Source organism: Sciurus vulgaris, assembly GCF_902686455.1.
Source record: "Sciurus vulgaris genome assembly, chromosome: 4".
In the NCBI taxonomy this organism is placed as follows: Eukaryota; Metazoa; Chordata; class Mammalia; order Rodentia; family Sciuridae; genus Sciurus; species Sciurus vulgaris.
The window spans coordinates 87,362,747-87,502,490 of record NC_136464.1 but is presented as its reverse complement, the minus strand read 5'-3'; the positions used below and the strand labels follow the sequence as shown (position 1 = coordinate 87,502,490).

General features: G+C 43.8%; 4 protein-coding genes across 7 annotated transcripts; 3 read left to right on the top strand and 1 right to left on the bottom strand.

Annotated features, from left to right (window-relative positions):
• Positions 1–12,523: 12,523 nt before the first annotated feature.
• Positions 12,524–14,024, bottom strand: LOC306658945 (coiled-coil domain-containing protein 43-like; the record flags this gene model as incomplete). The annotated part of the gene is made up of 2 exons (XM_079136226.1): positions 12,524–12,895; positions 13,502–14,024. The coding sequence occupies 2 exons, from the start codon at positions 14,022–14,024 to the stop codon at positions 12,708–12,710; spliced, it is 711 nt and encodes a 236-aa protein (XP_078992352.1). The 3' UTR covers positions 12,524–12,707.
• Positions 14,025–48,091: 34,067 nt separating this feature from the next.
• On the top strand, positions 48,092–50,967 carry SLC18A3 (solute carrier family 18 member A3). Its single transcript, XM_079136576.1, has one exon. The coding sequence runs from the start codon at positions 48,984–48,986 to the stop codon at positions 50,580–50,582; it is 1,599 nt and encodes a 532-aa protein (XP_078992702.1). The 5' UTR covers positions 48,092–48,983; the 3' UTR covers positions 50,583–50,967.
• Positions 50,968–52,514: 1,547 nt separating this feature from the next.
• Positions 52,515–101,910, top strand: CHAT (choline O-acetyltransferase). 4 transcript variants are annotated; one of them, XM_079137341.1, is made up of 16 exons: positions 52,569–52,705; positions 53,295–53,439; positions 54,746–54,849; positions 57,639–57,830; positions 58,539–58,657; positions 60,155–60,208; positions 63,616–63,796; positions 65,788–65,965; positions 84,841–85,010; positions 87,923–88,023; positions 89,579–89,707; positions 92,301–92,423; positions 94,189–94,330; positions 94,455–94,517; positions 98,519–98,656; positions 100,701–101,909. In XM_079137341.1, the coding sequence occupies exons 3-16, from the start codon at positions 54,784–54,786 to the stop codon at positions 100,968–100,970; spliced, it is 1,926 nt and encodes a 641-aa protein (XP_078993467.1). In that variant the 5' UTR covers positions 52,569–52,705; positions 53,295–53,439; positions 54,746–54,783; the 3' UTR covers positions 100,971–101,909. The 4 variants fall into 4 exon arrangements, with proteins under 4 accessions (XP_078993470.1, XP_078993467.1, XP_078993468.1 ...); XM_079137344.1 differs by lacking the exon at positions 53,295–53,439 and having other exon boundaries at positions 52,515–52,705; XM_079137342.1 differs by lacking the exon at positions 98,519–98,656 and having other exon boundaries at positions 100,701–101,910.
• Positions 101,911–111,384: 9,474 nt separating this feature from the next.
• LOC306659187 (UPF0728 protein C10orf53) lies at positions 111,385–128,878 on the top strand (the record flags this gene model as incomplete). Its single annotated transcript, XM_079136597.1, has 3 exons — positions 111,385–111,481; positions 127,722–127,841; positions 128,530–128,878. The coding sequence occupies 3 exons, from the start codon at positions 111,385–111,387 to the stop codon at positions 128,592–128,594; spliced, it is 282 nt and encodes a 93-aa protein (XP_078992723.1). The 3' UTR covers positions 128,595–128,878.
• Between the last annotated feature and the right edge of the window lie 10,866 nt (positions 128,879–139,744).

Sequence of the window (139,744 nt, the reverse complement as noted above, 5' to 3'; positions counted from 1 at the left end):
CCTTTTCAAGGTCACCTGTTGTGGCAGAATTCAGTTCCTTGCAGCTGTAGCACTGAGGCCCCCCATTTCCTTGCTGATTGTCAGTTCCTGGAAGGACATCTGCATTCCTTGCCATACAGCTCCCTCCATCTTTAAAACCAGGCACAGAGAATCTCTCTTGTGTCAAATTCATTTCACATTTCAAATCTCTTTCATCAAGAAGAGCCCAGTCCTTTTTAAGGACTCGTCTGGGACTCACCCACTCAAAATAATCTCCTTATCAGTAAGGTCGACTTATTTGAGATCTTCATTATATCTACAAAGCCCCTTTTGTCATATGTTAACATTTTCATGGGAGTGATATTATAGTCATAGGTTCTGCCCATACTCAAAAGGAGTGACTCACACAAGGACAAGGCTCACTGGGGATCTTCTTAGAATTCCAACTACCATAGTCCCTACCTCACAAAGTTGTAAAGACTAAATAATTTAAAAAACAGATGTTCCTTAACTTACACTGAGGTTATGCCCCAACAGACCCATTGTAAATTGAAAATATCATAAGTTGACCATGTACTTAATACATCTAGCCTATCAAACACCCTAACTTAGCAATACAGCACAGTAGCATCTGATAGGAAGCTTCAATTCACTGTCACTGCCCAGCATGGCTAAAAGTTTCATACTGCATATCACTAGCCCAGGTAAGATCAAAATTCAAAACTCAAAGTACAATTTTTACTGAATACATATCGCTTTTGCACCATTGTGAAATTAAAAAATTATGTCAAACTCTCATAAATCAGGGACCATATTTATATGAAAATTTTAGGACAATGGTTAGCATATAGCTCTGGTCAAATGTTAGCTGTTATTGGTGTTGCCATTAAATGCAGACTCCCAGGTCTCTTTCAGGCCTCTGGGACCAGAATCCCTAGGGTTGGCTGGGAAAGGGCCCATCTCCCCAGCAACCTGGAGACCTGGTACAAACTGAGAGGTGGCCTCTGGGATCCATAGTAGATGATACATTTCTTATTCCCAATTCTCCCATGGAAGTTCCTCCTCCTTTGTGACTCATCCTCAGAAGTTCCCTCTGTTGACCAATGTTTTCATGAACTCTACCTCCTGGCTATTCTGTGCTATCATCTTGACTTTTTGCTCATCAGAATAACTGTTGTGGAATATTACGGTAATATTATTTTCCAGAACTTACACTGTTTCATATTTCTCACTAAAAGATATTTTGTTTGTAGTTGGCTGTTCTAGCCTAGAGGTCTACATGGAAGTGACACAGGTAGGGAGCAGAAGTCAGTGTGTAGAACTCAATAATAACCCATGAAAAATTCCAACTGAACAAAACAATATTCAAGAAGAAGACATAAACTCCTCTCAAACAATTAATACCTTGGGATCATGGCTTTAATTTAAAGATTTGAAATCCTTATTAAGGATGAGGACTAGGAATCATAGCCAGTGTGGTGTGTGTTGGTTTCCATCCGATAAAGGAATTCAAGCTTCTGGTTCAGCAGAGAAAATGCTAGACTCAGCAATTTTCCAACGTGGAAGCAATTTGGAAGTGGTGTGGAGATCAATTCCCTGCCCAAAAGGTCTAAACAAACTCAAACCAGAGCTTTTTACATGAATGGTTAGAAATGAAAGCAAAAATTTCATCAAAGCAAAGGTGTGCATTCAGCATATTGGCCCCATGGTGTCATTTGAAGGAAATTAATGTGGAGAGTCAAAGAGATGGAGTCTGCAATATGCAATGCTCCAGAGACCTTCCTGTGATTTTGTTCCTAGTGTAGCAGAAATGAAAGCTCCCGTAAATCTTCTGGGAGAAATAAGACATGTGCATAAGTAAGATTAATCAGTAGCACTAACACCAACCTAATGAGTCATCTTTGACATCATAAAACTAGAAAAACACAAGGTTGTGGCATGGCAGGTCTGTGTTCTAACAGAAGAGGCAAAACAGGGGCTGCCCAAGCACACAGTTGTGTGCACCTCCTGAGCACGCTAGTCTCTACAGAGAAGTGATAGAGAAATGGTGACTTTCTAGGTGTTATTGACTTGGGGTGGGCTGCAGCTGTAGGGGGGAAGCAGGATTGGTGCCCAAGCATCTTCTCCTATCAGGAGCCCTTCTTCTTTTTTTTTTTTTATTGTAAACAAATGGGATACATGTTGTTTCTCTGTTTGTACATGGTGTAAAGGCATACCATTTGTGTAATCATAAATTTACATAGAGCAATGTTGTTTGATTCATTCTGTTATTTTTTCCCTTCCCCCCACCCCTCCCACCCCTCTTTACCCTCTATACAGTAGTTCCTTCCTCCATACTTGCCCCCCTCCCTAACCCTAACTCTAACCCTTCCCTCCCCTCCATTATGTGTCATCCTCCACTTATCAGCGATATCATTCGTCCTTTGGCTTTTTGAGATCGGCCTATCTCACTTAGCATGATATTCTCCAATTTCATCCATTTGCCTGCAAATGTCATAATTTTATCATTCTTTATGTCTGAGTAATATTCCATTGTATATATATACCACAGTTTCTTTATCCATTCATCAACTGAAGGGCATCTAGGTTGGTTCCACAGTCTGGCTATTGTGAATTGAGCAGCTATGAACATTGATGTGGCTGTATCTCTGTAGTATGCAGATTTTAAGTCCTTTGGGTATAGGCCAAGGAGTGGGATAGCTGGGTCAAATGGTGGTTCCATTCCAAGTTTTCTAAGGAATCTCCACACTGCTTTCCAGAGTGGCTGCACTAATTTGCAGCCCCACCAGCAGTGTATGAGTGTACCTTTCTCCCCACATCCTCGCCAACACCTGTTGTTGCTCGTATTCTTGATAATCGCCATTCTAATTGGGGTGAGATGGAATCTTAGGGTGGTTTTGATTTGCATTTCTCTTATTACTAGAGATGTTGAACATTTTTCCATATGTTTGTTGATTGCTTGTAGATCTTCTTCTGTGAAGTGTCTATTCATTTCCTTAGCCCATTTGTTGACTGGATTATTTGAATTCTTGGAGTAGAGTTTTTTGAGTTCTTTATAGATTCTGGAGATTAGTGCTCTATCTGAAGTATGATTGGCAAAGATATTCTCCCACTCTGTAGGCTCTTTCTTCACATTGCTGATAGTTTCCTTTGCTGAGAGAAAGCTTTTTAGTTTGAATCTATCCCAGTGGTTGATTCTAGCTTTTATTTCTTGTGCTATGGGAGTCCTGTTAAGGAAGTCTGGTCCTAGACCAACAAGGTGAAGATTTGGACCTACTTTTTCTTCTATAATCTGCAGGGTCTCTGGTCTGATTCCGAGGTCCTTAATCCATTTTGAGTTTAGTTTTGTGCATGGTGAGAGATATGGGTTTAGTTTCATTCTGTTGCATATGGATTTCCAATTCTCCCAGCACCATTTGTTGAAGAGGCTATCTTTTCTCCATTGCATATTTTTGGCCCCTTTGTCTAGTATGAGAAAATTGTATTTATTTGGGTTTGTGTCCGTGTCCTCTATTCTGTACCATTGATCTACCTTTCTATTTTGGTACCAATACCCTGCCGTTTTTGTTACTATTGCTTTGTAGTAGAGTTGAAGATCTGGTATTGCAATACCCCCTGTTTCACTCTTCCTGCTAAGGATTGCTTTAGCTATTCTGGGTTTCTTATTCTTCCAGATGAATTTCATAATTGCTTGCTCTATTTCTGTAAGGTACACAATTGGGATTTTAATTGGAATTGCATTGAATTTGTATAGCACTTTAGGTAGTATGGCCATTTTGACAATATTAATTCTTCCTATCCAAGAACATGGAAGATCTTTCCATCTTCTAAGGTGTTCTTTAATTTCTTTCTTTAGTGTTGTATAGTTCTCATTGTAGAGGTCTTTCACCTCTTTTGTGAGATTGATTCCCAAGTATTTTATTTTTTTCGAGGCTATTGTGAATGGGGTAGTTTTCCTAATTTCTCTTTCTGAAGATTCATCACTTATGTATAAAAATGCGTTGGATTTATGGGCATTGATCTTGTAACCTGCTACTTTACTGAAATCACTTATGAGTTCTAAGAGTTTTCTGGTGGAATTTCCAGGTTCCTCTAAATATATCATCATGTCATCAGCGAACAGGGATAGTTTGAGTTCTTCTTTTCCAATTCGTATCCCTTTAATTTCTTTGGTTTGTCTAATTGCTCTGGCCAGAGTCTCAAGAACGATGTTGAATAGAAGTGGTGAAAGAGGGCATCCCTGCCTTGTTCCAGTTTTTAGGGGGAATGCTTTCAGTTTTTCACCATTTAGAATGATATTAGCCATGGGCTTAGCATAAATGGCCTTTACAATGTTAAGGAATGTTCCCACTATCCCTATTTTTTCTAGTGTTTTGAGCATGAAGGGGTGCTGTATTTTATCAAATGCTTTTTCTGCATCTATTGAAATAATCATGTGATTCTTGACTTTAAGTCTATTAATATGGTGAATTACGTTTATTGATTTCCTGATGTTGAACCAACCTTGCATCCCTGGGATGAAACCCACTTGATCATGGTGCACTATCTTTTTAATATGTTTTTGTATGCGATTTGCTAAAATTTTGTTGAGAATTTTTGCGTCGATGTTCATTAAGGATATTGGTCTGAAATTTTCTTTCCTTGATGAGTCTCTGTCTGGTTTAGGTATCAGTGTGATATTGGCTTCATAGAATGAGTTTGGGAGGGTTCCCTCCTCTTCTATTTTATGGAATACTTTGAGAAGTATTGGAATGAGCTCTTCCTTAAAGGTTTTGTAGAACTCGGCTGAGAACCCATCTGGTCCCGGACTTTTCTTTGTTGGTAGGCTTTTGATGACTTCTTCTATTTCAGTACTTGAAATTGGTCTATTTAAATTGTTTATGTCCTCCTCATTCAGTTTAGGCAATTCATATGTCTCTAGAAACCTGTTGATGTCTTCGAAATTTTCTATTTTGTTGGAGTATAGATTTTCAAAATAGCTTCTAATTATGTTTTGTATTTCCATCCTGTCTGTTGTGATATTTCCTTGTTCATTCTGAATTTTAGTGATTTGGGTTTTCTCTCGTCTTCTCTTTGTTAGTGTGGCTAAAGGTTTATCAATTTTGTTTATTTTTTCGAAGAACCAACTATTTATTTTGTCAATTTTTTGTATTGTTTCTTTTGTTTCAATTTCATTGATTTCAGCTCTGAGTTTAACTATTTCCTGTCTTCTACTACTTTTGGTGCTGTTCTGTTCTTCTTTTTCTAGGGCTTTGAGCTGTAGTGTTAGGTTGTTTATTTGTTGAGTTTTACTTCTTTTATTAAATGCGCTCCATGAAATAAATTTCCCTCTAAGTACTGCTTTCATAGTGTCCCAGAGATTTTGATATGATGTTTCTTTGTTCTCATTTACCTCTAAGAATTTTTTAATTTCCTTCCTAATATCTTCTGTTATCCATTCATCATATAATAGCATATTGTTTAGTCTCCAGATGTTGGAATAGTTTCTGTGTTTTACTCTTTCATTTATTTCTAACTTCAATCCATTATGATCTGATAGAATACATGCTAGTGTCTCTATCTTCTTGTATTTGCTAACATTAGCTTTGTGGCATAATATATGGTCTATTTTAGAGAAGGATCCATGTGCTGCTGAGAAGAAAGTGTATTCACTCTTGGTTGGATGGTATATTCTATAAATGTCCGTTAAGTCTAAATTATTGATTGTGTTATTGAGATCTATGGTTTCTTTGTTCAATTTTTGTCTGGAAGATCTGTCCAGTGGTGAGAGCGGCGTGTTAAAATCACCTAGTATTATTGTGTTGTGGTCTATTTGGTTTCTGAAATTGAGAAGGATTTGTTTGACATACATAGATGAGCCACTGTTTGGGGCATAGATGTTTATGATTGTTATATCTTGCTGATTTATGCTTCCCTTAAGCAGTATGAAATGACCTTCTTTATCCCTTCTGACTAACTTTGGCTTGAAGTCCACATTATCGGAAATGAGGATGGATACTCCAGCTTTTTTGCTGAGTCCATGTGCATGGTATGTTTTTCCCCATCCTTTCACCTTTAATCTATGGGTATCTTTTTCTATGAGGTGAGTCTCTTGCAGGCAACATATTGTTGGATCTTTCTTTTTAATCCAGTCTGCCAGTCTATGTCTTTTGATTGATGAATTCAGGCCATTAACATTCAGGGTTATTATAGAGAAATGATTTGGTTTCCCGGTCATTTGGTTCATTTTTAAAATTTTGTTTATTTATTTGTTTGACACAACTTGTTTCCTCCTTTATTTGACAATTCCTTTAGGATAATTCCTCCCTTTGCTGATTTGCTTCTTTGTTTTTCATCTCTTCCTCATGGAATATTTTGTTGAGAATGTTCTGTAATGCTGGCTTTCTTTTTGTAAATTCTTTTAGCTTTTGTTTATCATGGAAGGATTTTATTTCATCGTCAAATTTGAAGGTAAGTTTTGCTGGGTATAAGATTCTTGGTTGGCATCCATTTTCTTTCAGGGCTTGAAAAATGTTGTTCCAGGCCCTTCTAGCTTTTAGGGTCTGGATTGAAAAATCTGCTGATATGCGTATTGGTTTCCCCCTGAATGTAATTTGGTTCTTTTCTCTCACAGCCTTTAAAATTCTGTCTTTATTTTGTATGTTAGGTATTTTCATTATAATGTGCCTTGGTGTGGGTCTGTTGTAATTTTGTGTATTTGGAGTCCTATAAGCCTCTTGAACTTGATTTTCCATTTCATTCTTCAGATTTGGGAAATTTTCTGATATTATTTCATTGAATAAATTGTTCATTCCTTTGGCTTGTTTCTCTAGACCTTCCTCAATCCCAATAATTCTTAAATTTGGCCTTTTCATGATATCCCATAGTTCTTGTAGATTCTGTTCATGATTTCTTACCATCTTCTCTGTTTGTTCAACTTTGTTTTCAAGGTTAAATATTTTGTCTTCAATGTCTGAGGTTCTGTCTTCCAGGTGTTCTATCCTATTGGATATGCTTTCTATGGAGTTCTTAATTTGGTTTATTGTTTCCTTCATGTCAAGGATTTCTGTTTGGTTTTTTTTTCAATATCTCTAACTCTTTATTGAAATGATCTTTTGCTTCCTGTATTTGCTCTTTTAACTGTCGATCGGTGCGATCATTCAATGCTTGCATTTGCTCTTTCATCTCCTCGTTTGCTTCTCTGATCATTTTAATTATGTACATTCTGAACTCCTTTTCTGTCATTTCTTCTGCCATGCTGTCATTGGGTTTTATTGATGTAACATCTAGATTTGTTTGCAGCATTTTCTTTCCTTGTTTTCTCATATTGTTCAGATATCAGTGGACCGCTGAGATATTGCAGATTTCCTCTGTTGATTTACAATGTCCCTGAAGATTTCTATATATATCCCCTCTTAGCCTTCAGTAGGCTGAAGTCTTGGAGGAAGTTGTTAATGCGGTGCTCCACAAGGAAGCTGCCTCTCTAGGAGTGGTGGCCTTCAGGTGGGGTATAATCCCTGCTAGTGGGCAGAGGTGCCTCCACTTGTTGACCAATGGTCATCCAAAGGGGACCTAGGCTGCGGGCTGAGGCAAGGCCTGTTTGGGCCTGAGTCTCTGGTTTTACTGTCCTTGTGGGGAAACCTCACCCAGCAGGGAAGACTCACCCGGTGGGGAGGTCTCGCTGGTCAGTTTCCTCCTAGAGGTTCCCCTCAATTTACAGCTACCGCCTGGGCTGGGCTGCCTTCCTCTGCAAAGTTCCCAGGGGCCCGGCCCTACCTCCTGTGCCTGGGAGCCTCACCCTTCGCAGATGAATCTCCTTAGGCTGCCCCTCCTCAGAGAATTTGCCCACAGGCCTGGAACCTTCGCTCAGCCCTAAGCCTGTCTCTGTGCGGCTCTTCCACCCAGAAGCCTCCTAGATCCTGGGACCCTGCTCTGCACCTAATCGCCTGGCTGCGTGGCCCCTCCTCTGAGCAGCCACCTGTGGCCCTGAACAATCGCTCTGAGTCCCAGAGACCCGCCACAGGCCTCTTCCTCCAGACAGCCGCCCAGTATGCCGGTGCGGTCACTAGGAGTCCAAGAAACTCACTTCATGCCTCCTCCTCCCACCAACCACCCGTAGCCCGGGGCAATCAATCACTCCGAGTCGAAGTGACCCTCCCCGTTCCTCCTCCTTCTCCAGATAACCCCCCGGGTGTTCAGGAGCAGTCCCTCTGAGTGGCTCTGAATCCACGTGACCCGCTGCACGGGTCCTCTGGGCACCGCCCGGAGCTCTGGTGTGGCCCCTCAAGACCAAGCGTCCCACCACGCTTCTCCTCCAGGCAGCCCCCCTGTGTTCAGGAGCTGTCACTTTAAGACCAAACAACTCACCACTCGCCTTCTCCTCTGAGCAGCCGCCTGGAGCGCTAATGCAGTCACTGCGAGTCCAAAGGACCCGCCGTGCTCCTCCTCCTCCTTCTCCTACTCCTCCGGGCAGGCCCCGGGGTTCAGAAGTGGTCAGAGTCCAAACAGCTCGCCACGCAGCCCCTTCTCTGGCAACCGCCTGTAGCTCTGGTGTAGTCACCCGAATCCAAGCGGCCGCGCTCCTCCTCCTCGTCCTCAGGGCAGGCCCCGGTGTTCAGAAGCGTCGTTCTGATTCCAAACAGCTCGCCGCGCGGCTTCTCCTCTGGCAACCGCCTGTAGCTCTGGTGCAGTCTCTCCGAATCCAAGTGGCCACGCTCCTCTCCTCCTCCTCAGGGCAGGCCCCGGTGTCCTGAGTCCACACAGTTCTCCTCGCCACTCTTCCCCTGGGCAGCCGCCGGAGCCCCAGTGGTTGCTCCGAGTCCCAGCGCTGTGCCGAGCGGCCTCCTTTACGGCGCTCCCAGCTGTCCGAGTTCACTGCTCCAGCGGGGGGAGGGGCGTCTCGCCGGCAGTTCTACTTCACAAAGTTTCCTGCGTTCTGGGACCCCCGTCCCATCCGGGATGCCCCCCCAGGGGGTGAGAGTCACCCGGCTGCTTTGAGTTGGTCCCAAGCGTCTCAATATCTCCTCTTTTGAATCCTGAGTCCTGGAGCAACATGAAATGCAGCCACCCTCTAGGCCGCCATCTTGAAACCCCCTCTCAGCCCTTCTTCTTTTATTCCAGTGAAGCTCCCAGGGGCCTGTGTTTCCATCTAACTAAACCATCCTTTAGGAGTTTCTGGGATGCAATGCTGGCTTCCAGAAGTCTGGGGAAAGGAGGTATGCAGACAGAACTGAGCTGACGATGTGTCACATTCTGGAAGTGCATGGGGCTGCACACTGCTTTGCATCCTTTCAAAGAGTGTTTTCATCTTATCCTTTGACAATTCTTCATTGTTCTTATCATTCCTACTTTTCAGGTGAACAAGCAAAAGTTCCAAGTCATACAACAAGAATGAGATAAAGCTGACATCTAAGCCCCATTGGGAGATTTTGCCCAGGTTTCTGCTTTCAGCAGGGCCTCTGAGGGGTAAGACCTTCCAAAGTTTCCTGGCCTGCGGAAGAGTGTTGGAGTGACCTTTTCTTCCTCCTGCTGCTGATTCTATGCCCCATTTGTCCCTGGATCCTGTGGGTCAGCCCTCACGTAGAATTAACCCTTCCTCTCTGCCTTTATCAGAACCTCTTAGGCCTGAAAATATCTTCATGTCCTTTCTCTCCCCATCCTGAGTCCTCAGACTAAGAATAATCTGAGGATTGTGGTACTATGTTTATAAACATCCCTTTTACAAGATGACCCATTCTGTTCAGTACCTCAGATTTCCCTGCCCCTGCCACACTTAGCCGTCAAAATGTAAATCTCTAACCCCAGGGACCATATGTATGGTTTCAAGGCAAGTCTGAACACAGTTTCTTAACCATATACTTCCCAGTTTTGAAAGTTTTCTTTAAACACTTGAAACTCTGAATTCTACCTTCCTGCTTTTGGCCATCCAGACAGTTCACTAAATCATTCCTCTATAGTTAGAGCTTCCTGAAAGAAGAGCCAGGTCCCAGACCCCATGCACCGCCATTCTGTGGGGCAGTGTCCTCCCTGTAGACACCACACTGGTGGGCACCAGCATTGGCACCCATCCACAACCAAGGACACTCCTCCCCACAGCAAGGCTGGCTACTCAAATATTCCAAAGACTCGACTACAACATCCTGAGTACATGTCCTGGATGACCTTGAAAGTCCTCAGCAAGGGCACCTCATTGGGCTTTCTAGAGAAGAGGTTTCTGAGACTCTTCTCATAATAGTCACTGAGTGAGTGTACGGAAGGGCAGGAGCTTTGGAGCAAATGTAGAAACACGTGGGCTGATTCCTAGCTCAGGCACTGATGTGCATCCTAGCAGGTGAGTTAATACCTCTGAGCCTTGTTTTCCTTCTTTCACTTGTCAGTGCATATTTATCATGCCTTCTATGCACCTGCACTGCTCTGGACACTGAGGATATGACAGCAAATAACAAAAGTATAATTTCTGCTTTCTTGGAGCTTATATTTCAGTAGAGAAAGAAAATAATGCAATAAAGTCAGACAGAGATAAATACCCTGAGAAACATGAAGAAGATCCTGTAGAGAAGCTGTGGCTGGTGGAACAAGAGGGGACTTGGAAAGACTGGTCACTAGTTAGATAAGGCTACTCTCAGAAAGTGATCTTGGAGGGGAGCCCCAGTCACCAAGAGGAGGCTAGCATGAGAAGGTTTACAACTGGGTGAGCAGAGAGAGAAGCTAAGTCAGAGTGAATTCAGTGTTACAAGGGTCTCTCCTTACCTGTGGGGGATGCATTCCAAGACCAGTAGGCATCTGAAACATCAGATAGTACCAAGCCTATCTATTATTTTTTCCTACACATGTGTGACTATGGTAAAGTTTAATCTATGAATTAGGCACAGCAAGAAATTAACAATAACTAATAATAAGATAGACCAATTATAATATACTGTAATGATCATATGAATGTACTCTCTCTTTCTCCACCCCCCCCACTCTTGGTATCTTAACATACTGTAGATCTTACCAACTTCAGCATATGATTATTTTTCTTTTCTTATTAAGGTGAGAACTTTCACCTTTTCACTTAAAGGAAGCTGTTTTAATCAGCTTTTTTGCTGCTGCAACTGAAAGACCCAATCGGAACAACTGTAAAGGAGGAAGAGTTTATTTGAGAGCTCACGGTTTCAGAGGTTATAGTCCATAGAAAGCCAGCTCCATTCCTAGGGGCTTGAGGTGAGGTCGAACATCATGGCAGAAAAGTGTAGTGGAGGGAAGAGCCTCTCATGATGATCAGAAAGACACTCCACTCTCCAGATACAAAATATACACCCCAAAGCCATGTGTCCAATGAACCACTTCCTCCAGCCACAGCCTACCTGCCTTCAGTCACCACTCAGTTAATCCCATCAAGGATTAATTCAATGATTAGGTTAAGACTACATCCTAATCATTTCTTCTCCAAATCTTTTTTTTTTTTTTTTTCCAGTGCTGGGGATTGAACCCAGGGCCTTGTGCTTGCGAGGCAGGCACTCAACCAACTGAGCTATATCCCCAGCCCCCTCCAAATCTTTTTGCATTGACTCACACATGAGCTTTTGAAGAACACCACATCTAAACTACAATAGAAGCACTCTATACCTTTTTCTTTGGCATATCTGAATTGCCAGCATTTCTACTCTTGGGCTTTGGGTTATTATTAAATAAAGTAAGGGTGGTGGCCACTGGGAAACAGGAAAATTCTAGTGGAATGAGCTATGAACAATCAAATGGGAGAAAAAAATGGAAAACAGGAATGAAAGGCTTATAAATGTCAGAGCTAAGAACCAGAATTTTCACCTAGGATGCAGAAAACAAGTTTTGCCGAAGTGTGAAAGATTGTTCCAAACTTCATTAGGACACCAGGACTAAATAATACTTAGTTAGTCCCTGGCTGAGAATTGATGGGTAGGTCAACACAGAGTTCTGAGTAATTTTTAGCTATTTAGAAGAGAAGATGCAGGATGAAACCATTATTTCAAAATGTCAAACAGCCCAATCATTTCCAAAGATCTCTACTGCTACTCCATGTCTTGAACAGAACACAATTAAAACTTCACAACCATGAACCTCAGATGCTTGACTTTGTGATGTGTGTGTGTGTGTGTGTGTGTGTGTGTGTGTGTGTGTGTGTGAGACAGAGAGAGAGAGAGAGAGAGAGAGAGAGAGAGAGAGAGAGAGAGAGAGAGACCACATGCACAAAGGAGAGAGCTGGACACAGAATCAGATCATTAAATTTGGTGATAAATTAACCTTTTGAAAATCAGATCTCTCTGTGATATAGTGCTATATCATACATCTTTCTCCTTAAGTCTCTCTCTTCTTTCAATCCTCCCCAGTCCTCCTTTTTCAACATATTATTGGCTCTTAAATTACCATTACAACTCCACCTAGCTAAATAACATCCCATATTGTACTCCTTATAGTAAGGAAAAAAGAAAACCCAGCCCTTTCCTCTTGGAGGCAGTATGCTCCACACACTTCAGAGCATTATTTCTGTTTCACTAAATAAACACTTTATGCTTTTCTAACTCTCTTTTTTTTTTTTTTTTCACCAAAACATGGCACATTTTGTAATTAGAAGTGATTGTGATTTTCCTTTTTACCATGTAAACAAAAGGGGAAATGCCTTGGGAAATCACTATGCAATGTTCTTTCGTTTCTCTTAAATACACATATGCACAACCAGTTTTCCCTTTCATCAAGTTCTGGAAGCAGAGGAAGAATTGAACAGGCCAGGGTTATCGCTTTCGCTCCCCTCTCTGCGTCCTTTTCTTTTCCTTTTCCTTGCGCTCCTGCTTGGCTAGTTTGTCTCTCTCCCTCTGTAGCTTGTCCTGTTCCTTCTTCCTTTGGGACTCATCCCGAAGTGAGTCTCTCTCCAATTTCCGAGCATTGAGAACATCTTCTACATTGGTGTTTCGAAACAGAGCTTCTCTAGGAAGCTTCTAAGAAAGTGATTCTGTTGGTCAGGACCTTCCTCCTCACATTTCAATATGTCTATATTTTTAGCTTGAAGTATTTAGTCTGTGTTCTCTCTCCAAGAAGTTATAAAGTTTTTGGGAATAAACACAAAACTTCAATATTATTTTAATTATTTCCATAGTGGTAGACAATCCAGAGTTGCACACAGAGCATATAGATACTTATTTTTCCTTAGAAATCCTTCTTGTCGGGGTTGAAGCTCAGTGGCAGAGTGCTTGCCTAGAACATATGAGGCACTAGAATCAATGCTCAGAACCACATAAAAATAAAAGATATTGTGTCTATCAACAACTAAAAAAATAAATAAATAAGGAATAGGACACCAACAGATGGAGAACAAATTCTAAAATAAATTCTTTCTTCAATCTTATCCCTTGACAGTACTTATTAACTTGTTTTCTTTGGGGAGCGTGCTTGCTAAATTGACTATCTGTACTCCCAATGCTGGCATGAGTACCTGGAGGTAAAGGGAACTACTAGCAATGACAAAATAAAAATTAATGCCCAAAAGAATTCCGTGGAGAAACATGGGACCGGTCACAAAGAAGGATACATTTATCAGAACCAATGTTCATCGTGGTGGCACCTGAATCATCCTTCTCATCTGCTTCATCCTCTTCATCTGTTACATCAGCATACTGGGCCAGCAGGGCAGCTTTTCTCTGTTTTTCCTCTTCTGACACCATCCTGGGCTTCACCACAATCTGTGCCTGCTTCTCAATGAGCGTGGCAATGGCCTGTACCTCATCTTCTTTTTTCACTTTGGTGACAACATTCTGAGTTTCAGACCATCGTTCCACAATCTCCTTGCAGATATTAAGAAGGGAATCTTCTTCCAGAAAAGCAGATAGGATACCCTGCAGAGCGTCCAACTTCTCTTCTTCCTCCTCCTCCTGCAGGACACCAAGGATGTAGGAACCGTAAACGGTTTGGTCCACTCCCAGTGCCTCCAACCGTCCCTCCAGCCAGGATCCAAACCCCCCGCCTCCGCCATCCTCTAACTCTCTTAATGGAAACTTTTCTTCAGGGAAATAAGACCTGAGGAAACCTCTACCTGGTAACATAGATGGTACCATAACTTGAACCTGGCTTGTTCTCTATGGGAACCTGAGGGATGAGCTGGACAACTTAGACTGACTTAGTCAGCCTTACTGCTACTCAACTTCTGTCCTTGACTGTACCTGCCGAACTTACTCTCACTCTTGTCCTGGCCTGCTTTCCTTTGCCATGTCTACCACCTTGGCTGATGTTGTGTTTACAAAACCACACTTTCACATAGCTCACTTCCGTGGTCAACTTTTGCCCCACTTGTGGGCTCTTTGCCCTCTCCTTTGTCTTTTCCACCACTGTCCTCTCTGTGCATGGGCAGACCCCAAACTCTTCTCTTGTGTTATTTTCTCCTGTATCATCCTATTCTTCTCCAGGTCATGGTGATGACTCTCATCCTCACCTGGACTACCCACCTTATTCATACATCTTCAGTCATTTTTATTTTGAGACTAAGTTGCCCAGACTGACTTTGAACTTGTGATCTCCCTTCCTCAGCCTCCAGGGTTGTTGGGATTATAGGCATTCACAACTATACTAGGCAATTAATTGTTATATCTTAATTAATTGACTCGTTTATTAATATATAATGAATTTCTTTGTCTTTTGTAACAATTTTTCCCTATGGACTATTTTTTCAGATATTATTGTAGCCACTCCAACTGTGTTTTGATTATAATTTGCATGGAATGTTGACTATCTTTTTCTATCCTTTCACATCCAACCCATTTGTGTCTTTGAATCTAAAATGAATTTCCTGTAAATAGCTTATGGTTGGATCATTGTTTAAAATTCTACTCTTCCAATCACTGCTTTTTGATTGGAAAACTTAATTTACTTTTAAAGTATTTACTTACTAGGAAACACTTTTTTTTCTGTCATTTTGCTATTTTTTCCTGTATGTCTTATACCTTTATTGTTCCTCTTTTTGCCTTTTGTTTCTTTTTGTACTTACCTCTTTGATTCCCTTCTCATTTCCTGTTCTTTAGTTTTTAGATTTTATTTTTACTGGTTACCCTGAGAATTACTATTAACATCCTAAATTTATAACAATCTAATTTGAATTGTTATCAAGTTAGTTCCAGTAGTATATAGAAACTTTGCACCTCTGTTGCTCTTGCTGATTCATTCTGTTACTGTTGTCACAAATTGCATTTTTGTGTATTGTCCATTATGTAGATTTATAAGTATTAATTTAAGCATCTGTCTTTTACATCACATAAAAAACAACAAAAAAAGAAATTACATACCAAAAATACAATAATACTAGTTTTTATATTACCTTTCTATTATCTTGGTTGGAGTTCTTTATTTCTCTGTATGGCTGTGAATTACTCTCTAGTGTCTTCACTTCAGCCTGAAGTCCTTCCATTAACAGTCCTTGTAGGGCAGGTCTACTAATAACAAACCCTATTACTTTTTGTTTATCTAGGAATGTCAATTCCTTCTTTACTTTTGAAGGATGCTTTTGCTGAGTACTGAAATCTTGGTCCACAGGATTTTTTTAAAATTTTTTATTTTTTTCAGCACTTTAGATTTATCATCCCATTTCCTGTGGCTCCTTGGTTTCTGAACACAATTCAGCTCTTGATCTTACTGAGGACCCTTGTATATAACAGGTCGCTTCTCTTTGGCTACTTTCAAGATTCTTTTGTCCTCTCTGACTTTGGACAATTTGATTATAATGTGATCTATATGGATATCTTTGTGTTTTTTTTTTTTTAGTCCATTGAGCTTCTTATATGTGTAAATTAATGTTTTTTGTAAAATTTGGAGAGTTCTTGGCCATTATGGTAGTCCCTTCTTATCAATAGAGGACATTGTTCCAAAACGCCCAGTGAATGCCCAAACTCCCCATGCTATATCTCTGTGTGTGTGCGGTTTGTTGTGTGTTGTGTGCTTTCCTATGCATATATACCTATGACAAAGCTTCATTCATAAATTAGGGAAAGTAAGAGATTAATAACAATATCCAATAATAAAATGGAACAGTTATAACAATATACTATAATAAAATTGCCAGCATATATACTCTTACACTGTGGGACCATTGCTAAGTAAAGTAAGGATTACTTGATCCGCCTAGGCTATATGCCTTGGCAGCTACACTACCTGATGAGAACAGTGATGGAGCTGGACCCAGAGCTCCTGCTGCAAGAGGCCTGAGAGAATGTGGAGGCAGTGCAGAGCTACCAGCCTGAGCTGGGCCACAGACTGCTGGGGCTGCAGGAGGCACAGAAATCAAAAAGAGTGCACCACAGACAAGAGATGTCCTCAAACAGCATGTTAATGATTTAAAGGGAAGCTCTGGTAAGCTCCTGAATGAAGACTGATGAGTCTTTTGCAAGTAGTGGACACCATTAAACAGGTGGCCATTAAACCACTAGGCAACTACCAGAAGCTCATGGAGCATGGAATTAACACTGCAGCAGAGGACTTAGTCCAAGAAAGTGAGATTGCCATTCTTAGTGGTAGAGAAGAAGAGAATGAGAAATGGTGGAGCTTTACCATGAAGGCCTCACACATTCAGTGGACAGTTTACCAGAAGGGCCTTTACTGGTTTACGTACCTTGTTTATATGCTCAGGTGGATGATTCAGTTCTTAATGTAGGCATGAAACAGTAGCATCTCACCTACCAGTGCAGATAGAAGAACTAATAGGGAAACGTGAAGGCATCACAGTAAAATGGCGTAAGGTGGACGATCATTTTAAGCCAAAGATGACAGGTTTCAGTTCTGTAAATGCACTTCAATTCATTTTGAAACTGAATTCAGAGTATTGCACAGAGACTCCAATGTTGATATATCATTTTTAAAGATAATTTATTTAGGGGCTCAAGTTTCCTATTAGACAATGAGGACCAATTTTTTCCTTGCCTTTTTATATGAAAGTAAGTAACCTTTTTTATGAATGTAGATGCCTTGTTCAGCCATCTGAAACAAAATTAAAAAGTTATACAAGTATAAACAAATAAAGGCATACTGTCCACCTACAACTACCAAAAATTTTTTTAAAAAACCAAATACGTATTACCTGAATACGAGCAGATCAACAACAGCTGATCTGACAACTAAAGTAGTTATTAAGTGATTCATGGGTGGGTAGCATATATAGCACAGATACACTGGACAAAAAGGTCATATCTGTGGCAATATGATATAGGATGGCATTTTCAGAATATAGTAACTGAGACTGTGGAAAGTCTCAAAAAAATTGACAACATTATTGTATTCTTCAAGTGTTCTTTCCACCCCTTTCTCTCTTTCCTTTCTTTCTCCAACTCTCATCATGCATATATTTTAGTTAGTGATTTTTCATGGTTCCATTAGACTCTAGTCTCTTCATTTTCTTCATTTTTTTTTCTTCCTGGATAATTCAACTGTCATATCTTCAATTTCGCTGTTTTTTTTTTCTTTTATACCTGATATAACAACTGTGGTAGAATCTCCATTTCAGTTGTTGTACTCTGACACTTCAAAATTTCTCTTTGATTGCTTTTTATAATATTTCTCTCCTTATTAGTGTTCTCTATTTGTTGAAATAAAAGTATTTCCTGGTTTTCCTTAACTCTTTGTCCATAATCTTCTTTAGCTCTTTGAGCATATTTTAGACTATTGACTAAAAGTCTTGGCCTAGAAAGCCCAGTGCCTTTGCTTACTCAGGGATAGCTTCTGTTGATGTCTTCCATGAATGAGCCATACCTTTTTGTTTCATTGCATGCTTCATAATTTTGTGTTATAAGTGGGTGTTTTGAAAATCATATTGTGACAACTCTGAATATTAGATTGTTGCCCCTACGAAGGATTTGATCTTTGTTGTTTACCTGAAGCTGTTAGTTTCTTCAGTCACTTTTCCAAGTTTTTTGTTTGTTTGTTTGTTTGTTTGTATTCTTTGTCATGTGTGGTCTCTGAAGTCTCTGTGTATTTACCTTGTTTTCACATAGATTTCTTTGAACATCGGGGTAAGGGAGAGGGAGAGGGAAAAAGTAGAGATGAGAAGAGAGGAGAGGAGAGGAGAGGAGCGGAGAGGAGAGGAGAGAAGAAGAGAGGAGAGGGAAAAAATTCTCCCCATCTTTGCAGATTGACTCTGTGATGGGGCACACTTTCAACAATTCAGCTTTAGCCTTCACTTCCTTCTTATTCTGATCCTAGATATCAGTCAGAGGTAAAAGCTTGTGCACATGGTTTTATAAATTCCCCAGTATACATGAAAGGGATGCTTTTGAGTTCCTAATATCCTAAAGAAATTCTCACCCCAGATTCTGCTCCCAGGCTCTAGGTGCTCTATGGTTTGCCTGCGTTGTAAGCTTTTGCCCGAAGCTGTTGATTTGTCTTACATTGTTAGGAATGTCCACACTTTTCCAACTTGAGTGACTTCCTAGTTGGTCAAAACAAAGGTAAGCCCAGACTGTTTACAACGTGAAATCACAATTATTTCAGAAAAAGGTCTGCTTTGATCCCTCTGGAAGTAGGACCCAGAGTCTCACATTGGGAGCTCAGATTGCCATCCTCAAGGCCATTGGCATGCCAGGGAGGGATGTGGCCAAGGCAGGTGAAAACACCATAAAGCTTTCCTATTATTTCTAAGTTCCTTTTATTCTTTTTTTTTTTTTTTTTTTTTTCCTTGATTCAGGATTTTCTTGGTTGCTATAAACTTCTGGCTATTTTTCAGAGTTCTGAAGAAGTTGATTCAGACAGTTTTTGCTGGGTTTTTCCCTATTTTTGTGGAGGAACAGGCCCTGGGAATCAGCTACTTCAATATTTTCACTTACATCACTTAATCACCTATTTTAGTGAACTTGATTCATAGGATGTCAGTAGAGACTAACTTTCTAACTTTTCCTATATGCCCTTAAACCTGCTCTGCAGGCTATTTATTTTTAACCCTAAATTTAAAATCGCAGATAGATTCTATAACTTTTCAAGTTATACTTAGAAAATAAATAAATACATCCTTGGCAGCCCAGTATAACAAAAATATAATTCCATTTTAACCCAATGTAATAACTATTTTCTAAATTTAATCAGTTTAAAACTACTCTCTGCCTCAGTCCCTGCCTACCTCAGATGAGGACACCTGGAAAATGAAATATGTTTGAGAAAGAATATGGTCATCATCTTCACTGTTTTCCAGCTCTTTACCTATGCTGTGATTTGGGTATTTCCCCAGAATTCATGGGTTGGAAACTTGGTCCCCATTGCATCAGTGTTGAGAAGGGGGACCCTTGAGAAGCAGTTGGGTCATAAGGGCCCTGTCCTTGTGAGTGGATTAATAGGTAATCTGTGGGTGTCTTTGTTGTAAAAGTGAGCCCTTTATGACTCCCTTGCTCTGTCTCACCATGTGATGTCTTCTGTTATGTTCTGAGGAAGCAAGAAGGCCCTTATTAGATGCTGGCACCATCCTCTTGGACTTCCCATTTTCCAGAACTGTTAGCAAAATAAGTCTCTATTCTTTATAAATTACTGTCTCAGGTATTCTGGCATAGCAAGAGAAAACAGACTAAGACAGTCTACTAGCCACCAGTAGCTAGACTGGATTGAACCTAGAGGGGAAAATAATTGATAGAAAGGCATAAAATCCTTGGTCATTTAGTAAAAGTGAGCCCAGAATGCCAGATAGTTAAGTAGCAATGCAGGTTCTTGGGGGTCCCCTGCTGGGAACTGTCAGGATGGTAAAGGCTTTGGAATCTGGGCAGATGCTTCCCTTTTCCCTTTCCACAGACTGAAGCCCAGGTGGAACAGGGACCCAACTTTATTCATGAATCTAAGATACTGTGTCTCAAACTGTGATCCCAGGGCAGCAATAGCAGCACCACCCAGACATTATTAGAAATTAAGTATTGGGATATATGCCAAATGAAATTAGAAACTTTAATTGGTTCAACCTAGCAATCTGTGATTTTTAAGCCCTGCAGGTAATTCTGATGCATGCTGAAAATTTAAGAATCTTTGATCTAAAATAATCTCTCAAACATGTTGTGGTATTCATGTTGCCAGGGCAGCTTTAACAAACACCAAAACCTATGTCTCACATCCAGAGATTCAGATTTAATTGGTCTGGAATGAGACCTGGGTGCCTGGATTTTTAAAATCTTCCTTGGTAACTTTAATATGCAGTCAAGGTTGAGATACTTGCTGGCAGAGTAATAGGAAAAAGAGAAGGAAAAGACTTGGAACCTTCACTAGGGAACTTGGCATGTTCTTTAAGTCACATATTTTTGGGTGTCCTCTTAGAAGGATTTTAGCATGGGCAGTACAGGATTCCATAAGGTGTGACCCAAAGTTGGTAGCTCATTTGCTCTGCCCCGTAGTTCCTATCTAGGTCCCCTTAGATGAATAGACCCAGATTAAGTTCCTGGGGCTTGAACCCCAGCTCAGGCCTACTTGATCATCCTTAGCCACCAGAGGAAGAGCTTCAAACCAAGGAAGTGACTGATACACTGAAGGAAAGGAAGGAGTATGGATCTGCACGAGGTGAGAGTGATGGAAAAGGGTAGTTATAGAAGTAAACAGCACCTGTTGGTACAAATTCCTGGCAATGGCCAAGTGTTTGAGAGGCTCCTGCATGGTATAGGTTGCAGCCTGTGTAGCCTAGAAAGTTGAGTTGCTATGCAGCAGTGAGGAGGATGACATTGCTCCTTGACTCTTCCTGCCTCGCCCCACCTGACATTGCTATAATTTGAACACATTCTCCCAAAGATCAAGAGTTGGAATCTTAATCTCCAAGTCATATGTTAATGGTATTTGGAAGTAGGCATTTGGGAGGTAATTAGGATTAGATGAGTGTGTTAGTCAGCTTAATGAAATGCCTGAGATAAAGGAAGATTTTATTTTGGGTCACCTTTTTAGAGGTTCCAGTCTATGACTGGTTGGTCCTGTTATTTTGGGCCTGTAGAGAAGCAGCCCATTATGGCTGGAGTGTGTGGTAAAGCAAAACCACTCACTTAATGGCCAGGAAATAAAAGACAGTAAGAAGTGGTCTGGGGTCCCACAATCCCCTTCAAGAACATGTCTCCAATGACCTAAAGACTTCCCACTAGGCCTTATCAAAGATTCCACCACCTCTCAATAGTGCCACCTTAGGGACCAATCCTTTAACGAATGAGTATATGAAGGACATTCAAGGTAAAAACTGTAGCAATGAGTTATGAGGTTATGAGGATGGGCCCTCATGATGAATTAGTGACTTCATAAGAAAAGGAAGAGACATTCAAGTTATCAAGCCTGCTCTGTTTTACCGTGTGATACCCTCCATCAAGTCATGATGCAGCAAGAGGCCCTCTTGATACAGATACAGGGTAGAAGTCACTGGCATGCTCTTGGACTTCCTGCCTGTAGAATCATGAGCCAAAATAAGCCTCTATTCTCTATAAGTTTTCCATTCTCATGTATTTTGTTATAGCAATAGAAAACAGACTAAGACAGGTGCTCATGTTCTCACAGAGATGACTATAAACAATTATAAAAAGGGAAACTTTACTGGCTTTGAGTTTCAAAAGCTAAGAAGGCACTTATATGAGAGTAATTCTGTGAATTACTTCCAGCTAAGAAGAAGGCATCAAATCCAGATGTATCTTATCATCAGTGGGGTCCATGAACACAGGTAAGCTAAGGCTGCCTCCTGGTGAAGACCCTGGCAAAGAGTCAGGGATTATCCTTATGGAAATGTCAGCAGTATATGTCTATGCAGATAACAACTTGGGCAAACTCTCAACACAAAAATTCATGAAGTTCAAGAGTAGCCCAGGAGACAGGAAAGCATCTGACCCCTAAGAGGCCATGTGACAGGGATTAGGGGTGCCACCCTCTCCCCCATTGTGAACTGCAAAGACAAATGACAGCAAGAACAAATGACATTCAAGCCTCCTTTGTTTTCCGTTGCTATAACTGAATACCAGACTGGGTAATTTATAAAGAATAAAGGTTTATTCCATTACAGTTCTGAAACTGGGAAGTCTAAGGTTGAAGGTCTGTATCGGGTGAGGGCCTTCTTGCTAGCAGGGACTGTCTGCAGAGTAAGGCATCACATGATAAGGGGACACACAAAATGTGGCTAAACTGATTTTTCAACAGGCTCATTCCTGTTATAACTAATCTACTCCCTCGATAATTTATTAATCCATGGAGGTTCTGCCTCCATGACCCAATCACCTTCCAAAGATTTGTCTCCAAATACCATTAACATAAAACTTAAGGTGTTATAAATATTTGGAGAGGAAACAGTCAACTCATAGCACCCTCTCTTTCCTCAGTATCAGCCTCAGCTATAAGTGAAGCAAGAGCTTTCCCTCACCTCTGCAAAGTGGAGGCTGAAATTCAAATAAAGACCATTCATATTTCCTGTGAGCCTAAATTATGGGCTACAATCCCTGACCATTGCAGTCTGGCAGTTGCTCTCAGTTCTGAGAACAGAATGTAGAAGAACAAGGGCTGTCAAGATTTCCTTTTTGCTTCTTTCCCCACATTTCCTTGATTCTCATGACCCAACAGCAAATCAGTGGATCAACTCAGGGTAATAACAAGGAAGTCACCACACCTGGCTTGTCCATCCATTCGTTCAGCCCATGTACCTAGGCAGTGGCATACAGAACCTCTGTCAGCAGGAGATTCACAGAGCAGGGATTCACTGAAGGGTGATCCTTGAAAGAAGAATATGATTTCATGGACAAGAGCTGGGAGGGTGAGTGACCCCTCCTTGAGACACCTGAGGAAGGGTCGGACAGCAGGGTTCATGGCTTCTTTTCTTCTGTGTTCCCATTGCCCTGCAGAGAAACTGACACAAGCTGGATACACAGATGAATGGGCAAAGAAAGCATTAGAAAAATGACTGCATACGGCTATTTTAAGCAAGGTAAAGAAGAGTCAGGAAACACAAGCAAATTCAAATCTCTCACACGGTTGATCTAGGTTTCAACTCATCCTGATCTCTTGCTGGTTCCTTTCTTGAACTCCTCTTAGCCTCGGCGTGATGAACTCTGGTTCAGGCTGAAAACAGGCGTGGAGTGGGAGATACACAGGCCTCAACCAGTTTGGATGGTGAAAGTCCTCCTAAGACCCTTGTGTTAAAGGTTTGGTCCCCAGAGTGGCGCTTTTGGGAGGTGGTGGAATCAGTAAGAAGTAGGGAAGGTCTTGGGTCATTGGGGGTGTGCCTACGGGAAGTAGTTCTTAACAGTTCTTGCCAGAAAACTGTTAAAAGTCTGAATTTAGTTCCACCCTCCCTCTCTCTGTTCCTGGGTGAGATGCAATTACTCATTTGCTCCCACACGTGTGGCCATCCAGTGCCATACATGCCAAGGGGCAACCACCAAGCCCGGGCTATGCTGTTTGGACTTCCAAGCCTCTAAAACTGTGAACTAAATAACCCTTTTCTCTTTGTAAAGTAGCTGCTAAGATATTTTATTGTAGTAACACGCAACTGACTAACACACTGTCCCTCCACTTCTCCCACCCTCACACTCCAACCCTGCTCAGTTCCTTGTGGATCTCTGACCCAAACAGACTCTCTCTCACATGGGCTCTCCCTTTGCCAGGAAAATCACTGTCCTCCCCTCTGTATCTGTTAACATTTATTCTTAGGTCCATTCGAGGATTTAAAAAGGAGACTTTACCCCTATTGCCCGGGTTCTCTCTCCCTGTGACTTCCCGGGTATTAGGAGATTGGTTTGTATGTGACCTGTCTCCTGCCCTCCAGAACAGATGGGGTTGTTTAACTCCTTTGGGATATTCCAAATAACACACAAACAATCCCAATCAACATCATCCAAACAGGAGGAACATTATTATGTAGAACCAGAGAAAAAATGTGACAGCAGGATATGCACACCAGCAGCTGAAGTTATGGTCCCAGTAGAGGTGGGTGGGGGCCAGCTGCTCCTTTGCATCTCCATGCCTGGCAGCAGCCCTTCCTCTACCCTGAAGTTTAGCCTTTTCCAGTCCAGCATCTCAATTTCACATTGCCTCCAGGAAGCAGAATTTAGGACTGTGTTGTGTTTTTATATGACCCATAGATCTAAATTTCCTGGTTCAGACCAATTTCATCATTTCTACAGAATTGGAAAGCTGGTCCCCTAAATGTCCTCTGGCTCCTATTTATTAATCAGTATGAGTTTGGATGCAGGTGCTTCCTCCAGATCCTGCAGGTAAGGAGAGACAGCATCAATGGTCAGCTAGACCTCAGTCAGAGTCCAGGAGTAAGCCAAGTCTGGGCTGGCTCCTGTGTGGCCTTGTGTGGGTTTGGGGACCTCACAAGCATATAGGGGAGGCCCAGGGAATTGAATGTGTCACTCAGGCACAGTGATTGGACAATGAGCAAATATGGCAAGCTTACCTTTGTCCCCTGAAGCATCCCATAATCATAGGACTAAGAACAGAAAAGATTTCATTTTTGCAGAGTTAATCCACCCCAAGATAGCCTAAAAATAGGGCAGAGGGCAAGGCAGATGCCATCATGAATATCAGAAGAAATGGCCATCTTAATGTGTATATGGTTGTGTATGTGTGTGTACGTAATGAATGTGAGCAATTACACATGCACATTCCCACAGAGTAGGAATTAATGCATACCTCTGAACTTTCTGAACTCAGATTAGACATCGCTTCTTGGGAAACCTTCCCTAATTCTCTCACACTGAAGTAGCTACCCTTTCTGGGTGCTCCATAATCTTGGTTTCCCTCTTGGAGTATCTGTCCCACCACATACAGGCCACCTAGCTTCTGAGTGGCATGGCCAGGATCTGGACAGCATTGGACCGAAAATGAGAGCCAAAGCTTTTAGTAAGTGGGTGACAATGCTTTCTATCATATCTCCAAGGACCAGCAGAGAGCAGGGGTTTGTATCATCAGTTTACCACCACAATTATTCCGCACACAAACTACCCCAAGCTCAGTGACTTACAGAAGAAAGCACTTACTTCTTTCTTCCATGTGTGAGTTGGCTGTGATCTGCTGGCTCAGCTAGGACTGGCTGGTGATGGGACCAGCACTTGGGCATGACCTCCTCAAGAGAAGACAGAAAATTCTTAGCACTCCACCCAAGCACACGAGCGCCTCTGATCACAGCTCTCTTGACCAAAGCAAATCACATGACCAACACTGCTCTAGTGGAGCAGGGGAGTACCTTCTGCAGTGAGTTATGGCAAGAATGGACCGGGGGAAGATGGTGCACAAGTAGTCCAGAGTATTGCAGAATTAGCAAAGAGTTAGTCTCGTCCAGCCCACTAAGTGGTAGGATACATGAAGATGTTGCATATCACACATTTGTTGATCTTCATCCCAACTGCCAGCACCTTGCTCCTGAACCTCATTCAGTGTTATTAAGGTTATAAGAAAATTTCAAATACGGACAAGTAAAGTCCTGCTTCCCTGCCCCAACCTGACAGCTGCATTTTGCAGACCCACATCCTCATGGCATTGTGATGGTTAATTTTAAGTGTTAACTTGGTTAGTGTATGTATGGTACATTATGTTTTTGCCCAAACAACAGTATAGATAGTTCTATGAAGGTATTTTTGATGTGATTAATATTGTGAATCAGTAGACTTTGAATGAAGCAAATTACTCAGCATCATGTGGTGGGCCTTATCCAATCAGTTGAAGATGTTCAGAGAAAGAGTGGAGTTCCTTGAGAAAGAGGGAATTCTACCTCAAGACTACCTTTGAACATCAGTTCCTCTTTGGGTCTCCAGCCTGTAAGCCTGCCATGTGTATTTTAGATTTGCCATCTCCCACAATTATACCCGAGCAAGTTCCTTAAAATAAATCTCTGTGTGTGTGTGTGTGTGTGTGTGTGTGTGTGTGTGTGTGTGTGTATTACATATTCTGTTGTTTCTGTTTTCCTAAAGAACCCTCATCAATACAGCCATCATACACATTTGTCTTCTGAGGCTAAACTTCTGATCATCTCCCCCAGGGTCAGAGTTTCCCTAGGGGCCCTATACCTGGGACAAGGATGATGGATAAATGCTCACAGGCCAAAGGGGTCAGGTCTCCTTCACAAAACCCCTGAACACAGGAGTTCCAGAGCAAATCCTTACTAAGATGTACCAGCTTACTGTCTACTTCCATCCAACATCATCCTTAGAAGACAAATCCAGTGCATCTCGAACATTTAGTCCCTTAGGATGATCCTTAAGAGGAATAAAAGTGCTGAATAGTCAAATAAGTTTGGAAAATGTGGATAAACATTCAAATTTCAGAGACGTTAGAACACAGCTCAATAACCATAACACCACCACCACCACCACTGAAAGCCAAACCACCTTTGCTTTGTTTAATGTATCACAGTTTCCTGCTCCTCGTCCCTAGTCCTTATTAGTGTTTGAGACACCAGTAACTCCAGAGAAGTTACTTCAAAAAATAATGCACCCATTTGCCACAAATTGGAATGATTTGGGGATTAGAAATTAGGCAAGCCAGAGTCAAACACAGTGGCTCACACTTGTTATCCCAGCTGCTCATGAGTCTGAGGTAGTAGGATTGCACATTCAAGTCATAGACAACGAAATCTCAAAATAAAATATTTTAAATATTGGGGATATAACTCAGTGGTAGAGCAATTGCCTAGCATGTGCTGGGCCCTGGTTCAAACCCCAGAATAAGAAAGAAAAGAAAAGAAAAGAAAAAAAGAAAGAAAGAGAGAGAGAGAGAGAGAGGAGAAGAAAGAGAGAGAGAGAGAGAGAAGGAAAGAAAGGAAAGAAGGAGGGGAAAGAGAAGAAGGCGGAAAGAGAAAGGAAAGAGAAAGAAAGAAAGAACGAAAGGAAAGAAAAGACAGAAAGAAAGAAAGAAAGAAAAGAAGAAAGAGAGAGAGAGGAGGGAGAGAGAGAGAGGGAGGGAGGAAGGAAGGAAGGAAGGAAGGAAGGAAGGAAGGAAGGAAGGAAGGAAGGAAGGAAGGAAGGAAGGAAGGAAGAAAAACTAGGCAAACCAAGTCAAATTTCAACTATGCAGTGTCAGCATTGCCCCAAGCACAACTAAAACAATAGTGCTGCTTCTTGCAATGAGAGACTCTGGAAAATCCCTTTGGTATGGTTTGAGTATTTGCAACCCCTCTACAGTTGCATGTTGAAATTTAATTCCCAGTACAACAGTATTAAGAGGTGGGGGGCTTTAGAAGGTGATTAAACCACAAAAGTTGCACCCTCGTGTATGAGATTAACAAATTTATAAAAGAGCTAGAGGGAATTACGTCAGTCCTCCTTTGCCCTTCTCCCTTCCTGCATTTCAGGACACCTGCATGGCACCCTCTTGGAAGTAGAGACAAGCACTCACCAAACACCAAACCTTGATCCTGGTTTTTCCAGTTTTCAACACTCTGAAAAAATGAATTTCTGTTGTGTATAAATCATCCAGTTTCAGGTATCTTGTGATAGCAGCACAAACAGACTGAGACATGCTTGAATGGTACAGGTACTACAAAGCACAGCAGGGAAGTGAATCTCCCTCTCCTGGAGACAGATGGACAATAGACTCTGCCCTCGTTCTTCCTCAAGCACACCAAGACCCCTGTGTTTCTTCCAAGAGGTGGTCTGCAAACCTGCTGTGAGGAAGAAAATGTGGGTCTTCTGCCTCAAGTAACATCAAAAGCTACTTTCAAAAAATTCTGCTATTTATGAGCCAGTTTAAATGGCTCATAAATAATAAAGTTTAATAAAGACATACAGAATCCATTATTTAAATCCTGCTTTCCTGTTCATTTTTTTTGTCTACGTTTTCTTTTTTCTTTTCTTTTTTTTTTTTATTTAAACAAATGGGATACATGTTGCTTCTCTATTTGTACATGGAGTCAAGGCATACCATTTGTGTAATCATAAATTTACATAGGGCAATGTTGTTTGATTCATTCTGTTATTTTTTTCCCTTCCTCCCCACCCTTCCCACCCCTCCACCCCTCTTTTCCCTCTATACAGTCCTTCCTTCCTCCATTCTTACCACCCTCCTTATCCCTAACCCTAAACCTAACCCTAACCCTAATGCTAACCCCTCCTACCCCCCATTATATGTCCTCATCCGCTTATCAGCGAGATCATTCGTCCTTTAGTTTTTTGAGATTGGCTTATCTCACTTAGCATGATATTCTCCAATTTCACCCATTTGCCTGCAAATGCCAAATTTTATCATTCTTCATGGTGGAGTAATATTCCATTGTATATATATATGCCACAGTTTCTTTACCATTCATCAACTGAAGGGCATCTAGGTTGGTTCCACAATCTGGCTATGGTGAATTGAGCAGCTATGAACATTGATGTGGCTGTATCTCTGTAGTATGCTGATTTTAAGTCCTTTGGGTATAGGCCAAGGAGTGGGATAGCTGGGTCAAATGGTGGTTCCATTCCAAGCTTTCTGAGGAATCTCCATACTGCTTTCCAGAGTGGCAGCACTAATTTGCAACCCCACCAGCAATGTATGAGTGTACCTTTTTCCCCACATCCTCGCCAACACCTATTGTTGCTTGTGTTCTTGATAATCGCCATTCTAATTGGGGTGAGATGAAATCTTAGGGTATAGTTTTGATTTGCATTTCTCTTATTACTAGAGATGTTGAACATTTTTTCATATATCTGTTGATTGCTTGTACATCTTCTTCTGTGAAGTGTCTGTTCATTTCCTTAGCCCATTTGTTGATTGGATTATTTGTATTCTTGGTGTAGTTTTTTGAGTTCTTTATAGATTCTGGAAATTAGCACTCTATCTGAAGTATGAGTAGCAAAGATTTTCTCCCACTCTGTAGGTTCTCTCTTCACATTACTGATAGTTTCCTTTGCTGAGAGAAAGCTTTTTAGTTTGAATCTATCCCAGTTGTTGATTCTTGCTTTTATTTCTTGAGCTGTGGGAGTCCTATTAAGGAAGTCTGATCCTAAGCCAACAAGTTGAAGGTTTGGACCTACTTTTTCTTCTATAAGATGCAGGGTCTCTGGTCTGATTCCGAGGTCCTTGATCCATTTTGAGTTGAGTTTTGTGCAGGGTGAGAGATAGGGGTTTGATTTCATTCTGTTGCATATGGATTTCCAGTTTTCCCAGCACCATTTGTTGAAGAGGCTATCTTTTCTCCATTGCATACTTTTGGTCCCTTTGTCTAGTATGAGAAAATTGTATTTATTTGGGTTTGTGTCCATGTCCTCTATTCTGTACCATTGATCTACCTGTCTATTTTGGTACCAATACCATGCCGTTTTTGTTACTATTGCTTTGTAATAGAGTTGAAGATCTGGTATTGCGATACCCCCTGCTTCGCTCTTTCTACTGAGGATTGCTTTAGCTATTCTGGGTTTCTTATTCTTCCAGATGAATTTCATAATTGCTTGCTCTGTTTCTGTAAGGTACATCATTGGGATTTTAATTGGAATTGCATTGAATCTGTATAGCACTTTAGGTAGTATGGCCATTTTGACAATATTAATTCTTCCTATCCAAGAACATGGAAGATCTTTCCATCTTCTAAGGTGTTCTTTAATTTCTTTCTTTAGTGTTGTATAGTTCTCATTGTAGAGGTCTTTCACCTCTTTTGTGAGATTGATTCCCAAGTATTTTATTTTTTTCGAGGCTATTGTGAATGGGGTAGTTTTCCTAATTTCTCTTTCTGAAGATTCATCACTTATGTATAAAAATGCATTGGATTTATGGGCATTGATCTTGTAACCTGCTACTTTACTGAAATCACTTATGAGTTCTAAGAGTTTTCTGGTGGAATTTCCAGGTTCCTCTAAATATATAATCATGTCATCAGCGAACAGGGATAGTTTGAGTTCTTCTTTTCCAATTCGTATCCCTTTAATTTCTTTGGTTTGTCTAATTGCTCTGGCCAGAGTCTCAAGAACGATGTTGAATAGAAGTGGTGAAAGGGGGCATCCCTGCCTTGTTTCAGTTTTTAGGGGGAATGCTTTCAGTTTTTCACCATTTAGAATGATATTGGCCATGGGCTTAGCGTAGATGGCCTTTACAATGTTAAGGAATGTTCCCACTACCCCAATTTTCTCTAGTGTTTTGAGCATGAAGGGATGCTGTATTTTATCGAATGCTTTTTCTGCATCTATTGAAATAATCATGTGATTCTTAACTTTAAGTCTGTTGATATGGTGAATGACATTTATTGATTTCTGTATGTTGAACCAACCTTGCATCCCTGGAATAAAACCCACTTTATTGTGGTGCACTATCTTTTTAATATATTTTTGTATGCAATTTGCTATAATTTTGTTGAGAATTTTTGCATCAATGTTCATTAAGGATATTGGTCTGAAAGTTTCTTTCCTCGAAATGTTTCTGTCTGGTTTAGGTATCAGGGTGATATTGGCTTCATAGAATGAGTTTGGAAGGGTTCCCTCCTCTTCTATTTTATGGAATACTTTGAGAAGTATTGGAATGAGCACTTCTTTAAAGGTTTTGTAGAACTCGGCTGAGAACTCATCTGGTCCCGGAGTTTTCTTTGTTGGTAGGCTTTTGATGACCTCTTCTATTTCATTGCTTGGAATTGATTTATTTAAGTTGTGTATGTCCTCCTCGTTCAGTTTAGGTAATTCATATGTCTCTAGAAACTTGTTGATGTCTTCGAGGTTTTCTGTTTTGTTGGAGTATAAATTTTCAAAATAGCTTCTAATTATGTTTTGTATTTCACTCGTGTCTGTTGTGATATTTCCTTGTTCATTCTGAATTTTAGTAATTTGAGTTTTCTCCCTCTTTCTCTTTGTTAGTGTGGCTGAGGGTTTATCAATTTTGTTTATTTTTTCAAAGAACCAACTATTTATTTTGTTAATTTTTCCAATTGTTTCTTTTGTTTCAATTTCGTTGATTTCGGCTCTGATTTTAACTATTTCCTGTCTTCTACTACTTTTGTTGCTCTTCTTTTTCTAGGGCTTTGAGCTGTAGCGTTAAGTCGTGTATTTGTTGATTTCTACTTCTTTTGTTGAATGTGCCCCATGAAATAAATCTTCCTCTAAGTACTGCTTTCATAGGATCTCAGAGATTTTGATATGTGTCTTTGTTCTCGTTTACTTCTAAGAATTTTTTTATTTCCCTCCTGATGTCTTCTGTTATCCATTCATCACATAATAGTGTATTATTTAATCTCCAGGTTGTGGAGAAGTTTCTGTTTTTTATTCTGTCATTTATTTCTAATTTCAATCCATTATGATCTGATAGAATACAAGGTAGTATCTCTATCTTCTTGTATTTGCTAACAGTAGCTTTGTGGCATAAAACATGGTCTATTTTAGAGAAGGATCCATGTGCTGCTGAGAAGAAAGTGTATTCGTTCTTTGTTGGATGGTTCCTGTTCATTTTTTAAAATATTTTTAGTTGTAGATATACACAATATCTTTCTTATTTATTTTTATGTTGTGCCAAGGATTGAACCCAGTGCCTCACACCACGGAAATACAACCCCAGCTCCCTGCTTGTTTGTTCTCCATAAACAAAATGGAAGGGGAAGGGGTCTTGTTTCTCTATTCTCCAAATAGGGCTAAGGAAATGTATTATGACTGTCAACATGGACCCACAATTTTGCCCCAGGAACTAGGATAGAGGCCAGAACATTAGTCACACTTTGCTGAAGCAGTTGCCCAGTTGTCCTAAGAGGCGCTTAACTAAGGCTACAGGAAAGTCCCCTGTGTACCGTCCCCTACCCATTGTAAGCAGTTCCATGGACCAGGGCCATATAGATTATCTCTAATCTGCACTGCACATGACCCTACAGACAGTGTCTATAGGTTGCAAGGTACTGCATATAACCCAGCACAGAAAGTGAGTTAAAACCTCAGACTGCACTCAGTCTCTGCAGTTTCTATTTCAGAGAGAACAAAGCATCCAAGTATAATCTAGCCTAGCAGGGGGACACAGCCCAGTTGTTAGCAAACTATTATGTGCCATTAGCTTTCAGACCTTGTCTCAATCTTCAGAAAGTGGAAAATCAGAATCTCACCCAAGTTCACACTAGCAAGTAGGAGATCCTGAATTCAAATCAAAGTCTTCCAACTCTGATGATTCTGATTTTCTTGTTTTTTCTTAAAAAATTAATTTTTCTAACCAAAGCAGTGCATTTGATCCTGCCATTTAAACTCTTGGGACATTTTGACCAATTTGCTGCAGGGAAGAATACACACACACACACACACACACACACACATACACATATACATTTTAAATAATACATACACACATATAAAATATATATTATATCTAATATGTACTATGTATTATATAAAATAGGTAAAACTGGATAAATTGTCTCTCACACACACACATACACATATACATTTTAAATAATACATACGCACATATAAAATATATATTATATCTAATATGTACTATATATTAGATAAAATAGGTAAAACTGGATAAATTGTCTCTAAAGAAAACTTACAGAGGTAGAAGTTATTTTGGCAAAAATTTCATAAGGCCTATGGATAAATTTCAAAGATCTATGGATAAAAAAAATCTTCATTGAGAAATTTTTAAGGAAAATAATTTATTCCAATGAAAATACTTATGGTGAAATAAAAAGTGAAATAAACAGCCAGGTGGATGAAGATGGAATTGACCCAACAGAATAACAGCATGCCATTTTCAGCAATGACCAGATGGTGGCAGCAAAGACCAGTGATGGAATCATCCCAGCCTGGTGCTCAGAATGAGGTTGATCAGCACCAGAAGGCATTCCAGGCAAGAGCAAATAAAACCCTGCTGAGAACTTGTTAGAAATGCAAATCTCAAACCCCACTGAATCAGAACCCTGGAGGAATGGGGCCCAGCAATCTGCATCTTAACCAGGTGATTTGGGTACACCTTCAGGTTTAACTACCTTTGGCAAATCCTACAGCCAAGTACCAGGCAGTTTTTTCCAAAATTTTCAGTCACTATAGTGCAAGCTGAGTATGAATTTCTTTGTTTTTTCTAAACAACTTCTGCCTAGCCACAAACTGCTTATTTTTTAAAGAAACAAAATGCAGCCAACTCAGACATCAGACTCAGATGTCAACCACTCCAAACTTTGTCTGCAGTGGGAACCAGGTAAAGGTAGGCAGGTTTAGAATCCTGTATCTGCAGGAAGTGGCCAGGCTGGTCACTCTTGCCCCTAGCTGTGTTCCAGGCCTGGGCACTGTGGTCACTAATCTCCAGCCTAGCCCCTCTTCTGCCTTGATGCTTCGCACACTGATTACCTGGGAGGAGGACTTTGCTGTTTGTCTTGGGTCTCCTCTTGGAAAGGAATCCTATGATCTACCCCCCAGGAAGTAGGGCCTGAATTTATGTGTCTTGACTCCTCCCCAACAAGAGGAGAGATGGCACTGAGGAGAGAGAAAGACAGAGAGAGAGAGAGAGAGAGAGAGAGACAGAGAGAGAGACAGAGAGACAGAGAGACAGACAGACAGCAGGCTGCTACCTGAATAAAGGAAGATGTAAGCTTTTATTGATTTCTGGGCTGAAGTCCAGTAGTTTCTCATTGACCGGGGGCAAGATTTTAAAAGATGAATTTTTGGCTCTGTCTTTGTGTGTGTGTGTGTGTGTGTATGTATGTGAAACATTGTGGCCTTGTGATAGGGTTGGGCTGCTATAGCTTCTGAGACAGCCCTCAGGTGGGGATGGAAGAAAACACAAACCATGCTTTCAGCAAAGTTAAGAGCCAGGGGTTTGTTTGCCTTCTGTTCTGTGGTGGTTCCCCAGTACTGTCATTTTCCATCTAGTTTATTCCTGGAGATGTTAGGTGTCCTAGCTTTTATGATGTATCTGGTCACTGGGGTTGATAAGTTTGGGAGAGTGAGGGGGCAGGGAAGGACACATAGCATGCATTTGGGAATGCATTTGCTTTTTGTCCCTGTGGTGGTCCCTGATTGTCTCAAGCATGATTCCTTTACCTAGAGACTGACTTCGTTTAAATGTGCTCCTGTGCTTTGTTCTTCACCCCATCTGCCCTACTACATCTCTAGTAGGATGCCCTGTCACTGGAGCAGGTCCAAGGAGGGCCTGGAATGGGTGACCTCAACTCAGGATGATGAGGTCCTTCACAAACATCACAGAAGAGAATTTCAAGATGTGTCAGATAGAGGCACACACAGAAATTTATTCAGGAAGGCAAGTACGAATTCAAGGGAGGATGCAGGCTACCTCCAAAGTGAGATTGTTTTGGGGATCTCAACTTCTTCTTTTAAAGGAAACTGTTGAGGGATGGTGTTCAACCCTAGGACTGCAAAGGTTCCAAGCATACTGTTTACCAATCTCAAAGAAGGAACTTAAAGGACTCAATGGAAAGATTTTGGAGATTTAGTGACAGCAAGCTGATATTCAATGGTAGTCATGCCATACCTACAAGCAGAGAGAATGCATAGGACAGGTTGCATGCCCACTGTGCAAGTAGATTGTTTTAGATGTTCTATGGCCATTTTCTTTTACTTTGCCACCAAGTTCACTCAGCTTTGATCCTCACCTAAAGACTGGAGACACAGTAAGTGACCAGCTTGCCCTCTCCATTTACTTCATTATCACATTCTTTAAAGTCCTTCTCATCTCACTGCCTGGAACAACAATCTTTTCTAGGTATTGAATAATATATACCCCAACAGGTGGGCATGGGAAAGAAAGTATGTGGGGATAACGTTAGTGTGGCAATGGCAAGATGGTTTATGGTGGTCTCGCTGTTTACAGGATTACTAGGTTGATATTGTCTCCTCTATCTGATCAATAGATAATGTCTGGAATATAAACTATTTGGTAGGTTTTTAAAAACATCTTATCTCCCTTTGGTTAATCTATTCTAAAAACACCTGTGTTAGTACTTTGTACAGGACAATTTTCACAAGTGGGTGAAAAGATATTCCAGCAACTTTAAGACCAGTATGGAACATTGTGTCTGAAACCATTTACATGGGCTCTGCACCCGGGATGGAAATGGGGACTGGTTATCAAACTCATCTACCCCATGGCACAGATCTTCCAGAGATAACTGGGATGTCCCCTACTCAGTCATGATTTCATAGATGGTCTCTGGTCATCTATGATTTTAGAAAAGAAGGTTTCTCAGCACCATATTTTCCATGTTCCCACAAATCGCAGTGGTATATTAATCACCATAGCACCCCTCCAGCCCTGTTGGGGCTAGGATGACCCTTGCTAAGTTACAAAGCTTGTGTCTGAGCCCAGCTCTGTGACCTTGGCTCATCACTTCAGTTTTAGGAGCCTCAGTTTGGAGATGAGTACAGACCCACAGTCCTTTGGCTACAATTTCAAATTCTAAAAAGCACTGAAAGCCAGATTTCAAGTGACTCTCCAAAACCTGTCGTTGGGTGACAAAATCTGATCAGAAGTGACATGAGTCTATTTATGATCTTTATCAATCCTACAAGATATGAATATTTGTACATGTCTCTGAAATAAATATATATGGCATTTAGTTGTAGGCTGCTCCCCAGAGCCTGGGAGTGTGTAGTTATAAAAGGTACAGTACACGCAGTACATGTACCATCTTATTGCCCTAAAATGTTTAAGATTCTTAATTCCAAGATCCATAAGGCACCAGGTCTCAGATACGGATTTGAAGATCTTTGGTAGCTAGCTCACAGGTGGTTGGGAAATTACATGTGATGGTGGGTCATGCTGTTCCATGTAGAGGTGTGTGCTCAAAAACACCGGCCATTAAGCCTATGGCTGCATTGTGGTGAGCATTATTCTCTCCTTCCCAGAGCTCCTGGGCACTTTGCCTTTCCTCCTGTTTTTTGTGAAACCTCTTCTGCACTGTCCCCATGGGGTGGGCCCCTCTCACAGGACAGTTCTGTTACCAGTTCTGACCCTCCCGGCCCCAGGAAGCTCCAGATGGCCATATCACCATGAGCCCACAGCCTAACCTGGCATGCCCCTGCCCTCCTTCCTCCCAAACTCGGGAGCCAGGTCAAACTAACTCCTGTCTCAGAGCTTTCTCCTTCCTACCCTTGCCTTCCACACCCCATTCCTGACATTGAAGGATGGAGATTTGGTGGGTCCTTCCTCAGCTGGGTGCCAGCCTGATCATTTAGTTCTTCCTGAGAACAAATATCTGAGTTATTGGGGTCAGAGGTAGGGGCAGAGAAAGCATGGAGACTACCAGGCAGCTCCTGGTTGCCTCCTTCTCCTGGGATCTCCAGGATCCTGAATAAGCCATTCAGAGACCATCTATGCCTCCTTCCCTTCTATGCATGGCTGTTGGAGAACATAGTCCCGACAAGGAGGGAAGCTGGACAGAATATGTCCCTTCTAGAAAGCCTGGGACCAGCCAGCTTTGTGGGGGGTGGTCTCTACCTACAAGGTGTAGTCTCAGATTTTCACCCATAAGGAGGTTCACAACTGTCAGATTCCAGTTCCCTTGGGACCAGGCCCCTTCCAGGAGAGTTGTGGTCTGCTCTCTGCTGAGAGCAGGAAAGAAGAACACAGATCTCCAAGGCAGAAGGGCTTGGGGACAATTTCAGTGGTGAGACTGCACAAGCCAAAGCAAGATGGGAAAGGCCAGTGACTGTGGGGTCAGAGGTCAGTCTCCTCAGACTGTGGTCATGGCTGAGATCACCTGGGTTGTGCTTTGGTGCATTCATAACCCCAGGAGTGGGCAGATACCTCTGTGAACCCTCTTCCCTTCTCTCTGTATCTCTTCTCAAAGTCCCTCATGATCAGCTCAGCTTCCCTTCCTACCAAACCTGCTTCTACAGACAGCTAACTCCTTCATACAGCCCACCTTCCTTGAAAATGCCTCCAACCTTGGGGCCTTCCTGAGTCCTGGCTTTCTGGTAGGACACCATCTCTTTCCCACCATCCCTCTGGGTTAATTCACCAGCTCCTCAAGGGTCTCTGCGTGCCAGCACCTGCCACCACCAGGACTCCCATCAGAGGAGACCGGGTGTTCAACCTTGACTACATTTCATGGACTGGACTACCACCCAAATTCAGACACCAAGAGGCTCCCAACTCTTCTTCAGTCCTCCTTGGGCCATGGGTGGTCAGATTCTCCCCTTTCTAGCTGATATTCAACTCTGTACCCTCTCCACTCTCCCCCACCACCCACCACCACACTCTCGTGGAGCATGCCTTCTAAGGAGGGAGACAGACAATACACATAATCCATAAACCATGTCATGTGTCAGACGGGTACACACACAGCAACTGAGGAAGATAAAAAGTGCTGGGGTTGAGTTTTAAATAAGGGAGTTTGGGAAGGTTCACTGTCAAGTGCAGACAGCAGGAAGGTGAGGGAATGAGACTGGCAGATGAACGCCTTTGGAGGGTGCGGGCAAGGGTTGTGCAAAAGAACCAAGGCAGTAGATAGAAACATGCTAAATTGAGGCAAGGGTGGAATCTAAAGCAGAGGGTCTGGGAGGGTGTAACACCCATATCTCTTATCATCAAAGAGTAGTTTTTAAACAAGATGGCAAGGATCCCCTGTTCCTTGGTTTTAAGGTAATGACCTTAAAAAGGCACCTTTCACAGCAGATGCAGTGGAATCCAGCATCAAGCTTTTAGAGAGCATTTGACTTTATCTATTAAGAGATATAAAAATGGTCCTATCTTTGGGAAAGAATATCGTCTATCTGGAGCTGTGTGCTTAAGATAATTTTCAAATGTGAGAATCCTGTATTGTTCCCTTTGCTTGGCCATGAAAAGCCTGTTGCCTCCCCAGGATGGGGAACACTGCCCCTCCAGCCCCTGGGAGTCTGCACTTCATCACTGACCTTGCCCATGACCACCAGGAACACTCACTTCATAGTGTGACCTCAGTCATTTTCTACCACGTGTGCTGTTCTTTCCTACCCTCAGGCTAAGCAGCCTTGCCTTCTCCACTCCTGCACAGTAAAGTCCTCTTCTTCCCCTTTCATAAATAGCCTCAGTCCTGAGCCAGAGGCTTCTCAGCACCATGATGGTGGAGAGGGAGGACAGCTTGGGTGAGCCTCTTACTCCCACCAAGAGTAGAGACTCTTTTCTGGATAGCCTGGCCCTTCCTGAGCTGGGGGTCATCCTCAGTGGTCCTCCCTCTCACTAGGGACAGCTGAGAAGATATAGTCAGAGCCCTGTTGTTCTCCTCCCTCCAGTCACAGGGGCAGGACAGAAACATTCTGAGTCAATCAACCACCACGCAGACTGAACTCTGCACAGGGGAGTCTGGAATTTACACAACATCTGCGTTCAAATGAAAACATTCTGGGCCATGTTGTGTGCTACTAGACAACATCAAAGAAATTCAAGTGAGGAAATGGCACCTGTCATTTATAAGCCCAGGCAGTCCACTCTGAGCCAGTCTGGTGAGGCATGAAGCCGACCCAGTGGTCCAACACATCCACTGGGGCTGCACATCCTGAGGGAGACAGGCACTCTCCTTTGTGAGGGATGCATGTCATATGTTTGTCATCAAGCATTAGTTTGACACTAACTTTAAATGCAGTGTAATTAATTGCATCTTAGCTGGGAAACAATGCTCTGGTTATTTTTCTTGACACTTAGAGCAGATCATGTTTTCAATTGAATAATAGTACTTGGGTGACCTTTCCCATGGCCATCACCCCTATGCTGCCTGGTCCCTACGTACCTGTGGAAGGATGGAGGCCACACCTATATCCCCATCTCTACCTACAAAGTCTCAGAGCTGCTGTCCACATTACCCTTAAAGACCATTCAAGAGACCCATGAGCATGGGACACAAGACTACACTAATCCTCCTCAGGGATGGCTTCAAACTCCTGTCTCCCTGGGGAAGTGGCAGAAGAAAAGAATGAGCTGGAGCTCCCACCCTTCCCTCTAGGCCGAGCTTTCACCCCTGCAGAGTTCCAGCTCTTTCTTTTCCCTCCCCTGCTCAGACAACCATGAGTCAGGCCTTGCTGTATAACTTGACTAATATGGACAGTCAGGTCAGAGTTAGGGTTGTCAGGGATCTTACACCACTACCCCACACCCCAAGGGGCCAATTCTTTAAACTTAAATATAAACATTTTCTCTATCCCCACCCCAAACCTCATTGGGAGTTGGGGGTCAGGGCCCCTTAGGCTCTCAATTTACCAGCCCAGAGTTTTTTTAATCTCATAGAGACTTCCCTTGGGGGCCTCATCGTACCATGTTGACACAGTACAGACTCCCAAGAGTGTTGAGATGTGTTTTAACATCTTTGAACCTCAGTGAGGAACAGAACTCTGGACACTTTCCTCCCTGTGACAGTCTCCAAGGTGAGCAACTTTTTATGTGTTCATTCCACATGTGCCAGGTGTTGGGGCACAGCAGCGACAGAATTAAGAGGATCACAGATCATGTACTTGAAACAATAACCATCATTGGCACATAGTGTTGGGTAGTGATGGGGTGTTGTGGTCTAGCAGTCCACTGTTGAATGCTCAGCAATGTGCTGCATTGGCTAGCACTCCTAGAACTGCTCTGGTACCCATCCTGCTCTCCTTGCCTCCCATCCTGATCCCAGTCCTGTCCCTGAGCACAGACAGCATATGAGGAAAGGGTTGGATACCAATGGCTTCAGCACAAGCTAACGGTCCCTAACTCCCTGCAAGGGTGAAAGCAGGCTTTGGGCAGGGTGAGAGCTGGGCCTAGAGGGAATGGTGGGAGCTCCAGCTCATTCTTTTCTTCTGCCACTTCCCCAGGGAGACAGGAGTTTGAAGCCATCCCTGAGGAGGGTTAGTGTAGTCTTGTGTCCCATGCATTACCCAGCTCTGATTGTCATCAAAGTCATATTTGTTGGGGGTGTCGGGGAGCAGGTCACCTACCAGGGTTCCAGTCCCAGCTTTGTTGCTTCTTAGTGATGTGACCCAGAATAAATTACTTCACTTCTCTGCATCTCAGTTTCATCTCAAATAAGATGAGAGGGAATAACAGTACTGACATGACAAAGGTATGGTGAGGAGAAGATACAGGTCAACAGCCATTTATTAACAGGTTATAAAACCAATTTGGTGGGTTGTGACCAACATTTAACATGAAAATAAAGATTAAAAAAATGTGCCTTGCTTCAGAGGGATCCGTACAAACACATATGCATGTGGAGAACCATTCCAGGTGTTTTTCAGCCTGGGGCCCCGTGTTGGGCTTGGGAGATGTGAAATGGATTGAACACAGCCAGGAATCCCTTCCGGTGACATCAGGGTAGAGGTCCATGTGTGGGCCTGAGCTCCATGCAGGGAGTAACCCATTCTGCTGGGAAAGAGAACACAACCAACAGTGGGGCCTGGATAGCAGTACCCAGACATCCTGGGCAGGCAAGGCTGTAAGTGGCAGGGAGTGCTAGGAGGAGCAGTGTGGGAGAGAGTGGAGGCCACAGACAGAAGGCCTGGAAAACCATGATGAGTGGGTGACTGATCCAGGCAACAGGAAATTGAAGCAGGAGGCTGATTGCTTTAACAACTCTCTATTGTGTACCTACTATGGGAAAGACTTATATTTTAAAAGTTGACTCTTAGAACACTTTGGGGGATCAAGAACTGGTATCTACACTAGAGTCAGGGGATCTCCCAACAGGTTATTGCAATAGCCCCAGCAAGAGCTAACAAGGACAGAAGTCAATATGTCTGAAGAGGGAGGAAATAAAGGGTACCTGCCCCTATGTTGGACCAACCCCAGCATCCAGGGGAGTATGGCATCCATCCAGTTAAGAAGTGGGGTTACTGTGGAAAGAATAGGGCTTTGAAGCCATGGAAGAATACCACAGGTTCCCAAAGCACTAAAGCCACATGATCAAACAGATAAACAAACCAGGGTGAGTCAGACAGCTTGTGACCTTGGCACTTTACTCCATCTTCCCGCCCTGCCAATCTTCAGTTGATAAAAGGGTCCAGAAGAGGACTTACTTCACAGGGTGTTATGAGATTGAAAACTAATAATGGTAAAAGCCTTCCACTGCGGCTGGCACGATTTTGCAGCTGGCACTGAGCTACTCTTGACTTCTCTCACATCACAGATTTGTCTGGACAAGGCACCAGCTGCCAGCCTGGAAAGATTCGACTTCCAGCCACTTAGAAAGACACAAGTCATTGAAACTGGGTTGACAATAAGCACTACTGCTCCTCTTGGGACCCCTGTTCACAACTCAGTCCCCCTGCAGTGAGGCTGGTGGGCACAGTACATGGGCTCTTCAAAGCCCAACCTTCCCACTAGATGGGGCCTTCTCCTTGCATCTCTACATCCATGGCCACACCTGGGAGCCTGTTTTTAGAGGCTCCTAGACAGATAATCTTGAAGCTGTGATCTTGAAACCAGGCCCATAGAGTAGATGGCCACTATCTACCCATTCAGAATGACTGTTCCATAATGAGTATCTCCTTCAGATCCTCACAAAGCCCTTCCATGTGCCATAGTGTGCTGGGTGCCAGGGAGACACAGATGCATTCTTTCATGCTAGTCCCCTGCCCATGATCCTGTCCTCAGAACTGGCTAGTCTGTGCCCCAAACCCATACTTGTCAAGTCTAGAAATGGAAGTGACTCTGGTTGCTCAGACCAAACTTGGACAACAAGCCTCAGAATCCAGAGACATAACTGATGGCCTTTATCTGTCCTCTTAGTTTTCCCAGCAGAGACAGCTCTGATAGCAAAATGCAGTTTCCCTTCAATATCTTTTTGCCCACCCAACTAGTCAATCAGGGGAACTATTTCCTGGTTCTCTCAGGATATGTCTGTGGGTATTTTTCAGAAACATGTCAGTCTTCCACCAAGTATCTCCCAGTACATTCCAGGGGTGACAGAATTTTGGCACAGTGAGAAAGCCTTAATTCCTTTCAAAACTGACAAACAGGTGCATTCTTCCATTCCACAGTCAACTATTCAGGGTGTTCTGTATCAGTCAGAGAGTGAACCTGGCTGCCTCAGACCCCAATGTCAAAGGCACACACTTTACTAGAGAAAGCAGAGCACATAACTGTAATATAGTGTGATATGTACAGCAAGAGGTATGTGGTCATGACACAAAGGAGGAGAGATCAGTTCTATTTGGGGTGGGGGTTGATTTGATCATAAAAATTGAGTAGAAGTCCTCTAGGCAAACAGGAGATGGTGTGATGAACAACAGCATCAAGACTTATTTTGCAAGTAAGCTCATTCCATCTGTATTAAACCCTATAAGGTACTGACAATGCACCTGTTTTATAGACAGGTGGGTAAGTTTGGGAGAGCTTAAATAACTTGCACAAGATTAGAGTTATAAATTTGTAAAGGAGGGACAACTCTTTAGGTTTTTTGAATAACAGATCCTAGACCCAGAGAATTTAAATGAATTTTCTCCAGGTAAAAGAGAGAGAGAGAGAGAGAGAGAGAGAGAGAGAGAGAGAGAGAGAGAGAGAGAGAGAAGGTAATGAAATCAGGATCAAATATAGGCATCACATTGAGACTGTAGAGATGGATGAATAATAGAGGACCTTTTATGTTAAGTTAAAGAACTTGGACTCTCTCCCATTGCTGATGAAGAGTCTCTGAAGAGTTTTCATTGAGGCAGCCATGTCACATCCACTCTAATTCACCCTGCCCAATAAACATAAACCATCAAATCTAGTAATGAAGAAGTATCAATAATTTTAATTTATAATGTACATGTCTGGAACAAGGATATTCCATTTTAAAATACTGAGACTACTTACAGCTCAGGGGGAAAAAAGACAAACAACCTAATAGAAAAACAGGGAAAGAAAGGAATAGGCAATTCACCAAAAAAAGCAAAGAGAAAAAAAAAAAAAGGAAAACAAATGGCTAATAAATATGCAAAAAGCTCTTCAGTCAATTAAAAAGTTAAATGATTGTAATGATATTGAATACCACTTCTTTCCCATCAGACTGATGAAAGGGAAAAAGACTGAAAGGGGTAAGAGTGAGTGTTGGCATGAGCATGGGGGACTTGTGCTCCCACACACTGCTCGAGCCACTTTGGAGGACAATTTGGAAATTTCTTTTAAAGTGCAAAATGTGTACATATTGCTGGGATTTCAGCAATCCCAGTTATTGGTGCATCATTAAGCATCTCTGTACAAACACAAGAAAATTCATTGAAACACTTTAACACCTACAAATCAGAAATAATCCAAATGTCCATTAATAGGGAAAAAATAAAAAGCATTTGGTATGTTCTTAATAACAAAAAGGACACAAAAACTACTATACAGAAGCTAAGAAATAGAGCTACATTTATATAGAGACTAAAGTGGATAGAACATTCAATGAAAAGTGAGAGCAGAATGATACACATATAACAAAATTTATTTTAAATATTCTTGATATGCTTATATTAACATAATGTTTGTTAAATTTATGAGTTCATATATGTGTGTGGAAAACAGTTTAGAAAAGGGTTGGAAAATATACTTTGAAAAGAGTAATTGTGGCAGAGGGAACCCGTTATCATGCTCTAGTTTCTATGAGGAAAATATTTTTATATATTAATTATTTGATTAATTTTCATTTTAATAAATGTAGAAGAAGATGCAACACCACTGACCCATCAGTTCTCATGCAAGGTGCTATGGTTGATGCTGTGTAGGTACATAACAAGCAAACCAGAGTACCTGTCTTCAAGGCTGATTTGGGGGAATAACATCAATACTGTGTGGGATAGATTGCAGAGGAGAAGGAAATTTAATGGGATTTGGGGTTTGGTGGAGCTGTTCACAGTATTTCAGGAACCAAGGAGAGGAAACCAGGCAGGAACCAAAAGAACATTGGTTCAGTGGTGCACAAGTAAGTGTTCTGCGGTCAATTGGGGAAGATAGGAGGCAAGAGGCATCTTGGAAGGCCACCATGCTCAGGAAAGAAGCTGGGTTGCAGTCCCGAGAAGCAAGGCGGCTCTGCAGGGTCTGTGAGCAGGCTAGGAGCTTGCCTAGAACTTTACAGAGAAAGCAGGTTTGATGTCCATGCAGGAGTGGGTTGACCAAGTGGGGAGGGAGGGGTGTAGGGAGATGTACATTGTCAAAAGGAGATGTAAAGTCTGAGTTGAGGGAAGACAGGGGACTGCCTCAATGGAGGAGGGAGATCTATCTGATAGACTCATTGAATTGGGATGTAAAGTAAGTGTGAAAGCAGAAAACAGAGGGATTTTGAAGCTTTGCTTTGAACCAATAGTTCATGTGCAGTATCTGAGAGTCAGAAGGAAAGCAGGTGGGCTCTGAGACTCACCCACAAAGCAAAAGCCAGAGTCCTTCTATGTTGTGCACAAGGCAGTTCTGGGCCCTCGGACAGACTAGCCAAGGGCAGCCAGGCAGGCACGTAGTGCTCTGGCTTCCAGCCACCCGACTCACAGGCTTCCGGGAACAGCTGACACAGGCCACTATGTTCCTTTGAATCTGAGACTACATGACTGTGGAAGCCTAAATTAATTAGGTGATGTTGAGGCCCCAGGGCCCTCCCAAGGCAGCATGTAGGGGAGATGTAGCAAGGCCTGGGAAAACTATACCCCTCACCCCAGTGCTGGAATCTGAAGAGGTTCATGAGCTTCATTGGAATTAAGCCTGTACTTAAGTGCTTCCAGGGAGACAAAGAAATAATAAATCAGGGGCAGGCACCCCGCCCACACGCTGCCACCACCACACCAGCCTGCTTCTTCATAAAAACATAGTCATTTCACATTTCGGGGACCTATGTCTCAGTAAAGTAACAAATGACAAAAATCCCAGAATTGATGTGCTCTTATGTCCTTCTCAGAAATGAGGCCAGGCTGAGCTGATGGATCCCTTCATTGAAGCCACCACAACCCTGCAACTCACCCAAGATCCCCTCCCCACACATGCATACCAGACTTCACCCAGGCACTGATGCAGATGTATGTCCTTCCACTCCCTCCCCAAACTCCCATATACGAGGAATTCCCAGTCCCCACTCAGCTTCCCATGGCACTAGTCCAGCAGGGAACAGACTTTGTTCTATCAGACTGAGGCCACAGCTGTGTCCACTGGATAAAATGAAATGTTGTCAGCCCCAAATCACTAATCTATCTCTAGCCACATAAAGAAATAAAGTTCCTGTTGAGTGTCAGGCATTGAGTATATATTGTCAAGTAAGTCCTCTCATCCTCAGTTCTCCTGCACCAGAATAGCCTGGTGGCTGGAAGATGTACTGGTCTAGATCACCTGTATTTGAATAAGTCTCCACCACTTGTGAGTTCTCTGTGAATAAATTACTTCACCTCAGTGTCCTTGACCATAAAAAGGTAATACAAGGGTTGGTGAGAGCATTAAATGAGTTAATATTTGTAAAAGTCTTATAATACAGCCTAGTACAACATAAATACTTCTGTGTTTAATAAATTAATTTCTTCTATCACTTATTCAACTGAAACTGAATACTAGAAATGTACCCTGCAGTAACAATGGCTATATGTGGTTAAAGAAGACCAAAAAAGCTTCCATTTTCCCAGGATTGGATGGGAAGTTCCCTTTTGCCTGTAAGTTATGCTCAGAAAGAGGAATCTCAGGGAGAAATTTACCAAGAATTCAAGGGAAAAGAAATCACAGGTGCAGGAAGAGAGTGAGGCCCTTGGAGACTGGGTGGCAAGTGATAGCGCCAGTGCCAGCACCATGGACAGCACCCTCCATCCTCGGCCGGGAAAGAGGATTGTCTCCACTGCAGTCAAAGATCAGGGGGTCCTTTTTACTAAAATCTTTTGCTGAAGAAGGGCATTGCCTATCTCTGACACCTGTACCCCAGTCCTTGGGGATAATGGTGGAAGGGAAGGGGTTGCCTTCAGATCTGGAATTTGAGGAATGAGGTTAAGTGTCCCTGGGGCCTCCTGAGGGAGACTGTCCAGTACCTTCCTTCTTTCTGGGTCTTCATCCGCCCCTCTCCTCTAAGCCACCAGGATATGGATAGAGCAGCAGCAACATAACAAGACATAGCATGAGGACCACGAGGCAGGTTCCACAGTCTGGGTTTAAATCCAGGATCTGTTATAGGGATCTTAAGCAAAGACCAAGGTCTTCTATGCCCAGGTTCCTCAACCAGTAAGACAAGGGGAATAGCACTTATACTGCACCAGGATTGAGGAAGAATGAAATAAAATTGAACACACAATGCCCCTGACACAGAGCAAGTGCTTAATAAATGAGCCCGCTTCTTGCCATTCAGGAACGGGGCACTGGAGAGTTAAGCATGATCCATGAGGTAACTTAGCTTCATGATCAGAAATAGTTATAAAGTGTGTGGCCTAGGGAGCTGGGAGAAGTGGTATCCACCTTGATGGTACTGGGAAATTTTCTCCAAGATTCCATTCTTATTTAACCACAAGAAAGAAAACTTCAGGCTCAAATTCTTTCCTGCCTCCTGTTTTCAATCATGCAGGGCAAGCAACATATGTATAAGCAATCACTGAATGTTGGAAGACAGCCCCCTTTAAAAGCCTCAGTGGGAGTGTCCAAAGAGCTCAGAGGTCTTAAGTGACTAAACCCAGGCAGGTGACAAAAACGTGTAAAGCCAGCTAGTGGTGAGACTAGGATGAGCTGGAGAATGTGTAGGTACTGAATAAAGACTCTCAAATAAAATTTAAAATAATCTTTCCACCCTAAAAGAGCCCTTCTGCAACATACGTTTCCAACTGAAACACCCACCTAAATCCTTACTAGACAGAGGCCAAGGCTACGTCCCTGATAGGGATTGTGACTCACCCAAAGTAAGTCAGAGCCAGGCCTGTCCCCACAATGGCACTCTTTCCCTCTCTCAGACCAAAGGGCAGTTCTCTGTAGAGCATGCACCAGCAATGCCACAAGTAGAGGAGTTTCTCCTCCTTTCCTGGGATGCCTGGCAAGATTGGGCAATAGATGGCAAGATTGGGCAATAGATGCCTCTCACTCTGACTCTCTGATCTTCATTGCCTCATCTCACAGACAGCTCAGGAACAGAAGCCAACTTTCCAGTTCCCTTTGCATCCTCTACCAACCCAGACAGAGCCTGAAATCACAATGCCCACCTAACCAGAGGACCTATCCCGTTAGTCAGGGTGCCTCCATGTCTTATCTGTTCTTCACACAGCTCTCAACTATGGCACGAGGATAAAACTGTACATTTTACAATAATAATAACAATCGCAAATATTTACATTGCTCTTACTATGCCAGGAACACTAAGCAGTAGGTAATACTATTATTCCATTTTACAGAAAAAGTAACCAATAGACATAGGCGCAATAATTCCTCCTACGTCCCCTTATCTAGTAAGTACCAGAGCTGGGAGTCATCCTAAGTTGTCTGCCTCTAAAGCCCACATTCTTTGTACTATATCATGATGCCTCCTGCAAGGAGTGGAAGCAGGATCTAATGCTAGTTTGTTTGTAAGGCCAGAAGAATGAGAAGGTTAGAGATTCTGGAAGAAAGACAAATTGTAATCTCAACATCACCGGTCCCCCAACCTCAGCTGCCTCTGCGCCTCTCTCTTGCCAGTCTGCGGACTGGAACACAGGCTCCATGTACCATTCAGGGTCAAAGCCTTACTGGGGACGCATCAGGCCCAGCATACACTCCTGGACAGCTCAATCTGTCAGCTAAGAACTGGGAGCCTCGGAGTGTGCAAACCTTTCCAAAGGTGAGCCTCCCTTGAATCTCTTGTGACAGCAAGGCTGCTGGGCCCTGCCTGGTGAGTGGGCTCAGCTCCCAGGCTGGGTTTCTTAAAGCTCCAAGAGAGGACCACGTAACTGCGGAACCTACCCGGGGCTGGGAGGTGATTCTGGAGTTGGGGAAAGCGGAATCAAGGTAGGTAGAAAAGTGGGAGGAGACTCGCAGGAGCAGAGGGAGGGCTTGGTCTGGTGCCGAGAGGGCCTGGGAGGAGTTAAGAGTGGGGAGGGGGTGAGGAGGAGAGAAGGGAGAAGAGGCGGAGCTGTGGGACTTGCACAGAGATAGCTGAAGGGAGAGTCCAGGCAAGCGGGAGGGAGGAGGGTGCCAAGGCAGTGCGGGAGATTGCGAGGGACAGGGCTGATATTTGCGAATCCTGCGTGGGGGCGATCGACTTCTTCCCTCACTCCCCACATGTTTCATAGCCAGGAATTAGCTGCGGTGACATTCTGCCGAAGGGCTGGTCGGTCTACACCAGGCCCGGCAGTCTCTGAGCCTCCCCCTCCCTTTCCGCGGGGGTGGAAGGGGCCAGGGGGCGGAGCCAGAGAAAGGGCTTGGGGGTCGGTGCCCAGCGCCCCTGGGGTAGCGGCTCCACATTCCAGCTGCGAGAACAGATGGACACACCACGGCTCACCTCGGGGGCTCCCAGCCCTCTGTGCGCGGAAATCCTTCTGAGGTGGCGATCTCAAGCCACGGGTTGCCCCTCTCCTGTTGGGTTGCGGGGAACCGGCTGCCGCGCCCCTCTTCCCAGGAGAAGAACGGGGACTGACCCCGTAGGTCCTAGAACAGGGGGAGACCAAGGGCCCGCTCCTCTCATGATGCGCACATCTGCAGGGGTTTGTGCAGGACTATTCTGCACCAAGACCCCTTCCTGGGGTTTCTAGCCCCGGCTCATCGAGGTAGCAGACCCCTGCCCGGCCGCGCCCCGCCCCTGGCCCCCGCCCCGCCGACGTCGTATTAGCATGAGCGACGCAAGTGGCCGGGGCACCACTCGGGGGCCGGGACTCGCCGCGTCACAGCCCCGAGTGGAAGGGAAAAAAAGAGGAGGAGGCGGAGGAGGAGGCAAGAGCCGACGCGAAGGGAGGGGAGCGCGGCGGCTGGGCTAGTGAGCCGGCGGGCGGCAGAAGCATGTCCCTCGGCCCACGGGAGCGGCCTCGGCACGGCAGGGAGTGCTTGCTGCGCTCCCCCGGAGTAGCACGCCCAGTCTCTGCCCCAACCCCTCTGCGCACCCGCCTTCGCAGCCGCACCTGAGCCCACTGGCGGCGGGTCCCAGGATCGGCTAAAAACCGAGGCGGCTCCTTGCCGGACGGAGTCTTTACATATCCCTGGACCCGGGGGCATGAGCCCCACAGCCACCTGAGGCCGAGGGGGCGCTCCGCGGCAAGGACCGCGCCCCCGAAGTCCTGCACCCTGGTCTCTGCACTGCGGGACGCCGGTGCCCGACTCCGGTGGAGGCGTCCTCGGAGGAGCAACTAGGTGGGGGCATGGAACCTGCGGCACCGGCCGGCCAGGCCCGGGCAGCGGCCACCAAGCTGTCGGAAGCGGTGGGCGCGGCACTGCAAGAGCCCCAGAGGCAGCGGCGCCTGGTGCTGGTCATCGTGTGCGTGGCGCTGTTACTGGACAACATGCTGTACATGGTCATCGTGCCCATCGTGCCCGACTACATCGCTCACATGCGTGGGGGCAGCGAGAGCCCAACCCCGACCTCCGAGGTGTGGGAGCCCACCCTGCCGCCGCCCACTCTGGCTAATGCTAGCGCCTACACTGCCAACACCTCGGCGTCCCCGACGGCTGCCGGGCCGGCCCGATCTGTCTTGCGGCCTCGCTACCCCACAGAGAGTGAAGATGTGAAAATTGGAGTTCTGTTTGCCTCCAAGGCCATACTGCAGTTGCTGGTGAATCCCTTGAGCGGTCCCTTCATTGACCGCATGAGCTACGATGTGCCGCTGCTGATCGGCCTGGGCGTCATGTTTGCGTCCACGGTTATGTTTGCCTTCGCCGAGGACTATGCCACGCTCTTCGCAGCACGCAGCCTGCAGGGCCTGGGCTCAGCCTTCGCTGACACGTCCGGAATTGCCATGATCGCCGACAAGTATCCTGAGGAGCCTGAGCGCAGTCGAGCGCTGGGCGTGGCGCTGGCGTTCATCAGCTTCGGAAGCCTAGTGGCGCCGCCCTTCGGGGGCATACTCTACGAGTTCGCTGGCAAGCGCGTGCCCTTTCTGGTGCTTGCTGCCGTTTCGCTCTTCGACGCGCTGCTGCTGTTGGCGGTGGCTAAGCCCTTCTCCGCAGCTGCACGCGCACGGGCCAATCTGCCGGTGGGCACGCCCATCCATCGTCTCATGCTGGACCCTTACATCGCTGTGGTAGCCGGCGCGCTCACCACTTGCAACATTCCCCTTGCCTTCCTCGAGCCCACTATCGCCACGTGGATGAAGAACACGATGGCGGCGTCGGAGTGGGAGATGGGAATGGCTTGGTTACCGGCCTTCGTGCCCCACGTGCTAGGTGTCTACCTCACCGTTCGGCTGGCGGCGCGCTACCCACACCTGCAGTGGCTGTATGGTGCGCTGGGGCTGGCAGTGATTGGCGCCAGCTCGTGCATTGTTCCAGCTTGTCGCTCCTTCGCGCCGCTAGTGGTCTCCCTCTGTGGCCTCTGCTTCGGCATTGCACTAGTGGACACCGCGCTGCTGCCCACGCTAGCCTTCCTGGTGGACGTGCGCCACGTCTCAGTTTACGGCAGCGTCTACGCTATCGCTGACATCTCCTATTCCGTGGCCTACGCGCTCGGGCCCATAGTAGCTGGCCATATTGTACACTCGCTTGGCTTTGAGCAGCTCAGCCTTGGCATGGGCTTGGCCAACCTGCTCTATGCGCCGGTCCTGTTGCTCCTGCGCAACGTGGGCCTCCTGACGCGCTCGCGTTCTGAACGGGATGTGCTGCTAGACGAGCCGCCTCAGGGTCTGTACGACGCTGTGCGCCTACGTGAGCGTTCTGTGCCGGGCCCGGATGGCGAGCCTTGCAGCCCGCCTGACCCTTTTGACCGGTGTGAGGATGACTACAACTACTACTACACACACAGCTAGCAGCCCCGCTCCTCTTCCAAGCCACCCACCCTACCCCCTTGGGTCAAGGTGACTGCCCTGCGAGCACACTGGCCAGCTCGGGCTAAGTACCCGCCTCCTCCAGCGAGTTCCCCAGCTCCTTCCCAGTCTTGACTTTCCTTGTCCTAATCCCCTATCCGCGACCCATTCCCTAGTCCTCTCCCTCTTATCCAACGGGGTCTGGAACACCAAGGTATGAGAAGTGATTGCACTCCTGGCAGAGGTGGAGGTGAGGGAGCGACCACCTCGGAACTCCCTAGCGTAGAGCAGAACGTTTGTCTGTACTCCCTTCGGTTTTTCCCAGTGCCAAACTTGGCCTGCTGCCCCGCGGCGCCTCCGCCGAATTAATAAACCATGTCTGTCCGAGGAGGCCTAGTCTCTTTACTGGTGAGGGTGGGCATACTGGCACAAAGCCAGTAGGAGGGGAGGATTATTTGGGTCTTCAAACCCCAATCCAGTCCTGAGTCTGGCAGACATGTGAGAATCGGTGGCTCTTTTGTTACCTGGGAAAGGGGATACAAAGGAAGCAAACCCAATGTGGACTTTTCTCCACTTAACACCCGACAGCACACGTTTCCCTCAGTCAGAGATAGCCCTTCCTATTCAAATTCAGCACATTGCTGGGCGACACCAGCAGAAGCCTGAGGATCCACTCAGTCTGGATAGCCGACCCCGCCCTTGAGGACCCTCCTGGAACAAGCCACAGCCCCTAGGATCCTGGGCTGGGCTTCCCTTTCTACCTGAATCCGGATCCTTCCAGGCTTGGAGAAAGGAGTAAGAAGAGAGCTAATGCAGACAGGAAGGGAAATGGGCTCCATCTTTCAAGGAGAGAGGAAGGAAAACGAGTCCCATCTCAGGGAGTATGTGTGTTTGTTAGGCAGATTGTATCCTACAAGGAGTGGGGGAACAGTTGTCAGCACCTCTGCTGTGTCCTTGCCAAGCAGGTTTGAATCCTAAAGGGAAAGGATGTGAGTGTGGGAACTGGTGCCAACCCCCAGGCCCTGGACTGAATGGAAGTAGTCACCCTGGGCCAGAGAAGTTTCCCATTGTTGAATCCTGGTAGTGGGAGCCCCAGGGTCAAGTGTGCAGATACTCTCAGTACTGGAACCCACAGCCACTGCTGCAGAGTCCTTCCATTCCAGTGTGGAAAGGCAGTTAGTTGGGTTAGGGTCATCTATGTGTGTGTAGGGGAGCATGTCTACACTGCTGGCGTGTGCATGTCTGTCTTTGGTCTTTGAGTCTGGCAAGGTGTGTGTGAGCAGTGTTTGTCTTTGTGGTGAGTCTCTGTGTGTACTCTTCTGGGAGCATCTGTATGTCGAAAGGGTTGTCTGGGAGGAATGTCTGCCTCTTGTCAAATGTCCTAAGCAACCCCAGGTCTGTCATCCAGGGTGGGCCCAAGTATGTATTTCCTCAATTCCACCTCCCACCCCAAAGTGCCAGAAAGGATGGGATGGCAAATGGAGGACTGTTCTACAGGGATCAACAAGCTGATTCATTATTATTATTTCGAACGGGAGTATAGTGCAGGGTTTGAGCATGGCCTAGCCCCTGGGGAGAGGGGCAGTATTCCCTTGGAGTCCACAAACACCATTCCGCTTATGCAGCCACAGCAGTGAGCGATGGTGGGTTTGGAGGATTGCTTAGACTGGGGACGCCTGGGCTGGGGGCAACCGGCACACCGTCAGGACAGCGTTCTGTACCCGGTTCGGGTCTGAATCCTGCAGCTGCTTGGCGACATCATCAGGGAAGCCGTCCAGGCAGGTTCCGGGACTGGGAGGTGGGATCGCGGGGGGATGGGTTGCGGAGGACTGAGGACCGAGAGGAAGAGAGGCAGGGGAGGGGCAAAGGGAGGGAGGGAAAAGGAGAAAGGGGAGGGAGGAGGAACTGGAAGGAGAGGAGTGGCGCGGCCGGCTCGCTTGCAGCCAGTCGGGCTGCCACCGGACCCGGCGACGTCGGAGGCTCTACTACCCGCCTAGGTGGCAGCCCCCATCTCTGCGCTGCTGACGCGCCTTCCCCCCACCCCCATCCCTCTGGCTCACGTTTCCGCCCCCAGTCCTGCTTGGTGGTGCAGCGGCAGCGCAGGCAACCAGAGCCCAGGAGAGCAGGTGAGAAGGGCTGGGCTGGTCGGGCCGAGGGCGGCACAGGAAGCGGGGCCCGGGAAGCGAAGGGCAAGGAACAGAGGCGCTGTCCCTCCGGAGGTGCTGTCCAAGGAGCGACGGCATCGGGACCCAGAGGCCCTAGGACTCTCCAAATCCCCCCAGGCCATGGTAGCAACCGCCGTCGGGGAACATTCAGGAGGCTGCGGCATTACTCAGCTTGGGTGCCTGGGCTTGGAGAGGCTTCACCATCAGGGCTCCGCGCGCATGTTCTCATGTCACCTAGAACCACAGACAACTGTACTTTCTGCCCTCTGGGAGGGTCCGCGGGAGGGTCCGCGGGACCCATCCTGAGCTTCCTGAAGTACCGGGAGCACTCAGCTCTCTCCAAACCCTCACAGAAAGGTGAGAGGAGCGACAGCAGGTGGCAAGTCTGACCGAGCTCGCTGCTCAGAGATGCCTGTGATGCCCGACCAGAGTAGGGTGGGACCACCAGAGCAGAGAGATCCCTTCCACTGACTTTCACAACCAGGTCAAGGGGAATACAGATGGGAGGGCACCAAACAGATAGAAAGACATATATGCATACACCCTCTAGGTGGTGGCCCCAGGAAGAAAAGGAGTTGGCAAGTGGAGACCACCAGGAAATCATTGACTGAAGTTTGTGCTCCTAAGATGAGGGGTCTCTGAAGCTGACAAGTGTTACTCTGTGTGGCACCTCTGGGGAGCAAGAGGAAGAAGAGGCATTGATTGCACCTTCTGTAGGGACTTTACAAACTTGACCTTGTCCTCATGGCCCCCTCAAAACAGCATAATGTTAGAGTGGACCCTCACTTTGGCCATACAGTTTGAGGCAGTCCCTGCAGTCTCTGGGCTTAGTTTGGGAGTGCCCTACACCTGCCTATAAGGGCTTTACATTTTTCTGCCAGCAGAGCCTTTCAGTCCCAGGATCTTCCATCCTTGGGCTTTAGTGCATCCATGTTTCTGAATGCTGTGTTCCCAAGGCCAGCTAAGCCTCAGCACCAGGGCTGCAGTTGCCTTTGCATAGGGTGGTGGTGGTGGAATGGGCTAAACATCTGCCTCAGACTCTTGGAAAAGAATAAAGGGTGGTTTGGATGAAATCCTGGTTGTATACCTCTGCAGGCTTAAGTTTACAGGGCTTACAGAGGGTAGAGGCTGTACCACCACAGCTTTAAAAACTGGCCTTTGCCCCTCTTGAGCTAGCTCACTTCTATACTTTCAAAATTAATGTCCATCCCCAGGTTGTCAGGTGACTCTTAAGGCTCCTGGTCACCCAGTTTCCTGTATCATCTCCATCCACATTTCCATGGTACCTACCCTAGGAGCCTACTGATCAGTGACAGCTTAAGTCATAGTCCTTCCAGCAGGCCCCAGTGTCCTCCCTGCCCTCATCATAGACCAGGCTCCCAAACACCCCAGAATGCCTGATAGAGCAAAGGGCCATAGAGGACCTTGGAGTCATTCATGCTCATGTACATTAACACATGCATTTTTTTTTTCCTTAGTCTACTAGCATTCCCCATACTCCATGCCAGACCCTGGGCCAGGCACCAAGGATGAAACACTGGGCATAGCAGATATGGTCTTGCCCTTGAGAAACTCAAAGTTGAATGAGAAAAAATATTTTAATTAATAAAGCACATACCAGTTGGATTCCAGGCAGGAGCAAAGCTAGTATTTAATAGTGACCCCTCATGCATTAGAAGTAGGCAAACCCAGCCCTACTACCTCCAGTGCTGCTCTGGGGTGATCAGTTGGCCTTGGACAGCTGCAGTCTCAATAGAGTAGGTCCTAGCTAGAGGCTCACTTCAGGACCCATCCTCTCCAACTTGGGGCTCAGAGAGATCACTGCAGTCACAGGAACAGGCCTGGGATCAAAGATTAGAGCCAGATCTGCAAGGCAGTCCCTCGACATTACTTTCAAGCTCTGGCCTCCTCATGGGGCAGAGATCAGGCTGTGGGAGGTAAAGGGTTTGTTGCAGGTATAGGTGGCTCTTGTATTAATGCTTCTCCTTCTTTGTACCCCAGATCTGCACCTCTGCTACTTGAGATCAAGGGCCACCAAGATGCCTATCCTGGAAAAAATCCCCCATAAGATGGCTGAAAAAACTTCCAACAGTGAGGAGGAAACTGTGAGTCATTTTGGAGCCCTGTCTTACCTGTACTCTCCTCACTCACATGCCCTTGCTTCCAGAATAGTCCTAAGGGGGACTAACACCCAGCATTTTCCTGTTCCCAACCCTGCATTCTCCTGGGCATGAGGCCCAGGCTGCAGTGCTGCCCAAGGCCAGCAGAGGAGCCCAGAGTCCCTGAAGGGGCTGGGTGTGGCTCAGGAAGTGCTGGGGAATGCTGACAGCCACACATCCTAATCCCAAGATCAGGGGGAACCCTTGACCTCTGACATACACTACTCCCCTTGCCACCTCCCCTGGCCCATTTCCATTTCAGATGGCTTTGAGCCCAGTGTGACTGTTTAGGGTGAGGCTGAATTCCCTACTACAAACCCTGCCACAGCCTAGCACCAGCTGCTGTCACTGGTTTAGCCCTGGAACATTAAGCACCACATTCTCCACTGGTTTGAAACAAGGCCAGCCTCCCAGGCTAGGCATCCTTCAAGTGTTAGAACAAGATATCTAATTTCAGGTTGTTGCTTGTACTGATTCCTCTTCCATATATGTCTTTTTGCCACTATTCTTCCTCTTCCCTCTGCCTTCATTTGAAACCCTAATCAGAATTTTCTGACTTCTGACCTTGAAGTTGCTCATTAATGTTGCCCCAACCTCTGCAGTTAATCAGCTCCTCTGCTGATACCTCTAGTTCCTGCCATGACCCCCATTCCCTGGACTGTGGTTTCCTAAAAAGCAGGTTCTTGTCTCTCCATCATCCCTGAGTCCAGTCCAGAGCCTGGTTTCCATGAACTGCCTAGAAAGCATGCATGGACCTGAGTGAGACTCCAGGTTCCAAAGTCCCTTGTTGGTTCCATTCAGAAGTCTAAAAGTATCTGGAAAAGAAGCCCCTCTGCACCTGAAGTGTTTGACCTGAGATTTCCCACTTCATTTCTTTTTATCCATCTCTGATTCCCTGTTACCCAGGCTGAATCCTACCCTACAATGAGAGCCTGGAAGAAGGATAGCCATTTCTAGAGGTGGCTCCAGTCAGACTTGCCAGCACTCTTGGCCAGGTCACCAACTGGGCTGAGCTTTCTGTAGTTGCTTAACCACCTACTGACCACACAGACCACCCCACCAAATGCAAGAGAAGACCAGAGTGGCTGAATAGGGAGAAAGACCTGGTTTTCTGGGAGTGGGATGAACAAATGGGGTACTGCCCAAACCTGTTCTCACATGTCCCCAGGGCGGCAGCAGCCTGTAGTTGGCACCAAAACCTCACACCCTGCTGAAGCAATGAACTCTAGAGACAGGATCAGACAGGTAGGGGACTGTGTTCATCTATCAGCACTCTGCCTCTGCTCAAGACACAGGGGCAGAAACAGAGCAGGGAATGCCTTCCAGGGGCCCCTTTGCTCTCAGCCAACCATGGTGGGGTGAACTCTTGGCTGCCTCATGGAAACTTACCACCCCGTAGAGGAGAAATTCCTCCAAGGAAAGCAGCCCACCACCTGCCAACTCTACAAATTAAGCAATATCAAGAGTCCTGCTTTACCATTTTCAGGGGCTAAGCAGGGAGGGAAGGGGTAGAAAAGGGAGTCCAGGAGACTGGAGAGAACAACCCAGAGAAAGAGGCAAATCCCCAGATGTTGGGTACAGACTGGTTTCGGTTCCAGCTTGGCCACCAGATTATTTTGTGACCTTGGACTAGTTTTTCCACTCAGCTTTCTCTTCTATAAATGGGACAAAAAATTCTGGCCTGGCTGGGTGACAAAGTTGAAGACAGCCATGATATTCCTAATGAAATGCAACTGGGCAACTAGGAAGTACAGTGCCTGGGTAAGATAATCATGATTGGGTTTTTGTGGTGGGTTCTCAGCAGTTGGGATTCTCTCCTGACTTGACACACTTTGGAGCACCCCAAGATTACAGTTTTCCTCTTAGGATTTCTTTTGGAGGGATAAGACTGGTAATACCATAATATTTTTATGATGTGCCTACTTGTGGCCAGTCATTTCTCTCATTTAATTCTCTGTGTGACCCTCTAGATACGAGTTGTTATTTATGTTCTATGGATGATAAGCCAAGGCTTGAACAAATTTGGAGAGGAAGGACTTCCATTGCACCTTCCCACCCCTAATCCCCACATGGAACAAAATCCTCTTCCTGGGATTCATAATTGGGAGTGATGAAACAAGTTCAGGGCATGGGCCATCTTCCCAGGAAACATCTTGCCAGGGATTTGGGTATTAGGAAATGTGACTGTCAGCATTTCCTCAGCACTAATGACTCTTGTCATTAGAGTAGCACTGAACCATGTCTCCCACCCAAAGCCATATTTGATCCATCCAAATCTCCATAAGAGTAGCACCCTTCCCATTCAACAATACCAATAATTTTTCATCTTAGACCTATCCTTTATGGTTTATAAGTACTTTCATATGCATTATCCCTTTGATCCTATAAAAGGATCATTTTACATGGGAAGAAACACACTGAGGGAGGGAGAGGGACTTGCCCAGGGTCATACCACTAGTCAGCCTTAAGGTCAAGGTCTGGCTGATACCAACATCAAGGTTTTTTCCTCTGTGTTTTGTACCTTCCTGGGACCCAAACATAGTGAAGGACAGGAACAGTAAACATAAGTATCCTTAATTCATAATTCTGTTGAACCAGGCCCTAGAAAGAGGCAGGTCCCAGAATCGGGAACAGGATAGGACAGAATGAGATGCATGCTATGGATCATCTCAGGGACAATCGTGGCCTATAAATAAAGATATGCATACTGAGTGCCTGTGAACCCCCTCTTCCAGGAGCTGCCCAAATTGCCAGTGCCCCCACTGCAGCAGACACTGGCCACCTACCTGCAGTGCATGCAGCACCTGGTCCCTGAGGAGCAGTTCAGAAAGAGCCAGGCCATTGTGCAGCGGTTTGGGGCCCCTGGTGGCCTTGGTGAGATCCTGCAACAGAAACTTTTAGAGCGACAGGAGAAAACAGCCAACTGGGTAAGGGTTGCTGGGAGGGGCTGGCAAGGGTCCCATGGGTGAAGGGCAGGAGGCAGATGTAGAGACAGATGGAGGATTTTAGTGAGAGGCAGGTGGGTGACATAAATGGGGCAAAGGGAGAGACTGGGATAGGGGATAGATGGGACCAGATAGGTAGCATGGGTTGGGGGAACACAAAAGGCAAGGATGAGGGGCAGGTAAGATGAGAAAGAAGGAGGAGAGATAAAGGACAAGGATAGGGATAAGACAGATGGGGGATAAGAATAAGGGGAAGATGGGAATAGAGGTGGGGGATTGAGACAAGATAGAAAGATGGGAATAGATCTTGGGGAAATGGAGATAAAAATGAAGTCAGAGAAGCAGAGTAGAGTAAAAAACAGAAATGAGACCCACAGGCAGGGTACAGGGATGTATCACTAACCATCCAGAATGGGAGACAAGAATGGAAGAAAGGAGACAGAATGGGACAGAGATGAAATATGGGCCTGGTGGACTGGAGAGCACCTGGGCCCAAGCACAGAACTGGGGCTCAGTTATGAATGAAGTGAATAATCCAATGAGGTGCCCCAGTTTTCCTTGGGGCTGCCAGGATAGAACTGGTAATCTCCACTGGAAAGGTGCCCTGTTTTTGGAGGGGTATGTGTGGGCATCAGAGGGATGTATCACCAAAAATCCAGAATGGCTCCTGTTCCTGGTGCTTCTTGGCAGGTGTCTGAGTTCTGGCTCAATGACATGTATCTCAATAACCGCCTGGCTCTGCCAGTCAACTCCAGCCCAGCTGTGATCTTTGCTCAGCAGCACTTTCAAGACACCAACGACCAGCTAAGGTGAGGCCACAGTGCTCCTGAACTTGCAACTTGGGAACCTGCCCATAGTAGGGCATCCGGTCCCAATACAAGGAAGGTCCCAGCTTGTGTATTGGTTGAGCTTTCTGGGTCCAAATGTCTCAACACAGTGGCTGTCCGGACCATTGGGTCAGAAAGTTTAGGCATAGCTGCACTCAGGTAATAAACACACAGTCTTCCTCAAAATATTTTTTTTAAGGCGGGTACTAAATGGAGGTCATGGACCCTGGGGATTCCCATAGAAGCCTTGACCTGGCTGAGGCTCTGGGAGGAGGTGTGTGTTCTGCCACTCACCCGTACTCCTGGCTGGGACACACTGCCCCAGACTGCCGGAGGGTGAAGCCCCTGCTGCTCCAGAGCCCAGGTTCCAAACTGAGACTCCAGAGGGGTGGAAACATCGCTCCTTGCCAGCCGCTGCTGCCAGAGCCTCTGCCATCTGCTGCAATTTCAGAGCTCACTGAGCCGCTGGAAGGGCCTCTGGGCCCACTGATGACGATGACAGGTGAGGGTGGGGGGTGGGGAGTACAAGGGTCCTCCTGCTGGAGTCTCAGTTTCTGCTCTCAAGACCTGAATGGGACAAATGGTGGGGTCAATTCAGAAAGAAGGCAGGCCAAAGTGGCCTGAGGAGAAAATGTAGGGTCCTCGAGTTTTCTGGCAGGGTTTAACCACGCTGGGAAGTCCCTTACCACCCTGATCCTCTCTGCAAGGCCAGCTGCACTGACTGTAGGCCAGTGATGGAGGTAATCTTCCCCTTTCCCTGCAGCCAGAACTTCACTGGGGCAGAAGGAGGAGTGTGGATGGATGAATTTCTGAAAACACTTCTCCAAATTGCATCTGAGGGGCACTTCCTCCCTATGCAATTAAGCCCTGCCTCATCATCCATGGACAATTAAGATGACGTGGTCCCCTGACACACTTCTCTGGGGCCTCCCCTCAGTCCCCCAGTACTCACTTTTCTTTTGATTAGCCACTAAGAGAACCAAATTATGGGCTTTTCCCAGTAGACTGAATTTTCCCAAACTCTGAGGGTCCCAACCCCCTTTCTGGCCTTTCCCAGGGAGAACTCTACCCCTCACCATCCAGCCCTTTCCTGTTGACTCTGGAGCCTCTCCTAGCCCCCTTTCCCTCCTCCTCCTTTTCCTCAAGATGATTCCAGTTTCCTCTTCTCTTCTCTCCTCTCCTCTCCCCAAGAACTGATGCATCCCTAGGGACCATTTTTAATGCAAGGCTTGTGATGGGCTGACAGTGTTGGGGGAGGGGCAGCAGGAACCACATCTGATTAGTGCACACACAGACCTGGCATATGGTGGGTGATGGTTGAGTGTGGAACAGAAGGTGGAGACAGGAAGAGCAGAGACAAAGGTAGGGAGGAGGAAACAGGAAGGGAGGAGAAAAAGAAGAAGGAAGGGAGGCAGAGAGAAGGGAGGGAGAGGAGGAGGGAGAGAAGAAGGACAAACTCAGCCTCTCCTCTATCTGCAGGTTCGCAGCCAGCCTCATCTCTGGTGTGCTCAGCTACAAGACCCTGTTGGACAGGTAGGCCTGGGGCCGGCTCCAGATGGGTAGTGTTCTGCTCTGGCACAGTCTTTTCATGCATCCATCTCCCTGCCATGCTAGACAGGGAGCTCCAGAGGACAGGGACCTTGTCTTCTTCCTGTTCTGTATTCCTGGCCGCAGTCACAAAGCCAGCATTTCCCCTGTCCACTCCTCAGCATCAGAAAGACCTTTAACCCAGCTGACTTGACCATCGAACATTTCTCTTCCCAGAATAAACACCATCCTTCCTTGATCTTTCTATTAAATGCCTTCCTCCCTCAAAACCTCAAATGTTCGCACAGCATGAATTTGTCAGGAGTCTATGGAACACATGGAAGGTGGAGAGAGAAGAGTTGTTAGATTAAGGTGGTGGTGAACTTAGCTGTACTATGTGAGGGGAGTGGTCTCCTTGCTCTGAGCTTGTTTCTTCAACCCTACCAAACTCAGTGGATGTGGGGATGCTCCAACAGATGGAGAAAGTTGTGCAAGCACAGTAGCTTATCTTTGATTTTAGAAGGAAAGTTCCTCTTCTGGCCGAGCCCCAAGCCTCCTGATAATAACAAGGCGAGGGAGGATGTTTGGAAGACCCAGGTCTCCAGAGGCATAGTATATAAGGGCAGTAGGTGCTGGAAAGAGAGAGGAGCCCAAAGTAGTGTCCTTTGAACAGTTAATAAAGCTGAAACTCAGAGAGATTAGGTAACTTGCTTCTGGTACACAGCCAGGAGGGAACAAGGAGCAACCTGTGTTCTTTGTTCAACTGGATCCAGCTCAGTCTATACCCAGCCTTGGGGTTCAGACCCACATCCCTTCTAGAAAGGAAGAGGCAGGACCCTCAGAAAACAAAGAGCAGAAAGGCTCATAGGTCAGACCCTAGGGTCATCAACCTGAATCTAAAGTCAGATTACCACAAACTGCCAATGTTGACCTCTGAGTCTGATGGCTTCTAGTTATTATCCCCTGCCTGTCAAATGGGAATATCAATAGAAGCCTCTCTATGGGGCTTCCATGACTGTCCTCTGAGGCCTAAAATCTCTCAGCCTGAAAGGAAGCACACAGCAAACTCCTCAATGCATGAGCTAACCATGCATGCCTCAACCCTCTTCCCAGTACCCTCTAATGTCATGGTCACTGTACCTTCCCACACTGGATCTCCAGAACTTCTCTCTGCTCAAGGAGTTTCTTTGGCCATCTCTCTCCTCACCGGCAATGCTCTGCCTCCTTCCAAAACTCAATCCTCTGTCTTCAGAGAGCCTTATCCCTTACAGCAGCCTAGCTAGACAGTGGAGAGAGGGCACTAGCCCTGCCTACTAGGCCTAGGAACTTTGAAGCCATTTATCATGGACAGTCCTAAACACAGAATCCTAGGTGTGTGTGTGCTTACACACACGCGTGCGCTTACACACACACACACATCCATGCATATCTGCATGAAGGTTCCTGTGTTCAATGTTTGTAAATGCCATAAGGCAGGAACATTTGCCTGAGTACCTGTTTTGGATCCTTAATTAATTAACTAATTCATTTTGCAATATGTTGATGCTGGGAAGAGAAATTAAGCCTCATCCCCACCCTCAAAAGATTCTCAGATATCGGGCAAGACACAAAATACAGCTATCCATCTCTGTTCTTCCCATGAGCCCCAGGCATCCCTGCTGGATGTCTCCCAGTCATTACAGAAGAGCCCCATAGAATTTTGGATGTCCCCCCTCACAACTTGCTTCTCACCTTGTCTTGCTGTCTCAGTAAGCACACCAGCACATCACTAGTTGGTAAGTTTAAGAATCATGAAGTCCCTCTTTCTCCCTCACCCCGCATCTATCCACTATGTTCTGGTGTGGTCACTTTCCCTCCAGAACTCTCCTAGGCTGCTCTTCTTCCTCTCCCTCCCCCCACAGCCCAAGCCCACTTTTCCATCTCAGCTATAGCCTTCTTCCTCATTCTTCCTGGGGTACCCTTTTTCCCACTCTCCTCATACAACCAAGGTCATTAAGAAAGTAAAACAGTGCTGGGAGTGTGGTTCAGTGGTAAGCATAGGCTTAGCACAGGTGAGGCTCTGAGTTCCACTCCCAGCACACACAAAAAAAAAAAAAAAAAAAAAAAAAAAACAAATGAACAAAAAATAAATAAATAAAACAAGGAAAACCACAGGACCTGGCCTTGTCTACCTCTCCTGCCTTCTCTTCACTCAACTTCAATCCTACCGGCTTCCTTTCTGTCTTTTAGAATTCCACAGTTGCTTCTCAAACTATTTCTAAGGAGGGCTGTTTTTTTTTTTTTTTTTAATTTTTGTAAAACAAACTCACAATGGATTGCTAGAAAAATGTCAGAAAGGAAGGACAAAATATGTGTTTTATTATGGGATTCAATAGATTTTAAATTTCCATAATGTTGCTACAAGTATTTCTGGATTCTGGCATTCATCATCATGGGTCAATCATGACTTTGGTGTGTCACTTATACCTTGAGGGACAGTGTCTTGGGACGCTCCACCCTGCCTGCCTACATGGTAGCCTCTTACTCACTGGGCTCAGCTCAGTGAACTGGGGCCTCAGTGAGACTGCCTCCCCACTCCCAGTGGCTACATCCTCCTGCCCCTGCCAGCCATTTGTTCTCACTACCTGATATCATCCTGTTTACCAATTTGCTACATGTGATCTGTTCCCTCACCAACATATCTTAGGACTGTCACACCCCATCAAAGCAGGAAAATCATGTCTTGTTTGCTGCTGTATTCCAGACCCCAGAATGGTGCCTGGCATAGCAACTATTTGTTGACTGAAAGTGTGAAAGAATGGATGGATGGATGGATGGATGGATGGATGGATGGATGGATGCTTGGTGGATAGGTAGGATGGGAGGAATGATAGACACAAGTCATGCAGAGACCATAGAAGAAAAAGAACTTTATGCCTTGAAATAAAGAAGGCTTCTAGAACAGGTGATAAGTGGCAGGCTTTTAGAGGAGAGGAGAGAGTTTTCTAAACGGAACTGCAGAATGCAGGTGTAAGAGTGAAACCATGTTAATAAATGATCAGCATAAGCAAAGGTACTGAGGGCACATAAGCAGTGCATGAAATAGGGGTGGATTAGGGGAAATTTGAGACAATCCTGAGGGTCTCTCTGAGCCAAGGAAATGGGGCATTCCGCTATTTTAAAAAGTGAAGAAGTGAGCTCTGAAATTGACATCATAATGCACTTCTGGGCTTGGTACCCCATTTTGCCTAATTAAGTTGCAATAGAGGGCTGTGGGTGTAGCTCAGTGGTAGAGTGCTTGCCTAGCATACACAATGCCCTGGGTTTGATCCCCAGCACCACACACATGCACAGAGGCACACGAGAACGGATTCTCTCTCCCCTTCATCCATTCTCTCATGGTTGCCTGCTTCCCTCTTGCTCTCCCCTTTCAGCCACTCCATCCCCACTGACAGTGCCAGAGGCCAGCTTTCAGGGCAGCCCCTCTGTATGAAGCAGTACTATGGGCTCTTCTCTTCCTACCGGCTCCCTGGTCACACCCAGGACACACTGGTGGCCCAGAAAAGCAGCATCATGCCTGAGCCTGAACATGTCATTGTGGCCTGTTGCAACCAGGTAAGTGGTCCCTTGTCACCTCTGCAGCCCCTCCAACTTGGGGGAGGGGATGAGGTTACACAGTGGCCAAGTGTGCTCATCCATTTTGCTTCTCCAAGGGTGCTCAGCCCACTTCCCTGAGTCACACAGTGAGCTGGGGAACAGTGGCCCCAAAGTGGGCTCTCCTACTCCCAGTCAGTCCTACTTCTGTCCACCAGTTAGTTTTTAAGAACAAGAAGAGTCATCAGATAGGGAATGCCCTCCCTAGGCTCTCACGTCAGCCCTGAGGACCCAGGTCAGGCTCCTGAGTGACAAAATGAGGGTCGTGAATGAAGCCCAGCATGGCCTTGGTGCCCCCCCACCCCCCGCACATCTGTTTATTTCCATGTAGTTTCCCAGGCTGTGGCCTCTCTGGAGACCACACCCAGACAGGTGAACCCTGTTAAGGCCTGTTGAATGAGACCCCCTGTGCTAAATCACGGGTCTAGCACTTACACTCATCCATCCCATTTAGTCCTCAAAATGAACCTGCAGAAGGGATCTTTGAATCTCTATTTGACAGATGAGAATGTGAAATTCAGAAAATGGTTTGCCCAAGAGTGGAAAAGACCCCCAGTTTTTGCCAATGCCCCAAGCATGTTCTATGTCCTGCAGCTTAGGTGTTCAAACAGGGTTCCACCGAGGTAGTAAGGACCCTGTGGAGGTCTGGGGAACAGACCAGGATGGGTTTCTGACCCCTTCTTAGTGTTCACTGCATTATATATTCTATATATTGAGGCTTCACAAAAATATTTTACCTGAAAAAGGGAATTTTAGGGGATATTTTCTTGTTTTTGCTTTTTAAAATGCTAAAATCTGTTTGACAACCATACCATAGATCCCCAGCCCCCTCTACTTGTTCTATAGTGTTTTCTTCTTGGGCTCATCTCACATTTATAATAAGTGGGGAGCCCAGTGAAAGTCTGCCTGCCATCGGAGGGTGGCTGACACCTCTGTTCCCAGGTTTGAAGGCCAGCAAGAGGCTACCAAGCCCACCTGGCACATGGTCAGCCAGTCACAAAACAAAAGACTTTTTCCATCTTCACTCAAAATCAAACCCAGAATTTCCCAGCCCCCATATAACACAATATTCACCCCTTCTAGAAAAAAAAATCTCTTGGACACTTGCTCTGGATCAGGCCATGTAGACACTGCTCAGGGAAGGGGCTAGGTACTCATGTCAATCAGCTTAAAATGATGTGTTAGCCTGGGAATTGGCCCTTCATGAAGCCCAAGTCTCTCACCTTCAAAGTGACAGAATGATAGCACCATAGAGTTTACATACAGGGCACATGCAGACAACACAGGAGTGTTCAGTGTGTTGGTTTTCCACTTTAATCTTCCTCTCCATATTATCTGCTGGCTGACTTGTTTTTCTTCAATCACCAGTGTGTTCGAGATCTATCCCCATAGTTCTAAATAGTTCATTCTAGTTAATTCTGCACTACATAAGAGCACTGTATTTTACTTATCCATTCCCTTCCTGGAGAACAATGATGCTCTTTCTACCATCTTGCCAATGCAAAAAGGCTGATATGCACACATTCCTTCATATTTCTTTCAGTATACATGGGTATGTTTCTCCAAGTCATAGGCTAAACCATATGTACTTATAAGAGTATTTGCTGAGTCATAAGTATGCATGTGCTTAGTCTTGAGAGACTGCCCTCCAACAGTGGTTGAACCATTCCTCCAAGACATAAAGGTTTTATATGAACTGGGAACCACAAAAGCACGTTTTGTTTTGGCTAAATTTAATCCTTGTTCAGTGGTGGCAGGGGACAGAGCTTGAAGTTCAGCACAGTCAACAACATTGGGTCATTTCCCAAATTGGACAGTTCAGAATACCAAATACCTTGGGAACCTTGGGCCTGAGCAATCCCCAGCCTAAGATGACCAGTGAAGTCTCAATGAAGGCCTGGCACCTTGGGCCAGCTGCCATGAGTGACATGTTTGACCTGTTTCCCCCACAGTTCTTTGTCTTGGATGTTGTCATTAATTTCCGCCGTCTCAGTGAGGGGGATCTGTTCACTCAGTTGAGAAAGATAGTCAAAATGGCTTCCAACGAGGATGAACGCTTACCTCCAATCGGCCTGCTGACGTCAGACGGGAGGAGCGAGTGGGCCGAGGCCAGGACGGTCCTCGTGAAAGGTTAGCAGCAGTGCCCAGCACATCTCCACATTCATCTCATCCTCATGCCCACTGGCTTTCCCTCTTCCAGGGTTGGACACCATGGTCTCATCTCCATTAGCCATAGCACTGGGTGCTCAAGATGCCCTTCAACTCCGGCTGGAATGGCAAGGTGCCTTGAAGCTAAAGGCCTGTTGTACCTTCATGTTTTGTTGGAGGATATTCTAGCTTTCTAGGTGACACTAAAGAGTTCTGGAATTGTGGGACTTCTGGGAATGCTGGGATAGGGGAGGTTTTGAGTGGGAAGGAGGCTATGTTTTATTGGTGGACTGTGTTGATGGTGATTTGGAGATCTGAACTGTTGGGAGAATGGTCAGATGGGGCTCTGGGATGGATCTCACCTCTAAGAGGATAGTTGGCCTCCTCCTTCATCTGGTTTCTTAGTCCTTGGTCCTTTTCCAGCCAGTCATCATCCCTCTGTCTGGCCTTGGTTCTTGTGAAAGCTTCCAAGCATTCCCATAAGAAAGCTAATATTATTGAAGTTCAACTATTACTATTAGGAAGCTGATATTATTGGAGTCTCAAAAAATTTTTAATCATCCTTTCGGAAACTACTTTCCAACCAATGTAGCCTTAGTTCTATGGAGTTCCTTCCTTTCTTGCCCACATGAGGCATTCTAGGATGAGAAGCAAGACTTCTAGGAGTCTTCATTCAGTTAGGGATGGCATTGGACCAGGCAATCTTTTCAGACTCCCTGTGTGTCAACACTTGAGGAACCTGTGATCAGCCTGGGGGCACGAGAGACAGAAGGGATGAAGTTCCTTGCCCTTGAGCAGCCCAGGGATAGAAGAGGGCAAGAGAGAGCCTAGCAGAGGAGGTCCAAGTGCATAGAAATGAATATATGCTTATCCACATAAAGCAATAGAGACAGCAGATGCCAGAGAGGTCAAAGAGCCCTTAGGATTGGAATACTGAAAGGTTTTGTTGGAAAGTGTAGGTATGGAGCAGAGCCCTGTATCATGAGTGAGAGGGGCAGGAAGGATGGAGGAATGACATCCAGGCAGGTGGATGAGGGATGTCTGTCCTACCCTGGGGACCTCAAAGAGAGCAGCTGGCTTGCAAAGATGGATATGCTGGATGGATGCCCCTAGCTCTCTGACAACAGGCATTTGCATTTTATGGTCCCTCTCTAGAAGGTTCTTTCCCCAGAGCTGGCTCCTGGCTTCATGCAGAGCCAGCCCAAGTCAGGGCCTCAGACTCTCCCAGAGCATCCTTCCCTAACATCAGCACTGTGTCACCTAGGCCCCTTTTCCTATCTTGATTGTGCTGCTAAGCAGATCTCTGAGGGCATCTTTGCATTTCTTTGGCTAATGTCAGTCCTCTGCCTTCCTTCCACAATTTGTATGGTTCAAGAGGACAGGGCACTGTCTATTTGGTTCTGAATCTGCTGTGTCAATCAGAGTAGCAGTCCAATTGCATTTGTTAAATAAAAGAATGAAGTGTCTCAGATTTATTTCCCACTTACCAATTATTTTTTATTCCAGTTATTGGGCACTGCTGAATGCTTATCCTAAATAGAAGCTGCAAGGGCTATGGGGAGGAATGCTGAGCTGATTCTGTTCTCATAGACCTGACCACCACATTGGGGAATTAATAACTTATCATTTGAAAGTGAGTTAATTCCCTCTGGAGACTGTAGTGAAATCACATCCCACTCTTCTCCCCTCTAGGGACGTAGACAGGCATCAAAATAATCGCCTCTGCTTCCAGCACAGCTTCCACTTTATTAGCAGGCCAGGCCCCAGACGACTGACCAGGATTGCCTTGAGGTCTGAGTGCTTGGGCTGCACTAATCGGAATTAATTTGTTAATGGCACTTGATCTGGCTCTGTGAATGGAAGTGCTGTTTCTGAGGGAAGCTGAACAGAAAGGAGGGAGCACATACGCTGCCCCTTGGGCAAACCGATTAATTCAATTAGCACCACTGACTGTGTCTTGGGCAAGGCAGGAAACCAGTCCTCCCCAGGGCCCTCCTTCCGGGAGCAGTCACTGCCCACAGAGGGGCAGAGAGACCATTTAGGAAACGATTCCCCTTCCAAAGTGAAAGACAATGACAGTGTGGGTGAGGGTTGAGAGTGAAGATGGAAAGATGAGTGTGGGTCTAGATATATCTCAAAGCAGACACATTGAGAAGGAAGAGGGAAGCAAGAGAGATTCCCGGATTTTTTAATATGAGCCACTGAGTGGATGATGGTACCATTTACTGATATGGGAAACACAGTGGGGAGTGGGCATAAAGATCCTGTCAGAGCATATTTGATTTGAGGCACTTTGAGTCATCTAAATGGAGATGTCAAGTTAGATCTATGTGTCTGGAGCTCAAGGGAGAGGTCAGTACAGAGATATAAATTCAAGAGCCATCAGCACCTAAATGATATTTAAAGTCCCCGACCTGGATGAGATCATCTAGAAATAGGAGAACAGGGACTGGGGGGTCAAGTAAAGAAAGATGCAAAGGGAGTGAGAAACAGCAGCCCGTAAAACCAGGAGATGAGTCACAGATTCAACAGGGAAGATGAGACTGGCCAGCCTTATGGATTCTGTAGAGAGTTCAAGGAAGAACAGGACAGAGGGAAGATGCTGAACTTGGCAACCTTAACATTGTCAGTGAACCTGACAAGGATCAGGTTGGGGTAGTAGGACGAGAGTTGGTTGGATGTGGACAGGAATGGTCCATTGACAGAAAAAGATTGTTGATGGAGCAGTGAGTGAGTAGAACCAGCAAGTGTGGGTGACTCTGTTCAGACATTTGATATTAAAAGAAGCAGAAAAATAGGGGAATGTCTGGAAGAGGATGAGGGTCAAAGGAAATGTTTCTTAAAAGGAGAGGCAAGTGCATGGTTGTATGCAGACAAGTGCAAGGAAGGAATTCAGTAAAAGGAGCTGGATGAGGAGGGAGGAGACCAATGAAGGAGTTGGCATTCAGAGAATAAGAGACTTTTGTTGTACAGGGAAAACAAAATCTGGGCCCATGACCTGCAGGACTATACCTGTGATGGCAGGATAGAGTGTGAAGAGGCGCTCAAACTGGTAGCTCCTGGTATTAGATCAGCAGAATCACAGCAGGAGCTGAGAGAGCTGGGGTGGGATTCTCAAGTCACACACACAAAAAAAAAGCATGATAGGCTCTCTTGGAATGTAGGACCTGCCCCAACACACACACATACATTGCTCAGCTTCTTGGGTTTGGGAAAGAAGTAGATGGGTTACTGGGCTCAGGCCAGAGTTGGACATAACCAAGGGAGAGAGGTGTGGCACAGGAATTGTCATAATGTTGGAATGGGAACTGAATAGGAATTGTGCTAGTCTGCTTAGGCTGCCACAACAAAGTACCACAGAATGAGTAGTAAACAGAAATTTCTTGTGTCACAGTTCTGGAGGCAGGAAATCAGAGATCCAGGTGTCAGCAGGGTTGGGTTCTCCTGAGGCCTCTCTCCTTAGCTTGTTGATGAAAGCTTCTTCCTCTGCCTTCACGTCGTCTTCCCTCTGTGTGTGCCTGTGTCCTCATCTCCTCTTCTTATTAGTGCATCAGTCATGTTAGATTAGGGCTCACCCTAGTGATCCAATTTAATTTAACTAGCTCTTTAAAGGTCCGAGATCCAAACACACGTTCTGAGATGCTAGAGGTTAGGACTTCGGCATATGAATTTGGAGAGGACACCATCAGCCTGTAACAGGAGATAGGTAGAAGAGTGTCTCATGGATGGTGAGAGTAGGCAGGAGGCCAATGGGTTTGGAGATCCTGGTGAGGTTAGGATATTCAGTAGGTGACAGTATATGAACCAGAAGGTCAGGATACAGTTGGTATGTGTTAGACTTCAGAGGCAGTGGGCTTTTGGTAGTGAGAAGTTCCCATATGTGCTCCTGGTAGTGGGTGCTGAAGTTGCACAGTCAAAGGTGGGTGGAGAAATAAATGGAGAGAAGAGGATGTGGGCTGGGTCATCTTCATGACTATTCAAGTTAACAAGAATGAGGATTCCACTGATGGTAGGGAGGGTAAAGGTGAACTGGAAATCCAGATCTTTGTGTTGAGTGCAACACAGCAACAGGGAAATTGATGCCAATGGGTGGTCAGGCTCCAAAGGGAAAGAAGGTGCAGCAGGAGAAATTGTTCAGAAATGAGAACAAGGAGAAGGGAGCCAACTACCTGGCTTGACCCTAGGGTACATGAGAGGACTTCAGGGGTTGGGTCCCTCCATACTTAGGCTGAAGCAGAAGGTGGACAGAACACTCACAAAGGATGTCAGTCATGCTGGGAACTGGTCCATTGCAAGGCCAGAGGCATGAGGGCTTAGGAAGGACAAGAAAGAAGGCTGAGTATGTGGAGCTGAGGGATGGGAGAGCCAATACCCAGGGATGGAGATCATCATTGCCGACAATGTTCCCAGTCCTTAACCTCTGGGAAGTTATGTTCTCCCAGGCTGGAGAAGGTTGTTAGGGCCAAGGGTTTTTGTGGCCCACAACAGCATCTATATTAATGCCATGGAATGGGTGGAGCCATTTCAGGACATCATATATCCGAAATCTTTCAGCTGAAGCCCTAAGCTCCCCTCCTCATTCCCTGAGACCTGGGCACAGGGACCAGGCAGGTGCTGTCCAGCAGGAGGCCCCACAACCAGGCTCCTCTCATCCTGGCAGAGGACTGAATCATGGTGACTATGCTCAAAGAGTGTCCCTGAGTTCTCACCCAGTCAAATAAGAACAGACAGGGCAGGGGCTTGTCTGCCCACAACCTTCATTGCATCAACCCGTTCTCCTTTGAGACACTATCTCTGCTCCTCTGGCGCACCCCCAGCCAGGACGGCCCCTGCTGTGAGCCCCCAGGCTACCCCATCTGATCTTCTGCCCTGACATTGAGCATGTGAAGCCCACAGAGGTCGAGGGACCACTAAGGTGACACAGCACATGCAAGGGAGCCAGGATACTTCCTGCAAACTCTGCACCTTTCCCCACCTCACCCCACACAGCCCTTGCTCAGAGCTTCTCATGAAGAGCTCACTCACACACCATACAGAAGTATGCATGTTGTGGTCATAGTCAGCAGCCCCAGCATCCACAGACCATGCCAAGTACCCTCCTAGGGGACCATAGGGCCAGGGCATCAGGCTAAAACCAAAGGAGCACTTCTGACAGAGTCCTGAAGGGGTGTGGAGGCTACACTCCTGGCCTGTCTCGGCCAGGAACTTGAGGCCCAGCTCAGGTGGGCTGAGGTCAGTGTGACTCAGCCCTGGCTGCAGACTGGGGTTGGCTGACAACATCAAAATCATCTAGCGCATTCCTTTAAAAACAAGATGGATTCCTGGGCCCAGTGATTTTCCAGTGGAATGGAAGTGGGGCCAAGGAATCTATTTTTAAAGCACCCTGATGACTTCATGTGCAGCCCAGGTTGGGACCCACTTACTCAGATACTTAGCAGCTGCGGAGCATCAAGTCCCTCCTTTGTGCACGGCCCTGTTCCCAGTGTTTTCTGTCCCATATTGTCACAAATCTTCTGTGAGGTGGAGATTTCCTCCCCTCTGAATAGGGTAGATAGCTGCATCTCCCATGGAGTGAGCAGTTCCCCACTTTGAAGGTTGGTGGTAGAGCCAGGGCATCTACCTCCCTGGCCTGAAGTCTGTAGTGCCCAGTAAGTGGTGGTGGGGTTCTGAAGATGAGCTTGGGGTCTCAGCAGGGGCCTGCACATCCTCTCAGGACCTCCCTCCTCACTGAGCCATGAAGCTGTGGCCTTCCTGAACCCAGGAGGAGTTAACACCGTTATCCTGGTCTGAAAATTTAATTAGACATTCGGCCCTGAGTCTGGAAGACTACAGCGCTTGTCAATTTGTAGGAAAAAGATGGCCAGCTTGAAGAGGCCCCCCGAGCCCACTGGTTTTCCTGGATGCTGCATGGAGATCCTGTGAACAGACCTCACAGGCAGATGCTCTTCTTTACACAGTCCCGTAAATATTTATCCCCAGCAGTCAATTAGAGCTGAGCCATTGCTTTCAAGGAGGGAACTGACAGAAGGCGGCTGCAGCTGCAGAAGGCCATGGTCACAGTTCACAAGAACTACTCAGGATGAGGGCATTTTGCTGTTTAAATATTGTCATCCAGAGCTAGGCAAGTCTGCTGATCTTAAAACCAATTACACATTAGCAATAACAACCTCTCTGATTTAATTGGCCTAGAAATACCTGCTGTACTCTCAAGGCAATGTGATTTTCTTTCTCTGGGGGTGGGGGCCTGGGGCCATGCTTCCTCCTCAACCCCATAGTAGAAGCATGGAGGTCTTTATGGATAAGAGCGTTCATACAGGGAGAAGTGAGTGGTCCAGGTCAAAAGGGTTTGTCTTGACCTGCCCCTGTTGCTGTCTCCTGCAGCCTGGGCTTCCTAGCCTGTGGCATGGAGATAGCATCCTGCCCTATGGGGATGGCTACTAAGCAGATGGCCTAGTGCCTGGAACACTAAGAGTGTTCGCTAAATGATTGTTCTTAATAGATTTAGGGAAATACTCTTGGGACACTTTTCCCAATGCCCCAACCTCTCTGAAAAAAATCTAGTAAACTTGAAAATTGGAACCTGTCCAATGGACAATACCCGTCTTGTCATAGACAGTGACCTAGGGCCTTCAGTCTAGAGGGCCATTATCCCTTGCATGCAGTCCTAACTTAAATCAACCTCATTACCTCTAGGGTGAATTTTGCTTCCCTACTCTTCATATACCACATGCTCTGTATGCACACACACCAGACACCCATCTTCTCTAATTTCTCTCTGGTCGCCATTGCTCTGACCTTCTTCTCCCATTTTTGGTGCAGCACAATAATACCTGGGGTACAAGACAACTGGGAAGGGGTTTTTATTATCACTTACCACCCTTCTCCCCAGTTCCAGAAAGGTGAAGGATCTTCATATCTTCTGTCTTTATGGGAAGGGTAGTTAGAAGGAAGAAAAACAAAAAACAAAAAAAAAAAAAAACAAAAAAAACAACTTCTTGGTTCTTGAGTTCTTTTTTTTTTTTTTTTTTTTTTTTTAAATTAAGTTAAAGGGATTGTGGCTCAGTGGTAGAGTAATTTCCTTGCACGGGTGAGGCACTGGGTTCAATCCTCAGCACCACATAAAAATAAATAAGTAAATAAAGGTATTGTCCATCTATAACTAAAAACATTTTTTTTTAAAATTAAGTAAAATTTGTTTTGGGATAACCGTCAATAGGCATGCAATTGTAAAAAATAATAGAGATTTTACATGTTCCCAAATTCCCCCAATGGTAACATCTTGCAAAACTATGGTGCGGTATCACAACTAGGATATTGACATAGACACAGTCAAGATTCACAGCACTTCCATCACCATAAGGATGCCCCAAGTTGCCCTTTTAAGTCACACCTACTTTTCTCCCACTCAATCCCTCTTTAGTTCCTGGCAACTACAGATCTATTCTCCACTTTTATAATTTTATTGTTTCAAGAATATTACAAAAACATCGTATGGTGGTGTATGCCTACAATTCCAGCAACTCAGGAGACTGAGGCTATAGGATTGCAAATTCAAAGTCATCCTGGACATCCAAGTCAGACCCTGTATCAGGAAGAAAATAAAATAAAGGTTTAGGATGTTACTCAATGGTAGAGTGCTCTCGGTTCAATCCCCTGTACTGAAAAAAATAATATTTTAACTATATGGCATGTATGATTATTGAAATTGACTTTCTTTATTCAGCATAATTCTCTGGAGATTCATTCGAGCTGTTGCATTTGTCAATAGTTCATTCCCTTTCTGTTGCAGAGTGATATTCCAATGGTATGACGTACCACAGTTTCCTCCACCACTTACCCATCAAAGGACACCTGAGTTGTTTTCAGTTTCAGTTTTACAAATAAAGCAACTATGGACATTTGTGTTCAGGGTTTTATGGGAACATAAGTTTTCACTTCTGGAGAAATACCCAGGAATTAAATTGGTAGGTCACATGATAGCTGCATGTTCATTTTTTTAAGAAACTGATAAAATGTTTTCCATAGTGACTGTATCATTTTGCATTCTCACTAGCAATGTGTGTGCCATTCAGTTTTTCTGCATCCTTGCCAGTATTTGGTGTTGTCACTATTTTTATTTTAGCTATTCTGATAGATGAGAAAATATCTCATTGTGTTTTAATTTCTATTTTCCTAATGACTAATAACATTGAATGTCTCATTATATTTTTTTTTTGCCCAATTTCTAATTGGGCTGTTTGGGATTTTTTTTAATTGTTAGTTCTAAGAGTCATTTATATATTCTAGGTACCAGTCCTTTTTGAATATGTGTTTTGCAAATATTTTATCCTTGTCTGTAGCTTTTCTCTCCATCTTTTTCTTTTTCTTTCCTTTTTTTTTTTTTTTTTTCCTTTTTCAGTGGGGTGATGGAACCAAGGGCCTCACACATCCTAGGCAAGTGCTCTACCACTGAGTTTCATCCCCAGTCCATCTTCCCATTTTCTTAACACAGTGGGTCAATAAGTAAACATTTTTTTATTTTGTTATGGTACGATTTATCAATTTTTCTTTTTATGGATCATGTTTTGGTTTCATCTAAGGTTCTTTGCCAAAAGAATTCTTCACCAAAAGTCAAAACTTTTCTCCTATATTTTTCTGAAAGTTCTATAGTAGGATACCATATATTTAAGTCAGCAATCTATACAAAGTTAATCTTTATGTAAGGTTTGAAGTTTATGTCAAGGTTTTCTTTTCTTTGCCCATGGATGTCCAGTTGCTCCCATGCCATTTGTTGAAATGCCATCCTTCCTCCTCTTAATGATCTGTGCTCCTTAATCCATACCAATGGAACATATTTTTGTGGGTCTATTTGGATTCTCTACTCTGTTCTACTGGGATAAATATCCCTCTGCCAGTATCACCCAAGCTTGATAAAGTAGTTAATAATTAGTCTTGAAATTAGATGTATTGATTCCTCTAACTTTATTCTTTTTCAAAATTGTTTTAGCAGTTCTAGCTTCTTCACCTTTTCATATAGATTGTAGAATAACGTCATCTGTATCTACAAAAAAATCCTGCTGAGATTTCGATGGAAACTCTGCTAAACTTGTATATCAGTTTGAGGAGAACTGACGTCTTCACTGTGTTGACTTTTCCAAAGTGTGAGCATGGTGTATTTCTTCATTTACTTAGAGCTTCTGAGATTTCCTTCATTCGTGTTTTGTTTTGGCATACAAGTTCTATAGATTGTTTTGCAAGATTTATACTGAAATACTGAATTTCTTTTGAATGATTATAATTGGCTTTGTATTTTTAATTTTAATGTCAATGTATTTATCCCTAGTATACAGAAATACAATTGATTTTTATATGTTGATCTTGTATCTTGTGACCTTGCTGAATTCATTTATTAATTCTAGGAGGTTTTGTTGCCATTGTTGTTGTTTGCTTTTGTAGATTCTTTAGGAATTTATATGTAAAAAATCATGTTACATGAAAATAGTGACAATTTTATTTTTTTCTTTCTGATCTGTAAGTTTTTTATTCCCTTTTCTTGCCTTATGGCATTGGCCAGAACTTCCAGTGCTATGTCAAGTAGCAGCAGTGAGAGTAGATATTTTTGTCTTATTCCTGATCTTAGGGAAAAGATTCCTTCTTTAGCCTTTAAATAAATATGATGTTAGACATAGATTTTTTTGTAGATGCTCTTTATGAAATTGAGGAAGTTCCCTTCTATTCTTAGTTTCCTGAGAGATTTTATTATGAATGGATGTTGAATTCTGCCAAATGTTTTTTCTATGACAATTAATATATTCATGTGATTCTTCATTTTTATTCTGTTAATATGGTGAACTATATCAATTGTTGTTCAAGTATGAAAACAGCCTTTGCATCCCTGAAACAAACTCCACTTGAACATCATGTATAATTATTTTTATATTTGCCTAGTTCTATTTGCTAATGTTTCTGTTCAGTACTTTTGCATCTGTGTTTATAGCTGCTTGGTTTTTGATCCTATGTTAGTTTTATTTTGGCATTAGGGTAATACCAGTTCATAGAATAAATTTGAGAAGTGTTCCCTTCTTTAATATTTTCTAGAAGAGAGTGTACAGATATGGTATTAATTTTTCTTTAAATGCTTGGTAAAGTTTTTTTGGTGAAAATCATTTGGGCCTGGAGATGCATTTTTGGAGAGTTTTAAACTGACAAATTCAATTCCTTAATAGTTATAGAGGCCCAGTGGTGTATCTCAGTGGTAGAGTGCTTACCAATATGCATAGGGCCCTGACTTCAATCCCCAGCAACACACACACACACACACACACACACACACACACACACGCACGCACGCACGCACATACACACATTATCTGTTTCATATTTAGTGAGTAGTAGGAGTTTATAGTTTTCAAGGATTGGTTCATTTCATCTGAGTTACCAAATTTTTATGTGTGGAATTGTTCATAGTATTCTCTTATTTCCTTTTGGTATCCATAGGCTCTAAAGTGATATCCTCCATCTCGTACCTGATGATAGGTATAGGTAATTCATTCTCTTCCTCCCCCTACCCCACTGCATCTCTCTCTTTCTCTCTTTATTTCTCTCTCTCATATTTCTCATTGATCTTGCTAGGAATCTTATTGGTCTTCTAAAAGGACCAAATTTATTTCTTTTTATTGATTTTCTTTCCTTTTTCTTTTTCCTCTTTTCAATGATTTCCTTCCTCCTGCTTCCTTGGGATTTTCCTATTCTTCTTTTACTAGCTTCTTGAGGTGAGAACTTACATTATTGATTTGAGATTTTTCCTCTTTTCTAATATAAACATTTAGTACTATAAATTTCCCTTGTATTAATATTTTAGAATCATCTCACAAATATTTATATGGCATATTTTGATTTTTATTCATTTCAGTGTATTTTTAAAATTTACCTTAAATCTCCTTCTTTGACTCACAGATTATTGAAGTGTGTTGTTCTGTTTCTAAATGTTAGGCATTTTACATGTTATTTTTCAGTTTTTTCATTTCTACTTTGCTTCCACTATGATCAGAGAACAAAACATTCTGTATTATTTAAATTATTTTCAATTTTCTGAGTTTGTTTTATGGCCCTGGATGTAGTATCTCAGCCTATGTTTCATGGATGCTTAAAAAGAACAAGCATTCTGCCGTCACTGAGCAAAGTGTTCTATACAAATAGATCCTGTCAATTGATGGTGTTGTTGAATTCTATGTCCTTACTGAATTTCTGTCTAGTTGCTCAATCAATTGTCAACAGATGGGTATTAAAGTCTCCAACTATAATAGTGGATTTTTCTATTCCTTCTTTTAATTCTGTTCGTTTTTTCTTCACACATTTGTGGTATTTTGTTACATATGCATTTAGGATTGCTATGTCTTCTTTATGGTTTTACCCTTTATTTTAAAGAATTGTCTCTTTATGACTGATAAATCTCTTTATTCTGAAGTTTACTTTATGTGCCATTAATATTGTGATTCCTGCTTTCTTCTGATTAATGTTTGCATGATATATATTTTTCCTTCTTTTTACTTACAACAAACCTGTATCATCATATATGATGGGAGTTCCTTATTAACAGCATAGAACTGGGTCATGTTTTAATATATTCTGCCAATATTTGTTTTTTAATTGGTATGTTTAAATCATTTACACTTAATGTAATAATTTATATGTGACGGCTAAACTCTAAAATTTAAATTTTTGTTTTTGTTTTCTGTTTTCAATTTCAATTTTTTTCTTTCTTTTTGGTACTGGGGATTGAACTCAGGGACTGTCAACCACTGAGCCATATCTCTAGCCCTTTTTGTATTTTATTTAGCTACAGGGCCTCCCTAAGTTGCTGAGGCTGGCTTTGAACTCATGATCCTCCTGTCTCAGCTTCTTGAGCCACTGGAATTACAAGCATGCACCACCACACCCAGCTTTGTTTTCTTTTTCTTGCTTTCCTGTGGTTATGTAAACATTTTTTAAAAGTCTACTTTAATTTATTTATAGTGGTATTTTAGTGTTATCTGTTCATGTAGCAGCTTTTTCTAGCAGTTTCTATAAGTAATACCATATATGTATCTTATTTTAGTCTATTGGTGTTAAAATTTACCAGTCTAGTGAATACAGAAACCTTACTACCTTTTATATCCTTTTACTCTCCCCTGTTTTAATTATCTTAAATAATTCATCTACATACCTTTAAAAACATATTAGCCTTGTTACAACTTTTGCTTCAACTCTAACACATAATTTCTGAGTTTTACTCTTTCCGCTGTTCTTTCTTCTCTCTTGATATTCCAGTGTTCCTTCTTTTATCATTGCCTTCCTTTGTAGGAAGCTTCCTCTAGCCATTCTTTTAGGAGAGATCTGCTAGGAATAAATGTTCTTAGTTTGTTGTTGTAGTTGTTATTGTTTGTTTGTTCCTGCTACTGGGGATTGAGTCCAAGGCTCCACACGTGCTAAGGCAAGTGCTCAACTACTGAACCACTGAGCAACACCCTCAGTCCTAAGTGGGTTTTCTTTTCCCCCACTTGAGAATGTTTTGATTTCTTCTTTTATTTCTTTTCCTTCTCTCTCTCTCTTTTTTTTTTTTGGTACCAGGGATTGAACCCAGGGGTGCTTAACCCCTGAGCCACATCCCCAGCCATTTTTATATTTTATTTAGAGACTGTCTTGCTGAGTTGCTCATGGCCTCCCTAAGTTGCTGAAGCTGGCTCTGAACTTTCCATCCTCCCGCTCATCCTCCTTAGCTGGTGGGATTACAGGTGTGCTCAACTGGACCTGCCCTTCTTCCTTCATTTCTGAAAGATCTTTTACCTGGATTTAAAATTCTCTGTTGACAGTTATTTCCTTTCAGAACTTGAAAAATGTGTGCCATGTCCTTCTAGCCTCTAATAAGAAATCTGCTGTCATTCCAATTGCTTTTCTCCAATAAAGTATCATTTCTCTCTCACTGTTTTCAAGATTTTTCTTTGCCTTTGGTTTTCAGAAGTTCAACTATGATATGTATTAGTATGGATACCTTCCAATTTTTCCTATTTCAGGTTATTTCATTTTCTTGAACCTTTAGGTTTATGTCTTTTAAGAAATTTGGGGAGGTTTTTGCCAATGTTTCTCTGTGTACTTTTCTACTCTGCTCTTTCTCCTCTCTTTCTGGGAATTTGATGACATGAATGCTAGATCTTGTGTGTCAGAGTTTCCTAGGCCCTTTCTTTCTTTTCTAATCTATTTCCTCTGTTGTTCAGATTGGGCAATTTCCATTGTTCCATCTTCAACTTCACTACTTTCTCCTCCACCCCTGAATTCTGGCCATGCCTTCTCTGATAGTCCAGGAGGTTGAGATGCCTCATTATGGACCAGTGAAGGTAGAAGTCTAGGCTCCCCACTGGTTTTTTCTGGCAGTGAAGGGTGGAGGATGTATGTGTGTGAGTGTGTGTGTGTGTGTGTGTGTAGAATGACAGTTTTTCCTGTGATATTTGGCTAAAGAGAATAGCTATGTCTTTTTTTTTTTTTTTTTTTTTTTTTTTTGGTTCTTTGGACAGAGAGAGCAGAATTTTGTTGAGTTTTTTATTTTCATTTTGTTTTCTCTACCTACTTGAGATTTTATGTTGCTGGCTTTTCCTGTTCCAAGTGTGGGATATTTTAGGGGAAAAAAAATACCCAGTGTATTTGAGTGCTCAGGCTGCCATCACAAAATAGCACAGACTTGGTGGCTTAAACAACAGAAATGCATTTCATACCGTTCTGGAGTTTGGAAGTTCAAAATCAAGGTGCTGGCAGGGTTGGTATCTCCTGAGGCCTGTGTCCATGGCTAGCTGTCTTTTCGCTCTGTCCTCACATGGCCCTTTCTCTGTGTACACATCTTTGGTATCTCTCCTTCTTCTTAAAGACACCAGTCCTATTGGATTAGAGTCCCACCCTTATGATCTCACTGAACTTGAATTACCACTCTAAAGGTCCTACCTCAAAATATACTCACATTGGCAGCCAGGGCTTTAATATATGAATTTGCAGAAGAAACAATTCAGTCCATTACACCCAAGGACCTGTCTCCATACTATTTTTTAGGTCCTGAGGTTCCTGGCTGATCTGTTTTCCTTCCTCTGTCTTCCAGAGCCTCTTTTTGTTTGCTTTAAATGTAACATCCAGGGTTTACGGTGGGAGTAATAGAGAAAAGCCTAATCCATCTTCCTGGAAGCCAAAGACCCTCCTTCTTGAACTTCTTAAAGGAGGCTTTTATATCTTAAGTCAAAGCAGTTCTAATTGCAAGAGCCATTTTCAATGGGCAAAAACTAATTTTGTTGGATCTCAGTCTCTGGGGATTGGAAACATAAAAATCACCTCCAGGCCATGGAGCAGGGAAGAATATGGGGTGTGTGATGGCAGATTTACCTCCCAAAAGGAGATACAATTCCTTCACCAGGGGAGGAAAGCTGTTCAGATGGGATTGGCAAGGGATTAGAAGCTTTATGCCTTTGAGAAAGAGTTCAGTACCTCCATCTCCCTGACTGTGTGATGGGTGACAGGGAGCATAGTAGAAATTGACCTGTGCCCATTTCTCTGGTAACAGATCAAGGAAGACAAGTGTCCTAGAAAGGACTGTGTATGTCCTTGTGTGTTCATGCTCAGGTGTGCATGTTAAAGAGCAGAAATGCAGAGTCTTACAGCCTTCCCAAGACAGAGGTACTAGATATATCTTTTGTCTTTGCTCACCAGAGTCAGTCTTTAAGCTTTCCACCCCTAACAGAAGCCTCAGGGCTCCCCAAGGCCTCCTAGCCTCTGGAATTTCCGCACCATTGAAGCTGTCAACGCCCCGAGTGTGGGTGTCAGGGCAGCTCCTCTGATTACTCAACTCACACATCTCACTATTAAGCAGGGCCTCCTTGAAGAAGATTGATTTACCACATTAAGTGAGCCCCGATGTGCTCCATGAGAATGCCACAAGACAAACGGCTCCTGCCGTGTGCCTCCAGCCCACCGCCCTGTGTTTCCATTACATTTGGACCAGAGTCATGGTGGATGAGTTTGGGTGTAGTTCATTTTCTGCCGTACACGATAAACTTGACAGCATTTGACCGATCAGCACTTGTATGCAGGGAGTTCATTTGCAAGGCCACCTGGCTTCCCAGCTCTGCTGTCCTGCTCCCATTTCACTCTGTCTAATGAGCCAGGACCTGGCTTCTGTTGGGTGGCACTGAGCCGCTGGGCCCTGCACAGTCTGCACGTGATGGCAAGGCTCCAGTCACTCCTCCGGCAGCCTTCTCTCCTGCCTGGAGGACCCTGGGGTACTGATGCCCAGAGGACAGTCCTTTCTTGCCGCCAGCCTTGTGACACCCAGAAAGTCTTCACTCTCCTTTCCAGCGTTCTATCAGTCTTCCTCCTGCCTCCTAGCAGATCAGGGTTGCTGTAGGCTTCCTGGGGAGCTGTAGCTTGTCCACCCCACACTGATCTTAGTGCTGTTTCTAAGAAACCTTGGTGAGAACAGACACCAAGCAAGCCCTTACAGCTCAGCAAGGCATAGCCAACAGGGTCAATGTGCGCAGCTTTTGAGTTGCTGCTGTGGTCCCTGCCTCCCCTCCAGGTCCACACCCTCCCCATGCTGCCAGGCATTCTTTACTTTACTCTGACCACTTCAACCTTGGTCCAAGCTTCTTCAGTGGCTCCCTGTTGTTGCTAAGCCTGACATTCACAACCCTTGAGGATCTGCTCCTAACACAGGCATTGGAGTTCAATGCCTGGGATCAAACCTACTCCCCACTCTTACTGGATGATTATTATCATCCCCCATTTACAAGTGAGGCCTTGGAAATTGCCTAAGATAGAGATATTTGGTTTCTCTGCTTCTTACCTGCAGATGAGTCATGACAATGATGTCTACTGCATATATGTCAACATGTATGCTTAGGTTGATGCTGGCACATCCTAGGTGCTCAGCAGAGGTTAGATAATAGCCTCACATCATTATGTTTTTCTTGCCATCTCTAAATCTTCCAGCCTCCATCCACAAGTTGGAGGCCAATCTTCCCCCACACAAGCTCCACCTATAAGCCTGGGGTCTGCTTCCATTCTCCCAAGACTTTCCCCATACTGTTATCTCCCTCTTGACACATCACTCTCTTCCTCTCTGTGTATCTGAATCTGACTCAGGTCTGTTCAATACCTTTCCATGCTCTGAAGGTACTGGTTAGCCTGCAAGCCCAAGGGGATGCCTGGCACAGAGCTCGGTGCAGGACTGAGCACAATAGCCATCTGCAGAGATGCCTACTGGAGGGGAGGGGGGTAAGGTGCAGAGAACCTTGCAGAGGAGAGAGGAATCCCTATCCTGTTTTCAGCCTCACCCACACCTGTACCCGCCCCACCCCCATGATCCATCCATGATGTTTGATGCCCCTAATGTAGTGTTTTCCTGCTCTCAGAGGAACCTCGGGCCTTTCTTGTTAGCCAGCAGAGCTCCTCCAGGCTCCTCTCTGAGCAGGGTTCACAGATCCCAGCCCCACCCTGTCCAGACCAACAGAAGCACACTGAAGTCCATTACTAGCCATGGATACTTTCCTGTGCCCACCTTGTGTGGAGGCCCAGGCCTCGCCCTTGGCAAGCACATAGACATGGGGAGGGCATCAGATCAGGGTTCAAAGGGCTGCATGTGCTGGACCGCAGTGACTGCCTGAAGTGTGGGGCTGAGATGGAGGCAGGTCATACACCGTGCAGTGTGCTGTGAGTCCAACCTGGCTGGTAGAGTGAAGCCTTCGTGTCTACACTGAGCGGGCTGCAGAGCCAGTGTGTTCTGGGTGTTAGGAGTCCTTGAGGACGGGGCCAGCACTGCTAGGGAATCAGGGACCTTAAAAGGATTTACCCAGCAGGATTTGAAAGACAGAATAGGAGAAGGGCCATGGTGAGGAAATGGAATGCACACAGGTGACCAGGGAGTGCAGGTGGTTGGCTGTGAGGCCCAGGCAGGGGCATAGTGGGGCAAGGGAGACAGGAAGCAGGAATGGATGAATGGATGTCCCAGAGTGGAAGACTTGCTGTGGGCTACAGCTCCTTCCCCAAATATTTGCAAATAGAGTAAAGGAATGAATGGGGACTGGACACACCTTTCATTCAAGGACGTCTGTGGAAACTTCTCATGAACCTGGAGAAATCACTTGGGCAAAGCAGGGGCCAGGACAGGTGGCCATGTATCCAGTATTGAGGAGACCCATCACAAGGAATTAGGATCCAGCAACCACACTGGGAGGAGGAGCATACCCCATGCCTGAAGAAGGCAAAATGGAGGTGAAAGCTCCAGCCACATGTGGGTTCCAAGCAGCAGAAGGGAGGAGAGTAGGGAGAAGGGCAAAGAGCACCTGCTAGTTACCTTTAAGGACACTTCCTGAAAGCTATAATACAGTGTTTCTAGATCTTGTTGGCAGAATTTAGACAGTTGGTTGCCCCTAGTTGTAAAAGAGACTGGGAAATGTAGCTTTAACTGGCAGTTTCCATGCCAAGCTAAGCACCAGGGGTCCTTTGAGTAAAGGGAGAAAGGAGACTGTGGCATGCAGCTAGCAATCTCTGCCACATAATGGCAATTTGCTTCCAAATACCATGCACTCTATCTTCCTGTGCATAGAGCACTCTCAGTCCTTCCCTTGTGGGAAGTAGGAATCCCTGCACCTGATGCTATCAACTCTATCCAGCCCCAACCTCAGAATCTTAGAGATATGCAGCCTTCCCCTTTGGGTCTTAATGTGGCTCCTTAGAAATTTTAACTAAAATATTATACTTTGGTTTTAATGGACTTTAAAATTTTTGGTGAACTTTAAACCAAAAGATAGGTTATCTGTTCCCACACTCACTCAGTTTGGGATGGTGAAGAAAGCACGCCATCAACACAATAGAGACTCCAGTTTGGAAGAAGGGGAGACACTTCCAGCAGCAGCAGCTGCTGGTGCCCATGATCAGGCCCCACCAGGATGTTTTAAAAACCTCCTATGTTTGGTGGAAGAATCACAGGGCAGCTCCTCCAGTTGGCCTGGCTTTGTTTTCCAGGAAGAACCTTATGTTCAGACTCCTCTGTGGAGAAATCAAGCCCCCTGTGCCTAACTCCCTCTCCTGAAGACCCGGCCTTGTCTAAGTTCCTGCTACTGTGGTAGTGGGGGGGGTGCATTTGGGGGCCTGCATGACTTTCAAAGTACCCTTCCTGTAGGATAATGTCCAGGAGCCTGAGAATTTTTTAAAAAGCAAGCTGTGTTAGGCCAGGCTTGAGCCTCCCAAGTGGCATGTGTCCTGCACACCTAGCTGCTTTAGTTTATTTGTCTTGATGAGTTAGTTCCACATGCCTGAAATGGCCCCAGATGATCATCCAGATGCAGGTTCAGGGGCAGCCTGGCCCTTCTGTTTACCATTCTGACTCCAAACCAAGAACTGGAGAGAGGGGGCAAGCAGATCTTGCTAAGTTGCTGATGATGGCTTCCTTCAGATTTTTGCATAAAATTGCTTAATTTTAAAACTTCAATCACTAATTTAAATATTTGAAAATCATAATTTAAGACAAATAAACACCTATGCACAGGTATGACTTGAGGGTGCCCAGGTGGAGGATGAAGAATTGGAGCCCCTCTCCAACACAGGCTGAACTGAGGGTCCAAGTATATCCCCTTCCACCCTGATAGGCAGGACCAATAGTGCACACCCTGGGGGCAGAACTGACCACAACTGAAGGCCAGGACTCTAACAGGGACCACTTGGGTAGGAAAAAGGTTCAGGACAGTTTAGCTGATCTCACTGACCTCCTGAGGTTGTCCAGCTGCCCTGCAATATGTGGGGCTCTGAGAGGGGACCCCAGGCCTGGGGCAGGACAGGTGCTGAGGCCATGCTTGCCTGTTCTGCAGACTCTACCAACCGGGACTCACTGGACATGATCGAGCGCTGCATCTGCCTGGTGTGCCTGGATGCCCCAGGTGGTGGGGAGCTCAGTGACACCAACAGGGCGCTCCAGCTCCTTCATGGCGGAGGCTGCAGCAAGAACGGGGCCAACCGCTGGTATGACAAGTCCCTGCAGGTAAGTGCCCCCTTCCACATAGCCATGTCCCATGCTGTCAGCCAGCACGAGCATCCACTGGCCTCTGAACCCAGGGTGCTGGATTTGGTGGGGCTGGGGCAGCTGAAGGGTCTGAGATGTGCTCTTGATGTCACCTCTGGATTGGCCAGAGCTCTTCAGGAGTGACTAAACCCAGCTGAAAATCCCAGCCCTCCTGAAACTTGTGCCAGGAAGATCTGGGTCACACCTGGGTCTCATTCCCCGTCCCCATCACACACTGTAAGGTGAGGACACATCAGTGATGGGAGAGTGCCACTGTTCTACCAAATAAATTCTTGACACATTCAGCAAGAATCCTGTCAGCTTTTCCCAATGTCTACCACCTGATTTCAATGTACCTTCCTTAATCCTTGAGAGATAGGGCAACCTAGCATCCCTGTAGAAGAAAAGTCCTAAAATGAAGTCAAATAATTCATGTTTTTTCATTCCCATGACATCTTCCTAGAACACATTTACTTCCACCCATGCCCATGCAGACAGGAACGAAGCAGAGCTCAGGCCATTCATTCCTGTTCGTCCATACTTTCTCCCCTCAACATACCAATCCCAAATCTACTCTTGTTTAACATTAAAGCCACCACACTCTCAGCAACAATGACCATTTAAAAGATCAGGCAAACCATGGCTCCCCTTCTGCTTGGCATGGCTCCAGTTGGTGAGCATTTCTTGGCAACACCTCATTTTCCTCTCTGTCCCTGTGTTATCCTTTTTTTGGTTTGCCTTGTCAATTCCAGTGTTTCTGATGAGTTCTCCTGCCACTGTGCTGGCTGTTTTAGCTGTCACAGTGTTGCTAACTGCTTGTAATCTTTCATGGAGCAGCTGTGGGAATGAAATGATATAATGGATGCACAGGATACAGAACATAGTAAGCCTTGGGAGCAGCTTTTTGTTTTTGTTTTGTTTTGTTTTCAGTTCTGGGGATTGAACCCAGAGGCACTTTACCACTGAACTACATCCCTTTTTTATTTTGAGATAGACTCTCGCTAAGTTGCCAAGACTGGTATCGAACTTACAATCCTCTTGCCTCAACCTCCTGAGTAGATGGGATTGCAGGCATGCTCCACCTTACCTGGCAATAAGCTGGCGTTTAAAACAGCATTTAAAAGATACTGTTTTCCTCCCTTCCTTTGAGTGGCAGGGACAGAAAGGCACTAATGTGGGAGTGGACACAGCCTCCCTGCTCCTTGTTCCTATGGGTTAAGTCTGTACTGGCCTCCAGGTGGCTTTCGTAGGCAGGACAGATTATCAGATGAACGAGGAAGTCCAGAGAGGTTCCATCAACCTGAATTTGACAAGATGAAGGATGAGTCTCAACACAGAAAGGCAGAGGGTGGGGTGGGGGGAGAAAGAGAAGAGTCAGCAAGGGATGCCTTTGGAGACAAGTTCTGTGGGAAGTTAGTTAGTTAATTCACTTTTTCATTTATAGAATGGCAGTAAATACTCCAGCATGTTGCACACAATAGGAAAGATTGGGAGGGAGGGGAAAGAGGCCTCAAGTGTATGTGATATGTTCTGGTCCCCTGAGAGAGAGATTTCAGTGAAGACTTAAAGAACTTGTTCCCTCCCTCCCTCCCTCCCTTCCTTCTCTCTCTCTCTCTCTCTCTCTCTCTCTCTCTCTCTCTCTCTCTCTCTCTCTCTCTCTCTCTCTCTCTCTCTCTCTCTCCCCCTCTCTCGCCCCTGCCCTCTTTCTTTCTTTCTTTCTTTACAGAGATTGGACCCAGATGCTTAACCACTGGGCAACACCCACAGCCCTTTTTTTGTATTTAGTGTTAAGAAAGGATCTTGCTAATTTGCTGATGATAGCTTTAAATTTGCAATCCTCCTGCCTCAGCCTCCTGAGCTGCTGGGATTACAGGTGTGCGCCACTGCGCCTGGGGAGCATTTGTTTACTTATTTGTTTGTCTATTTACAGATCAAGAACTTGTATCTCCTGAGTGTGATGGGCTACAAACCAGCCCCACTTTATTTAAGTTAAACTTTAAGAACTAAATTTTATCTTTCTCATCATCTCCTTCTATACCTTTGTGCACTGACTATGTTCCTTTCATAAGTAAGATAAATATAGTCTTTGAAAAGTCTTCAAAAAAAGTCAAGTAATCTTTATGGTGTCTATGAATCCCTCATACACCTTCTCTCTAATCCTCATCTCAATCCTGGGAGTTGGACTGAGCTGGGCCTGTATTTAATGAAGCAACCTGAAGTCCAAAAAACAAAGCACCTTGCTGAAGCTCTCCCCACTCCACAGGGCAGCAGCAGAACTGAGATCTGGGTTTCTGGCAGTGAAGAGCAGAGCCTCCCCAGTATACCTTGCCTTCACTACTGTCAAGTGGTATTTTATTTCTCCCTAGGAATTTGCTTACTATCCAAATCAGATCATTATCTTTCATTCACTTGTTCATTGCAATAATCCAGCATCCACTCTAGGGTGAACACTGGCTAGAACCTGGGAATAAAATCAATGGTGACCAAAACTAACAGGGTTCATCAGGCCTGATCACAGAAAGGTTGGTGTCTATGTGTGTAATGAAGGGGAAGCGAGACTGAGAAGCCCAGTGATGCCTGGATCTGATGATGGTGCACACAGACTTCATGTGAGCTCACTAGGAATCGCTGGACTGCCTCGGTCAGGGAACTCAGGGCTCCTCTTTGCACCTAGCTTTTGTGGTAAGGAGGTCACCCAGGGTAGAGTGTCTTGAGAATCATGTTCTCAGGCCACTGCAACCCTATGAAGCATTCTCTTTAGGAAATAAAGTGCCTTGGTGTCCTTGGAGGAGAAGTACCCCAAGATGCCAGGGGAACCTGACCTGGAGCTACAGGGCTGGTGTGAACTGCTGACTCCCAGGGCTTCACCTCTTTCTTCTTCCCTGTTGCAGTTTGTTGTGGGCCGAGATGGCACCTGCGGCGTGGTGTGTGAACACTCACCGTTTGATGGCATCGTCCTGGTGCAGTGCACGGAGCATCTGCTCAAGCACATGTGAGTCCTGGGGGCAGAACACAGGAAGATCACCCAGAGCTGCCACACCAGGCCAGGAAAAATTGGGGTGGTCACCAGAGAGGGGCTCTGTGTCCACCAGGAAAGTGGCTTAGTAAAAGACGATTTTGGGGGAAAGCAGCTTAAATGTGGCATTACACACTTCCTGGATCCCAGATGGAAGTTGCAGACTGGACAAGAGATGTAGGACAGTCAGGGAGAGGCATGGCAAAGAATTCTCAGGAACATCTGCTTTGGTCCAGAAAGTCCAGACCAATACCTGCTGTTTGTCCTAAGTCAGGACTGGGCCAACTAATGACCCAGCACAGAGGGAGGTCTCTGAGTGGCAACTTCTCCCTCCCCAGTCTGGGTCCTTCCCAACCTCTGAACTGATCCTGCTTCTCTATCCTTTAAACACATTGCATTTTTTCCTCTTTTCATTTTTGATCATTCTCTTCTAGCACCTTCTCCCACCACTTAAATTCTCAATTTCTTCCACAGAACTCTTTGGGATCACTAAAACACAAGCCAACTCTTGCAAATAGAACAAGAGTTTGCTCCTACATTTATCTCCAAGTCTTATATAAATGTTATTGGTATAACAAGGTCCAACAGGAAACAAATAAAAATAATGTGTTTTGGAGTAAGGCAGAACTGAATAGAATCATGCTCTCCCTCTTACTAATTTTGGTGGCCTCTCTGAGCCTCAGTTTATTCATCTATGCAGTGGTTTTGTTACAGGGTAAGGACCTGCCACAGAACCAAGGAGCCAAGGCAGCTATAACAGCTCCCTCTTACAGGTTCTTGAAATCACCCCAGAAAGATTTCAGACATGCCACTTAGAATAGCAGGCAGGCATAAGTTTATTAGAAAGAATAGGAAAAGGAGACACTCTCAAGGTAGAGAGTGGGTCCTCTCTAAGATGAGAAGGAAGACATGCCTCCTCATGCCCTCCAGTTTTACTGGGAGGTCCCAGGGATGTTTCTAGAATGTCCCACCTGGGTTCACCTCTTGACTTTTGACTGACAGCAAGATTGCATCAAACTCCTAAGTCCCCACTGCACATGGTAACAGTCCAGGGCAACTCTAGGTCACTTTGGACCATGCTGACAGGTTCTAATTGGAACTTGTTCTTATGGATTTTATGGTTGGGAGAATTATCCTTATCTCCCTGAGCTCCCTATTTAAGGGTCACAAAATCCCCCTGTTTAAAATAATCTGTGTTCTTCTCATTGGCATTTCTGGCCTGCATTTCTCTTGCAGATAACAGGTTGTTTACTGGGGAATGTAACATGTTCTACTGACTTACGCTGACAGGGCTACAGTTAAATTGCTTTTTAACAGAAAGCATGTGGGAGTCAGCACAGTAGGCCCAGTTTATAAGAATATCTCCTTAACTTCAAGCTCCCACCACTCACATCTATCTGTTACCTATCAGTTTGGAGCAGCTAATACCTCCTGAAACTCCAAGGCTGCACCAACCAGCAAGTTAAGATGATTGCAGTGGGCAGCCTTCCAAGTAGCAGGGTCTCAAGAGGTTGCCTCTTTGTGCCCACAGGATGAAGAACAACAAGAAACTGGTTCGAGCAGACTCTGTAAGTGAGCTCCCAGCTCCCAGGAGGCTAAGGTGGAAATGTTCTCCAGAAATTCAAGGCCACCTAGCCTCCTCAGCTGAAAAACTTCAACGGTAAGAAGAAGCCAAAGTCTCCTCCAGGGTCATCCACCTGCGGCCTCCCAGAGATGCCCCTCCTAGATGCCCCCCTGCCTCAGCTGCTGAGGCACCCTGGAAGTTTCCAAAGACCCCAGCAACCCTGCCTTCCCTCCAGGGTCCACCCCACCCCCACCCCTCATGGAAATGTAGTCAAACTGAAAGGGAGCTATAACACTCGGGAAATAACCCTGCTGAAGTATCTGTCATTTCCATAAAATGCAAACGTGGAGCTATTTTTTTCTGCAGGTTTCACCTGACTGAGCAGAGTCAAGGCCAGGAAATCATCCCCTGCTTTGGGAGAGTAATAAACAACTGGTTTGAATAGGTCATTTGAATCCAAGCTATTCAATTTGCTTGAGTTTACACTGCAACTTGACAAGGGGGCCTTTCTCCCCATGTGGAGTGGGTGGTTCAGGCCCTAACGGGACCCAGACAGGAGGGAACCAGGCAGGAGGGCCAGGGACAGCCGTGAGCCCTTAATGGGTGGGCCATGGCCAAGGACAATGGCAACATGTGGTGGGAGCTGGGGACTGGCAACCAGATCTGAACAACTGTGATTGTTCATTTCTTCATTCAGTAAGTGAGTATGAAAGTAGGAATTCATTCATCAACTCACTCATTCATTCATCAAACATGTGCAGAGCTCTAGTTTGTGCCAGACCTGTGGCAATGCTCTGGGAACACAAAAATTAATGTGCCACGAAGCCCATCCTCCACACTTTAGTGGAGGAAGCAGATCCCAGGACCAAATGTGTGAAGTAGTAAGATAAGTGCCCAAATGAAAGAGAGGCCCACAGAGAGACAGAAACAGAACTGTACCTGGACAGTGAGCAAGAGCTTTTCTGAGGTAGCCCTCAAAGGATGAATAGGGGTTCCAGGTGCAGGTAGATGGGGAAGAGGCAGAAAGGAAGATTGTTCAAGCTTGTATCAGTTCATAAGTAACCAGGCTGGTCTGGAGTCCAGAGAGTGGAAAATAGCCATAGTTAGGGCACAAAGGGAAGGTGAGGCCATACTGGGAAGAGCTTCTCTATTCTCATATTATGGGCTGGAGCTTGCTCTGCCGGAAATGAGGAGCCCCTGGAGGATCTTGTGCAGGAATCTTGCAGGAGCCCGCAAAGACACTGTGGGAATAGCACAGGTGAGAAGGACAGGGTATGGCTGGGCTGGGAGGCCCAAAGATGGAGATGACTGTTCCACTGAGAGCTGCTGTGGAGGCTGCGTGGCTTTAGCAGGGCAGTGCAGAGGCCTTAGGCTTTCTATAGAACGACCCTGACATCTCAATTTCACAGGTTGGTTCAGGGGATAAGTGAGCTGCCAGGGGAATAAGTTGGTGGACTTGTGAGTCCTGGGGGAAGAAAGAGCCTGCTCACTTTCAGGTCCTTGAGCAGGCCCCATGTGCTCGAAAGGTCCCCAACTCCTCTTTCTGGAGGCCAAGGTGAGGTCTGTGGGTGGGGAAGAAGGAGGATTCCTGAGCAGCCCCTGGAAGGGGGATGAGGTCTGAATGGGGATGAGGTCCTCCTGGGGAGGAGGTTTCCAAGTGGCTATGGTGACAGAGCTCAGTCTGTCCAAAGAGTATGTCAAACCACTAGGCTGAGGGGCAAATGCCTGAGAAAACTGGGACCCCTCTGAGTCTCTGTAAGTCTCCAGCACCTGACAGGGCCCCTTGAGAGCTGAGCTTATGTAAAGCAGGGATAATTCAAGAAGAAGCAGGCAGGGCACACTAAGTGCAAGGGAAGGTGTAAGCAGGGGTTGGGCTGCACCCCCAGGGCTTTGTGCTCAGGAAAGAAGAGGGGCAGAAGGTATGGACCTTGCTGAACATTGCTCCTGCCTGAACTCAGACTCATAAAGGAGAATACTAGTCTATTTAGGGGTGGCTTGGGCTCATGTAGACTCAGGAAAGTTTCCTTTTACTCTGACAATGACAAAGACCCAGGCTTGTCATGGGATACCCTGTGACAGTTTCTGGATAAAATAGGTTTTCAGCCACTGGTAAAGCGCCAGATGAGTAACCCTTGCTAGGGTGACTGTAACAAGCAGCCAGGCAGGCCCCAGGCCCTTCTTCCCCAGAGGACAGGGAGGATGAGTCTTGATGAGGTCACACTGCTGGCAGCCAGCTGAGAAACAAGCTCTGCTACAACAGCCAGAGATGAGTCCACAGTGATGTCAGTCACACCCTCTTTCAGGGGTCAAATGAATGGCCTACTTCGTGAGCAGCTAGGATATGGTTTGTGGGCAGTGCTGGTCCTGCCCATGCAAATATCTCTCATTCCCCATGCTTCTCCCTGCCTCATACTGCAGTTTGAACCACCTCCCTGCCAGAGCAGAGTCACCCCCTGTCCAGCTGAGCTCATCTGCCCGGGGCAACCCCTGGTCCTGCACACCTTCTGCCACTTGTATAGGTCAAGGCATGTCTCTGACACCCCAGCATATTGCTGGAGGACAGGGACCAAGTCCTCACCTTCTGGAGTACTAGAATGTGAGCCAGGGTCAAGAAACTCTGGTGGGCTCTGTGGTGAATGCATTTTATTTTACGTGCAATAAAAGTATCTTTTCTTCTTTTTTTCTATAGAATAGTAAAGAATCTTGACTTTATTGTCTATAAATTTGACAACTATGGGAAAACATTCATTAAGAAGCAGAAATGCAGTCCTGATGCCTTCATCCAGGTGGCCCTACAGCTGGCCTTCTACAGGTGAGCAAAGACGAGATGGACTTGTGTCCAAGTGGGTTGATGGACAAGGTGCTTCTAGAGTCTAGAGGGAGAGCTGGCTTTCAGGGGGGGATGACCAAAGCAAGCTGCATAGAGGAAATGCCACATAAACTGGGTTTTTCATAAAAATCCAACCTCAGGAAAGAAAAAGAAGGGTGTCACAGTCAGGGAACTGCCTGAGCCATGGCACAGAGCTCAAAGGGCCTGGCGTGCAGAGCTAAGGAGAGCCAGTCCGGCAAGGAGGACCACAAAGTTATGGATACTACTCCTCATCTCAATTTCATCCAGCCCACCTGAGATCCTGTAGGGGCAACCTGCTCCTCCCCAATTCCCCCACCTTGATAAAGAAATGAGAACAACAGTCCCCTAGTTGGTCCAAAGATTTTGGACTAATTCTTGATTCACCCCTTTCTCTCATCCTCCACCCTGCACCCCACCACATCTCCATGGCAGTTCTCCTCCAAATGTCTCTGGAACCCATCCTCTGACCTCCACTGCACTGCCCTTCAGACCCTCCCAAGCTGCCTTCATCCCTTGCTTTACACTCTCTAGCACACTCCCTAGGGTTATCTGTTCCCCCTCTTGTCCCCTGTAACCCTGACTTCATGAAATATGAACTTCAAAATATGCAAACCAGACCACATCACTAACCCCCTTGAAACTTCCTGGTTGTTTCTCACCATGCTTGAGACCTTCTTGCAAGCTCTGTCCTACCTCTAGAACTTTGTCCTGCCTATGCCTCTGCCCTCCCACCCCCGTCACCTCCAGCCCAGGTGTCAGTCCTCAGAGGTCTGTCTGGACTCCCTTACCTGAAGCAAACACCTTGGGCTCCCTTGCTACCCAGTTCTGTCATACCTCATTATCCCCTCAAAAGTCCACCCAGTGCAGGAGGGCTAAGACACAGGGGTATGACTTGCTGTGTGTCTCTAGGCTGTCACTACCCATCTCTGAGCTTTGTATCTTTTTTTCCTCCCTCACCCTCAACACCAAGGATTTTACTGACTGTTGGGAAAGGGGGTGTGCCAGCCAAGCATGCAAACCTGAGGGTGCTCACCTGGTTCTCACACATAAGGAAAGAGGTGTCCCTTGACTGTGTGGGGAGTAGCTACTGTTACTCTGGCCACTATAATGAGTTCCACTGGGATAACCAGGTTTCCAAAATAATCCATAGGAATGCCAGACACTTTCCTACACAGGTCAAGTGAACCACCTCTTTCAGGTCTGCTTTGTGAAGAAAGGAGAGCACAGCCATGGTGCCACAGATCTAGCTGCCCTGAAGGTGTGACCTGGGCAGCAGCTTACATTCACCATCATTAAGACCCCTCCCTGCCTTGATGCAGAGGCCATGACTGAATTGCTTTAAATAAAACAGGATTCCCTTAAGGGTGTAAATGATTAATTGCACAATTATTCCATTCCATGCTATTAATCACTCATCAGGCCTCACCAAGAATTCCAGGTTTTCCAGCAGACTGGGAATTCTTTAAAAAGCAACCAGTCATCTCTTATTTTACATCAACACAGTGTTTCCCATGGATAAAAATGTACACAGCTCTTCCTATTAGAGACCCCCTAGCATTCATCTTTGGGAATTCTCCTCTAGAATTCTATTAACATTAAAATGAAATACTATGCCAAGTCAAGTCAGCACTGTAAAAATAAAGCCTGCCAAGGCTATTTTTCTTTCAGTGTTTATGATTCCTTGAGAATAAATTACCATTTGCCATTCATCCTTTATCTTATGCAGGCTCCACCAGAGACTGGTACCCACCTATGAGAGTGCATCCATTCGCCGATTCCGGGAGGGGCGCGTGGACAACATCAGATCAGCCACTCCGCAGGCATTGACTTTTGTGAGAGCCATGACTGACCACAAGGCTGCCATTCCAGTAAGTCCCACACCATCCCAAAGAAATACAAGGAGATGGAGAGGCCACTGTGGGCTGCCTGTCTACTGGGCTCCTTGACACCAGCTCCTTAAAGCCCTGTGTGCTGACTCTGCTCTGTTGACAGGCTTCCGAGAAACTGCTGCTTTTGAAGGATGCCATCCGAGCCCAGACCGAGTACACAGTCATGGTGAGTGATATTGTGCCTCCTCATGTCCACAGGCTGTGCCCAGAGCCAGAGTTGTGCCAGGATTGGGGCCATGGCACAAGACCCTGTGAGAGCAGTGTCACCAACTGCCAGTGGTTTGGCCACCTCCCTCTTAGAGTCTCCTTTTCTCATTTTTAGAACATAGGTAGCATACTGTTCCTTATTTTCCACAGATTTTACAAGAGTAGTGAGTGATATTAGGAATCCTTTGAAACAACCATAATGTTAATAATAACATATACATAGAACTTTACGGTTTATACAAGAGAGGTCAAATGTGAGGGAATGGGGTTCTGGGCTGGTAAATGGTGGCAGTTTGTACACCTTTCACAATTACACATGTACTTGCAGTGGGGAGGTAGTATTTATTCCCACCTAGGTTTGATTTCTGCTTCTAATATTCCAGGTGTTTATTTATGCTACCTGTACTAAAAATTAATAGTGATATCAAAAATATAAGGAGACCATTTCCTTGGTTTAGGGAAATAATTTCTTGTCTGGCACTACAAAGCCATCATTCGCATGCAAACAATAGAGAATAAACATCTGCTTGGGCTGATAATCAATATATTGATTGCAAATCATTCCAATGCAGTCTTTGAAGGGTCATTTGAAAAGTTTTGACAACATTTCACTCTATATACTTTAAAGCAACTATAATGCATTTCTGGGGTTTAGAACTAGCCAATGTAGACTTTCTTCTTCTAACTCAGTTGCTATGTCCCTATTTACCTGAAGAGTTATATGTTTGTTCTGTGTGGGAAAAATTAAGCACTTATGTTAGTCAGCTTTCCATTGTTGTAACAAAATGCCTGAGATAAAAAACTTAGAGAAAAGATTTGTTTTGGCTCACAGTTTCAGAAGTTTCAGTCCATGGTCAGTTGGCCCCATGACTTTTGGGCCTTTAGTGACAGCACACCATAATGGGAAGCCCATAGTGGAGCAAAGCCATTCACCTATGGTGAGGATGCAAAAGAGAGAGAGGAGGAGGAGGAGTTGGGGTCCCACTATCGCTGGTAAGATCACACACCCCCAGTGACCAGAAGACCTCCCATGAAGCCCACCTCTTAAAGTTCCCACCATCCAATAGTGCCAAGTGGGGGACTATGCCTTTAACACATGAACCTTTGGGAGACATTTCAGATCCAAACTTGGCAAGTTTGTATTCTGTACTCAGTGGATACTTTGTTGTTGTAGTACTATCTTCCTGCTGAATACCAGGTAACATGTAAGGTGCTAGGAAACAAAAAGTGAAGCCTATAAACACTCCCCGTAAGGAGATTAGCTTGTAGCTGGGGGAGAGGCCTTCCAAAGTCAAGTCCAACCCCATGTGAAAAGAGCCCTCAGGACGCAATAGTGAACATGGAGGAGCAAGATCTTTCCTCTACTTGGAAAAATCCAAAAAGACTTCCCAGAAGAAGTGACACTTCACATGAGACTTGAGGGATGAAGAGAGGAGAGGATAACCCAAGAAGGGAACATCAGGTGCAAAGGCAAAGAGTCTTGGGAGAATAAGACACATCTGAAGAATAACAAGTAGCTCTGTGTATGCAGCTTACAAAGGACAAAGGAGCAGATGTTGGATTTCCTGTTAAAAGCATACCCCAGTATGGGGCATACAAAGGACCACTGGGGTGGTAGGTGGTGTGCCAAGAGGCAGAGATGCTAATTAGGAAACTCCATGACATCGAGGGAGAATTGATTAAGGACTTTCACTGGGCAGGGGCTGAGGGGTTAAACAGGAAGACGAAGACTTTTGATTTAACATGGTTAACTGAACACAAGGGTTTATGGCACTCACTCTGAAACTCTCTGAAACAACAGCCTAGGGATTTTTTAACCCATAAATACAGTAGGGCAAAGAGAATGGGAAAGAAGGTAACATCAAAGTGTCTAAGCTGGAAAGTAGAACAGATGTCTACTGACTTAGCAAACAGTGAGAGAAGTTGGGGACTCCAGTGAATTGCACTGCAGAGCCTTGGGGTGGCTCAGGCATTGTGACCATCCACCAAAATGGGGGTGTGGGGGTTGAAAAGAAGAGAGCTGGTTGGCTCATTAGTCAGTGTTAACTGATATAACAGAATACCTGAGACCAGATAACAGAGAGACAATGTGGTTTAGGTCCCTTTTCACAGACTCTTCTATCACCTTATACTTTTCCTTCCTATCTCGTTTCTCAGTTTATGATGGTATGGTTTTTGGTGGTTGGTGGGTATCTGCCCCCACTACACCATAAACTCCATGAGGGCTCAGACTTTGACTCCTTTCTTCTCCATTGTTGCTGCAATACCTAGCAGCATCAGGCATACAGTAGGCACTCAAAATTTCCCTGAATGAGAGGCTGAACCATGAGTTGTTTTAATCATAACTATTCATGATTCTAATCTAAACATCCTGTTAACTCAGCTCTTCTTGCTGTAGTTGGTGCAGAGTTGGTGAAAACAGGGATGGACCAGCTACTCTAGAGAGTGGTTGCTTCTGTGGGCTGACGAGAATCAGAGCTTAAATAGAGGTAGCCTGAGAAATGAAAAGAGCCATCTACTTTTTGGATGGACTAATAATTATTCCTGTCTATCCTAATGGGGTAAATCTAAGGTGACATGTAGGGCTGGGGGTGTCACTCAGTGGTAGAGTGCTTGCCTAGCATGCATGAGGTCCTGGGTTCAATTCCCAGCACTGCAAAACAAACACATAAGTAAATAAATAAACATAAAGTGAGCTGTGGTTTGTATTCCTTGTCTTTTCAGATTGTAACTAGGTGCCTTTAGAAAGCCTTGAACCTCTGAAGATTATGAATCTAGATTAAGTGAATTGATCTGAAGCCCACAAAGTGGCCAAGATTTAGCAAAACACCTTATGCTTCATCTTTATGCATTCATTCTCAACTGAAAGAGAGCAGCTGTCAAATTCCAAAACGTGCCTTGTAACCCTAAGCAAAGTTTACAGGGAAGGGAGTTTTCCTCCTATGAGGGACTCGAGCAGCTAAATGACCAGTTTATGAATGATGAAACCCCCAAAGTTACACTTACTCTGACATTAACCCAAAGTTTATTGCTACAGGGAAGAGATAGCCCTCCCCAAAAGTCTCCACAGTCCCCCAAATTGCCCTCAAATAAACATGTAATAATAATAATAATAATGATAATAATAACAACAACAGTATACAAATAAAGTGGGGCCAGAACTAGTGCCCAGGTCCCACTTCCAGACACGCCATCCCACTGAGTCCCTCCTGCATTAAAATTTTGAAGCCCTAGTTCTATTATCCTATGACTTGATAAGAGTTTATCTTTGTGATTTAAAAAAAAAAAAGGAAAAAAAAAAGTCTCATTATTCAAGCAGCTCCTTCTCCTTGAAAATGTCAGCAGAGCCTCTGCTAAGATGTCTAGTTCCTGACTCAAAATGATTTCTTAGATTATGAATCTAGATAAAGCGAATTGATCTGGGGCCCACAAAGTGGCCAAGATTTAGCAATAGACCTTTTGCTCTTTGGCCCTCCTTCCTTAGTCTCCTGCTGGGGGATAAAGCATTGGTTGTGGTGAGACAGTCTGTCCCCAAACAGCCAGAGACACCCTTTCCAATGCTTGAATGGGGCTCAGCATTCCTTGGACTCAGCACACAATCTTCTCCCCAAACTCCCTCCCTGGTCTGAGCATGTTGATACTTGGGTTGGACAGGCCAACCCCACTCATCCATTAGAGCACCATGTGGATGTTGGTGTGCAGTGGATCCTTGCTGACCTTTAACTCAGACATCCTCAGGATATAGCCCAACCTGCTCTGGACTCATCCTATACATGCAGCAGGGCACAGGGCCCAACATGGCAGAGTGGCCACTCACACACATTGGCTGCAACAAGCGCTGGGTGAGCATGAGCCATGCCTGTTGGAATCACCATTAGTGTTGTGGAGTAGAGAGGAAGGGAAGAGGAAGCACAGAGGAGCCCATGTCTCATCTCCTGTTCTTTTTCCCCAACCACCTAGGCAATAACAGGAATGGCCATCGACAACCACCTGCTAGCACTGCGGGAGCTGGCCAGGGATCTGTGCAAGGAGCCACCTGAGATGTTTACGGATGAAACATATCTGATGAGCAACCGATTTGTCCTCTCCACCAGCCAGGTACAGCCCCTGAATGCACAATCATTACCCAAGAGGCCCCATAGTGTAAGCAGTGAGCTTTCTAGAAGGCTCAGTAGTTGAGAGCCTACTGGCTGGAGTTAGGCAAGTTCTGACTCTACCTCTGCTTCTTTAAAAAATTTTATAATTTTACTTGACACATAGTAATTACACATACTTACAGGGTACACTGTGATATTGCAGTACTTTTATTCAATGAGTAATGGTCAGATCCAGGATACTTAGCATATCTATCACCTCGGATATTTTTTATTTCTTTGTGTTGGGAACATTCAAAATCCTGTCTACTAGCCATTTTGAAATATTTCATAAATCCTTGTCAACCAGTTACCCTACTGTGCTATAGAGCATTAGAACTGATTCCTCCTATCCAACCGCACCCCTATACCCATTAACCATCTCTCCCTCCTCTGCCTGGCTCTGCTTCTTACAAGTTCTGTCACCTTTGGCAAAATAATGGAAATGCTCAGAGCACTGATTTCCCATCTCCTAAATGGGAGTAACCACAGACTCCACTTTAGCCAAAGTGGAAACAGACCCATGATAGAAAACACTCTGGGTGTTTTCTATCAGGTTAGCTGGTCATCTAACCATTATGCAGCACTATCTTCAACCTGTTACCTGAGAGGTAACATGGGACATGGGGATCAAAGACTCTGAAGCCAGTGACTTGAATGGGGCCCTCCGAACAAATCACAGACATTATTATAAAGGGACATGTCACCAATAGCAAAAGGTGAATGGCCAGCCCAATATCTTCTAACCAGTGCTACAGACAGGCCCCTCTGTTGGAGGACCACTGTCACAAAGACAGAACGAAATCCATTAGCGGGAGGCAGCAGTTGAGGGGAGGAAATACCCCCACACTCGTCAATTTACTAAAACTCTACCTCATCTGTGAACGGCTGGACACGGGCAATAAAAGGGGCTGATAAAGCTGTGTTTGAGGATAAAAGCCCACTCAGTAATTTGATTTTGTCATTACAGCAGTGAGCTTGCAGACATGAATAAACGAGGACAGAACATAACAACATAAATTCTTCAGGAAACCATCCATGGGCAAAAAGTGCTTTGGAATGGCTTTATGGCCTTCGGCTATTGCACGGCAAATTTATCTGACAATGTGGTGACTCTATTAGTAAGACTAATGGTTTGTTCTGCCCCATTAAAATGGCCAGTATCACTAAAGAAGGCCCCTGAGAACACAGCACCAGAAACCTGTGGGTTTAAAACAAATCCTGTTCCACACCTGCCTTAGAATTCTTTCTATTTGTTCCCTAGAGACAGCTAATTAAATTAATGAATTAATTAGGGTTTGGGTTTTTTGGTGGTTGTTTTCCCACTGGAAAGTAGCATTTATGACTTAATGCCTTCTGAAACACACTGTGTTTGTGATCGAGATCACAAAATCTTAGCACTCTGACTTTAAGACATATCAGGCACAAAACTAAAACTCCAGTTGATGGCAACCTTTGAAAAGCCCGATGCTGGGTAATTGTGCATGGCCAGGCTGCGGAGAGAAAATCAGACCAGCCAGGCAATACTGACAGTAATTAAGGATTGGGGGAAATCAACAGAGAAGATGGGCCAGATTTCCTCCAGTTCATAAATTACTCCCTGTGGGAAGCCATCTAACAGTTGGGTGCCACCAGGGTGCCATTTAGTAAATTACCCTGATTGCCAATGTGCCTTAAATGGCCCCCAGGTGAAGAAGAGACTCAGCCAAAGTCCCAGTACCAGGTCACCCTGGGAGATTCCAATTCTACCAGTAGAGCAGATTGTACACTGGGGAGTGGGCTCGGGGTCCCTCTCCCTCTGAAATCTTGCAGTTAGATGCATTTGGTTTTATGACGCTGGCTGTCTGCATCCATGCTGAAGCAATCAGTTGATTTGGTTAATTCCGTTTAACCTCAGGAGTGGAAAATAGGGAAGCAAATACCCAGCAGAGGCCCCGGGGTATTGGAACACTCCAGGTTCACAGGTTGCATTTCAGAACAAGCCACTGCTGACCTGTACTCTTCTCCAGGTGCCCACAACCATGGAAATGTTTTGCTGCTATGGTCCTGTAGTCCCCAATGGCTATGGTGCCTGCTACAACCCCCAGCCTGAGACCATCCTCTTCTGCATCTCCAGTTTTCACAACTGCAAGGAAACCTCTTCTACAAAGTTTGCAAAAGCTGTGGGAGCAAGCCTTACCGACATGAGAGACCTCTGCAGTCCGCTGCAGCCAACTGACAGCAAGTCACTGACGAAGAAGGAAGAAGCCATGAGGCCCAGCCAGGGGCACCGACCTTGATTCCTACCACTCGGTTTCAGCTTCTTGAGCCCACCCATCTGAGACTGCCAGACGCCGCCAAATCCCTGCTCCCTTCTCTCACCCCAACTTTCTTTAGCTTCTCTGTCCTCAGGACCCAACCCACAGGTCACCTAGTGGCATCACACAAGGTGGCAGTGGCTAGTAAGAAAGGGTGCCTCATTACACATGGGAATTGTCACTATTTATCAAGGTGCCCCCTGCCTTTGTGCTGGGAAGGGAAAACAGCCTGGCTTGGAGGTGACCTGGATGAGGTGGGGGATCCACATCAAGGTCTTCCCTTCGTAGTCCTCAGAAGCTTAATGTTCATGTTTCCCTCTCCAGCAGGACCTAGCATGCCCGGGTAATGTTTCTGCCCACTGAAAGAATGAATCACTTAATTACGTGTGGTGTACCCAAATGAATCAAGAAGGCAGAGGCTAGCTCTGGGTCATCACCTCTTTTCTTTTGGCGAGGAACAGGGGAGTTTGTTTTCAGATTCAAAGCATCTGATCTTGGCATTCACAGCATCTCCACTGAGCCATACAGTCTTGCAAGCCCCTGCTGTACCCTGTACACACACACACACACACACACACACACACACACAGCCCAAGTTCATTTAAATACAGTGATCTGTGTCCCAAACATATTTCTCCTTTCACCCCTGGGGGAAACCTTCTGTAGCATTCAGAAAATCTCATCTAGCTATTCTTAAAGAAAAAAAAAAAATTGTCTACATTGACCCTGTGACTCTCTGCTTCCCAGGCAGCATCAGGGACAGTCCAGAATGAGCAAACCACATGGCCCTGAGCAGGCAGGGTGGACATGTGGTAGACAGGTTCACTTCCTAAGGTCATGTCTTTTACATTTTTTTTTTCTATTTATTTCACACCGTACTTCACACTAAACAGGCCCAATATGTGATTGGTGCCAATAGGTGAAAGACAAAGAGGGTTGCTTTGGGTTTTTCTATTGGTGTTATTGTTTATCTTTTGTTTTAAATTTTTTATTTAAAAATATTTTTGTGGTACTGGGTATTGAATCTAGAGGTGCTGCTTTACTACTGAGCTCATCCCCGGACTTTTAATTTTTTTTTTTTTTTCTTGAAATAGGGTTTCTCTCACCTGCCAAGGCTGGCCTTAAATTTGTAATCCTCCTGCCTCAGTCTCTCAAAAGAGTGTCTGGGATTACGGGCACTTGCCACACTGCACCTTACTTTTTTCATTTGTTTTCAAGAGAGAGGTTTTTAAGAAAACTATTCTGGCCAGCATGGCAGTGCATACCTGTAATCCCAGCAATCTGGGAGGCTAATGCAAGAGGAGACCAGCCTTGGCAACTTAGTGAGACCCTGTCTCAAAATAAAAAATTAAAATGACAGGGGTGTCAAATGGGTTTAACCCCCAGTATCAAAAAAAGAAGAAAGAAAAAGAGAGGAAGGAAGGAAGGAAGGAAGGAAGGAAGGAAGGAAGGGAGGGAGGGAGGGAAGGAGGGAGGGAGGAAGGAAGGAAAGGGAAGGGAAGGGAAAATCACTCTGACATTAATTTCAGAAAATGATCTCAGTGGCTCAAGCAAGACACCCTTAAGTGACTGGGCTTTTTTATTTGGAAGATGCCCTCCAGGGATTCTGTAGGAGCTCAACACAAGGCTCTCCTCTGGCCTCCAGGACCGAGGGTACAGGGGACAGAAAGCCAGACAGGGAGGCAAGGTTAAGATTGTCCTGAGGGGCTATGGCTGTAAAGGAGGTGTGAGAGGCACTTAAGGTTGGGCACATGTTTTTTAATTTCAAAATTAGCAGATCTAGCACCTCAAGCATTTCTCATGTCTTTGTGCTGTGAACATTCAAAATCCTCTCTTCTAGTTATTTTGAAATATACCACACAGCGCTATTGACTCTAGTCACCTTCCTGTGCAACAGAACACCAGAACTCACCCCTCCTGTCTAACTGTAACCTTGTACCTGTTGACTGGCCTCTGCCCTTTCCCCTCTCACCCTCCTCTGTGTCTAGGAATCATCATTTTACTCTCAGCTTCTATGAACCAGATCAATTTTTTTATGGGAAATCTAAATGGCAGGGGAAGCGGAATGAGAAAGCAAAACATCTAAAGTGCAGGGAGCAGGCAGAGCCCACCCTCTACTATGCTGCTCTGCCCTCCTTGTGGGGTTCCTAGAAAAGCCCCCTCCCCAATCCCGGTGAGCTCTGTCATACTAAGTGCTCCACTCTGACCCAGGGATACTGCAAGAGTCCCTTCTCTGGGCCCTTGTGAAAACTGTCCGCACCTTGCTCTGGCTTGGCATAGGTGGGCTGAGTAAAGTAGGGCAGGCATTTGACCTTGCTATTTGAGAACACAAGCAGCCCAAAGGAGAGAAATCCCTGAGACCCTGGTTTTAGGGGGAGGCTCTCTGTTGGATGGTGTGGGAGATTTGGCCACTGGCTTCTAACATGCAAACTTAAGTCACTGGTCCGCAGACCCCTGTGGCTTCCCTCTGATGCCTACCTTCCAGTTTCCCTTGGCAACTTGCAGCCCAAAGACTCTGGAGGTTCCTGGGGACCTACAGTCTACCTTCTGAAGGTCAGCCACCTGTCTGATCTCGTTCAGTGACTCCAGTGCCAGATCTGAGTTCTCCTCTGGTTTCCCTCAGTGGATTTTTGTGCAGACAAAAAGCTCTGGTGTTATATCAGGCAGCCCCACTGAGCATGGCCAAGAGACTTAAATGCCCAGAGACTTAATTCCCTCCATTGTCAAATGAGGACAATAGTCTCCCCACCTTGCCAGGCTATGAGGGCTGGAGACCATGTGCATAAAGTTCCTGGGTGGCAGGTGGTCAGTAATACCCACCTTCGGGATGACTTTCCCCAGCAGGCACTGTTTGAGCAATTTTCTTTTAAACTATTCACACTGCTCTGACAGAACCAAGCTCAAATCTGCTATTCTCTGAACATAGGGAAAGAGAACTCACTCTGTTTATTCAGATATTAAACCATTCACTGTGAGGGCTTTGAGAATTGTGGATGACAGACCCTGGCTGGAGGGAACACCTCTCCTCTCTGAGGAAGGGGCTGGAAGCTGGTCTTCCCCCTCCAAGAACAGATGGGTCCACTATGTCTTTATGCAAAGGCACCACTGAGCCATGGCCATGGGCTTTTCTGTGGGGACTCTGGGAAAGGAGATTGTTCCATGTGTCCCCAAAGAGATGAAAAATGAGACAGTCACTTGGAACAGTGATACATAACAAATGTGGCCACCTTACAATACTGCTAAGTTGCCAAAATATATAAAGTTAATATTTAAGTTCTATTTTTATAAAATAGTTCTAGATTTATGGCAATATGTATATGTGTATTTATAGCCTTTCCATCTTAATTTATAGTTTTGTGCTTTAAAGAAATATATGTATGATTAAAGAACTGTATATTGAAAGCATTCTATTCAACTTATTTAAAAAACCATAACTCTGTATTCAATAAAATGTAATGCCAAGAAAGATGACGTTGGCCATTGTTTCTACTGACAAACGCTATAAAATATAACACTGTATATTCTGTGAACTGGATCAACGATTCTTTGGCCTTTGTCTGGGCTCTTCCAGGAACAAATAGCAAATGTCTAAAAGATACAGGGAAGTTGGGCACAGTGGTACACACTTGTAGTCACAGATACTTGGGAGGCTGAGGCAGGAGTATCTCTGGAGCCCAGGAGTTTGAGGCCAACCTGGAAATGTAGTGAGAACTTATCTTTAAAAAAATAATAAAATAAGGGCTGGGATATAGCTCAGTTGGTAGAGTGCTTGCCTCACAAGCACAAGGCCCTGGGTTCAATCCCCAGCACTGCAAAAATAAATAAATAAAATAAAATAGGGGCTGTAGCTCAGTAGTAGAGCACTTGCCTCACACATCTGAGGCACTGGGTTCAATCCTCAGCACCACATAAAAATTAAATAAAGATATTGTGTTCACACACAACTAAAAAAATTTTTTTAAATAATAATAATAAAATAAAAATAAAAGCTACAGGGGTCAAGAGAGAAAAGGAAAGAAGGAACTAAATCTCTCCTAGTGTATGTCATGCTGCCATGGGATGAGGGTCAGGGGACAGGGAGGCTTTATGTGATGCTTGTGATCAGGTGTAGAGATAGGTGTTCCCAGCTAAGCCTGCACAAACATGCACAGGCAGCATCAAGTGGAGGTGAAAACACCAGGCTTGGAGGCTAACTGCCTGGACAATAAACCCAGTTGTATTTCTAGCTTGCTGTGGACTTCAGAGAAGTCTCTTCACCTCTCTAGGCCTCAACATCTTCATCCATAAAATGGGAATGCTGAGATCAGCAATACTCATTTATAGGGTTGTGACATAATGACATGAGATGGCCATTGTTTAAAAACTGAGGAAACCATGTAAAAATCCAGCTTTCTTGCTATAGGCTCACAAACACATGGACACACAGGTTGCTTTGCCCTGCACAGAGCACAGGAACCTTCTAAGCTGCAAGACCCTCTCCACAGGTGCAATAATCCACAGGAACAGAACAAAGATCCCTCCAAATGGAAGCCCACATTCTTTCCAATCATAGCCTTAAAGGCAACACTGAAGGTCTTGTATTTGCAGGTTGGGGTTCAGGAAAGAGACAATGACGAAGAATATTCCAGGATTGGAGGATCAAAGTAAAGTGGATTTGCTCTTATTTATCACATACCAAATAACTACATGTGGAGAGACATACGACAGAGAGAACAGCACAAATAGGAAACCAACCCAACATACAAAATAACACCCCCTGCCCATAGTGGGTGAGTGTTGGGACAGTCAGGTAAGAATGCAGGGAAGAATACCTCCCAATTGCATGAGAGCAGTCAGAACTTTCCAAATTACTCCTCAGCAGTTCTGCCTGGAGAGAAAGACACCCGAGTCTTAGGTTCACTTTATAAATTCAGTCCACCTCCCTACTTTTGTGTTTGTCTGAGTTTTTCTTTTTAAAAATCTGCTCAAGTATGAATGATGAGCAATATGCCATTCCTGGGAAGAGCTGACCTCACGTCATGTGAAAGGACATTTCTAAACCAGCTCTCTCCTAATTATTATGCCATGTGCTCCTTCCATCTCCTTCAGGGTTTCTCTTCCTACTTCTGTCCCTTATATGTCAGTGAACCCCAGAGCTCTGTCTCTGCATTAGTTCTGCCTTCTAATGCTAAGGGGCAGCAACAATATGGCAGCCTGAATTGGTGCAGAAAGGCCCTGCCACCTACACAAACATACACTCAAAGGGGCACAGAGCTGCAAGTCTATAATCCCAATTGCTTGGGAGGCTGAGGCAGGAGGATTGCAAGTTCCAGGACAATCGAGGCAACTTTGTGAGACCCTGTCTCAAAATTTAAAAGTACCAAAGGCTGGGGATGTAGCTCAGATATAAAACACCAGTTCAATACACAGGAAAAGGAGAAAGGAAGGAAGGGAAGGAAGGGAAGGAAGGAAGAAAGAAATCCTCACATTCCAGGATAAACTGAAGGATGTTCAAAGCACAACAATAAGCAGAAGTTAAAGGTGCATCAGACCAGACACAGACCCAGACCCCAGTGGGGCTGGTTGGGTGTACCATTGCGGCCAGTTGAAAGGCCATGATAGCCCATGGAAGGTGGGAAAAGCAGCTGAACTCCCCACACAAAACCAGGACCACCGAGAGGTATCCCAACCCTGTGAAAAAGCCTAGAAAAAGTCTTCCCATTAACCCAGAGAAGCAGTGAAGTAGTCTGCCATGTACTCAGGGCTGTAGAAAAGGGGGAAAGACAATCATGAGAAATAGAAACTACAAACTTGTGCTACATGAGGATGAGAAGTCTGAATCAACACAACTTCTATATAAAGTAAGACCTTCAAGACTATAATTCTAAAAAACCAAAATTGGGTCCAGCACTGTGGTACACATCTGTAATTCCAGTGGCTGAGGCAAGAGGATCACAAGTTCAAAGCTAGGCTCAGCAACTTAGTGAGGACTTAAGCAACTTAGTGAGACCCTGTCTCAAAATAAAAAAATAAAAAAGGGCTGGTGATGCCTTGGCCTATACCCAAAGGACTTATTATAATCAGCATACTACAGAGATACAGCCACATCAATGTTCATTGCTGCTCAACCATAGCCAGATTGTGGAACCAACCTAGATGTCCTTCAATTGATGAATGGATAAAGAAACTGTGGCATATATATACAATGGAATATTACTCCACCACAAAGAATGATAAAATTATGGCATTTGCAGGCAAATGGATGAAATTGGAGAATATCATACTAAATGAGATAAGCCAATCTCAAAAAACTAAAGGACGAATGATCTCGCTGATAAGCGGATCATGACATATAATGGGGAGTGGGAGGGGTTAGCGTTAGGGTTAGGGTTAGGCTTAGGGTTAGGGTTAAGGAGGGTGGCAAGAATGGAGGAAGGAAGGACTGTATAGAGGGAAAAGAGGGGTGGGAGGGGTGAGGGGGAAGGAAAAAAATAACACTGAATCAAACAACATTACCCTATGTAAATTTATGATTATACAAATGGTATGCCTTTACTCCATGTACAAACAGAGAAACAACATGTATCCCATTTGCTTACAATAAAAGAAAAACTAACTAACTAACAAAAAGGGCTGGGGATGTGATTCAGTGGTTAAGCACCCTGGCTATAATCCCCAGTGCAAACAAACAAACAAAAAACAAAACAAAACAAAACAAAAAAACAGACCAAATTGGCCTGGGTTGGTAAGACCAAATGACCTCAGCAGAATCAAATACAGAACCACTTTCCAGTCTGCACACACCAAACACACACCAGTAGGAAAACACTATTTTGTAAATGAGTTCACAGTCAGAAAGCAGCAGATAAAGTCAACACAAGAATTGACATCACAGAGACTTCAGATCATAAATATTTAACAGTGGAAAATATTATTAAAGAAATACAAGGAAAATAGAATAAGGAGTTTCGACATACATGTAGGTATTCCAGAAGGTGGGGTTAGAACGAATGAGAAAAAAGTACTAGTCACAGAAGGTGGACAAGACTATTCCAGAATTGAAGAAATATACAACTCTAAAACTCATTAGCTAAAGTCAAGATCCTTACTGGAAATTTAAAAATACTTGGAACGGAATGATAAAGATACTTCATATCAAAACCTTTGGATACAGCAAAAGTAATGATGAAAAATTTATTGCTTTCAGTACTTCAGAAAAGAAGAAATACTAAAAATTGTTGAGCTGAATGGAACCATATAAAGTAAGAAAAAGAACCAAATAACAAACTCAAAGAAAATAGAAGGTAGAAGAGTAAAGATGAAACAGATATCAATGAAAGAGAAAACTAAGAACAATAGCATATCTAAACAAAGCAAAAATGGATTGTTTGAAAAGATTAATAAAATAGATTAGTCTGATAAAACCAATGAATAGGAAGTCCTCAGAAACAGCTCTCTAAATTCATGCAATTCTAGTCTCTCAACAAGGAAATTTCTGCTTCTGAGAGTGTAGACTAGTTGATTCCGACTGTTTCCTACACAAGATATCTGAACAAATCTGGCATACATATTTTTAAATATTTTTTAAAGTGTAAAGATCTCACTGAATCAAGATCAGGGAAAGGGTGAGAATAAGTGAACACAATACTGGGGCTGTTTCTCTCCCAGGAGAGCCTGGAGGATGAACTGTGGTTTTTCCGTCTCTGCAGAGCAAGGGGTACAAAAACTTGAGCACAGCTGGCCTATGAGGGAACCATGGGAAGTTATCACCCTCATGGTGCTAGGATCCCAAAAGATGAGGATCGTCCATAGAAATGAGAATAAAATATAAATAAGCCAACCTCCACATGGACTGCAGCCCAACCTCCGGTCATCTGGATGGCACAGGGCTAAAATCTCAAGGGTTAAAACTATATGGAGACAAGCTGGGTTGCTGGTGGAGCCAGGATGACAGCAAGTAAAATTAAAAATCTATAGAAGAGAATAATGTCATCCTTAGACCTCAAATTGTTTCTCCAAATAATTTTCCTAATACAATGTCCAGGACACGATTAAAGTGCCAAGCACTCTAAGAGATCAAGTGAATAGAACCCAGCAGAAATGAACCACAGAAACTGAAACACAAGGTCTCCAGGTAATGGAATTCTCAAACACAAACCTGTAAAGTAACTATGAAGCAGATCAAGACACACCTAGAAAACTTGACAAGAAACTGAAAACTATACAAAGTGACACAAAAGATTTGAGAAGAAACTAAAATTCTAGAATTGGAAAATAAATAACCAAGTTGATGGCTTTCACATCAGTGAAGACACAGCTGAAAAAAAATTAGTAAACCGGGTTATATGTAAAACTGAACAATTGCCCATATATAGTGTACATGCGTACATACAATCTAGAAAAAAAAGCAGGGAAAGAGGGAGAAGAAAGAGAAAAATACAGAAGAGACATAAAGAATATGGTAAGAAGGACTAACATATATTTAACTAGAGTCCCTGGAGTGCAAAAATGGAACAGAAGCAACATATGAAGAACTAATGGTTCAACCAATCATGGTGACACAAACCTATAATCCCAGTGACTCAGGAGGCTGAGGCAAGAGGATCACAAGTTCAAGACCAACCTAGTGAGGCCCTAAGCAACCTAGTGAGACTCGATCTCAAAATAAAAAATAAAAAGAATTGGGATAGAACTCAGTGCTGAAGCGCTCCTGGGTTCAATCACCAATACCAAAGGGAGAAGAAAAAAGTAATGTCTCAAACTTTTCCAAGAACTGATGAAGGACATTAATTTAGTTTCAAGTATCTCCACAAATCCCAAGCAGAGTAAATGAAAAGAAATCTACGCATAGGCACCTTACAGTGAAACTGTAGAAAGCAAGTGATAAACATGAAAACAGAATAGTAAAAAAAAGAACAATAATGAAATTTCTAAAATTTTTAGCAAAGTTATTACTACAAAGTTAAATTTCTAATAAATAAAATATTATGATGAAATGAGAATTTTACCTCTTAAAAAATGCACAAATCTTAGAGCCAGACAATATAAATCCCTCTAAGACAGGACACGAGACCCTATTGAGCCTGCAGGAAGAATAATGATGTCACTACAGTTCTACATTCCTCCAGTTTACTGTTCGACTCTGTTGGTGAATTCAGTTGCTGTCAATCAATGGTGCAAAACAAAATGCTGAGGGAAATTATTTATGGCCCCCCTCAAAAGTCAGAATTCTACTGGCATCATCATCCCTCTATTTATCAATCATGTGTAAACTAACTTTTATCAAAGAAATATGTGTCATAGTAGAACAGATTGTACCCACAGAGAGAATTAAAACACAGAAACAAGAGCATATGCTGGGAGAAGAATTAATGATAAAGGGTTTTTAAACCCTTGCACTGTTCAAGAGGAGAATAAAAACAACAACTGCCATTGATTTTTAGAAATTAAAGATATATGTTGTAATTGCAAGGGTGTGATTATTAGGTTTGGCTAATTTTTACAATAACAAACCTCAGTGGTTGCAGAATAAATGTTTCCTTCTTGCTCCTGTCACAGACTGATGAAGATTTGTTTGGCCTTATTCAGTGCAGATAATTCAGAGATCCGATTGCTCCCCTGTTTTGGGTCCCTCAATCCTTGGGACCTCCAGGCCCTCCCGGCATCCTCAGAGTCTTGCTGACAGTGAGGAGAGACAGCAGGAGTGCAGAAGAGGTTTTAGGGGCCAAGCAGTGGATGTCCTTTAGGTCTGCATTCCAACTCGCAGAACCCAGCAAATGAAGAGAAGTTTGCGAACCTATTATAGTTTTGTCTTCACCAACCAGGCTCCCACTGCTTAGATATGAGAGTGGGGAAAATATGAGCTGTAGGCCCACCATTCTGCTCTTCCACTAGAGAAAAGAAACAACTTTCAAACAAGGACAAATCGAATGATTAAAAAAAATATTAAATCAATCCAAAAGCTGGCAAGAATAGAGGAAAAGCACAAATTTTCTAAACCATTCTAAACCAAACCCCTGCTTGGGAGGTTGGTTGGCCTCTCTGTCACTTTTCTGAAAATAAAAAAATACAAAATGCAACTTACTTCATAGGGATAAGACCATGATTAAATTAGACAAATCTGTAAAGTGATCAGCACGTAGCCTGACACCAACTTCCTATAACTGGACCGTAAATGTCGGTTATTGTTATTTATCCTTAACACTTGCCTCGAAGGTTGAAACTGCCTTGGTTTGCAGACCCCAAGGATGGGGACAGCGAACCCCGCCCTGGGCTGGGGAGGATCGCGGAGCTCGGACCTAGTCCCGCCCTCTCGAGGCCTCGCCCAGTGCTCGGGGGGCGGGGCAGGAAGGGCGGTTGCCTAGCAAGGCGTGTTGATCGGTATCCCGGGCTGCTGCCCGAGGCCGCAACGAGCGACATGCCCAAGAACGCGGAGGTCATCTTGCGCTACGGGCCGTACAGCGCCGTGGGGCTGTCAGTGGAGCACCGCACCTTCCGCCTGGAGGGCCTGCAAGGTGGGCCACTCCGCTGCTTGCCTTTCTGTGAGCCTCAGTCTCCCAGCGTCCGTGCAGGCGGTGCCCTCTCCCTAGATTTCTTTAGACCCCCTGAGACCCTAACCGAGTGCCACCTCCCCCAGGAAGTCCTCCCAGAGCCCACACTACCCAGGATGATTAAACATCCTCCTCTTGCTTCCATTGTTTGGAAGAGTGGAAGGAAACACGAGCAAGAGGCCCATCTTGATAAAATAAAAATAATAATGATGATAATATAAAATTTTTAAATTTTTAAATAACCCCACTTTATGAATCAGGGAACGGAGAATCAGGAATATTAAGTGACTTTCCCAAGTCAAATGGATGGAAAATGGCAGTGCTGAGATTCTGTTCCTTGATCATTTCTGTGCATTTACTGAACGTCTAGTATGTGTGGGACATTCCTTGGGGTACGTAGGACACGCCGTTGAACAATGTATGTCCTCAAAGTGATCTTCTCATTGTTGACTATTAAATGACAGTTGTGTCAAAGCACAGAAAATGGAGAGTGTCATGGGAATCTACCCGTAGTGGGACCTGTGATTGGCCACAATTAGAGGGGAAAGAGTGGAGGAAAGGGCTCATTTGAGGAAATTACATTTGAGTTGAGATTTACAGAATGAGTAGAAGCAGGTCATGATGGTGCATGACTATAGTCTCAGCAACTCAGGAGACTGAGGCAAGAGGATAGTAAATTTGAGCCTAGGCAACTTAGTGAGACCTTGTCTCAAAATAAAAAATTTTAAAAGGGAACTGGGAATGTAGCTCAGTAACCCCTGCATTCAATTCCCATCCTCCCCCCACCCCCGCAAAAAAAAAAAAAAAAAAAAAAAAATGTGTAGAAACTAACCAGGTAGAATGTCAAGAACAATCCTGGGGCCTCAGGGTACAACTCAGTGGTGAAGTGCTTGCCTATCATGCATAAGTCCCTGGGTTCAATCATCACCACTGCCAGGGGGAGGGGGAGGCATACCAGGCAGAAGGACTGATACCTGCAAAAACTGGAGGCATGAAAAAATGATGGAATTGTTGAACTGATACAGGAATGAATCTGGATAGATAGGCAGGGTCCAGATCCTCCAGTGTCACATAAAAGCTTTAGGCAGGGAGATGAAACCATAGCTGGTCTGAGAACTGTTTAGAAGGGTCAAAATAGAGGGGTCAAATGTGGAAGAAAAGACAAGTTGAGTGGTCAGGGTTGAGATAAGAGTAGCGTGGACCAGGACAGCCACAAAGGGGATAACGGGTCCAAGTAAAAGCAGTGCTACTGCCTGAGAGGGTGGATGTGTTAGTCAAGGGTAAAGAGGATACCAACTGTATCCAGTTAGTGTCTAGCTTGAGAAGGTGCTGATGAATGGAGGTGTTATTCACTAAAATTGAAAACACCAAAGATGTTCGGAGGAACATTTTGGACATATTAAATTTTATGTGCTTTCAGCTTCCTAGATGGAAGTACTCAGTCAGATCTACAGTTCTGGAGTTCAGAGAAAAAGTCCAAGCTGGAGATGGAAAGGGATGAGTCAGTGATTTGGAGAAAATATTCAGAATGAAAGGGAACCCAGGACTGAGCCTTGACCCAAAGTAAGGATCTTCCAGGCAAGATGTTGTAGGAGTCCAGAGGACATAAAAATCAGTCTTGGTCCAACAATCAGGGACGACTTCCTGGAAGAGGTGCCTTTTATTCAAATTTGATAGACAAGTAGGATTTCAATTGACAGAGAAAGTTACTTGCTCTGAGAAAACAATTGACTGAGACATTTCTGTTGTAAATAGCTAATGTGCATATTAGTCTCTTTGGGTTGCCATAACAAAATGCCACATACTTGTGGTTCAACAACAAAAGTCTTATTTTCTCAGTCTGGAGGCTAGAAATCCCAGTTTGGTTGGTTTCTGGTGAGGAGTCCCTTTCTGGTTTGATGACAGCCACCTTCTCTCTTGCCCTCCCATGGTGGGGAGACTGGTGTTTCTTTTTATAAAGACTCTATCAGATTAGGGTTCTTTTAACCTTGGTTACCTCCTAAAGGTACTATCTCCAAATACAGTCATAGGGAAGTTGGGGCTTCACACACAAATTAGGGGGAAATACAATTCAGTCCACAGCACTGTTATATGGTGATGCTTACAATGTTTTGTAGTCTTGGCTAAGGACACAACCTATATAATTGATTTCTCTTCCTGACCCTCTTCCTGCTCCCCTACCCACCCCTCACCTCAAAACCACCTCTACCTTAAGTCCACTAAATGAGAAGACTGAGCAGCTACAGTGCTTCTCCAAAAATAGCAAGTATCTTAGACTGCTGAAAAAGAATTCAAGAGATCTCTGCCTCTTTTTACATTCTCGTTGTGTCTGCAGACTCTTGACTTCTGCAGAACTGTTTCCTCTTTGTCCCAGTCCTGGGTATGCAACTCGCTCTCTGTATCCCATCTGCACATTTTCTGACAGTCCAGCTATTTCTTTTCTTTCCTAATGTTTTTATTGTGGTAAAATATATATAACAAAATTTGCCATTTTAACCATTGTAAATTTCAACTCAGTGACACTAATTCCATTCACAGTGTAATAGAGCCATCACTTAGTTGTTTCCAAAAATTTTCAATAATCCAAAGAGAAACTTTGTACCCAGTAAGGAGTAACTCTTTCCCACTCCCAGTCTCTGAAACACTCTATTTTCTGTATTTATGCATTTGCCCATTCTAGATATTTAATATAAGTAAAATCACATAATATTATGTGATTTTATGTGTGTTGTTTTGTGTCTGGATTACTTTAACTTAGCTTTCATGTTGTAGCATGTATTAATATTTCATTTTTATGACTGAATAATATTCCATGTTGTGTATATACCAGATTTTCCTCATTCTCATATATTAATGGACACTTGGGCCATTTCCACCTTTTGTTTATTGCCAACAGAGCTGCTATTAACCTTGTAAAGAGTCTGGTTGAGTCCCTTTGTTCAAAGGAGTAGAACTGCTGAGTCACATGGTAACTCTACATTCATTTAACTTTTTGAAGAACTTTCAAACTGTTTTCCAAAGCAGCTATATCATTTTACACTCCTACCAGCAATGCATGAGGATTCCAGTTTCTCCACATTCTCCCCCAACACTTGTTATTTGTTTTTCTTTGTTTGTTTGTTTTTATTATGGCCAATCTTAGTAGGTGTGAATTAGTTTCTCATGGTTTCAATTTCTGTTTCCCTGATAACTAATGATGTTGGGCCTCTTTCATGTACTTATTGGCCATTTGTGTGCGTCTTTTGTTCATTTTTAAATTAGGCTACTCTTCTTTTGTTGTTGAATTGGAAGAGCTCTTTATATATTTTGGATACTAGATCCTTATCAAACCTATGATTTACAAAAATATTCTTTTTCAAATTTTACTCATAGTTATGGTTTATTACAATGCAAAGATACAGATTAAAATTAGCCAAGAGAAGAGATACACAGGGCAAAGTTAAGGAGACTTCCAAGCGTAAGGTTCCAGTTCATTTTTCTTGGCAACAATGTGTGACAATACGCACAGAATATTGCCAACAAGGAAGTTTGCCTGAGCAAAGTCCAGAGTTTTTTGGGGGGCTCAGTGACATGGAGATGGTTGACCACTGAAAACAGTTGATTTTTTTTTTTTTTTTCTGTACTGAGGATTGAACCCAAGGGTACTTAACCACTGAGCCACATCCCCAACCCTTTTTATTTTTCATTCTGAGACAGGGTCTTGCTGAGTTGCTGAGGCTGAACCCAGTGCCTCACACATGCTAGGCAAGCGCCCTACCACTGAGTCACAAACCCAGCCCTTGATAATGTTTTTGATGCACAAAATTTTTAGCTTTAATTTCTCTTGTTGCCTGTGCTCTGGTGTTTATTATACCATTGCCAAATCTAAGCTCATGCAGATTTCCTCTATGTCTTAGTCTAAGAGTTTTTAAATTTCCAAAATTTAGATCTTTGATCCATTTTGAGTTAATTTTTTTGTTTGTTTGTTTGTTTGGAGATTGAACCCAAAGGGGCTTAACCACTGAGCCACACCCACAGTCCTTTTAAATATTTTATTTAGAGTCAGGGTCTTACTGAGTTGCTGTGTACCCCGATAATCTGCTGAGGCTGGCTTTGAACTCAAGAGTCTCCTGCCTCTGCCTCCCAAGTTGCTGGGATTACAGGCATGTGCCACCACGCCCACCTTGAGTTAATTTTTGTATATGGTATAATATAATGATCTACTTCATTCAAAGGTACTCATGTGGGTATCCAATTTTACCAACACCATTTGCTAAAGAGACTATTACATATTGTGCAGTCTTGGCACCCATTTCAAAAATTAATTGTCTGATCATCAACCTCAGTCAATGTGAAGGTTTTTGTCTCAGCTCTCAATTCTCTTCCACTGTTTTAAAACATACAGACTGCTTTGATTACTATAGTTTTGTAGTAATTTTGAAATCAAGAAATAATGACTAATCGTTTCATTATGGCTATTCCAGGTACTCTGACATTCTCTATAAATTTTCCATTTCTGCAAAAAACATCATGGGATTTTGATGAGGGTGTCATTGAATCTTAACAATACTGTATTTTAATCCCTAAACACAGGATGTATTTCTATCCGTTTAGGTCTTCTTTAACTTTCTTTAGCAATTGTTATAATTTTCAGTGTACAAGATGTGCCCCCTTTTGCTTAAATCTATTCCTAAGTGTTTTGTTCTTTAGGATGGTATCTTAAATGGAATTATTTTCTTAATTTCCTTTTCAATTGTTCATTGCTAGTGCATTGAATAAAATTGCTTTTGTTGTTTTGTATCCTTCAACTTTGCCAATTTCATTTATTAACAGTAAGTCTATTTGTTTAAAGAGTTTAATTTACTTATATTTAAAGTAATTATTAATAAGGAAGGATTACTTTTGCCAGTTAGCTATTTTCTGTATGTTTTACATGAATATGCTTTAAGGAACATGTTTTTGTTCCTTATTCCATTATTTCATTATTATTTTTCTGTGTTGATTTTTGTAGTGTACCACTCTGATCCCCCTATTCTGTTGTCCCCACCCCACCCCGCCGCCCGCTCGGGGATTTGAACCGCGGTCCTTGTGCATGCTAGGCGAGCGCTCTCTAAAAGGAGCTATTTCTTCACTCCTGATCCCCCTCTTCTTTACTTTTCTGTGTATGTTTTAGCATTTTCTTTTTGTAGTGACTAACTTGGGCATTACAGTTAATATCCTAAACTTTTAAAGGCTGTGTTTAAATAATACCAATTGAGTTTTAATTAGTATACAAATAATTTTCTCCAATACATCTTTGTCCCCTCCCCATGTTCAGTCTCTCTCTCTCTCTTTCTCTCTCTCTCTGTGTGTGTGTGTTACTGGGAATTGAACCCAGGGGCACTTTACCATGAAGCTATATACCCGGATTTTTTTTTTTTTTTTTTTTTTAGACAGGGTCTCACTAAGTTGCTGAGGCTGGCCTCAAACTTGCCATCCCCCTGTCCCAACCTCCCACGACTCTGGGCTTATAGGTATGTGCTACCATGGTTGGTATCCCCCTTCCTTTACATTGTTATTGTCACAGATTCAATTTGTATACATTATGTACCCATTCACATAGATTTATAATTACTCTGTTATTCATTTGCCTTTTAAATCATATAGCAAAAACAAGGAGATACTATGAATGAAAAGTGAAGTGATACTTGCTCTTCTATGTACCTATATCGCTGCCTTTGCTAGTCCTCTCTGTTTCTTCCTTTGGCTTCATGTTACTTTCTAGTGTCCTTTCATTCATCCTGAGGGGCTTCCTTTAGCATTTTTTGTAGCACAGGTCTACTGATGGAAAACACCATTAACTTTTATATCTTGGGTGACGCCTTGGTTTCTCATTCATTTTCCCCATTTTTTGGTTCATTATAGTTGTACATACTGAAGGAATTGGTTGTTACATGTTCCTACATGAACACAATACACACTATAACAATATAATTTGGCCAGTATCACTTCCCAGTACTTTCCCCCTTCTTATTCATTCTTGCAGGATAGTTTTGTCAGATATAGAATTCTTGGTTGACAGTTGTGATACTTCATTTTCAATTTGGGCTATGGTACCCAATTATTTGGTCAAACCATAGTCTACATGTTGCTGTCAAGGTATTTTTTTAGATGTGATTATTATGTATAATCATTAGACTTTAAGCAGATTATCCTTCATAATGTGGGTGGGCTTCTTCCAGTAAGTTGAGGGCCTTAAGAAAACAAAGATTGAGGTTACAGACACTTCACTGAAGAAGATGTAAAAGCAATCAACAGATATATGAAAAAATGTTCAACATCTTTAGTAATAAGAGAAATGCAAATCAAAACTACACTAAGTTTCCATCTCACCCCAATTAGAATGGTGATTATCAAGAACACAAGCAACAATAGGTGTTGGAGAGGATGTGGGGAAAAAGGTACACTCATACATTGCTGGTGGAACTGCAAATTAGTGCAGCCACTCTGGAAAGCAGTGTGGAGATTCCTTAGAAAACTTGGAATGGACCTACCATTTGACCCAGCTATCCCACTCCTCAGCCTATACCCAAAGGATTTAAAATCAGCACACTACAGAGATACAGCCACATCAATGTTCACAGCGGCTCAATTCACAATAGCCAGACTGTGGAACCAACCTAGATGCCCTTCAATTGATGAATGGATAAAGAAACTGTGGTATATATATGCAATGGAATATTACTCAGCTATAAAGAATAATAAAATTATGGCATCTGCAGGCAAATGGATGAAATTGGAGAATATCATATTAAGTGAGATAAGCCAATCTCAAAAATCCAAAAGAGGAATGATCTCACTTATAAGCGGATGATGATACTTAATGCGGGGTGGGAGTGGGACAAGAATGGAGGAAGGAGGGACTGTATAGAGGGAAAAGAGAGGTGGGTGGGGTGGGGGGGAAGGAAAAAAATAATGGAATGAATCAAATATCATTACTCTATGTAAATTTATGAATATGCAAATGGCATGCTGTTACTCCATGTCCAAACAGAAACAACATGTATACCATTTGTTTACAATAAAAAGAAATTAAAAAAAAAAAAAAGATTGAGATTACCCAAAGAAGAACAAGTTTTCCTCAAAGACAGCAACACAGAAACCATGCCTATGTCTCCAACCTGGCCTCTGAGCCAAATTCCTTAAAATTCTCTTGATAAATAGATAGTCTCCAATCTGTAATGATTTGGTTTACAACTTTATGACTTGAAAATAGTATGAAAGCAACATGCATTCTGTAGAAACTATGTGTCAGATTTTGAACTTTGATCTTTTTTATTATTAAAATCTTTTTTATTTTTACAGACTGCATTTTGATTCATTGTACACAAATGGGTACAACTTTTCATTTCTATGGTTGTACACAATGTAGATTCACACCATTCATGTAATCATACATATGCATAGGGTGATACTGTCTATTTCATTCTACTATCTTTCTGTCCTCCACCCCTTCCACCCCATTTTCCTCTACACCTTCCAAAGTTTCTTCATTTCTTTTATTCTTTTTGTCTTCCTGGGCTAGCGATTGGCAGTATGATACTCCTTTGCAATGCTAAGAAGTAGCAGCTAGTGACAGCTCCCAGTCAGCCACATGATCATGAGGGGAAACCTGGTACTTTATAGTGCACTGTCTTGCTGAACTATAATGTTCGGAAGGTTGGGTATATTAAGTGCTTTGTGACTTAAATACTTTCACTTTATGATGAGTTTATTAGGATGTAGCCCCATAATAAGTGTCGTGTTGATTCTATTCCCCTGGAGAACTCTGACCAATGCACTAGGTTTATTTTTCCTTTTGGAACTTTAAATGTATCATCCTGTGAGCATCTTGCCTCCCTGACTTCTGAGGAGGAATCGACTGTTAATCTTACTGAGGACAGCTTGTACATGATGAGTTGCTTCTCTCTTACTGCTTGTCTTGTCTTTTGGCAGTTTGACTGTGTTATGTCTTAGTGTGGATCTCTTTAGTTTATCCTACTTGAAGTTAGTCAAGCTTCTCAGATATGTATTTTCATGACTTCCATGAAAACTTTCCATTGGAAAAGTTTCCATTGGAAACTTTTCAGTCATTATTTATTCAAATATTCTTTCTGCCCCTTTCTCTTTCTCCTTGCTTTCTGAGACTTCCATTCTCTATATGTTGTTATACTTGAAGGTGTCCCACAGTTTTCCAAGGCTGTTTATTTTTTCTTTGTTCTTTTTTTTCTTTTCTGCCCCTCACTTATCCTATCTTCATATTTTCTGATTCTTTCTTCTACTTACTCAAATCTGTTGTCAAAACTGTCTAGTGAATTTTTCATTTCATTTACTGTACTTTTGAACTCCAGAAAGAACTCTGTTTGGTTCTTTTTTTTAAGAATTTTTATCTCTTTATTAATTTTCTCATTTGTTCATACATCATTTTCCTTGTTTCTTTTAATTTTTGTTTACAGTTTCCTTTGGTTCCTTGAGAATATTAAGATAATTGATTTAAAGTATGTTCAAGGCCTATTATTCCTCAGGGACAGTTTCTGTCTATCATTTTGTTTTGCTTCTTATCTCTGTGTATGCTTTGTTATTGCTATTGATTTTGTTGAAAATTAGACATCCAAAAATTATAATATGTTGTGGTACAGTGCTTGCCCAACATACACAGGCCCAGATTCATCCTCAGAAACACACACACACACACACACACACACACACACACACAAAAGCAAATATTTTATTTTATTCCCCCTGGAAATGAGATTTTCCTCTTTCCCCAGAGCTTGCTCTTCCTAATTTTTGAAGGCTTGGCCTATATTTAGTCCATATTTTGACTAAGATTTTCTTGAATGCCAGGAGCTTTAAAATGAAACAAAAACTCTTGCTTTCCTTGTGTAGTTGCTCTGTCAAGACACTCTCACTTGTCCAGGCTGCCAACGAATCTGCCTTAGCCTTTACTACCTGCTTTCACTGAGTCTGTAGATCAGTGATGAAAGCTGGGATCTTCAGTCTTTTCTGAGCATGCATCCTATTCTGGGCATGCACTCCACTTTGTAAATTTTCCAGTATACATGAATGCTTTTGAAAGCTCCAATTTCCCAAAGAAACTCTCTCTCTCTCTCTCTCTGACTTTTCCTCTTGGACTTTATGACCTGTATTGCATGTCTGCATTATAATCTTTTGCCCAGGCAACTGGGTTTTTCATTTGCCTCACAATGATTTGAACCCTGCCCATGGTTTTTCTACCCTTTGTGAATTCCAAGTTAGGCAAGGACAAGTGTCTTGTGTCAGTCCTTCAGAAAGCCCCCAAATGGGTTAGAACACACAAAGACAAGAATCTGTCAATAAGATCTGCTCTGCTGTCTCTGGAATTAAGGATGAGGGCCCTAGTGGGAACTTGGGCTACGGTCTTTAAGATGACACCAAGTCAGGGAGGAAGTGGGCAAGGGCAAGTAAAAATGCCACAAAGCTTGCCTACTGTTTTCAGGTTGTGTTATTCTTGATTAGTGCTCACTTTATTGCTATAGATCTTTGACTGTTTTCTAGAATTATGACAAAGTTGGTTCTCACAGTTTCAGGGGTAGGAGGAAGGGTTATTTGTTTATTTTTACGTTTCTGCAGAGTTTGTGGGAGTTTGGGGCTGTCTACTCTGCCATTTGCTGATGACTGCAGGCACTTTTAATTGTGTTTCTTACTGCTACCATAATTGGCATAATCATACAAATTCAATTAGATCATTTACATGCCAAAAATCATTAAAGTAGAAAGCATAAATGAATATATTGTTATAATATGCAACTTATGAGTATTAAAGGGAAAACCTGTCTTCTAGTTTGTCCAAAAGTCCTGTCAGTGTTGCCTGTCACCTCTCCCTGGTCACTTATCTCCCACCTGTACCCTTGGGCCTGTTGGAAGGGAGACAGTATGAGCAGAGGCAAAACCCAGAGGCTCTGAAATCCAATCAATCTAGTTTTGAATTCGTTTCCATCAAATGCATAGCTTTGTGGGCAAAGCCAAAGTCTTTTAGCCTTCATGAGTCTCAGTTTACCGATTGGTGAAGAAGAATCTGAATCCCCACCTACCAGATGTGAAATTGTGCTAAGAAATGTGTGTAATGGACTGCAACTAGTAAGGGCTCAACAAGTGTCATTTCTTATTATGAGGGAGTCAGTTTGGGGAAAGGGAAGAGGGGATGGCTTGGGTTATGTTTAGGGAACAGCAAGCAGTTGGGTCTGATGAAGGATGGCATCCAGTAAGAGAGTCCAGCCTGTTTTGCCCATGCCCTTGGAGAGCCAGCAAAGGTTCTTGAACTGAAGAATGATAAGATTGGGGATGTCCTTTAAGAGGCCAATTCTGAAGGGGAGATTTGGGTAAGAGACGTGGGAGAAAATGAATTATTAAAAAATATTAAGGGCTAAGGATGTATCTCAGTGGTAGAGCAGTTGCCTAGCATGTATGAGGCTCTGAGTTTGCTTTCTACTTCATTCCCAGCAGGAAGGAAAGAAGGGAGGGACAGAGGGAAAGATTAAGCTTCAGTTAGAAATCATATTCTGAAATTCAGAAGAACAATGAAGGCAGAAGACTTGAGTTAAGAGAAACTGACTTTAAATGACATCTACAGGCTGATGGCTCCCCAATTTATATCTTTTATCAAGAGCTCTCATTTGCCAGAATGTTGAGAAGGCACCTCAGACTCTGTATGTCCAAGGCTCCCAAACTGGACCCCTAATACTCATCTCACCCCCGCAACTCCTGGGTGCTTCCCCATCTTGTTCATGACAGTTGCACTCATTCCGTTTCTTAGGCCAAAAACCTTGCAGCCATGTTTCTCTCCTCCTTCCCGCACATTCCCTGCTGAGTGTGTCAGTCCCTCCTGTCAGCTCTATCCCAAGGCAGGTCCACAACCTGGCCCTTCTTGCCCCTACTTACTTCCACCTTTTGTTCAGCTGCCAGCATCTCCTGCCTGGATTACTGCTCTGGCCTCCTGACTGAGCTCCTGTGACCATGCTTGTCCCCTCACAGTCTGTTCTCAGTATTAAAGCCAGGTGACCCTGTTAAGCCTGAGTCAGAGCATGACATTTGCCTCTAAGAACATCCAGTGGCTCCCAGCTCACTCAGGGTAGAAGCCAAGAACTTGCAATGGCTGCCAGGCTCCTCCTGGCCTTCCTGCCCTGCTCCCTCTCCTCTCACTACTTACCCTGTCTCTCTAGCCACACCCAGCTCCTTAAGGACCCGGAATACTCTTTGCAGACTTCTACCCGAGTCTTGGCAGTTACTCCAGTGGGAAAGCTCTTTCCAAAACCATCTTCACTTTTCATGCTCTCTGGTTTTGGAGCTTCTTCAAAAGTCACCTTCATGAGCAGGCCTTCTTTGGGTATCCCTACATAAAATCTCAATTCTTCCTTCTACTTCTCTTCCCTCCTTCCTTATTTCTTCTAATTACTATCTGAAACCACATATATTTCACCTATTTACCGTATTATCCTTCTTGAGCACTTGGATGTGTGCTTCAGGGGAGCAGGGATTCTTGTCTGTTCTGTTCTCTTCTGGGTCCCAATGGCTACAACTGTGCCAGGCAGATCATAAGGAGCAATAAAGATTGGTTAAGTAAATCAACCTGCATGGGGCCAAATGCTGGACTCTCATGAGGTGAAGGGGAATGAAGCAATGAATGGCAGAACCAGGCAGACAGCAGGATGTTGGAGGGAGTCCCTCTGAGGGGCAGTGTTAATAGAAGGAATGATCACTGGAGGTGGAAGGAAGCAGGTGGGACAGGAATTTCAAGAAGAGAGAAGCCAATGAACACCAAACTGTTGAGCAGAAGTTATCTTGAAAGCTAGATGAACTTATGGCTGAGAAAAGGACTTAGAAAATGAGTGTTTTCATACTCTCTCAGTGGGAAGGAAAATTGGACAGAGGCCTTGGAGATAAGCTCCACAGTGTCTATTAAAATGTAATCCATACTGTAGAACTCAGCTGTTCCATTTCTAACTATCTTCTTGTTTTAAAAAAAATTGCACATAAACAAGGAGGTGTGCCCATGAATGTTTTCTGCAGCGTTCTTGGAGATAGTGAAAACTGGAAGAAAAGAAAAGAAAAAAAAAAAAAAAAAAAAAAAAAACCAGAAACTGGAATGCCTAAATAATTTGCAGCACATCTATCATGTGAAATACAATGCAGCAGTGAAAAATAATGCAACAGACCTGTGTATATTGACAGTGTTAAGGTCGTAAAGCATATTCTTAAATTCCATGTATATCACCCCCCCCCCAATTCCATTGAAAAAGGTCAAGAGAGGGGAGTGGAGCAGAATTATGGGTAATTTTAAAATTTTTATCCATTTCTATAATTTTTAAGCTTTAAAAAAATCATGAATCTGCATCACTTTTATAATCCAACAACATTTTAGAGGTTAAAAACAATTTCTTTCCCCAGCACAAGTATTTTTAAGAAAAGCAAGAAAGGAGAATGGTCAGAGAAGAGTGGAGGAGAACTGGGTGAGCCACTGAATGTGTGTATGGTTTCTTAACCCCTAGGGACATTCTGCAGAAGGTAAAAGAGTCAGTGGAGCTAAGGCAAAGACTCAGACCACAGGCACAGACTGCTCCTCCCCCTTTAGTGGAAGGGAAGGAGAATTTTGAGATCCAGGGGAGCATTTTTATGTTGAAGAAGACTTGAGGTTTTCGAGGTGTCAGTAGGTGGTTGATTTATAAAGTAAGCTCTGTATATCCATGCATGATAACTCATCTAATACTGGCTGCCAACAAGTCACCACAGGTGATAAGAACCAGGGTGTTAATAGCAGCAAAGCAGGGGGCATACGCTCTCCCCTCTCATCTCCTGACCCACCCCACACCCCCATCACCACTTTAGGCCAAAAGCTAACATCACAGCAAGCAAATATATTTGCAAGCCCTCCTCTATAAAATCTGCATCTGAATTCTCTGTATTACTTAAAAGACTCATAACCCTTTATCATTTCCTGAAGCCCTGCTGCTTTGGAAATATGCCCAATCTTTTCTGAACTTACCATGCCTTAAACAATTTGAAAAGGTTTGTTCTTTCTTTATTATCCATGAACTATAAGAGCTCAGCAAAAATGTCTACTTTAGCCTCAATACTGATGTTTAACAATGAGTTTTAAGTAATTGTGCTGGCCAGGGTTGCTCCTTGCCTGCTGTACTTAAGTCAGCCAAATGACCCACTCAAAACAATTGGAAGGAATTGAAACTGACCCTTAAAATTAGAACCACCCTTATTTAGCTAAGCCACCTCAAACGCTCTTGTTGCTAGCTATGCATTAGCTGCATTCATTAATGGTCTTCAGTGTTGTATCTGTGCTGAGGAAAGGACACCTCTCAGTATGCCTTGACTTCCTACCCGGCAGCATTTAAATCATCCACTGATGGTGCAAGAGGATGGAGCCCTTTCCTGTGTCCCTTCACTTTATCCAGATCCCTCTTGAAGAATGAGGTGCCACTTCAAAGAGGTGGGCAGTCTGTGGGTGGCCTTACAGCTTCTAGTTGATTTATGCTGGAGTTTAGCCACTGCCTTTGCACAGACTTTGTTTCAGGAAGTATGTTTATCTGACCTTTCTTTGAATAGACAACTGCACAGCAGCTCAGGAAAAAAATGGGTCCTCCATGTAGAGCAGTGGCATTTGGATGAGCTGCTGGAATTCTGGGGATTCTTTTACTTTGATCCCTTAAGCCTACCCTGGCCACCTTACTGCTGGGCACATCAGATCCTGGACTAATAGGAAGGAGACAAGTGCCCTGAGACTGAGTGTATGATGTAGATCCTGCAGCAGGTATCACTCTAACACATCAGACTTAGCTCACTTCATCCATAAGAATTGGTGGTGGTGCCCAGCATTGTTCTGTCTGTTTACTCAGGGAGTCTGTGCTAACACCAGGCGCCTGGAGGAGGAGCAGGGAAGGGATTGTGCTCAGTGAGGGAGACACTTGCCCTTAAAAACCAGGAGAACTTTTCCTGGCAGATTCCATGGAAGCAGGGTGAGAAGAGATGCTCTCCTAAGAGGATTCTTCCTAATGGACTTCATTTGCTCACAGCTGAGGTGGACCCCCATTAATCAGGACCACCCCCCAACTGCATATGGTGGGCTATTTGGTGAATCAAATCCTGTTTCTTTGCTACACTGTACTTGTTTTATGACACTGTCCCCATAAAACAAGCTCCAAACCCAGATGCAAACTGAGGCTTGTCAGCTGACCCTGCAAGGAAGGGAATATGGGCAGGTTGCAGGTTGCTCATCCCCCAAGTTCCTTCACCAGCATTCTCTGGGAACTCTTCCAACCTTGGACAGTTGGACTTGGGTGTTACCAGCAGAGTGGCAGCCCCTTTCTCCCAAAACAGAGAGAGGGTTTTGCTCCTGAAGCCTTCCTGTCAAATTGAAGTCCATTTTCCAGCAGTGTCTTCAGACAATGCAAAGCCAACAAACATGGAGGCCACACTGTACCTGCCACTGGCAGATGCTCCCTCCTTAAGGGGTGCTGCTGGGGGAACTGCAAGCCCAAAAACCTGTGCCCTGGACTGCCTTCATGTCTCCCTAGATAATCAAAGGTAGATAATCAACTACCATTCCACACCAGTGGGACTGCTTCACTTAAACAAGTCATTGAGCCAAGCTGAGTGCCTTCTTCAAAGATGTTTAAGAACAAGACACTTAAACAGGATACAATAACATAAATATGCCAAAGAAAATGACATGGCATTCTGTAAAGAGAGGCATTAGCTGACGCAGGTCCATTAGGGTCGCCATCGGGTGCCCGAGCAGTGTTATCTTGTTAATAGAGATTCTCACTGAGTCTTTCTGAAGTTTCTTTCCACAAGTGAAATTAAAATCACGCAATTAAAATGCTCACAGTTGGGGCTGGATGTTCTTGAACTGATTGAAAGATGAAGAAGTGGACACGCCAACATTTTGAAACAGCAATTGTCTCTGTAATTAAATGCAATTAACTGACATAAATGTCTGCTTTTCTCCTCCAAAGACTGATTGAAATGCTAAGATTTTAAAAACATGTCCCCATCTGATTTCTCTTTCCATCCCAACTCACCACAGAGAGATAACCACTGTGTGTTTTTATTATTTCTTACATATTTTAATTTACATTGGGCATATATTTTAACATGGATTATGGATTATACATATTTATTGCCTGATTTTTTTGTTTATATCACAAGTATTATTCTTGCGATTTAAAAAGTTCACAAAGAATGAATGGATAAAGAAAAAGTAGTATACATACACAATGGAGTTTTACTCAGTCATAAGAAAAATGAAATTTTGGCATTTGCAGGAAAATAGATGGAACCAGAGACCATCATATTAAGAAAAAGAAGGGCTGTATGTTTCTTCTCATATACAAAAGCTAGAGAGGAAAAAGAAAAACAGGTGGGGATATATCTCCTAAAAATCAAAGGGAGGTCAGTAGAGGAAAGGCAAGTGAGAGGTAAGGAGGGAGGGGGAAGTGCTGGGAAGTGATATTGTTATATTGTGTGCATGTACAGATAATGTACAGATAATGTAACAACAAATTCCATCATTATGCACAACTCTAATGCACCAATTAAAAATGTGAAAATTGTTCACAAACATTTTAAATAGCCAAATAAAATCTCATTATAAGAGCATATCACAGTTTACCTGACCACTCTCTTATTCATAGAATTTTGCTATTGTAGGAATATGGAAAGAACATCTTGTTGCCAAAATCTGCCAAATTTCTAATTTTTTTTCCTTTATAGAGTTTTCTTTTAAGTGCAATTTCCTGGGCCAAAGACTAGAATTTCTTCTCAAGGCTTTGGTTTATACTGTCAATTTCCATCCAGAAAGGCTACTAATTTATATTTCTTCAACAGGAAAAGAAGCTGCCTAATCCCATGTCCCCCTTCAACACTGAGCATCATCTCTATGAGATTAAACCTGTGGAAAGGCCAGTAGCCCTTTCCTAGAGAAAGGTTACTGCCCAACAGACCCTTTTGGTCTGGAGTAATTTGCAACAAAGATCTGAATTTTTCATATCTCACTGTGTTCCTTGCCAAGGTGAGTACATGTGAGGTCAGTCCAGGTACATACCCACTGTTTGGTTAACTCACAGCCCACAAGCAGGCAGACAAACAGTTGTCATCCATGAGGACAGCACATATCAGTTAGTCTGGATTCTGTCCCACCTTGCTCTCCATTTTCCAGCTGTGTTGACCAAAGATGGACATACTGTCTTCCTAGAGAAGATAGAAGACTGGAATGTGATAGAACTCATGGTGAATGAAGAAATCGTCTTCCATTGCAACATTAAGGACTTGGAGTTTGGTAAGCTCTCGAACAAGGTTTCCTACCAGCCCTTTGCCTCCCGTAAGAAGACCCTCAATTTCTAGTTGAAATGGTCAATAAGTCATGCCTGGACTCAAATTGAGGTTCTTTCTGAGTTTTTAATTCAAACTAAGAGCCCAGTACCCTGTAGGATATGGAGGAGAGCATCCCAATCACACACAGTGAAGTGCTTGTGACTGAGCTTCTTTCCAGAACACTGGAAACAGAAATAAAAAATAAATAAATAAATAAATAAATAAAAAAGAACTTAAACCCTGAGCTTTCAAATATATGATGGAATTTAAAGATAATAGCTTTTTCTGATGCTTAATAATGTGTGTTTTATTATTATTTGCTTTTAAAGTGATTTCTGTTCCATTTGTTTGTTCTATCTAAACTTGCTAATACAATTAAAGTCGATATGCTTGTAGTATATGGCATTATCAACAACATTCTAGGAATTTTTTGCCCTGGAGGGCTTCTGGTCTGGAAGGCTGGCACTGTGTGAGTGTCCCTTAGCTCAGAAGTAAAAGTTTTTACAATCCACTAACTCTTTTAAAGCCTAATTAACATTTTAAATGCTCAGGGCCTTTGCAAATGCACTCCTGTTGGAAGCCATAGGTATATTTAATGTAATGTCAAATTGGATGTAAAGGTGGCCAAAAGAAAGTGATCTCTCTTTCTCTAGGAGGTGATGGTAAGCTAGATCCACTGTGCGAAGAGGCCAGGATAGCGGTACTAAATGCGGACTGATCCTTCACTGAACAGACAATGTCAACTGACTCAGGTCATTCTGTGATGCCAGTAAAGTGGCCTTCCAGCACGTGGACATTGGGCTCTACCAGTCAGAACAAGGTGATGCTGGCCTGTCCTTCAGTTTATGCAGCCTTGGGTTTTCCCTGTGGTTGCACAGGGACCACAAAAATAATAAAACCACATCATTTACAGCATCTCTCAATCTTGACCCATAGGGATAGCCCTCCAATATCAGGTACACACTGAGCCGAAGGAAATAATAAAATGCAATCTAATAACAAAGCACCATCCTTTACTAATAACACATCGTTGCCAGAAGCATTTGAGATTCCATTCTACAGTAAGTGAAGAGCTGGGAACAGGCGAAATTAAAGAGTGGGTGGAGATGGGGTTGGATTGGAGGTGGGGGTAGGAATTGAGGCCTTTGGAAATCTGAACCAAAAGTCAATGTTAGTACAGTATTTGGAAACCTAGTTATTCCTATAGATTAATTTCCTGTTCCCACTGGAATAAATATTTTAAATTACTAATATAAAATTAACTGAAATCAAATGTTTAATTATCCCCCTTTCAAATAAGAAAATTATCTGCCTTCTCTTACATTAGCCAGTCCAACAGGATGCTTTAAACAATAAAGAGTCCTAGGCAGAAGCAGGAAGAGCCCTGTATAAAGAGGGTTTTAGCTATGGTCAGTGTAAACATGTCATGTCGAAATGATATTCTTTTTGCTACAAGGTTCTATGAACAAACTGTAGGATATATTCGTAGTTATAGAGCAAAGAAGAGGGGAGAAACGTAGATACCGATCTAATGACCTTAAACATGAAGTTCTGCTCAGAAGGCCTCAGACAGGCAGGTTCGCCCACAGAAGACTGGAGCCTGCACTGAAGGAGCAGGACTTTCAGAGCCTTAGGGAACCCACACACCTGGGGAGCAAGCCTTCTCACCAACTCAGGCAGCCTCAAACTCTCCCACACCCTGAACTCCAAAGGCCAACAGGGACTCCAGAGTCCCCTTGTACAGGCTTTTTTCTCATATTTGATGAAATAGAAGATATAATTTTAAAACTCTGGGTCAAGCATCCCTTACTGGAGCCAACCCAGAGATTACCAATCACTTAGAACTGTTTGGACATATTTAATCATTGCCTTGGTGAGAAACAGGCTCAAAAAATTTCTTTCTCTCAATGTTTGTGCTGATTTTCACATCTTTAGTGACCCTAGATTTAGTCCCATTTTTCAAAAGACCAGTTTCAATTCATATAGATGTGGAATTCTATCTTTGTTTCAATATAAACACATTAGTACAAGAAAAATATATTTTTATTAAAGAAAAGGGAAACATACAGGTAATGATAAAAAAAATTAATAACATTTTAATATATTTCACTTTGGGTTTCTTCTATTTATTGTCTGAATGTTCTTAAAGAGATAGACACGTACAGAAACTGATTTTACCCATTTGGGATCACATTACCTACACAATTTTGTGTCTTTTCTTTTTTAACTTAAACATTTTATATTGAGCTTCTTCCTGTGTGACTGAGGACATGCTGACCGTACAGGCATTGAATCAGAAAAATTCTTGTGCAATGATTCCCACTTTCACTGCCAAAATTTCTTGTGCTGAGAAGTAAAATTATAAGTGTTCCCCCATCTGCACTGGGAATGGTAGTGTCAACTCCAAGCACTGTGGAATTCCATGTCCTCTCTGGGGGCTCTGTAACCCCAGTGTTGAACTGGTACCAGATACTCCACAGCAGCTTCCTTGTTCCCTTCCCTCCATGACCAGAACTGAAGGGCAGGTAAGGAGAGATTTCATGCAGATTATGAGAAAAACCAGAGTGCAAAAAGCTTCTAAGAGAGGTTTATGCCCAGGGTTCTGTGCTCCAGTTGAGATCAGAGGCAAATGAGGTTTGATCCAGCGTTACTTGGAAAAGTCACAGGGGTTACCTCTGGGTGGTAAGATTGGAGAGGTGAGTGGGATGGGAAAGAGAGAAGAAGCCTATCATTCCTTCCACATCACAAATGTTTTCAGTGGTGGGATTGATTTTTCCTTGTTTATGAATGCATGTAAGGGATTGTCTTCATCTACTTTGGTTTGCTATAACAAAATACTCAACACTGTGTATTTTATATTATAAATTATAAATATTTTATATTATATATTATGAAGAAAAGAGATTTGTTGGCCTCACAGTTCTGTGACTGGAAAATCCAAACAGTATAACATCAGAGTCTGGCGACGGCTGCTGGCTATATTACAACATGGCAGATGGCATCACATGTGAGAGAGGAAGTAAGAGACAAGGTTCAACCTTCATAACAACCTACCCTTGAGGAAACCAATACACTTCTAAGAGACCAAACCAATTCAGGGAAGCCAGCATTAAACCCTTCCTGAGAGCAGTAATGACCCTGTCACCTCCCAGCAGGCTCCTCCTCTTAAAGGTCCCACCACCTTTCAACACTATTTCTTTGGAGATCAAGCTCCCAGCACATGATCCTTAGGGGGACAAACCATATCCAAAAGGGGTACTTTTCAAATAAACATTTAAAATAGAATTAAGACTCTGATGTAGAAGTCATCTATTTGTGTAATATAACTCTCCTCTGTTATTAAGGACTTTTCTTTGGAAACATCTAAAGAACATCTCCTCCTTCTGTTCTTCTGTCTTCTGTCTTTCGGAACATACCTTCCTGCAGAGAGCCAGGAAATCTATCAAGAGAAAAGGGATCTGTGCTTAACAAGCTAGACATGCAGATGCATAACCCTTTTAAAACACCACTTAATTAAATTACATTTTAAGTTTTATAAAATGTCAAATCAATGTCACTATTAGTGGAACATATAAAGAAAGTGACTTTTAAAAATAAAATTAGAAACATCGCTCTGTCTCAATAGTTTTAAAAAGATATTTGGAATCCATTTCTTTCTTCTGGCTTTTAACAGTTAAAAAGAATAGATTTTTCAGGGAGTCTTCCAGGGCTGCTGCCTGGGGCCTCACTGGCTATACCTGTTCCCTTCCTTGAGTTTATGCTTTAAAATCTTAACTAATAAATAAATAAATAAAATCTTAAACAATACTGTGACAAAGCCATATAGAAAAGAACTGTGTTAAAAATCAGTTCCCAGTGGGGCAAAGCACTGCATGCCTATAATCTCAACTACTCAGGAGGCTGAGGCAGGAAGATCACAAGTTCAAGGCCAGACTGGGCAATTTTATGAGACCGTGTTCCAGAACAAAAATAGAGCTGAGGATGTAGCTCAGTGGTAGAGCAACCCTACCAATTCCCAATAAAAAAAAAGAAAAGAAAAGAAAAAAAATCAGTTTCCAAGGTAAGTTTCAGGATATTTCAGCAGTAGGGAGGTGGAGGGAGAACCCCAAAGGGACCCTCATACCTTCGGTGGCAAAAGCTGCTCCACTGGATACATCTCCTGGACAAAGTAGTAGTAAAATGTGGTACTCAAATCCTCCTCCTTCAGATGTTGACCTCCAGCTAGTGACATTTTACCTCCAGTTAGCAGGAATTACAGAGTTATAGGGAAGGAACATCCCAGATGACCATGTTTGTACACCTTGTGAATGCCAAGTTTCGAGAAAAAAAAATCAGCTGGCCAAATTCAGGTGAAAGACGAGAAACTACCAGCCCAGATATCTGACATAAAGTATGGAGAGATATTTTTCCCAAACTGTGTGAACATTTAAAGGGATCATGGAAAAGAACATATCAGACTATGGAGTAACCAGGCGCTCTAGTCCTAGCTATGACCACTGTTCCGAGCCTACATGCCCCAAGGCCTAGGGAGTTCAGGCAGCAGCAGTCTGAGTGCTAAGCTAGGATAAGAAAACAGGGAAACAGCATGGTGAGTGCCCATGGACATTGCCTCATGTGGGGACTGTGAAGAGGGGGAGTGGGATGAACTATTAGATCAGGAACTCTTCCTATGCTTGGAGGAGTGGACGCCCCTCAGCTCCAATGCCACTGTTTTCTGTGTAGGAGGAAACTGGTCTGGTGGCATCAATCTTCTGGATTTTTCTAGAAAGGCTAGGAATCTGGATTTCTATTTCAAACTTCATTTTTTGTGTGCTGGGGATCCAACCCAGGACCACAGGTATTCTCAGCACCTATCACTGAGTTATACCCCCAGTTCCTCAAACTTTTGATTTTAAAGTGTTGGCTCCGTTTTGTTTTGTTTTGTTTTGTTTTGTTTTTAAACATAATACTTACTAAAAAACAGAAACAAGCACATTTGTAGATAATCCCTGTTCCTGTTTGCCTGGGATCACTTTAATATACTTCTTTAGTCTGGGCATCATTTTCTTTTTTCTTTTTAAATTTTTATTTGTTCTTTTTAGATATACATGACAGTAGAGTATATTTTGACATATACATATATGGAATATAATTTATTCTAATTAGGATCCCATTCTTGCGGGAATGCAGAGTTTCACTGGTCATGTATTCACATATGAGCACAGAAAACTTACGTCCAGTTCATTCTACTGTCTTTCCTATTCCCCTCCCTGCTCCCTTCCCTTCATTCTCCATTGTCTAATCCAATGACCTTCTGTTCTCCCCGCAGCCCCACATCCTTATTGTATGGGCATCATTTTCCTCATAAATTCCATGGTCACTCTTCCCTGTCCACAGGTTTCTTTACCCTGGTAGCCTTCCTACCTACAAGGGTGCTGTATGTAGATAACTTTTTTTCCAATGAAAATGCCTGACCCAACCATTTGGTTATGCAAATAAAAAAGCAAAGACTACAGATCTCTTAAATAACACCTGAAAAGGTGAGACTCTGAAAAGCCTTATTGTTTCTGTGATCAAGTTGGGGGAAGCGTATTTTAGGCAGAGCTGCTTCTCTTAGATCACATTTCCTAATGGGGACTGCCTCTTAGTGAAGTGTCAGACTACACCTGCATATACAGTCACAGAACTCTGGGAAAATATGTGTTCTCATTTGAGTGGTCCTTTGAGAAGGTCAAGAACTGAGACCCAGAAGACTGAAGAAGAATGGTAAGTCCCAGCCCCCTATTCACATTGGAGTAATAAGTTAGAGGGAGTTCAGTCCAAACTGTACTATTGATGTCCCCAATGTGTAACTTTTAAGACCCAAACTTATAACTCTAAGGAATGCACTGACTTTTTGGTCTCCTGTAGGCGGATTCTAAGTCCCATTCCTATGTTCTGATTTAATAGGTTTGGGATGAGCCCCAGGAACCTGCATTTGTAACACATGCTTTAGGTGATTCTGCTACTCATAGTTCTTTTCTGTTCTGATATAGCTCTGATATATGCCAGGGTAAGACCACATCCCACAGATAGAGATAGGCACTTGCCCCAAGGAAAATGGAGCTGCCCTATGTCAATCAACCTAGGAAGGGCTAGAAAGGCTAGCCCTAGACAGGTGAAATGGGCTATTTCTTCCCTCTTGGCCTCATGTTCTTGGACCTGGATTCTAGGTAACCTATTGGGTGAGAGAAGATGCTTGCATAGCTTGGAGGTAGGTTGGGGTTAGGGTGGCAAGCATTCCTGAGCATCCAGCCAGCTCTTGCTAACAGTTACAGCAACAACTGAGCTGTCACAGGGAGAGATCTATTCTTTCCTAGGGCTGTATTTACTCTTTGGGTGGAGGCAAGGGCCAGCAGGAAGGATACTCCCAACATGAGCACAGCAGCAGTGTTGGTCTCAGAAGTCAGTAGCCCTAAACCTGCTGGAGGTGAGTCGAAATGTGGAAGCCTCCCAGAGTGTGGGAGCACACAGCCCCCACCACTTCTGTCCAGAGAAAGGACACCTTGGAGGATGTGGATTTGTCCTTCAACCATGCAGAAGGACACTTCTGAGCAAATTTGGAGTTTTATGGATAAATCTTTGAGTTGTATCCATAAACTAGGAAGACTGAGACAGCATTTGGATTATACATATGAAAATTATTTACCTTTCTATACACATCTACTTGTTAAAATGCACACTTACATTAGTGATTTTTACTTTGGGTAAAAAGCAATACAGACCTGTATTGTGAAAGACTCTATGGAGGGAAGGAGAGGGGTCAAGAGGGAGAGCACACCTCCCTAAGGACTATTAGATTTCCGCTTGTTCAATCTGCAGACACTTCTGATGGAGATTGATATGATTAACATCCAGGGCATGAACATGTAGCTCAGTCAACCTCTATTACAGATGTAATCATACATTGAATGGGGAAAACTAGGTTGAGAACCACGGCTACAAATTTTGTATAAAGCACTCCTTTTTCCATTAACTTTTATTTTAAGCTTTGGAATATGTTCTGAACTGCTGTAATATTGTACCACAAATTGTTCCCCAAATACATTACATTTTTTCAGGACTTTTAAGTTCTACCACTGACATAGACCTTATCCTATACACATATGATCTGGTTACCCCAAGTTTCTCATAATTCCTCCAAGGAAACCATAGTTTTTACTCTTTTCTGCCCCTCTGCTTCTGCTTCCTCCTGGAATACCCATGCTGTGTTCTCTGGCTGACAGAATCTGACTCAGTCTTCAGATCACTAGGGGCTCATCTATCACACCCTCCTTGTAGACCTCCCTGCCTCTACTCCACCACCCCCGCCCCCTCTACAGCACCAGGTACCACCTTGTGGGTACTTCCTGCCACAATCTGAGGATGCTGGCTGGCTAGTGTCCCTGCCACCTCTGTAGGACAAGCTCAGCAATGAGGCGCTCTCTTCTCCCTACCTTTGTGCTCTGGAGAGTAGAATCAAGTTCAGCCGCCTGTTGAGGAAACATCCAAAATAACTGGTTGAATCCAGTTAGCAAGTGAGAAATTGTGATGGTTAATCTTATGAGTCAACTTGACTGAGATATGGAGTGCCCAGATATTTGATCAAACATTGTTCTGGATGTGTCAGTGAAGGTATTTCTGGATGAGATTAACACTCAAATCAGTAGACTCAGTAAGGCAGTCTGCCTCCTCACTGGTGTGAGTGAGCCTCATCTAATTCATCGGAGACCTGAATGGAACAAGAGGAGGGAGGAGAATTTGCTTTCTCTGCCAACGGTTCTGAAGTGGTTCTGGATCACTGGTCTTCTCCTACACTCGAATTGGAACTTCTAACACCAGCATTCCTGGTTTCAGGCCTTCATATTCAGACTGAAACTACACCACTGACTCTCCTGGTTCTTCTGTTTGTAGATAGCAGATAGTGGAACTATCTGCCTTCATAACTGTGTAAGCCAATTCCATGTCATATAGTTATAGAGAAAGATAGACACAGATACAGATGATAGAAATAAATTGGTTTATTTCTCTCAAGAACACTGATCAATATGAAAGTCTAGAATTCCTCAGTCCCTAGAGACACTGATTCCATCTTCCCCTCTGCTCTGGCATCTCAACTTGGAGCCCTCTGGCCCTTTGTAGATACTGAGTTAAAGCCATCAGGTAGGTGTTACAGGGAACTAGAAAGAGGAAGGGACAAGAAGGGCTTGCTTGTAGGGCTTGTTTTCTCCTTTTATTTTTTTAAGAGAGGGCCTTGCAATATTGCCCAGGCTGAGCTCAAATTCACAATCCTTCAAACGCAGCCTCCTAGGTAATCCTAAGTAGCTAGGATTACGGGTGTGCACCACCTTGCCTAGCTTGCCCCCTCCCTTTTAAGAATTCTCAGAAGCCGCATTTGATCCTCCTCCACTCACATGACTAAACTTACCTACAAAAGATGTTCAACCAAGCAGCAGCACACTGCTACAACATGTTGTTAATAAGGTGCCTGGGCAGGACAGTGAATGGGAGGAGGCCAGCAGCCTCCACCACCTGCAGGCACCTGTAGGTGCTCACAGGTCATCTGCTACTTGTATTGAAGGGAACTTGGTCATCACTGAATGCTTACGATGCCTGGTCTTATGACAAGCTGAGAGTTTTAGGTCTGGGAACATTTCTAGACAGTTCTAAAACTCCTTTCATCTTATCTCCCTCATCCTGCTAGATATTATAGGCAGATTCATGAAAAAACATCAAATCACCCTAAGTAAATCTGTGAATTTAATGTCATCCCAGCAAAAATACCAACAGGACTTTTTGAAAACAAAGCAAAGTAATTATAAATTTTATATTGAAATACAGATAAGTAATAATAGCCCAAAAATAAAGTAGGAATCCAAAACTTGATACACAGAGGAACATAGCTTATGATAAAGAGTGAATCACTAGACAAGAGTATTCTTTCTAAATATTGTTAGGAAAATTGAACAGCTATCTGTAGGAAAGCTGGATTTATACCTACTCTTTTCCTGGAATAAATTTTAGATGAGTCAATATTTAAATGTAATAAATAAAATTATAAACTCAAAAATTTTTATAAACTTGGAATAAAGGCCTTTGTAATTATGAGTCAAAACCCAAAAACATATAGCATAATGGCTAAGTTCAATTCTAGTTCTGTGTGTTTTAAAAAAGAGCAAATAGCATCAAAAATTAAAATACCTGTAGGAAAAAGTATTTTCAATTCATATCTTTAATCAATATAGAACTCTCACAAATCAATAAGAAGACTAACAGCCAACAGGAATTTTAAAAGGCAAAGGAAATGAAGAGATCATTCACAGAAAAGAATACAAAAATGGTTCTTAAACATTTTTCTTAAATGGGAAAAAGTGTTTAACCTCACTTATAATCAGATCGATGCAAACTGAAACTGAGATACTATTTTAAAAAGTGATAACACTGTATGTTGGTGAGGGTGTGGGAAACAGGCAATCCTGCATCAGCAGGAGCAGAATAAATTGATAAAATGTCTGTAGAGCCATCTGGCATTATTCACCAAAAAATTTAAAGCATATATCCTTGATTCAGTCTTATTCCCCTTAAGAAATTTATCCTAAAGCTCTATATCTACACAAACAAATTTACATAGGAAAAAAGAAACTCTTTAGAGCCTGGCTTGTAATAACAAAAGATTGGAAGCTTCCCTGTATTGGCTTATTTCACCTATCATGATATTCTCCAGTTCCATCCATTTATCAGTAAATGCCATATTATTCTTTTTTATGGCTGAATAATATTCCATTGTGTGCACAACCATAGAAATAAAATGATGTACCCCATTTGTGTACCATGAATCAAAATACAGTCTGTAAAAAATAAAAATAAAAAAGATTTTAAAAATAATAAAATAAAATCTAAAAAAAAGAAAACCTTTTCTCTAAATATATTAGTTACCTCAAGTATTTCATTATAGTAATGCAAAGCTGACTAATACAGTCAAAATGTGTTGAGTATATGAAGAAATCAGAACCCTTATATACTCACTGCTGATGGGACTCTTAAATGGGCAGCCATTTGGGAAAGCAGCCTGGAAGTTCCTATAAAAGGAATATATACAATTACCATATGACCCACAGCAATTCTATTCCTAGTTATATGACTAAGAGAAAAGAAATCACGTTGACACAAAAGGTTGTTCATGAATGCTTAAAGCAGCATTTATTTATAATGTTCCAAAGTTGGAAATAACCCAAATATCCATCAACTGATGAATGAAAAAGCAAAATGTGGTGTACCCTTACAATGGAATATTATTCTAGCACAGAAAGGAACAAAGTTCTGATACATGCAACAACATGGATGAACCTTGAAAACATTATGCTTAAGTAAAGGAAGCCAATTTATAAAAGACCACATATTATGTGAATCCATTCATATGAAATGTCCAAATAGGCAAATAGAGAGACACAGAAAGTAGTTGTATAGAGCTAACAGAAAGGGGACTTAGAGGGTGATGGCTGAAGAATACGGGATTCCTTTTGATATGATGAAAATGTCCTGTTATTGAGGCAATGACTATACAAGTGTGAACACGTTAAGAGCCATTGACTTCTGCACTTTAAATGAGTGAATTGTATGGTATATGAATGATATATCAATAAAGTTGCTGCCAAAAAAGCAAATTGCCTCCTTCCTCTGAACTATTTGGACCACTCAAAACAATGAAGTAGTGTTTATACCTGTGTTATGGTTCAGATATATGGTGTCCCCCAAAAGCTCCTGTGAGAGACAGTGCAAGAACATTCAGAGATGAACTGATTAGATGAGAGTTGTAAACTAATCAGTGCATTAATACACGGATATTAGTTAACTGGGTGGTAACTATAGCATGTAGGGTGTGGTTGCAATAAGTAGGTCACTGGTGGCATGACTTTGGAATTTATATTGATGAGTGGGGCTCTCTCTGTTTCATGGCTGTCATGTCCGAGGCTGCTTTCCTGCCGTATCCCTCCACTTTGATGTTCTACCTCATCTTGGGCCCAGAACTATAGAATCAGCTGACCATGGACTGAACCTTTGAAATCATTAACCAAAATAAACTTTTCCTCCTTTAAATTGTTCTTCTCAGGAATTTTGGTCACAATGAAGAAAATCTAACTAAAACAACCCATCTATAAGTATTGGTTTTTTCAAATTTGTCCATATCACAAAATCATTAACAGTATTCTCATGTGTTTGCATGTGGTGAATATACATCCATTTACAAAAAGAAAAATATAACAGAAAGAATATTATTCCAGGGTTATCCAAGAACAAAGAAGTAGGAGAGCATTTTATATACTTCTACTTTGCTTGAAATCTTTATAATGAGCACACGCAACTTTGTTAGAATACTTTATTATCAAAGCCAAAAAGTGAACTCCTCTACTGTGATGTCTATAAACTATCAACCCTTGGTTATATACATAAACTGATCTGATTGCCTGATGTAGCTAATGTCGTTGAACACTTGCAAGAGCCTTACACAGCCTTATGCAATATTTTCTTCATATAGCAGATGGAGAAATTGAGTCTTAGTGGAGGTGAGATACTTACCCAGACCAGGTAAAAAGCGGCCAAGCCTGGGGGTAGAGCCAGTGTCCAAACTTAGCACCCCAAGCATAAATTTTTTTTACTTTATCCTCTTTCATTGTTGGAATGGGACTAGAGCTATTTTTGTAACTTTCTCAAAACTAAACTTTGAGAAATATACCTCAAAAATAAGGAACATAATCCAGCTATAGTACCCATATAAAATAAACCAGGTTCATGCGACAAACTTCAAATATCATCAAAATTTAAGCCAGAGACTAAATAACACCAAAGGAGGCTCAGAGCAACTCCAAGAGT

Excerpts from the sequence above, each read along its gene's own strand:
- SLC18A3 (XM_079136576.1), top strand. The coding sequence starts at position 48,984 with ATGGAACCTGCGGCACCGGCCGGCCAGGCCCGGGCAGCGGCCACCAAG.
- CHAT (XM_079137344.1), top strand. The coding sequence starts at position 54,784 with ATGCCTATCCTGGAAAAAATCCCCCATAAGATGGCTGAAAAAACTTCC. Across the intron at positions 63,797-65,787 it reads TTGTGGCCTGTTGCAACCAG|TTCTTTGTCTTGGATGTTGT; the intron begins GTAAGTGGTCCC and ends TTTCCCCCACAG. Across the intron at positions 88,024-89,578 it reads GAGCATCTGCTCAAGCACAT|GATGAAGAACAACAAGAAAC; the intron begins GTGAGTCCTGGG and ends TTGTGCCCACAG.